At 37.8% G+C, this 144,179-nt stretch overlaps 1 protein-coding gene across 1 annotated transcript; it reads right to left on the reverse strand.

Moving 5' to 3' along the window:
• Positions 1-19,186: 19,186 nt before the first annotated feature.
• SCEL (sciellin) lies at positions 19,187-105,877 on the reverse strand. The gene is made up of 33 exons (XM_056109976.1): positions 105,835-105,877; positions 105,077-105,194; positions 101,952-102,011; positions 97,840-97,908; positions 91,936-92,004; positions 91,314-91,352; positions 90,008-90,088; positions 87,421-87,486; positions 75,437-75,517; positions 72,762-72,827; positions 71,872-71,931; positions 66,575-66,619; positions 63,477-63,536; positions 63,095-63,154; positions 62,381-62,440; positions 61,638-61,697; positions 60,944-61,003; positions 59,684-59,743; positions 55,711-55,770; positions 53,704-53,763; positions 52,816-52,875; positions 49,446-49,464; positions 48,009-48,061; positions 47,338-47,400; positions 40,571-40,630; positions 40,378-40,437; positions 40,191-40,241; positions 29,937-30,029; positions 28,387-28,458; positions 26,781-26,855; positions 22,744-22,852; positions 20,139-20,241; positions 19,187-19,288 (listed from the first exon to the last, which is right to left on the reverse strand). The coding sequence occupies exons 1-33, from the start codon at positions 105,875-105,877 to the stop codon at positions 19,272-19,274; spliced, it is 2,112 nt and encodes a 703-aa protein (XP_055965951.1). The 3' UTR covers positions 19,187-19,271.
• Between the last annotated feature and the right edge of the window lie 38,302 nt (positions 105,878-144,179).

The raw sequence follows: 144,179 nt of genomic DNA on the forward strand, positions 1-144,179 counted from the left end.
TTAGTTGGAGAAAGCAGCACAAAAAATAAAGTTCAAATACAAGCACATACTACAAGGCTTATTATGTGTGACGGATGTTATGTTGGATATACAAATCAACAGCAGAGGGACATGTGCCCAAGAAAGAACAATTAATTTTGCCTAAAATCTTGGGGTTGGCTTCTTATAGAAAACCAAGTTTTGCTTGGTTGACTTTATCAAGTTGTCAGACACTGGGACAAGTATTGTGACATTCATTTATCAGGTGGATAAAGTCAACTATAGAATCAAGATACAGGTCTCAGCTCTCATGTCTGGTCATTAGAGGTTTCTTTGTGCTCAGTTTGTATGCTTTGCTTTTTGGGCTCCTTGTTTGTTTTGTAATTTTGGGGTCACATCCAATGATGTTCAGGGGTTATTCCTGACTCTGCAGTCAGGGATCACTCCTGACAGTGCTCGGGGGATGATATGGGATACCAGTGACCAAACTGGGTCAGCCGCATGCAAGACAAATGCCCTACATGTTGCAGTATCACTCTAGCCCCATTTTTTGTTTTTATTTTTTTCTTTAATCACTCCCATGTCTGTCACACCTATTAGAATAAAGCGTTTTACTATTTGTCTTTTATAAGTTATCACCAATGTTTCTAAGTCCTTAATATAAATGAACTCATTTAATTATCAAACAAGTGTTAAAGGTAACTTCTATTATAATTCCTGTCTTATAAATGAGAAAACAAGCATGGAAAAGTCAAACACTCTGCCCAGAGTTAGTCAGCTACTAAGTGTCACAAATCTGGAATTTGAAGCTGGACAGTCTGACTTCAGAGGGACTCATCTTCAGGTGGCCAAAACAGGAAAGCTCCTAAATGTCAGCACTTCTTAGGCAACACAGAGCAGGACACCCTAATCTAGCATGTGGTGTAGCTACTGCAAAATCAATGACCAGGAATGCCTTGAACAAAGTCTGATTTACTAATGAGAAAATATTACTGGAAAAAAATGGAAACATTAAGCACAGATTAAAAAGCAGGTTTCCAAGATGAACAAAATTGCCAGTACTGGTACAACATTTTCTCACAGCACAATGGCTATTCATTCGATGCTTATTTCTTTCTGCACAGATGACAAAACAGCATGAACTATCTCTGCTTTGTTTTTCATTGCTAGCCATTTGGATTTTCAAATGTCAATACCACTCCAGAGAATACTCAAAATAAACCCTGTCACAGCTAATGTTGAACCCGAAACAAATGGTTCTTAGAGGTAATTTAAAATTCAAAAAAATTCTTTAAAGGAATTAATTCAAAATATGAAGTCAACCATGTAGTTTATATAGAACAAGCTTTTCTCTTCTTGAAAATAAGCATGCAAGATTACTTAAAGCTTAAAGAGTAGCATACTTAAAAGCATGTTTTGAGTTTTTTTCAAAGTTTGTCAACTTTATAAGGGGAAATGAATCCAGTATGACTTGAATTTTGCTGGCAAGAATGAGGTATTTATACTCCACACTGAGTGTCTACTGTGAGCTTTTGAATGTGTGCACATTTAGAACAATATATTTTATTTTCCTCAAAAGTTTCTCTAATCATAAAAGTCTGTATGGTGATTTACTTTAACTCAATATTTTGTCTTTGATAATTCCAGAATTTTGTAAAACTCCTGTGTGTAAATAAATAAATACATACATAGATAAATAAATAAATTGCAATCTCACTGGAATATTACAAGCCTGAGAAGGTGGAAATTCTACAGCACACATGAGTCATAGGTCCTCCTATGACAGTGGAAGTTATAGTTATACTTCTGCTGCCTGCCTTCCCATTGTTCATCGATTTGCTCGAGCGGGCCCAGTAACATCCCCATTGTGAGACTTCTTGTTACTGTGCTTGGCATATTGAACAATCTTGGTAGCTTGCCAGGCTCTCCAAGAGGGGTGGAGGAATTGAACCCGGCTCGGCCGGGCTGGCTGCGTGCAAGGCAAATGCCCTACCGCTGTGCTTCAAGGGACAAATTTAAAGGACATAATTTGCAGAATTTAAATGGTAGTGGAAAGCCACATAAAGAAAACAATGCAGCTTTCTTTGGGCAAATGATCACATTCTAGGAGGTAGGAGCGTTATGGGACACAGCTAAAGCCAAGTTAAGAGGTAAATTTATAGCTTTGCAAGCATTTCTCAGGAAGAAAGAAAGGGCCTACATAGATAACTTGAGGTCACAGCTCAAGATCTTAGAAAAGGCCAACAGAAGGAACCCAAACCCGGACAAAGGGAAGAAATAATAAAACTTAGAGGAGAAAATAACAACATGGAAACCCAAAAAAACAATCCAAAATGTCAATGAAACCAAGAGATGGTTCTTTGAGAAAATAAACAAGATTGATAAACCACTAGTAAGACTCCCAAAGAAAAAGAGAGAGAACCCATCAGAGATGAAAAAGGGGACATCACAACAGAAACCAGTGAAATTCAAAAGATCATCAGAGACTACTTTTAGAGTCTGTATGACATGAAACAAGAGAACCTAGAAGAAATGGATAAATTCCTGGATTCATACAATCTCCCAAGACTGAGCCAAGAAGACTTGGAATACCTGAATAGACCCATTCATATTAAGGGAATCGAAATTATAATCAAAAGTCTTCCAAAAAACAAAAGCCCAGGCCCATGTGGATTCACTAGTGAATTCTTCCAAACATTTAAAGAAGAGATGTTGCCAGTTCTCCTCAACCTTTTCGAGGAAATTGAAAAAATAGGAACTCTCCCAAATGGTTTCTATGAGGCACATATCTCCCTAATACCAAAAGCAAACAAAACAAAGACAACACTAACAGAAAACTACAGGCCAAGATCTTTGATGAACACAGATGCGAAGATTCTCAACAAAATATTGACAAATAGAATCCAGCAACTCATCAAAAAGATCATACACCACAACCAAGTGGGATTCATCCCAGGAATGCAAGGATGGTTTAACATTCAGAAATCAATCAACATAATCCATCATATCAACAAAAGTAAAGATAAAACCATATGATCATATCAATAGATGCAGAGAAAGCATTCAAAAAGATCCAACACCCTTTTATGATGAAAACTCTCACCAAAATGGGCTTAGAAGGAACTTTCCTCAAGATAGTCAAAGCCATCTACGACAAACCCATGACAAGCATTATCCTCAACAGGCAAAACTAAGGGCCTTCCCTCTAAGATCAGGGACAAGACAAGGATGCCTAGTCTCACCACTTTTGTTCAATATAGTACTGGAAGTACTTGCAATAGCAGTTAGGCAAGAAAAAGATATTAAGGGCATCCAGACAGGAAGGGAAGAAATAAAGCTCTCACTATTCACAGATGATATGATACTATATCTCAAGAATCCTAAAGCCTCTACCAAGAAACTCTTAGAAACAATATACTTGTATAGTAAAGTTGCAGGCTATAAAAACAACACCCAAAAATCCATGGCCTTCCTATACACAAATAATGAGACAGAGGAAAGAGACATGAAAAAAGCAATCCCATTCACAGTTGGGCCCCGGAAAATCAAGTACCTTAGAATCAGACAAACTAAGGAGGTAAAGGACTTCTACAAAGAAAACTACGAAACACTACTTCATGAAATAAAAGAGGACATGAGGAAATGGAAACATATCCCCTGCTCATGGATAGGAAGAATTAACATTGTCAAAATGGCAATATTTCCCCAAGGCACTATACAGATTCAATGCAATCCCTATAAGGATACCCATGAAATTCTTCAAAGAAATGGATGAAGCACTCCTAAAATTCATTTGGAACAACAAACGCTCACAAATAGCTAAGGCAATTATTGGGAAAAAGACGATGGGAGGCATCACCCTCCCCAATCTCAAACTCTACTACAAAGCGGTAACAATGAAAACAGTATGGTGCTGGAACAAAGGCAGAGCCGCAGACCAATGGAACAGGGTGGAATATCCCTACACACAATCCCAAATGTATGAACATCTAATCTTTGATAAGAAAGGAAGAAATGTGAAGTGGAGCAAGGAAAGCCTCTTCAACAAATGGTGCTGGCATAACTGGACAACCACATGCAAAAAAATGGGCTTAGACCTCAACTAAACACCACGCACAAAAATCAGATTCAGAAGGTAGAAGAGAGATTCAAGGTAGGCATTGCAAGTTTATCCAAAACTTCCTGTGGTGAGTGCCTAATCATGGTCCATGCATATGATAGTTTGGAAAAGAATAATAATTATGACTTAAAGAATGATATGTGTTAAGTTACATATCTCTAGTTTATTCACTTAGACAGTGATTACAATCATGTCAGAGGATTGTGTCACCATGATTACATGTATGATTTTTTTCCTTATCTGCAGAATTACTTTTGCTTGTTTATTTTCAGAAAAGAAGAGACATGTATTGATTACTAGTAAACAGTTTGTTGAAGATAAGTGTCCTCATCAAAATAGGATGCAAAAAGTTTGGAATGTATAGTCAACTTGGTAAGAGATGGTAGAGTTAGCTATTGAGGTCATTTTACAGTTTTAAAACTAACCTAAAGCATTTGTTTCTAGACTTAAGACTTAATTTGTTAGCATTTGTAATGCATTTTATTAATCAAGGAAAATCAGCATCTCATAGCTCACAGATGCTACTTCAAAAGTATAAAGAGATAAAACAATAAAAAATCAATATCATTAAAAAATAAACTTGTTAGGTCATTAGGTCAATCGAGTGCAAATGCAGCTCCAAAGAAAATCTAAAATAATTCAGGTTGTAAAAGAAAGAAATACACATAGAACAATTTTGGAGACTGCCTTTGGAAAAGATAAGGTGGTGGTTTTGTCCTATATCATTGTTAAATTCCATATCTGGACTGTAAGCAAGTTTAGACGAAGGGTACTCAGAAAACTGTCATCCTTTACTCACTCAATTACTCAGGCTAAAGAAGACCTGTCTCCTTGCTCCCACAGTTGCCAAGGAACCAACAGTAGGTCACCAACGGTATGCTAGCTCATAAAAAGGAACAAAAATTCCATCTACTCATACTTCATTGACCAAAGCAAATCATATGGCTACACACAACTTCAAGGTCAAAGGGTCTGCAAACACTATATGAATAGAAGAAGAAAATATTTAATTTACCCCATAGACCGCTAGAGTACACTTTGGTGTTGTATTTTCTTTGTTTTTGTTTCTTTGACTATTTGTTTTGCCACACCTGGCTATGCTCAAGGATAACTCCTGGCAGTACTCTGTTGGGGACCAGTATGTAATTCTGGGATCAAACCAATGTCAGCATGCAAGGCAAGCACTTTTCCCACTGTACTATGTCTCTGGCATTGAATGCTAATGTTTCTTGCACAAGACAAATATAAGACCCAGATTTATCTTAAATATTTTGGCTGCCCCCCCAACAAGAAATTGGAATCTCTTGCTTTTGTTGTTTGATTATAAACTTTGATATGCTTATATATATATAGACTTTTTAATAATGTTTTAGTATGGTACTGATTTGTAATTAAAAATAAAATTTGTGTTTGCTTCTTTATATCTTTGTCATCTTTCACTCTTGATTGCTAAATTATTGCATTATGCTCTCAGAATGATCACAGTCTTCCTAGTTCATTGGAATTTGATATTTCCTACACTGTCAATATATGGAGATGTTTGGTGTGTACTAGACGGAACGTATATATCCTCTTTGTTGTCAGACAGGATAACTCACAAACAAGGACTGACGCCACACCCAGTAGAAGTCTGAGTATACTTGTGAGCTCTGCATCTAGCCCAGATTCCATTTCCCCTCATCCTCCAGGGCACATACACAACACCATGTAATCAGCACAGCACAGCCCAGTGAGAAGAGAAGCCATTTTTGTCCCAAACTTCTCTAATACGGAAATGTAAAGGTAAATAACATAAAGCATATTCTTAGGAAAGAAGGGGCTTTTTTTTCACACTCGTTCAGGTAGTGGGACACGAGAGTGTGCGCCAATTCAGCAGTGTGCAGTGGGCAGCAGAAGCCTCTCTCTGGCTGAGCAGAGGCACTGCAGCCTCCTCATTTTTGCTTACATATGCTGGTCATCAACTTGGGAACACTGATAAAAATGAGGTAATGGCTGACCCAAAATCCCACTGTTAAATCTGAATTGTAATGCCTTTTGACATCTAGGTAAAAAGACACTTTTGAAATAAACATCTCAGAATCATACTTGTGATGTTTTCTCTGCCCACCCCCATCCCCACCCTTTCTTCTCTTTTTTCTTTCTTTTTTTTCTTTTTTTTTTTTTTTGGCAGTCAGGGGAAAAAGGAGAAGATGAGGGGGGTTTACATTTGGATTTGTTTTAAATTTTTAAAAGCTGTTCTTCTAAATTTACCATCTGTTACTTCAGTGCTTCAAAGTGGCTATGGTAACTGTTCAGGAATATCAGACAAAACTGTGGTAAAATTGGGCACAGCTTGACCCCTACCAAACCTTTCTCATGGAGGAAGAGTTACTCATTTTGAATATTACTACATTATAAGAGAACACTTCTCTGCAAATATGTTAGCTCTCTGGTTAATGTATTGTAGCAATAAGAATTAGTGGCAGACATCCTGTAAATCATTTGAGTTATAGGATGTTGATTCTGAGAAGAAAATTCCACCATTTTTCTCTGCTGGCCTTCCACAATAATATTCATTCAACATTTTCATATAGATTTCCTATTACTGCAAGTAAATCTGTTTAAGCTATGTCATTAATCTTTAAGAAAGAATCATCCACAATGTAAACATTCAGATTCCACCCCTCTCCTAAAACAATGTCTGAGTAATCGCTAAAAATATATTGTTGATAGTGATATTGACATGTTGTTTGGAAGATAAAATGTTTGCACTGTGGTATAAAACAAAAGAGTATTATGTTTATGTCATTGATAACAAAGAACTAGCATGGAAGAAGAGAGCTATCCTTTCTAGGTATCAACTTTAGGTTTATAACCTTTAATTGCTTTAAATGGAAATATCAGAGCAAATTCATTTATATGCTTCAGTAAAAATATGTTAATTTTAGAATTAAATACTAAAGTACTTTGCATACATTGAGCAACCCAAATAGTAAAATATTCTGCCTATATAAAGCAACTTAACAGCAACAAGTTATCCTAATGCTTGGATTTTAGTTCATTTTCCACAAATACAAACGTGTTCTTGAAAAATGTACTGCTTGAAGAGGTAAGAAATATACCAGTTGAACCTGAAAATACTTTAGCAAAGTCTAGTGGAATTGTGTCCAAAAATTACTCAAGTTCCAATTTGAATAACCCCAACTCTCCAACAGATTAATCAATAGGGACAATAAACGCCCTGGATTAAAACATATCAGGGGGCAGGAACAATAGTACAGCTGGTAGGGCATTTGCCTTGCATGCAGCTGACCAGGTTCAATACCTGGCATCCCATATGATCCCCCAAGAACTGCCAGAAGTGATTCCCGAGTGCAGAGCCAGGAGCAACCCCTGAGCATCACTGGGTGTGACCCCCAGAGCAAAAAATAAATAAATAAGACTTATCAGATATATCTTAGGTTTAAATCCCTAAATTCAAACAGTTAATTAAATATGTAATTTTTTTTGGAGAACACAAAGACCTTCAGTTATTTAACTACTATTTTAGAAAACTCATACATGGGGCTGGAGCAATAGCACAGCGGGTAGGGTGTTTGCCTTGCATGCGGCCGACCCGGGTTCAATTCCCAGCATCCCATATGATCCCCTGAGCACCGCCAGGGGTAATTCCTGAGTGCAGAGCCAGGAGTAATCCCTGTGCATTGCTGGGTTGACCCAAAAAGCAAAAATAAATAAATAAATAAATAACTCATACATGATAAAGCCCTTATTTTGTCCTTTCTGCACAATTTAGAATGATCAAACTGTTGGTGAGAGAAGGTATCTATGCTTTTATATGTGTGTTCTAATAGATAAAAGTGAAAGAATAGAATGAGATAATCATACCGAGCCACCCTTAGCGGGAGTAGCTAACACCACAAAAGGAAAGGCACTTTGGCCTTTAATGAAAGTACCCAATATCACTTATTAAGTAGGCCACATACACACAATGCCACTAAACTTAAATTTGGTCACATCTCAAGAAACAGAATTACAAGAGCCAAGAAACATGTTGAAAAAAATCCAAAATACAAACCATATAACAAGTTCCATGGGAACTCCATGGAACAAGCAATCCAATTTCGGATGTCTAAGTCCTTTGCCCTCCTTTTCCCTGTTTTCCACCTTCTTCTCTGACTCTTCTTCTCCCTCTCTATCTTTTCCTCTTACCCTTCTTTTTCTACAATAACAAAATTACAAGGACTAAAAGAGACATGAGCATATTGACTAAAAGCAGTGTACATAGTTTTGGGGGCTATAATTCAAATAAACTTTGAAAACGGTTATTGTATAATTTGGAAAACCTAAATGCATCCTGAATACTTGAGATTAAACAATTACAGCTGAATTACTTATAATGTCCAAGTTACAGAACAACCTAAGTGCCTATCTATAGATAAATAGGTAAAGAAGATATATTACAAATACATAGTCAGCTATAAAAAAGATGACATCTTTCCACTCATAATGACAAGAATGAAAACCTGAGCGGGGTTTTCTGAGTGAAACATCATATGTTGGGGTGGGGGATGCACCTGATGGTGCTAAGTGCTTATTTTTGGCTCTGTTTAGGGGTCACTCCTGCATCAAATCCAGGTCAACCATGTATAAACCAAGTGCTTTAACCACTATACTATCCCTTAGGCCTTAAAAATACGGATTTTAAGGGAATTTGTCTTAATATTTCTAAACCTTTTTCGTACTAGTAAAAAATATAATGATTGGGGTAAAATAATGGAGATGATGCTGAGTTATTAAAATATTATTTGATCTCAGGGTTGGTTTATTACTATTTTTTAATAATCTGTTAAATGAGAACCAAAAATGACTGGATTTCATTTAACTAGTGATACAGAATACACACACAGACAAACACACACACACGTACAAAGAATAAAAACCAAACCCCAAAACAGCTTTGAAAAAAATGTGTATATATATATATATATATATATATATATATATATATATATACAAGCTAGGGCTAAGCTTACTTTGAATGTGTGTGGCATAAATTGGGGAGAATCCTGGGGCAGGTAGGAGATGGAACCTGGGAACACTGGTGGCAGAACTGGTGATGGAACACTGTATGTCAAAAATCCAACTATGAATAATCGCAATTCATGGTGCTTTAATAAAATAAAATTGGAGAGAAATTGGTGAATAATCATAAAACCACAAGTTAAGTAGGCGTTAGCAGAGTGTTACTGTAATTCTCAAAGTTAATAAAATACTGGATTTTCTAAAGAAGAGAATGGCATGTGAGGTTTATTCTGTCAATCTGTTCTATTCTGAGATCATTTATAGAATATTGTATTCCTTTCAAACTGCAGACTGAGGGGACTAGAGAAATAACTTAATGAACTAAGTGCTGGCTTTGCATGTGGGATACCCAGGTTCAATCCCTGGCATCTGACACCTCCCTGAGCACTGCTGGGAGTCACCCCAAAGCACAAAGCCAGGAATCACCCTTGAGAACTGCCAGATTTGGAACTTCAAAAATGCTTTTAAAAGCCCATGCTTTGTGCAAAGGAATTCAGTATGCTGGGTTCCAACTCTAGCTTTGCCATTGGTAAACTGGCTCTATCCTGGAACTCTTCAGGGACTCTGCCTGTTCCAGGTTCTTACTCTCTTTATATGCAGATCTTGTACATTTAGAGCATCAGATCAGAATCATTCTCTTTTCTTTTTCATTTTTGGTCCACACTTAGTTTTACTTGCTCCAGTATTACTCCAGTCTCTGTGCTCAGGGATCACACCTGGTGGGGACTCAGGGGAACATAGGGATGCCGGGAGTCAATGGTTAGTTACGTGCAAGGCAAGCACTTTACCTACTGTACTGTTTCTCCAGTCATTGAGATGCCTCAGGGAATAAGTTTGTAGCTCATAGGGTTCTCTGTAAAGACTTACTATCTGCTCCCATAATCCATTCCTCCAAATTTCGTTAGCTAATAGAAACCTCAATGTGGTCGCAGATAACATGGCTGGGAACTATATTTCCATAATATCCCCCCCCCCCAACAGTTGTGATCAAGGGAAGGTGAGTGGCCAGTGGGATATGAGTGTCAGGAATGAAGAACTTCTTCATCACATTCTTCCTTTTGCTCACATTCTCCAGCAGGGCAGTTATGGGGTTGGCAAGCCATCTCTCATCATGGAGACTGGACCATGGCAGAACACCAACATGTTCTGGGCAATTTAATGAACAGACTCTTCCTCCATTTTGCTATGAGAAAGAGCATAAAAATCAATATTGTTAGAACTACCATATTTCAGAAGTCCTTTATAGCAACTTCTTAGTTTTGTCTAACTTATTGAAAAACTAGAAATGGGGTGCATCCAAATAAAAGCCTAAAACATAAGGTATTGGTTAACTGTTTGTATAATCAATCAAGAATAAGAAAACTAATGTTTCATATTGGAGACCTGACCATATTGTTTCACTACAGCAAAACACTTAGCAAAGTTCCATAGAACTCATAATTTAGGAGAAAAGATGGAGAAAAGCCTCATACTTTTACAACATTTAAATAGTTTAATCCTCTCTTTGTAGATTACTTATATTAGGGTTTCTTAAAATTTGCCCCTCACTACCCTTCCTATCTTTTGCCACACACAGGATTATCGATAAAAACACCTGAGATTCATTTCATGGTTGATTTTGAATTAATTTCTGGTTATTGCATATCAAGTAAACTTTCATCGTTGCCAAATTGTTAAAACTTTGACATTTAGTTGTGTGACCTGATATTAAGTAGCAAGATACAGCTTAATAAAATGAAACCATATCACTTCTGATTAAGAAAAATTAAGGTGGTAATTACCACCGTGAAAGCCAGTGTGGTGCCTATTTATGAAGCAGCAAACAATTCAACGAACTAAGACCTATACCACTTTTGATTAAGAAAACTGAAGACATTAACTGTCACACTGAATACCAGCTTAGTACCTGTTAATTACTCACAGAAACTTGAGTTGCCTGTGTTGCTACTCACCTTACCGGAATTGATCATGACAGATGCTAGCCCACATATTGTTTTCCTCCATATTTCTGTGTAAACTCTTTAATGTTTATAATCCTTCCAGTATTATTCAGATACGTCAGCCCAAAGTGCATGCATGGGCTGGGGGTCCTTCATCAGCTCAGTGAAGGCAGTGAAGGCCTGAATAGCTCATTTAGTTTTGGGGGGTCTCTCCCAGTAATTCTTGCCCAAATGAGCTAGTGGTTCAATGCGAGGGTAAGGATGTAGTACAGGTTGGGTTCTGAGATGTTGGAGATTGGCCAGGGGATGCCTGGTGGGTACCGTGTGGTACCAGGGTAAAACAGGTTCAACCACATGCAAGTCATACACCTTAACCCCTGTACTATCTCTCCAACCCCAGGAGAGCTTTGTTTAAAACATAATTTTCCATATCTTAATTGGTACTCTGCTGGAAATTTTATTTTGATTCTGAGGGGCCCCTCAACATATGGAGGCTTGTCAGGAACAATGAGCCTTTTCAAAGTGAATAAATTAGCTTCATTAACCTGGATGTTACTGAAGCTTTTCACGCCACATTTACAGATTTCGGATTCCTTCCTAAGCCACATCATGATGACCACCATCTTGGATCTATTTGGTGCTACTGTTTTTCAGTTGCTAAGGTTATTCTCACATGGAAAATTTACCAGAAGCAAATAGACTAGATGCCTTGTATGTTTTTGAGCACATGGTATTGCTGGTAGATAACAGATAAGGAAGGTTTTCCAAAGTCTATGATACTTGGGGATTCATTTCCCTCTTCACACTGAGGCAACCTTCTGGCCCCCAATCCATATTTCTAACAACCTCTCCAGCTGTCATCATTGTGGACTGTGGGTGATGGAGTTCCTGCTAGAGGCAGAAAAAGGTCAAAGCAAGGACCATAATGTAAGTGGAGACTTTTTTACAATTGCTGCCCAGAAAATGTTGAACTGTTGCAGACCAATAACTATTTAGTGGTCCACTCTCTCTTTTCCTGAATGAGAGTTTTCATTGTAATTACCCTTTAATTACTCCCCAATTGTTCATTGGATATCCTAAATGATAAATTACTCACATTCCCATTTATATGTTCCTGCACTGGATATTTTATCATGACCTGAAAGAAGGCACTGAGAATCAACCTGAATTCCTGGCTTTCAAGCTGAAGCAGTAATTTAATGGAACTTGGATTTTGTGTGTGGGAACGCCTCTGATGCACTTGGTACCCAAGAAAATAGCCATAGGAATACAATCTGTAATACATACTGACTTGTTCATATACATTTATGTCCTTGATGTCCTCTTTCCCGTCTTCCTTTACTCACAGAAACCTCTCAAAATTAATTGGAATCCAGGGATAGAAATTTAATTGAGCCTCCAGAACAACTATATCTAGTCAAGAGTCCCTAGTTACATCAACATGTGAATATAAATGTGTATAATGCTAGTTCTGCAACTTTTAAAAGATAATAGATCTCTTCCTCTTTTTCCTCTCATGCTGTCATGTAACATTTGGCTTTGACCCTGTAGTACAAGTTGCTCCTCTGAGGATCATGGCGCAACAAAATAGAAGGAACCAGTAGCTCAGGAGGCCCTTGAACCACAGCCACTCACCTATCTTAGACTACAGCCTAATTCAGGGTTGTTACCAGAGAGAGAAAGATTTCTTCTATATGTTTGTCATCCCTGCCTTTTGGAATTTTCTTGTTAAAGCAGCTTAGCTTGTACTCTAACACAATATGTCTCACTTGACTATGTTGTACTTTTTTTCCCCCACAGAGGCATATGGAAGCTTTATTCTTAGATTTTAAGAAGTGTCCATCCAAATTTCCTATAAAGGCAGACCCAGACAACAGTGAATGATGGCTCTGTTGTTACCACATCCCCTGACACTGGTTGCTTCTGGTCATTTTTGGTATGTGCCATTCTCACTGTGAGATGACATCTGCTTTGACAATATTTTATACCTGGCATTAGTGAGAGGGAGTAGGACCTTAATGCTCACTTCTCAACTCAATTTGTTAAAAAACTTTGTATTTTAGAGTAGCCTTACACTTACTCAAAAAAAAAGTAAAAATAGTGTTGAGTTCCATGTAGAGAGCATGGTTTCATCTGCTATGAATCCCGACATTAGAATGACACAGAGTCATAACTTACGAATCAATGATGAGACAAAGCCTAGAATGTGATCTCTCACTTCATTGATCACCAGGGTAGGTTTAGCTATCTGAATCTCGGTGCATCCATCCCCTCCCTCCCTCCATTCTGTTTCAGTCCCTCCTGAAGCTGAGTGCTGTGTGAAGAACACTTTTCCTAACACAGAAACCAACAGGCTCTCAAGTTTGTAGAACACAGAGAAGTTAAGCTTCCATGATCCCAGATACATCCAAAGGCTTGCTGCTTATAGCAGTATTCACATTCCCTTCTTAAAAAACAAAAACAACCAAAGAAACAGGAAATTAAAACAGGCTATATTATATCCAGGATTCTTTAACATTTACCTAAGGCCTTTTGTTGTTGTTGTTCCAGAATCTCCTCCAAGAACTATATTACATTTACCCATCACATCTCCTTAAGCTCCTCTGGATTGTGACAACTTCTCAAACTTACTTATTTTAAGACTCCTTTGAGGAATTGTCCACTCATTCACGAGAGGGCTCATCTTTTTCTACTGGTTCTGGGTTTGGGGGAAGAAAACTACAGAGGGATGCTTTATTCTGTCACTTCCTGTCAGTTTGTGGAAATAATTATTTATTGAAGGACACCTTGGTGCCTTCCAGTTCTTCATAATTATACATAAAAACTGCTGTAAGTATTCAGCTGTAGAGTTCTGTCTGAATACAGTCTTCAAATTAGTTGGTAAATACCCAGGAGCATAACTACTGAATGATATGGGATGACTATATTTAGCTTCTTAAGAAATTGCCAAACTGTCTTACAAAGTGACTGGACTATTTCATGTTACCATGAGCAATGAGGGTTCCTTTGCTTTGCATTCTTGACATCAAGTAATATTGGCAATATTTTTAGTTTTTAACCATTTCATACATACAAATTAGTATTATATTGCTTTTATTTCCCATTCCTCAATGATAAATCATATTGAGTATCTTTTATATGATTATTTGCAATATATTCCTTTGGTTAGATGTCATCGTGTCTTCTGCTCATTTTTCATATCATTTTATTGTTCAATTAGGTGTCAATATTTTCTTCCAGAGTACAAGCTTTTGATATTGTTACTGTTGTTACTGTGTTTGGGCTGGAGCGATTTTGATATTGTATTCATAATTTTTTGCCATATTCAGGTTATGTTGATTTTCCTCCTGCTTTCTCCTAGAAGTTTTACAGTTTTGCATTTTGTACTTAACTATGTGATCTGTCTTGAGTTTGTTATTTTGTGATATAAGATCTGTGGCTAGGTTTGGGGGTATTTTTACATGGCTATTTGTTTATTTCAGTATAATTTCTTTTTTTAAATGCTATTCCTTTTCCATCAAAATTTCTTCATGACTTTGTCAGAGATTAATTAATTAGTTTGCTTCAAAATAACATTAATATGTTCATGAAATCTATATTCAATAATATTTTAATCACACAAATTTAAAAGGTATAAATCTATTCTAATAATACTAAATTTTAAATGTCATTTAATTTAAATATTTAATTATATCATTCATTAGATATTATTTAATCTAATTATAAAATTTAAATTTAACTTAATTAAATAATCAAATAGATATTTAACATTAAATGTTAAAGCTCATTTAGTAATATATTTTCAATGAATTTATGAAAATACAATGATATATTTTACCTACTTTTTTCAGCCTCACTTCATGTTTAATAATTGGAGTCTCCCAGAAGTCTTTCTATTCCTGAATTATGCCAGAGTGACACTGGTCCTAAGTTCTAAACATTTTCCTATAGGAAACTTTCAGTCCAACTTGCCTTTATGAACTTGGAGAAGCTTTGAAGCTCATGATCTTTCCTTTTCTCTTGGGAAAGGACATAGAATTAACATATTTTGACTGATAAAGTTGCACTAAGATCTGAATGTTCCTTTTTTTATCAGATGTATTATTCATACTGCAACAAAGAAAGAGAACATATAATGTTTATAAAATGCCTGTGAAAAGTTTTTTTCTAGATTAGAAATTATGTTTCTTAACATTTTACTTAACTGTTTGATGAATGTTTTCTTTTGGGGCTGGAAATTGGGTCATGCCTAGCAGTACACAGGGCTTATTCCTGACTCTGGTGCTAGGGATCTGACCAGGGTTAGTAAAATGCAAGCAAACATCTTAACCCATGTACCTACCTGCCTTGTATATTTTCTTTGTCTGGTAGTTTGCTCAGTTGTTTAATGAATCTACTTGTTAAACAAAAAGGGCCTTCATTATTAGCGTCCCAAGTAAAGTGAGGAAATATACCTTACCCATAGTTTATACTCCAGATGAGGCTGATTAAAAATAGAGTAGGAAGAAAGAATAAATTCTGAAGTAAGGGGATTGTCTAAGCAGTTACCAGGGAGCCTAGGGCTCACTTCAGTTTCTCAGCCCAGCTGTACAGACCTGACAGTTCAGTGTTCAGAGACAGAGGTGATACTCAGGGCCATACCTGGCAGTACTAGGGACAACCGAGGCTATACTCAGCAGTGCTCAGGAGAACATGTGCTGCAGGGATCAAATTCAGTAGGTTATGCATGACAGATATGAGCTTCAATCTGTTGGACTAACTTCTTAGTCCAAGAATAGATTCTTGTATTAATGCAATGTTTGAACAGGCAGGTCATTAAATCAAGTAAAAATCTCACATTTTAAATAGTGATGAATGGACCCCTGATGAACATGACCTAACCATATTAACACAGGTATTTTGGGGTGCTTCTGAGAATTATTAATCTCTTGTGGAATAGGTGGAAGCCTAAAAATCATTTGCATTATACCAAAAATAACCAGTGCATTTAGCAGTGCCAAAAAAATCACTGAAAGTTTGCCTTGATATAAACACTAACTTGTGTGTGTAGAGCTCGGATTCAAGCTGAGTAGGAAACACCCATGATTCCCTATTGTAGCAAATAAGTGAGAGTGTAGGCCAACAGAGCTGACCCATGTCATCATTCATATTAATTATAGTTGTGTTTGCAAGCAAACAATTAGGGGTATATAGATTACTTCTTGAATCAATTTTTACTTCTTGGCCTTTTGGAAAGAAATAGTGCATTTTAACAGATCAATTTTCTGGGATTCTTATATTTCATTCATTTTGGTTCTTTTCAAAAGAATTTTGGAGCATTTTATTCCCTGTCAGAGACATTTCTTGATTAGTAAGAAAAAATTCTGTTTTTTTGAGATGTACGCAATTCATCCCAGGGAAACTATCAATCAGAACACAATTGGTTGCCTAAAAATAATATCTATTAATTATTTTAAGAATCTCTATTTCCTATGGAATGATAAACCCATACACAATGAAGAGGTCTTGATAAATCAGAAGCTCCTCCTTCTGCAGGTTGTATTTATTTCATCTTTAGAACAGATTTTGGTTAAATTTAATACATTATCAAAGGAGAATTAAAGATCAATAAAACAGCCAGATAAAATAAGAAATAAAATCTTTATAGGCTTTCAAATGAAGCATTTAAAAAGTAGACTACTATAAAATGATATTCAAATGATTTTTAATTATTACAAAGGCATTGAGTTGCTAATATGCTTGATATAAAAGGAAGGGATACTATTTCATCCATCATTTCTGCCATGAATTCCAATTCTAAGAAAAGTATTTCTTTTGATCCACTTTGATAGCATATAATAAAAGAACAATAAAACATATGGCTCAATTACCACTGCTTTGCATCAAGCATGAATTAATGAATATCAAATTATTATTAATTGTTTTTTCTGGCTTCCTCTCGGTAGGACGACTATCACACATTGGTGTGTTTTGATAAGCAGTTTGTGTTTAACACTTTGGAGGCCAGTCTCTATGAGGAACAGATGCTTAAAATCATTATGCAAAAGAATAACTCTAAGCTTATCAACATTTTGAATATGTAATTATCTTTTAATCTCCTTTGTTCTTGTCAACTTTTCACAACTGCCCTAATGTTGCCTATAATTCCTTCTCTCCTCACTGTTCCATATGCTTTCCTTCAAGAAGTAGAGGCTATATTAAGTACTCCAGACAACCAATTTCTCAATTTTAATAACAGTCGTTTCTCACATGGGAAAACGATCACATCTTCAACTCTTGAATATAAAAATCTCTTTCACAATGTATGTGTGACAGCAAAAATGATCCACAGAAGGAAGCAACTGACTTCACTGCTCAGGCAATAATTTTGACCCATCCAGGGTCACATCAGTGCTGGACATGCACGTGGATCAACACCCACCATCACTTGCAAGTTTGTTGGCCTGAAGGAGATTGATGAAATGTTGTAGTAGGAAAAGGCTGGATGATGATCTCAAATTCATAAATCCTGTTGATGTGTTCATTGCTGCTGTTGTTTCTGGCAAGCCCAAGTATGTTGACAGCATCTTTGTCCTCCTCCCAGCAGCTTTGCTATTGGTGATGTGGGACAAACAACTGCTGTGGTATCAGAGTGATGGGCAGAAAGGTGGCGACATGGCAAGGTTACCAAGTCTTCCCCAAAAGCTCAGAAAGCTAAATGCACATCTTCAGTTCCTATGAGCCCAGTTTTCATCAGTGATGGGGTGCGGGGGTGAGGAGCAGAGTGATCTCAGAACTATTTGTCTCAATCGGTCATTTTAAATTCAATAGTGAAAGTCCAGTTAAGGTCAACAGTGCATTGCAAGATCTTCTGAAGAGAGAGTATTTTTTTGACCTCGTGTGTGTGTGTGTATATGCGTGTGTGCACATTTGCGCGTGTCAATATGTGGCCGTTTTAAGTAATGTGACTTTAAAATCAGCATTTTTTAATGGAAATAACGACTATAAATCTTCACAGAATTTTGATACCCACTGATTCAAAGTTTAATGAGGAAAGAAAAGAAAATGAAAGACAAAAATAATAAAATAAAATAAAATCATAGCTTGAGCAGTTACGGACCAGCACGATAATAAAGGATGATAACTATAATTGACAGAAGTTCAGGTTAGTGAATGGTGTTTGAAAATACTTGACACAAAAATTTTGTATAACTCATAGTTCATTTTATTTTTTTATCAACTGTATGTAAATATAAAGTGCTATGTAATACGGATAAATGTAACATTCCCCAAAACATGTCCTTGTAGTTCATAACCATTATTTCTCAAAGATTATTTGTATACCCAGATTTTGAAATTCATGCAAAGAAAAGGTTAATTATAATAATAATCTATGAATATAATGAGTTTACCCATTACCCATAAATCCATGTTTTTCTGATTTTTTATAAATATGTAAAAATATGCCTGAAAAAAACTGAATGATCACACAAACACTAAATTGTTTAGATGTTATCTCAAGTCAATATGGTAACATATTCAGATGTTTCTAAGGAGAAAACAAAAACTTGCTTTAGAATCAGAGCATTTGGAGAGCAGAAAGGGACTTAGAAATCATTTTGTCCAATGTCCTTCATGTTACAGATAATGGGTCTGGAAAGTCTATGTAATTTTCTGAAGTTCATATACCTTTGAGTGTTAATAGGAATCTGCCAAACTTTATAATAAAATCTCAATTAACATTTCTTTTTCACAAAAATAAAATATATCTTGCACCCTGGATAGTTTGTCAGATGTTAATAGTGTATACAGATTCAAATTCTCAGGGTAAAAAAGGTGAGAAGATGAGAAACATCTATAATAATTACCCTAACTTACAGATTAAATTTGGAGTAGGAATGGCCTACTTAGAGTTGATAATCTCACTGCCATCAGAAAATACCAATCCTTTGACATTGGTAGCTAGAACTACTCATATTTTGATCCCAAATCTAGTTAAATACCAGATAGTTCCTTTTATGTGTGTGACCTTATTGAAGGTAAATATATTATTTGTTCAATGATAGAATTCTGAATTGCATGTGACTCAATCTTCAGTGTAACAATTTATCTAGATGATATAGTCTAAAACTGAAAAAATATTAGAATTTCTTAATAAGTATTTTCATCTTGATTTCAATGTGCCAGAATTACTGAATCCACTTTGCTGAAAAATTAAAGAAAATCACAGTTAGGTATAAAAATTCAGTACAAAAGGAAACGTATAACTAAAAGTTTAAATAGCAATCATTTATCAACCAGGTGCTGCTAGTAGATTAACATTCTACTTTATCCTTCTACTGTGTCATCACTAGGACTTTTGGTGATGCCATAAATAAGAATTTCAGGTGTTTGGGACACAATATTTATGAGACCATGTTTTGAAAACTTATATGTATGATATATAATGCAGTGGTTACAGAGTACCCAGTTAAGAAGTTAGACACAAAGACCAGAGTCTTTTGGTAACCAAATCTCTTAAGTCAAATCACAGGTTTTGAGAAGAATAAAAATTTTAGAGCTGCTACCATGCAAATATTGGATCGTCATAAAGTTACTAAATTAGAAAAGAAAACAGAATGAGAACTGGCTGGGAAATATCAGAAAATAGAAGGCAAAGTATGAATATAATTAAGTTTGTTCTTGTAATTGATTCTGAGCCTGATGGAACGTGGGTTTGAATATTTTTCAGCTCATTTTCCAAGCTAAATGTAGCATCCTTGTGCCTCATTAATAACACACATTTGTCATTAAGTTTCATATTTTGGATTCTTGTAAGAATTTCAAATGTTCCTATTTGATTTACACATCAACTAGACACCAGGACATTTGAACTTTACTTAGTGATACTGGCCAGTTCCCCTTAACATCTCAGTTATTTTATAAACTTTCTATGGTATTCATTATGTATATATTGTTAAAATATTTCTACTTCATTGAAGTCTTTTCTTTTAATAATATCAAATGATGATTCATTCACATTAGCTATATTTATCATTTTCATAAATAACACTCACCTATAACTTTAGAGTAGCAAGGCTCACAGTGTATTGTCTTCTTATAAATCCAAATACTGTCACCAGCTTGTAGATTCTCCAAAGGTTTTTTGCATATTTCACACTGAAGAGAAAAATATATAAAATTTACATTACATCTGAATTCTAGATTCTCTGAGTAAAAAGATAGAAAAGCCCTTTCAAGTCACTCAGACTCATCCTCCATAAGAGAATTCAGATGAAGCCGAGGAGAACCAAAGGAAAAGTAAGAGTGAACTTGTTATGGATTATAGATCACTGTGCTGAATTTTTCAAATAGTGTCACAGCATCTTTTTATTATTTCAGGTCATATATATACTATGGAAGTTTCTACCTGGCTGACAGCAGGGTAGCTATCAATTTTAAAAAATTTATTATGTCAAAGACACGACCAATATTTCTAACAAATACTCAAAGCATACTCATTATTTTCTTATTTTAGAGGAATTATGCTGTACAGGTATGTAACCTCACTGAGCAAAACAAACTTTTGACTTCACATGGACTTTAGGTGAAACTTTGTTTTGAGCTATTTCAGTTCCTGTGGCAGGATAGACCCGGCATCTGCTTCTTTGGAGTAAGTCCATTGCTGATTGACTGACTTTCAAGCATGAGGATGTCACAGATTGGCTAATTTTCTAGAGGCTAGTTCATTGGAATAAATTGTAATTAATCAATATAAGTAAAACAGTTTTGGTGCTTTCCTATTACCATCGCTATAATAAAATCCACCACTTTTTGGGAATTGGGGGCATTTTTATTCTCAGTACATAATATTTTATAAATAAATTAAAATGGGAATAAAAATTGAATGTACAACAAATGGCAGTTATGACTATTTAGTAAAATCAATAATTAGATGAATTTAATTGTTTTTAAAAGTTTTCTGCAAGATAATTTTCAATAAAGAGCTAAACATTAACTTTTGAGTAAATTTGAAAAGCTACAACAGGTCATTTGATCATAACTAGATAATTCTAAAATTTCCAGATTATACCTTATGTAAATTTATATATACAACCAAAAATGGATTTTTGGTTCAAAATGAGCATCATATTTCTTACAACCATATGTCAATGTCTGAAGTTATGTATGCATTGCAACTTCTTACCTGAAGAGAAAAGTTGTGTCAAACACAATGCTATCAGTAAAGAGAATCCATAGACTTAGGAAAATGGTTCTCAAACTACCACTTATTAATTCTATTTTAGGAATTAAAAAATACCAATGTCTACTACATGGAAAGTATCATGCTAAGCGAAATGAGTTAGAAAGAGAGGGATAGACATAGAAAGGTTGCATTCATCTGGGGAACATTAAAGTAACAAAACAGGAGACTAACACCCAAGAATAACCGAGATAAATACCATGAGGTTTACTCCATGGCTTGGAGGCCAGATTCACACTCTAGGGGTAAAGGCAGCCCAGATGTAGAAGGGAGCACCAAATGGGGGATATTGGAGGATCCCCCAGGATCCCCCAGCATGCTGAAAGTAGACTCTAGGCCGAACATGATTGCCACTCAATGACTCTTTTGCAGGCCACAGCACCCAAAAGGAGAGAGAGAACAAAAGGGAATGCCCTGCCACAGAGGCAGGGTGGGATGGGGGGGATGAGGGGGGTCGGAGGGATACTGGGATTAGTGGAGGTGGAGAATGGGCACTGGTGGAGGGATGGACACTCGATAGGAAACCCAAGCACAAAAATTTGTAAGTCTACAACTGTACCTCATGGTGTTTCACTAATTAAAAAAATACCAATATTAAGACTATTCTGTGAGATTCTTGGTTTCTTTGGCGCTTGTTCCAAGTGTTATATTTTTCTCTGAATTTCCCCTAGATGATTATTAAATACATCAATAATCATCTCAGTGGAGAACTATTGCTTTAGTAAACTATATCATTTTTTCAAAGGTTAAACAGTGAAGCCAAGCTAATTTAGGTCATATCCAAAGTCAGAGAGTCATAGTTAAAGACAGAGTTAGTGCGCAAATGCAGATGTTTAAATTCCCAATTCAGGGATCATCCAATTACACACACACAAAAAAAAAACTCTAGCAACGGTTATTGTCAGAAGAGAAATAGTTCATGAAAGCATAAACTGTAAAACATCATCCAGTGTAAACTTCATTATTAGTAAACTAAGCCACAATCAATTTTAGTGAATCATGCTTTCAAAGGCTGGGTTTAAGTTATTGTTGTAGCAATAGCATCACTCTAATTCCCTAACCTAATGAGCTACCAACTTTCTTCTCAACAGTTTTTCTCTTAGGATTTCATTTTAAGTGATGCATGATTTATTAAAACATTACAAAAACTGTTACAAAGAGAAAAAGTGCATATTTTTAACAGATTTAAATCTCTAGGGTCAGAGTTATAAATATGTCAGTAATCAACTCTAAGCCTAAAGCCAAGATAGTAATTTCAAACCTTGGAGGTTAAGTTTGTAGAACTCTAGAAATATTTAAGTAGTACATTACTAATGTGAATGATTCTGAAAACTTTAACTCAATTCCACATATCTAATTAAATAATCATTTTTGAGCCACTAATTATGCAATTTAATTTTAGCTAAATGCACTCTTACCTTGAAGCAAGTGGAATGGCAGCAAATTTGTAATTCATCTAAAATCATTTTTGTTTCTGTACCCAAGGGTTTTCGGCAGTAAGTGCACATATCTTTTTCAATGACAGATCTATAGAAAGGTAAGCAATTAAAAATAACTTTTCATCACGCATGAAAAGTGGCACAACTGATTCTTTCTAGTTACCTCAAAATGATAACAACTAACTTACATGATGGAAAGTCTCAAATTTACTAGCAATCAAAGGTATATCTGAGCAGGGCAAAGATGTTTATAGTTTTCCTAACGGAACTAGGTCATAAGTACCCTTTGAAGTTAGAATAATAATTTGAGTTGTTAATTTACATGTATTTTTTAAATTATGCAGTATAGTAAGACAAGTTTTTAACTCTCAAATCATTAAATAGGCAAGAAGTAGAAATTAAATCAAGAGTGTATTAGGAAATTCACAAATGATAAGTATGTAGTACCCTAGACTCTAGTTTAGAGACCAAAAGAGTTCCCTTGGTGTCACTGTAGGAACCAAAGTTCTATGCCACCTTTCATTACCAACTTTATATTGATGGGGTAAAATCAGTTTCATTATTAATTTTGGAAAAATAATATTCAATATAAATTAACTGTAGAGATGATCAGCAAAGTCCAAACTACAATGGGTCATATTTTAAGAAAAGTCAGTATGTATGTGATTATTACCTTTGTATCGTCTTAGAATTGTCTCAAATTTCTTTTACAGTTTATTGAGTCAGAGTCAGAAAAACAATGGAATAGTGAAAGCCAATACTTCTACAGGCTAATTTGCTTAATATATCAAGTGAATTTTCCCATGCAATTTACTGAGGTAATATTTTTATTTTTCCTAAGGTCTTTGAAAATTAAATATTATTGCCTTTATTGATAATTTATGGTGGAAAAAACTGATACAAGTTTGTCACTTGCTACTGTCATGCAGACATTGGGTGACAGAAGAAGGAGATGAAAGACGGTAGCATAGTTTTAAAGTCCTTGAGCTACCTGTCCTGCTTGTGTATGGAGTCTAGATGAAATAAACCAGTCATCCTGGGAGGCGTCATCCTACTGTGAAGACCAGAGATATAAGAGTAGAGGGTAAATGCAAGGGAGAATAAGGTGGGAGAGGAAAGAGAATAGAAAAGAGGGATTGGAGCAATAGTAAAGTGGGTCGGGTGTTTGCCTTACATGTGGCCGTCCCAAGTTCAATCCCCTGGCATCCCATATAGTCCCCCAAGCACTGCCAGAAATAATTCCTGAGTGCAAAGGCAGGACATAGCTGAACATAGCTGGGTGTGAGCCCTCTTAAAGAGAGAGAGAGAGAGAGAGAGAGAGAGAGAGAGAGAGAGAGAGAGAGAAAAGAGGAAACATGCCTGGTTGTACATTTAAAGTAATTCTACACTTTGACACCCTATGTATAAGAATATTTTCCTCTTTCAACTAACACTATAGCAGCTAAATATATAAAGAATATATAAAGTTTTATATATATATATATATATGCGGCTGGAGCAATAGCACAGCGGGTAGGGCGTTCGCCTTACAAGCGGCCAACATGGCCGACCCGAGTTCAATTCCTCCGCCCCTCTCGGAGAGCCCGGCAAGCTACCGAGAGTATCTCGCCTGCACGGCAGAGCCTGGCAAGCTCCCTGTGATGTATTTGATATGCCAGACACAGTAACAACAAAGTCTCCAATGGAGACGTTACTGGGCCCACTCGAGCAAATCGACGATCAACGGGAGGGCCTTTACTTTACTTTACTTACTTAAAGTTATATATTCCCTGAAAATATTTGCCTATGAATTATTCATATAAATGCATGTGCACTTACACACATATACCTGTATGTTCACATACAAAATTTTTCATACAAGTCTTTCAGTAGTAGAAAACAAACCATCTACCTTCCATTTCGAAGCACTGAGATATTATCTGGGGCCCAGCTAAGAATAGGAATCCTCCAATAAAAAGCTTACTTTCTTTTCCAGGAGCCAGGTGTTAGTTCAATGATCGCAGTATGTTATTAAATATGTGGGAACAATTAGAAGTGCATAAAGATGGGAGCAACCCACCAGAAAAAAAAGAAAAAAAAAGAAACTGGAGGTGAGCTTAATGAGTGAGGAGGAACATGATGGAGGAATTCAAAGCATAATGAATAGAAGGCGTCAAGGAGCTATTACAATGAGGGTATTTGGAATGACTTAACACCAGGCAGTAATCAACAGGAACAGGTTCTGAAGGAGCATAAAGAACATATAAGAAAATTCAGTCTTATCCTGTAAAGTGAGAAGTTATTTTCAATGTTTATTGACATTAGAGAAGAACAATGGCATAACTGGGGCTCTTTCAAGTTTTCTTGAACAGACACACAGTGTGCTAGTTTTGTGGAGGTTTGAGAGCTAGTACAGTGAGTGCAGGGTCAGGAGTAAACACTGAGCACTGAGCACTGGGTTTGGTCCCAAAACCAAGATAAATAAATAAAAATAAATAAACTTAAGCAATTTTAATAAAGCAGAACTCATTTTTTCTAGCAACTGGGAATATCTATGGCCACACATAAAATATGCATACATTTAAACTCCTCTAAACCAATGTTACCTCAATTAAAAAATAAGTTAAAAAATGACAGTGACATTGCTAATTTCATACAATATTCAATAGAAAATATAATTGGCTGATGTTAAAGACATTTCATTGACCAATTTAAGAACATTGGTCCTCTTCAGATCCTCGTAGGAAGAATATAGTTATTTTTTTCTGAACATTAATAATAAAAAAATGAGCCTGTGAAATCTCATAAGAATAAGTAAAGTTAATAAGTATAAGTCATGTTAATAAGTGATTTTATACTTATTAAATCATACTGACAGTCAAAGATCTTTCCAAAGCTTTATCTGTTTGGATGCTGTTAATGAGCAGTACATGTATTTGTAATGCTTATAAAGATAATTTCACTCCTAAAGAGGTGTGACTTAGAAACAAGATACTCAGCAGAGGAGTCATCATCTAAATTCCTGCATAGGAATTGGATCTCTCAGTACAGCTGGTAAGGATCTTTCCTTGCATGTTGCTGCCCAGGTTTGAAAACCAGTGTTACATAGAGTCTACTAAGCCAGACCACGAGAGCCAGGAGTAAGCCCTGAGCACTGCCTGGTGTGACCCCAACTCACAAAGCAAAACAAAAAATATCCTATACAAATAATAAAAATGAAATATGTAGTTGATGCTGAGTTCACAGAAGTTTCCATTAGCAAATGGATATAGGTTCATTTTCCCAGGAAACATTTGTTGAATACCTGCTAGGTGCCAAACAGTTAACATTTTATTCCTAACTGCATAAAAAAGAAGAAATGACTTTACTCTCATGTAATTATATTTCCAAACCCTGTTATAGAAAAATACCACCCATGGTCTATCAGATTTTTTTAAGCTTGTGTCCAGCAGTTGGGTTGAAATACTCATTATTTATTTTCATATGTTCCTTTGGAAATCTGCAGGTAACTCTACTAAGTGTCACTAAACATTAAATGGTAAGAGATGATCATCAACAGCCAGATCCTGGGGTCCATTTACCATCACTAAATTGGTTCTCATCATAAGTCCCCTTTTGGGAACCAAGAATGGGTCTAGAGTGGGTCATAGTAACAGAGACGCACAGCTGTTAGTAAAGTGAGCTGGCTTTAGAAAACTGCAATAAAGGACAGCTGGGGTCACAGTCTAGTGATGCAATAAAGTCCAGACTCTAATAATATGGTATTACCAGTTCTCCTGGGAGTCACCAAGAGCAGAGGGACTGGTTTGGGAAGCAGCTGTGTGGCAAGGAAAGATCTTTTAGAATAAAGTGCATCAAAATCGAAGAGCAGCAAGAGCCGGGAAGCCAAGACACAAATTCCTGGATGCAGAGGAGATCATATTTGGTTCATAACAACTCTCATCAGTAGTGTTATCTCTCTATAGTGGATAACACAAATATACTTCAGTCTGTGTGTGTCTAAGTGTTTTATGTACGAAAATAGGACACATACTCACCTATCTGAGGTTGAATAAACAGTTTGAATGTATTTTCCAGATAAATTTTCTTGATATCCAACCTTGGGTGATTTACTAGGAACAAACACATATGACATGTGACTAATTGGCTATTTCTTTGGTATTGATATTTCTATCTTTATGCAGGTGAGGAAACACATTTATGCAGACTTATTATTCTTTGTGGGCTGGAGTGATAGCACAGCAGTAGGGCGTTTGCCTTGCACGCAGCCAACATGGCCGACCCGAGTTCGATTCCTCCGCCCCTCTTGGAGAGCCCGGCAAGCTACCGAGAGGATCTCGCCCACACGGCAGAGCCTGGCAAGCTCCCCCTGACGTATTTGATATGCCAGACACAGTAACAACAAAGTCTCCAATGGAGACGTTACTGGGCCCGCTCGAGTAAATCGATGATCAACGGGAGGACCTTTACCTTTTTACCTTTTATTATTCTTTGTGATTTGAAAGCACCCCCTCATCTTTGAATCTAAAGAAGTACTAATGCACAAGTCACCTACGAGTTTACATAAATTGACATTTCTACTAAGGTAAATAGAGATGGTTCAAAGAGTATAAAAAAACAAGTGAGAGCAGGAAAAAGCTACTATATTTCATGAAATTTAGACTTGTATCTACTTTACTTATTTACTAAAAGAAAGTCCTCACTGCATAGATAAAGGAAACACAAAGCACATAGAGAAGCATATAATCAGAGAAATACAGATGTTTTAATTTTTAACTTGAAGACATTCAAAAACAGAATAGTTTATAACAAAAGCTTTTTTTAAAAAAAACACTTAAAAATTTCTCTATTCTTCCATTTCTGAGATTGCCCCAGCTTGTAAACATCACTCTTTCTTGGAGGCAAATGAAATCTGTATTTCACTAACCAGCTGGCTGCGCCTAATTGCTTCCCAAGTACTTCAGCTATCTCCGAGTGTATTAGGACTGGAAGCAATATGTTCCTATTATTTCATACAGTGAGTGGATAATATAGTCCTCACTTGGGGTATTTTAACAAACAATTGGTCTTCCTCCAAACTGCCTCTTTGCTGCCTGAAATAGAATCTACTTTGTGGAACACAGAATCTACAATGTTAATTAAGAGTTTTCATGTATTTAGGCATTACCCCTATTTTATTGACGAGGAAACTGAGACTGGAAGAGGTTACATATTGTTGACAAAGCCACAGGTCGGGCAAAGATTCAATATCAGCTCTAATGCTAGGAACTTTTTCTATACCATACTGCACTGTGAGAATACGATTGAGGACGAATGGCATTTATCGTAAAGGTGAAATTTGAGGTCACATTTTACAAGGTAAATTATGTGTGGACTTTGAGAAACTTTTCACAAAAAATTGTTTACTTCCTGACAAGTACTGAATTTTCTGTTATATTCATATATAATTTAGTTTAGTCAATAACTCTAAATTAATAACTATTTGATGTTGAAAACATTATATATCTATCTTTACCACAATATACTATAGTCTTCTATCTGAAAACAAAACAAGCATATTCTAGAATAATAGCAACACTTCTTAAACACAATTTAAAATTTAAAAAATAAATATCGACAATAATTGATATAAACACCCAGTACCTATTCTCCACATATGTCCTTGTATACACAATAGTGTCTTTTGCTCCTGCAGGCCTGGTTTCCTCATAAGAACTGCAAAACAAACCATTTTATTTTATTCTTCAAATTTTTCTTTTTTCTTTTTTCTTTTGCTTGGGGGGCAACCTGGCAGTGCACAAGGGCTACTCCAAGTTTGGTGCTGGGTCACTGCCCTGAGTGTTGTCTGGGGGACCATTAAGAGCCAGGTACTGAATCCAAGCTTCCCACATGTAAAGCAAGACTGTGTTTCAAGCTTATTTAGAAGGATAACCAGAATAACAAGGCTATTGTCCAATGTGATGTAAAAATAACACAGTCCTTCCAAACTACATATAACCTTTGAAATATGAATGTTAAAGTGGTATTAACCCATCTCTGCAAAATTTCTATATGTCTACCAATTTCTTCTTCCTTTTTAAAAAATTTATAAAAGAGTCATGATTTATAAAGTTACTGATAATTGCATTTTAGGCATCCAATAATCCAATAATAATCCTTTCACCAGTGTCAGCTTCCCTTCATCAGTGTTTCCAGATTCTCTCCCCAACCCAACCCCAAGTTCACCCCTGCTTGTCAACTTGACAGGCACAGTACAAAGTTTCAGTGGTTTCCATTTAGATCTCATGTTTTCAGTTCTGTTGAATCTGTGTTTTGGGTATATGACTATATCCCTCTCTCATATCACTGGTACAACTGAAGCCCTGAGGCCCATTAATCCATTACTTCTTATTCTCTTCTTCCCTCCTTGATTTCTTTCCTTCTCTGTCAGTCTCCTCTCTAAACACTGGGGTCAAGGATAATCTAAGCATCCCCCTCTTACTACAATACATTTCCTCATACAGTAGTCTATATTCCACAGATAATTTTTGTTTCGTTTTATGGCCACACCTAGTGGTTCTCAGACTTACTGCTAGCACTGTGCTCAGAGATCACTCCTGGAGACGCTCAGGGAACCATATGTGGTGCTGGGGATTGAATTGGGGTAGGCCACATGCAAGGCATCACTTTAACTTGTGCACTATCTCTCCAGCCCTCTAATGTTTATTTCCTTTCAGGATATTAGTTTGAAAGTCAGTCAGTCAAGAAATCTGCTGTAGAGCATGAAGATGATTTTGAATGTGTGTATCATGGTTATGGGCACGTTTCCTGATGCTCTATTCAAGAAACCTTATTTTCCCACATTCTTCAAATTAAAAGTGAGGCTTGGTTAACATATAGTTCCTGACTTAATGAAATCTTTAAATCTACTTACAGAATGTAAACAACTATATGGTGCTAATGCTTTAAAAAACTTGCAAACTTTGTGTGGAAAAACTAAATTTTACAATTTCCCCTCCAGATGGTACAACCTACCTCCATAGCCAAGTGTCTAACTTGACACTTTTGTGTAGGATTATTTATATACAGACACTGATAAAAATGAAGAACTACTATTGCAGTTAAAATGAAGTGACAGTCAGTATATAGAATGTATATATAAATTTTGAATGGGAGAATAGATCTGTAATTTGTTTCCAAATTGACCACAATACCTGCGATTCTTCCTGGCTTCATAAGAATTAACAGTAGTTCTTGTGGTCTGGTTGTTCAGAGCATCAGTGGATCTACTGGCATGGCCTTCTAGCCTAAGAAAGCAAACATAATACTTAGCACTTACATTAGAGTCTGTTAGGCTCTTTGCTTTATTAAAATTTTATTCAGGACAACATAATTGGAGAACTGATACATATAATCGATTTGGGGTTGTGGGAGTGGGAGGAGTCCTTGGGGTAGGGAGACAGGACACCCTGGTGATGAGTGTGGTGTTGGAATTATGTCCATGAGAAACCATTATTAATAGTACTGTAAGTCAAAAACTAGAATTAGAACAAAAAAATTATTCAGGGGCTGGAATGATAATACAATAGGTAGGGTACCTGCCTTGCATGCAGGCAACCCAGGTTCCATTCCTGGCACTCCATATGGTTCCCTGAGGACCGCCAAAAATGAGCACAGAGCCCAAACATCACCCGGTACTCAAAATCATAAGCACAGGAAGTCCTCCAAGACAAATAAATAAATAAAATTCTATTCAGTGATGCCCTCTATTACTGCTCTGGGCATAGTCCTGGAGGCCCCTGAGCATCACAGGTGCAGCTCCAGAGACCCAGTGCAGTACTGCTAGGGTGGACCAGGTCATCAATCCCTGACCCTGCAGGGTAGGAACAATGCCACCTCCTTTGGCCCTTATATCAAACCACTGTCCAGACTGACCAGGCTTCTCAGATAGGGACCCCAGGCTTCCTAAGGACCACATCGGAGAACCAAAACTAAAACTAAACCAAATAAAAATAAAATTCTGTTCCATGAAAACATCTGTGTACAATAACTCTATGTTTGCATGGTTTCTACATAGTCTACAGATACAATACACATGCTAATTTAGTTCCTCCAAAAATACTGTCTGACCCTTAAAACAATTGACTGACTAGTGTCACATTATCTAATACAAAAATAGAACATCTTTTTTATCAAGGGAAGGACATCTGAAATTGATTGTAGTAATATTTTTCACCCACAGGGTCTTTTAAAAAAGATTCTCATGGTCAATGTACCTGAAATTTTATCAATTTAATGAACATTGCTCGAGTGGACCCAGTAACGGGATAGCACAGTGGTAGGGCCTTTGCCTTGCACGTAGCCAACATGGCCGACCCGAGTTTGATTCCTCCACCCCTCTCGGAGAGCCTGGCAACCTACCGAGAGTATCTCACCCACACGACAAACCCTGGCAAGCTCCCCTTGTTATATTCGATATGCCAAACACAGTAACAATTATCACAATGGAGACGTTACTGGGCCCGCTTGAGCAAATCGATGAACAACCGGGGGACAGTGACAGTGACAGTAATGAAAATTATCCAGAGGTTGCTTACAGAATTTTTAATTTTATTCTTAATAGCAGAACTCTGAGTTAGAGTTTTGCTATAAAAAATGTCACTATTATTAACAAAGTGTAGGCATCTTTGCTTTTCCTATGAAACAAGAAAATTTAAAATATGAACAAGTAATGAAAACCCTCCTTGTTCCTTCATGTTAGTAAATCGAGATAAGGGAGAGATATCCAAACCATGAGGAGAGTTTATATCTTAATCAAGCCTGATCATTCTCAGATGGGTTGTTATTTCCTTTTCCAAATAGCTTTTGAAGAATTGAAAAAACTTACTGGCGTATAGAAAACAATCTATGGCAGATTTTCACAAACCATACCACTGAGTTAAAATGATATCAAGGAATGAGCAAATGGAGTTAATTATAAATTTTCTAATATTTTATCAAATCATTTACATTTGTCATTGTAAAAAAGTAAACTATATGTAGAAATATTTAAATCATGTTATATACAAGATATAATACAAAACCCAGCTTTAACTAATAGCTTCAAAGGACAAAGGCTGCCCTTTGTATTGTCCTAAACAATGTAAGATCAAGTAACAGTAGTTAGAAATATCTGTAGTAGGAAAGGAAAATAATTTGCAAGTAGTATTGTTGTATACTGAATTGTGTCCTTCACTATTCACATGTTGAAGTCCTAACTCCATGGAATTCAGACACATAGTTTATAAGTAGGTAATAAATATTAAATAAGGTAATAAGTAGTGACCACACTAATATATATATACAAATATATATACACACATATATATTGCTTTTTGGGTCACACCCAGTGATGCTCAGGTCTCTGCACTCAGGAATCACTCCTGGCAGTGCTCGGGGAACCATATGAGATGCTGGGAATTGAACCCAGGTTGGCCACATGCAAGGCAAACGCCCTACTTGTGCTATTGCTCCAGCCTACTATTTTTATAATTTGATGAAATTCTACTTTTTCATTATTTTCCCTCAAAACCCCTTTGCGCAGCCAAACACTGGAGCTTATAAATGTTGTGGGCAGTTCTTTAAATTACACGTACTTGTATTTTTTACCTTGATTACTTCCAAATAATATGGGATTAACTGTAATCCTAGAATGATTCCTAAAATTGTTACCGGTTTTCCAAGATAGTAGATCTTACTTAAAATTTAACCCCATCATTTATCAAGGGCTTGGTTGAGATCACACACACACACACACAGAGAGAGAGAGAGAGAGAGAGAGAGAGAGAGAGAGAGAGAGAGGAGGCAGAAGCTGTTGTGATAAGGAAAGAGAAAGAAATAACTTGGTAAGATGCAAGAACCTTTGTCCTGTTATTATTTTCCTGGGGGCCACACCTGGCAGTGCTGGGGTTCCACCTGCCTTAGTGTTTCAGGTCTTCCCCAGCACTGTTCAGGGGGACATGCCATGCTAGGCATGGGCCTCCTGCATATGCCACACACACGCTCCAACCTCTCGAGCTATCTCTCTGGGCCCTAGACGCAAGAGTATGCTATAAACATTATGAAGAAAAAAAGAGAGAAGCCTCTCAAGCCTTTCCCTGTTTTTCCACTCTCTTACATTACAGCGGGCTGGAGCGACAGCACCAGAGGTAGGGCGTTTGCCTTGCACGCGGCTGGCCTGGCAGAGTGAGGTTCAATTCCTCCGCCCCTCTCGGAGAGCCCGGCAAGCTACCGAGAGTATCTCGCCCACACCGCAAAGCCTGGCAAGCTACCCGGGACGTATTTGATATGCCAAACACAGTAACAACAAGTCTCAAAATGGAGATGTTACTGGGCCTGCTCGAGCAAATCGATGAACAATGGGAGGACAGTGTTCTAGACAATACATGTAGAAAGATAAACATAGGGAATTTCTGTTTTAAAATCCCTCCCACTCCAACATATAGGGGGAAGAATAGCAAAATATATGTAAAAACACATAATAGCTTCAACAATGCATTTCTTTATATTAGAAAAAATTATCAGAAAAGATAGTTGCATCTTAGATAAGGTAAGGTAAGGTAAAGGCCCTCCCGTTGATCGTCGATTTGCTCGAGCGGGCCCAGTAACGTCTCCATTGGAGACTTTGTTGTTACTGTGTCTGGCATATCGAATACTCTCGGTAGCTTGCCGGGCTCTCCGAGAGGGGCGGAGGAATCGAACTCGGGTCGGCCATGTTGGCCGCTTGTAAGGCGAACGCCCTACCGCTTAGATAAAAAATAGAAAATTCCTGTTTTACAGTACCCGCACACACCAGTCATCTGTTCTTGGGCTCTCAGATTTTTTCCAGATTCTAGCTATTGTAAACAGTGCTGCAATGAACAAACAAGTAGAGTTGTGACTTTGCTTATAATTTTTTGCCTCTCTGGGATATATTCCCAGGAATGGTACTGCTGGGTCAAAGGGAGCAAGAAATGTGAAGTGGAGCAAGGAAAGTCCCTTTAACAAATTGTGCTGGCAAAACTGGACAGCTACATGCAAAAAACGGGCTCAGATCTCTGCCTAACACCATGTACAAAAGTAAGATCAAAATGGATTAAAGACCTCAACATCAGACCGGAGTCCATAAGGTACATTGAAGACAAAGTCGGCAAAACCCTCCATGATATTGAAGCTAACGGTATCTTCAAAGATATCACCAAGCAAGTGAAAACAGAGATAGACAAATGGGACTATCTTAAACTAAGAAGCTTCTGCACCTCCAAAGAAACAGTGACAAAAATACAAAGACAGTCTACAGAATGGGAAAGGATATTCACCCAATACACATCCAACAAGGGGGTTGATATCAAGAATATGCAAAGTACTGGTTGAACTCAACAAGAAGAAAATATCCAACCCCATCAAAAAATGGGGCAACGAAATGAACAGAAACTTTCTCAAAGAAGAAATCCGAATGGCTAAATGGCACATGAGAAAATGCTCTACATCACTAATCATCAGGGAGATGCAGATCAAAACAACAATGAGATACCATTTCACACCACAGAGATTGGCCCACATCTTTCCTTAGTTTTGAATGTTGTATTCCTTAACCTCTCTCAAATTCCCAGCACCATTGCCATTACACCTCCAAATGCTTATGTTGGAATCCTGATTCTCTGGGTCAGAATGTGACTCTTATGAGACAGGGTGGGGTTGTTTGGGTTTTTTAGTATTGATAATCAAGTTCAAATGAGATCCTTAGGGTGGCCCCTAATCTGTATCCTTGTAAGAAGAGGACACTTGGATTCAGATAAACAAAGAGAAACAATGTAAAGACACAGGGTGATGGCTGTCTTCAACAAATCAAGAGGGGGGCCTACCACAGAGCCTTATCTCTTGTCTTTCAAATGGAACCAGCCCTACTGCCATATTCTTCTTGGACTTCTAGACCTCCAAACCCACAAGAAAATATATTCCTGTTTTAAGACATTTGTATCTTGTTACAGTGGTTCTTTCAACCACATCGATTTCAGCCCTTACTACTTAGTTTCTCAGTCTGTTGCTCACAGTCCATTTCCCTTGGCACATTCCAGAAACTGCTGTCATCTGTACATACTTCATCTTTGCCTCCTTGGCCACCTTTACAGATCACCCTGCAGGACATAATATTTGAGATCTTAGCTTGTCAGAGAGAGTAGAATTGGGTTTGCACCTGAGGAAGAAGACGAAAATCTTACAAATCCAACTCCAGGCAGATAAGCCCAAGCTGGAACCTATGCTTGCCTGCAAAGATGCACACTTCCCACATGCCATAATTACAAATCCCTGAATTGTGAATTCATATTATTATGGTTTTACAGCACTTTTCTTGATTTTATCAAACAGTGTCACATATCAAGTTTGACACTATAGAATATACAATTTTAATGTGAATAATCTACATGATTGTGTTGTGCTCAATATGCCAAGTACCAGTAACAATGATGGGTCCCATTCTCCTAACCCTGAAAGAGCATTGAAATGGCTCTTTTGAAATCTCAGGGCTAGGAAGAAGGAGACGTTACTGGTGCCTGCTTGAGGCAATCGATGAACAACAGGATGATCATGATTGTGATCGTGAACCTACATGAATTTTTCACACAAATAAAAATTACATATCACGAAAAGCACAGAATGTGTATTTGTTTCCTGATGGGCGGCATCAGAAAGACTTGAAGCTCCAATACAAGTTTAGATTCCTCAGAAAGCTTCCCAATTTGGAGATTTCAAAAATAAATTTTAATTCTTTAATTATGACCACAGCTATTACATTGTGTCTTGTCATGCTGTGAAAAGAAGACGAGGAACTGTGAGTCAAAGTGTGAAAAGCAGATTTTTATAGACGCCCAGTCAAATGTGAGAAGGTCAAGTAAAGGCTGCTGCCTTGGAAGGAAGGTTTTTATCATTTTGTATCTTTAGGAGTTCCAAGAAAAGTCACCAATTCTCAAGATACAGTGAAAAATTGTAGAAGAGATTTTAATTATTGCAACTAAAAGTGCTTCTAATGTAATTTTGCAATATTTGGAAAAATATTTTATCTATGTTATTACAATGTACTTTACTTTCCACTGCTCTTTTAAGTAGTACAACATGCCCTCTTACAGAGAATATTAAGGAAAAATAGGGATTCTGTAGATCAGGGTATTATAATGTCTCTCACAATTTTTTAGGATTAGTTATGCATGAGTGAAGTCATCTCTCACTCCAAACTGCTCTTCCTCTCTTATGAAGGTGTGGGAGGTATTTATTAAAAGCTACAAGATGTTTCTCTCTTGACAGCTACTTCAATTGCTTCTGTAGAGTATCTCACACTTTGCAAAATTAAGAACTTCAACACAAAAAAATTTTACTATGGTACTTTTATACAACAGTCAAGTCTTAGTCACTAAGCTTTAGTTGAGAAGAAATATCTATCTTTCTGTAAAGAGTGTGGAATATAGATAAATAAGCTATATAATTCCATAACTCTCATTGACATGTCAAATGGGGCCATACTTACATATTTTATAATTTGTTTCAGTGAGGGAGTCTTAAAGGATTTGTGTTAAATAAATTAACAGTCGTGGAGAGATTGAATAATTTACATAGTTTAAATATAAGATGTGGTCAAGAAATTCAGTATCTCTAATTCATCATCATTCACTTTGTCTCTGTCATAAGCAAAAAAATAATTGTTGGCTCAAGCAAGGAGTCATGTCAGACGCTACATATTCCTTTAGTGTGGTGGTGTACACGGAACTCAGAACTGGAAAGCAATAGTCTAAGTGAATGATCATAAGGTCTTAATTAATTTGAGATTAATCTTTAATTTATGGAGTACTTATAGAATTTAATATGTGCCAGATATTGTGCTATATACTATACATAAAAAAGTGAACAAGACAGAAATAATACTCCCTTTAGAAACCAGTCCTGGGGAGATGGCTTAGATGACTCACACATATGCTTTGTATGCAGCAACCCAGAATTCATCCCTAGCACCTCTTGGTCTCCCAGTAATTCTAGGAACGACTCTTGAGCCACCAATTTTGAAATATCCCTGAGCACCATCAGGCATGTCCCCTAAAGAAACTAAAATCAGAGACAGGTGATAAATAATAATTTGCTCTAAGAGACAAGTGCTCTGGGATGTGAAGGAGAGAGAACATCAACATCCAGAGAAGGATCTACTATAGCACAGTGTGTCATACTGACCTTCATAGAGACTAAGAGAAAATTAGAATGATACTGAAAGAATAAGAAGTTATGGGTGCAATTGCAATGGAGGAGGAGTAAGGAATATAGAGATAAAAGAGTATTTAGGTGGACTTTGGAGCATAATAATAGGAAGCCTATGGACGCCAGATCATAGATCACTTTGGAAACCACTTTAAGGACTATAGTTATTGTACAATGTCAATGGTAAGTCACTGAAGAATTTTATCAGAGGAATGACATGATCCTAGAAAGATAACTGCATTGTGGCAAATAGGAGGGCAAAGGTAAGAGTGGCAGCAGAGGGACCAGTTAGGAGATTGACCTTTATTCTTCTCTGTAGTAGTAGCAGGGCCTAAGGTACTAACATAAACAGAAGCATTCAGGTAACCTACCGAGATTAGATAATGAACCAGCAAAAAGTGTTGGGACTCCTGGCTCCCTATACCAACCTTCTGTTTTAAGCAGAAAGAAAAGAAATATGTAATAAGATGGGAAGAAAAAGGAACTCTTGCTAATACAAATACTGGAACGTCTGTGTCTTATAGGACAGTTTTTAAATGACTGGAAGGATAATATAAGAAATATTTCAGAATAACATTTTTTATTTCAAATGAATTATGCCTTGTCTAACTGTAGAGACACAGTGTCATCCTACTTTTCAATCTTCACTTGGGAGCAGCACTTTAGAGGCCATAGAAAAATGCAATCTCTCTTTAATGTTGTTTGTGCAAACATGAAATTCACTGCTGGAACTCCTGCAGTATCTCCCTGAATGGATGAAAATCCACATCGCCTTTGTTTGGGTTGTTGTGGCCCTAGAAGAATGCAACGCTTACATTCTGATCAGTGACTGAAGTTAATCCCACCCCTCACTGCGAATTAAATGTACAGCTGCCAGACATGTCAGCAAAGTCACACACACACAAAAAAAACCTCCTCTGCTTCACTGCTGTGACACTATTAAATAATCAACACTTCTGTCATGCTGAATTGGCTGTAAAAGTGCCTTATGGCTGTTATTCCTCCTGAGAGGCACGCAAAATCGCCCATTCAAACAAGCGGGCAGCAGAGATACTTTATAGATATAGGCAGCAGAACCAACTGCAGGAAGTCACTGTTTTGTCACGGGTACCAGTCTCTCCTATTTGTCTGTGTTGTAATGATGCTTGCATATCCTGTTTGATTTACAAATCCACAGTAACTACAAAAATCATAGGCATTGTTAGGTTATATTTGTGGACCAAGCTGCCATCTGAAAGAAATATGATGGCTAACATTTTTTTAATTTCCTTTTTTACTGTCATCCTATCTACATACTGGGAATGCTTTTATTTTATAGGGAGTTTATTAGGAGTTGATGGAAAAACAATAAAACTGGCCTTTCATATCTGTGGTCCACATGCACAGATGAGAAATATGGAGTATCATGGAGTTAGGCCTATGATGGCTGGGAGCACGTACAGACTGTGGCACCCGAAGGATCTGAATTTAGATCCAGAACGTGTTTTGGGGCTATTCCATATCTTTCTTGAATTATTTCTCTTCTCCACATTGGACATATGAATATATTTCTGATGGGACGGCTGTATGGACTAAATATGTAGAGAGCTGGTGAGATAGTACAGGAGTTAAGATACTTTGCTAACACATAGTAACACCAGTTACATCCCTGGCAATGCATATTATCCCCCAAGCACCACCAGCATTCCTGAGTTCCTACTGAGTGAGCCAAGAATAAGACCGAAATAAGGGTCACTACTGGATGTGACTCCAAAACCTAATATACTTAGACCTGTGTTTCTCAAATTCAGTGATACCAACCCCTTGGGGGTCACTGAACAATTTGAGAGGGTGAAAATGGCCTATGTGCAATTAAGGGGTCCCTTTTGGTTTTCTTTTTTTTTTAATCAAGGTACCGACAGTGATTTACAAAGTTATTCATAATCAAGTTTCAGGTATACAATTTCCCAGAACCAATCCCATCACCAGTATTAGGGACCACTCCTGGCTGGGATCACAGGCCATATGGATTTTCAGGGATTAAAACTGGGTCAGTTGCATGCAAGGCAAGTGCCCTAAGGGTTATACTATGTATCTGGCTCCCACTTTTTGTCTGTTTGCTTAAAGAGGATAGATTTCCATGGGGTTGCTGAGTGGGGTGTGTGTGTGTGTGTGTGTGTGTGTGTGTGTGTGTGTGTGTGTGTGTGTGTGTAAAGGAGGAAGCAGGTTAACTAAGTTTGGGAACCTCTGCATATATACTCAGTAAATGCTGCAAACTACATAGCAGCTGCTTTTTAGTACCCTTTGTACTTTCTCACTTGAGATACCCAATTCCCCTGTGAAAAAAGCCAGGAAACAGAAAGAGTAATGCTAAGTATTAAGGTAGTAGGTAGACAGGGAGATATAGGAGCTAAGTCAATCAGTGTATTACACAGTCCTTGTTCTATCACTTCAAGGCACTTTTCCATATGTAATTTGCTGTCTTCATCTCAATATTATCAGTATGATTCCCCACTATGTAGGTGTTGTGATAACATTTCAAATCAGTAGAACAATAGGGTCTTAAAATACAAACTCTGGAATATTATCTAGAGTCTTAAAGTGAATTGTAAGGGATTTGTAGAACTCAAAGTAGAAGTTGAAGGTTAAAATTTGCTTCAATATTTTGTGAATCCACATTATCTATGAATCATTTATTTGGGGGGGGGGCACATCTCCCTCTCCATAACACTGCAGTGATGCTCAGGAGTTGTGCCAGTGGTGTATTTGAACAATGTTCAAGACAGAACCCTCTTCTATCATGCAAAATATGCAGACTAGTCCTTTCAACTATATCCCTGTACCCACTTTTAAAAGTCTGAGTATCTGTTCTGCTGCTCTGTGAGCATCCATGTAAACCGTCAATTTGGTTCAACTTCTCTGACTGTTTTTTTCTTCTTATTTCATTTCACTTTACATTTCATTTCATTCTTTTTCCTATAGAAATCAACCACTCTTTGCTTTAATGCAATAAGGAAGTACAGACTGATTCCAAAGTGGTGCCATCGATTCTAGCAGAGTGTAACACACTTCCTTGATGACAGAAGACACATGGGTTATACATGTGTTCTCATTTAAACACTAAAGAAAAATAGAGGACATATTTTTCAAAAAAGAAGGAAGAGACAGGGTATGAATTCCTAATCTAAAAGCTTAAATACATGTGCAAATAGTCATGCAAAGTTTCTTACTGCTTAGAGTTCCTGAGTGCTGAACGGTTCACCTTAGCAAGATTATCTGGGCTGTTCAAAAGAGAAAACAGAAAAGTTCTATTAGCGATAGGTTTGTCTTTTGTGCTGGTCGATAGAGCCACATTATAAAGCCACTCCCTACCAGCAAGAAACAGTGGAAACTAAATGACTGAATTTATTTGATTACCTCTGATTGCTTTGGATGACTTCAGGATTCACCTTGATGAGGTTATTGAGATCCTGGTTTCTTTAAATAGAAAAAAAACAATAGGTTAATTTTAAAGTTTATTTGGTGAGATTATTAAGCTTATAAATTTGCTTGAAATAATAAAGTAAAAAATTTTTGTGACCAAAACACACAAATTAATGTAATCTAATACCTTAAGTTGTTGGTGAGAGTTTCAGGATTTACTTTGATGAGTTTATCAAGATCTTGATTTCTTTAAGTGGGAAAAAAAAGCAGCTTGTATTAGTGATAAGAAACGTTTAAGTTGATTGAAAATAGGAAGAGCTGATTAGGTATTTTAGGTAATTTAGTTTAGTATAAGAGGATTGATTAGATATAGAACGTTTTGGAAATAAGTTTTTAATAAATTCTTCGAGATAAATTATGATTATTCAGAAGAAAAATTACTCTGACAGTTTATTACCTGTGTCTCTTCAAAAGCATACTGGCTAATTGAGAATCTGAACTTTTTTGATCAGCAATGATCTCTAATTGCAAAAAATTATTCTTTAATTGCTTGACTATTGATTTATAATACTTGCTTCGAGGAGTACAGTTCCTGGAGAACAAAAGCTTTACCCTGGAATGTTTTTACACTATGAAGACAAAATTTGACTTTAATATACTTGTCAATTTTTTAAATCAAATGATCAAATTAGATATTATTTAAAATGGGGGGGATATTGGGGACATTGGTGGTGGAAAATGTGCACTGGTGGAGGGATGGATGTTCGTACATTGTATGACTGAAACTCAAACATGAAAGATTTGTAACTGTATTTCACAGTGATTCAATTAAAAATAGATACTATTTAAAAACAATGAGTTATAATACAGAGTGTATATTCATCATAAGTTGGTCAAGAAGGCTCCAGTAATCTATTAAAAATGTAACTTCTCTCTGCTATGATTTTTTTTTGCTTTTTTAGGTTACACCTGGTGATGCACAGGGGTTACACCTGGCTCATGCACTCAGGAATTCCTCCTGGCAGTGCTCGGGGAACCATATGGGATTCTGGGAATCAAACCCGGGTAGGACATGTGCAAGGCAAACGCTCTACCTGCTGTGCTATCGCTCCAGCCCCTGCTATGATTTTTCAAAATGGAATTAGGGTAGGGATATAGTAGAGGCAAGGCACTTTCCTTGCATGCAGCAACCCTAAATTCAGTCCCCCCCCCCCCCCGAGTACCACAGATGTGACTCCTGAGAACACAGTCAGGAGTAAGCTATGATCACAGCTGAAGGTGGTCCAAGTCCCTCCCACCACCATCACCACAAAATTGGAATTATACTCAATCATTCATGTTCAAATTAGTGAAATAATCTAAAAATATACTTCCTACTTGAAGTGCTAACAGTTTCTTAGTTACAGAGAAATGTTTCCAAATGATTTTCTTTCATTCTTGGTATCAGTGTTTTAAGGGTTATAAAGTAGTGGTCCTTTTACATTGAAAACAAGGTCAGAAAACCCTCCATGATATTGAGGCTAACGGTATCCTCAAAGATGACACTCCACTGACCAACCAAGTGGAAACAGATTAAAACAAATGGGACTATCTTAAATTAAGAAGCTTCTGCATCTCAAAAGATACAGTGACCAGAATACAAAGACAATCTACAGAATGGGAAAGGATATTTACCCAATATCCATCTCATAAGGGGTTGATATAAAGGATATACAAAGCACTGGTTGAACTCTACAAGAAGAAAACATCCAACCACATCAAAAAATGGGGTGATGAAATAAACAGAAACTTTTCCAAAGAAGAAAACTGAATGGCTAAAAGACACATTAGAAAATTCTCTACATCACTAATCATCAGGGAGATGAAGATTAAGAAAACAATGAGATATCATCTCATACCACAGAGACTGGCCCACATCCAAAAGAACAAAAGCAACCTGTGTTGGCATGGATGTGGAGAGAAAGGGACTCCCCTTCACTGCTGGTGGGAATACTGACTGGTTTAGCCCTTTTGGAAAACAGTATGGACGATTTTCAAAAAATTAGAAATTGAGCTCCCATTTGACCCAGCTATACCACTCCTGGGAATACATCCCAGAAAGGCAAAAAAGTACAGTCGAAATGACATTTGCACTTCTATGTTCATTGCTGCACTATTCACAATAGCCAAAATCCGGAAAAAAAACCCGAGTGCCCAAGAACAGATGACTGGTTAAAGAAACTTTGGTACATCTACACAATGGAGTACTATGCAGCTGTTAGAAAAGATGAAGTCATGAAATTTACATACAAGTGGTACTACATGGAAAGTATCATGCTAAATGAAATGAGTCATAAAGAGAGGGACAGATATAGAAAAATTGTATTCATCTGGAGAATATAAAGTAACAAAATAGGAGACTAACACCTGAGATATGTACCAGGAGGTTCACTCCATGGCTTGGAGGCCACCCGCACATGCTGGGGGAAAAGGCAGCTTAGATAGAGAAGGGAGCACCAAATAAAGGGTGTTGGGAGGATCCTCCCAGGATGAGAGATGCATGCTGAAAGTAGACTATAGACCTAACATGATTGCCACTCAATGCCTCTTTTGCAAACCACAGCAGCCAAAAGGAGAGAGAAAACAAAAGGGAATGCCCTGCCACAGGGGTGGGGTGGGATGGGGGGGATAGAGGGGGTGGGAAGGATACTGGAGCACTGGCGGCGGAGATTGGGTTTCTGGTGGAGGGATGGGTACTAAATCATTGTATAACTGAAACCCAAGCACAAAAATTGTAAGTCTACAATAGTACGTCATGGTGTTTCACTAATGAAAATAATAAAATAATAAATAAAAAATTACCTATAGGAGGAAAAAAGAAGAAAGCAGTGGTCCTATATGTTTCTCTAAACTGCTTCGCATTTATTTTGAGAAATATTAATCAGAAAGATCTGAGAAAAAGACATTCCTCTCCTCCATTCTACCCTCCAAATTTTTCCATAGAACATGCTTCCTATGGAAAGCTCAACCACTTAATTTGAGCCTTTCCATACTACTCTTACATACTCATGGTAGATAAAATTCCACTGAACGAAATTGCCAATAATATTTTAAATTATAGGTAATAAACTTGTGTCCTAAATACTGTTTAAGAAGTGATCAACATAGGAGAACTATCTAAAACATAATTTCTTTGTATACATTGATTATAACACTTGTTAAAAAGCTAAACTGGGGGTATGACTCACTGGTAAAGCACATGCCTTGTATGCATGAGCCCTGGGTTTAGGGACCAGAGAGATAGTACCGTGGGTAAGATATTTGTCTTGTACTTATCCAACCAGGGTTTGACCCCCTAGAACTGCTTATGGTCCTCTGAGCCCCAGCAGAAGTGATCCCTGAGCACAGAGCCAGGACTAAGCCTTGAGCACGATAGGTATGTCCCAAAAATCAAGAGACACAGACAGACAGAAATGTGACCCCCAACATGAACAAAAAATTTTAAAAGGATAAATGGGGTTTTCATGCTCCATAGCTCTAAAAAGTGGAACACGTATGATATGTGCTCGAGTTCCCCACGCTTCTTCCTCTGGAGTGCACAACTTCTAGAGCACTCTGGATGTCGCCTGATGGTTCCCAGCAAGACAGAACATCACCTCACTACCAGGCCCAGTGTTCCCCTGGGAAAGATGTCAAACTGCATTTGAAAACCAATAATCCTTAAAGTGATGTCACTTCCACCTCTTAAACAGATTATTTTATAAACAAACCTAACATAGGAGATATACTTTCAAAAGTGACAACATTTCAATGTATAAAATAACCTTTTATTTTATACATTTATTTTATACATTTATACTTTTAGTGTAACTGATATTCAGATACAAGTATGCTTGATAGTAAACTGCATAGAATATGTAAACACAGAGAACTTCTATTTTCACTATTCTGATGAGCATAGAAAATGTGACTCATCCAATAACCTAGAAAACTAATACCCAAGTTACTGTTTCACAAGCCCATTAAGAAACTCATTTTATATATAACAAGGCTAAGTGAAATCATCAGAAAGTTAAAGACAATTACCAGTTGATTTCACCCGTATGTAGAATATAAATTACCTAAGCAAATTATATAGCAAAAACACAATAAAAATAACCCTTAGACTCTGAAAAATAGGGTGGTTACAGAGGGAAAGGTAGAGAGAATAGAGGTCTTAGTTTGACAGTGTTATTGCATTAGAAATAAAATAAATTAAATAAAATGGGTATGTAGAGGGATATCCACATATATAGGAGTGGACTTTATGATCCTTAAATTATACATTATAAATCAATGCTAAATCGATTTTCAAAGATACATTTTACATCACAGTCTAATATTCTCAATTCAGACATGTAGATAGACACATGTGTTGTAAAATTGTATGTTTTCTGAAATAACTCCCTAACTACTTAAGAACTCTTATCTACGCTATTTACTATTTTTAATTTGGGATCATTCTGATGAACCAGTGACAATATCAATTATAAAAACTTTTAGTGGGTTATGACCCACAGTTTGAATATTAATTTAGGAAACATAAATGTATGTTATTTTCTACCACTATTCCTAAAAAGACATCACTGTATTTAATAAAATTAGAATCTCAGTAACAACTTTAAATTATCTTGATTGTTAGCACACAATTTATCTCAAAGAATTGAAAGCAACAAATATATAGACATTTTTCTGGGTCTCAAAATCCTGAGAAAAACAAAACCCATATCTAAACCATATATGTAATATTTTTTCCTAGTCAGGTTACTGCTTTCATTTATTTTACATTAATAATGTGAATGATACATTAGAATTTGACAGAGCCAAGTGGTGGTGGAGCAAACTAAGCAGAGCTCAGGACTACTCCTGAATCAGTCTCAGGGGTTGCCCCCAACAGTGCTCAGGAGTCTGGGGATTGAACCCAGAGCTCTCACATGCAAACCCGGCACTTAGCCCACTGAGTAACTTCTTCACTCCCCTACATTAGAATTTTTTTTTTTTGCTTTTTGTGTCACACCTGGCTATGCACAGGGGTTACTCCTGGCTCTGTACTCAGGAATCATCCCTGGCGGTACTCAGAGGACCATATGGGAGGATACTGCGAATCAAACCCGGGTTGGCCGCGTGCAAGGCAAACGACCTACCCGCTGTGCTATTGCTCCAGCCCCTACGTTAGAATTTTTGTTAACTCTTGTTACTTCTTAGTATTTAAAAAGCTATAAGACATTTTAACATCATTTGCACATTCATACTTTTGTCATTTACAAAGTAATCTTTCTAGTGAGCAGGTGAGATGAATGGAGGAAAATACCTCCTTCTATTTCCGTGGCAAGAGCAATGAAATACTTGCTTTAGGAGTGTCTTGAATTTCTGGAGAATTTGGTTATGATTCATTTTTTATGGCAAAAGTTGTTTCTGTGGTTTAAAGATCATTATTTGCACTGCTGGTTAGAAAAATTCTAATCAAAAGACTATGAGGAACCTCAGTATTCCTATCTGTAAAATGAGAAGATTGAATTGGATCATCTCTATGGCTTTCCCAAATCTGATACTGCCTGTTCCTAAGAAACACGACTACAAATTTATGCCTGTCACATCCATTAAATTAGCTATTCAGTATCTTTTTTTAAAATATGCAACTTGCTAAGAAGACATTCTATATTCAGGAAGCAGTACACAAGTACTCCAAAATGTAATATATTAAATTGACAACCTATTATTGTCTTGGGGTAACATCTCTGTGCTCTTGGTACATAATTTGCTTTAATCTATGATAATTGCCTGCTGTTAATAAGATTGAATATGTCTACTGAATTCTCTTTTTGGCATCCACGGCCTATAATTATACCTAATATGCAACTAATGATACCTAGTTGTAAGCTTCCAACACAGTAGGTGCTCAGTAATTATTCACTGCCAAATAGATCACAGAAATACTATTAGTTTTCCACTAGATTTCTTTGTGGCCCTGGCCAAATCATGTAACCTTTCTGAGTCAATAAGTTGACTGAAATGTTGGTTTTCAAAATTGTTCAAACTAACTGGGATATGAGCTGTATGAGATTCCTTTCATTTATAAAAGTTTGTGATTTCTATCCATAAAAGGAAATAATGAAACACTTTTTGATATATATCTTAAGTGTGTGTGTGTGTGTGTGTGTGTAAAATATTACAAGAATCTTCACATAAGCTGAGTAGGAGAGAGTTTATTCCAAGAATCAACTTTAGGTTCATAACATTTTTGGAAGAAACAAACCATCTAAGAAGAAATACATCTCATAAAATTACTACTAAAAACTCTTCTTAAAAAAGTACTAAATAGTATTTCTGATGAGTATAATGAATTGGTTAGATTTTTTCTAATTAACTATCATTAATGAATGTAATAAATCCCCAACAAATGGTATTATTAACATTAATACTGTAGCACTGTAGCACTGTCCTCCCTTTGTTCATCAATTTGCTTGAGGGGGTCCCAGTAACGTCTCCATTGTGAGACTTGTTATGTTTTTGGCATACTGAATATACCACAGGGAGCTTGCCAGGCTCTGCCGTGTGGGCAGGATACTCTTGGTAGCTTGCTGGGCTCCCAGATAGAGACAGAGGAATCAAACCTGGGTCGGCTGCGTGCAAGGCAAACATCCTACCCACTGTGCTATCGCTCCAGCCCACTGTGCTATCACTCCAGCCTGGATTAATACTATAAAGAAAATATATAAATGATTTATAGATGAGCTATGTTTCTATCCCGTTCCCTTCAATTGCTTAACTTGAAGTTGAAAGAAGTGAATTCATAACTATATGTTTTTTCAGCTTCGTCTCTTGTTACATAAAAAATTGTGACACAATTGACCCGCTGAATGTACAAGTCATTTATATCCAACTTATGCCTAAGATTGAGAAACAAAACAAAATAAATAAATAATATTCTCTTACCGAGTTGTGATTTTGACAGCTTTCGGGTTTACTTTAATTAGTTCATCAAGACTTTGTTCAGAGCTAAAACAACATAAAATATAAGATAAATTACACCTGAAATCAGGAAATTTTATGTCTGTAATTTTTTCCTTGTAATTCTTTTGGAAAATTGGGTATAGCTTGGAGTTTCTTTGATCCATTTTCTTAATTTATGTTTCATTGTGTATCTCATATTTTCTTATTTCTTAACTTCTTAGGAAGATAGCCATACATTTGATGTCAATATCATATAAGCTATTTTAATCAAGTCTAGGAATATTATATTTTTCTCAGGAGTCATTTAAAATTTCATCACTGAGTTTTCAAAGATAATAAAGTGACTGTTCTTTGGTTTATTAAGTTTTATAAACTTATAATCTTTAGAGGAAAATTCTAGTCACATCATTGTATCAAACTTCTCATGTTGAAATTATATAGAATTAGCTTCAATATTACAAATTTAAATAATATTATAGTAAAATTATAATGCACTTATAAAAGAATAATCTATATAATATTTTACATATAAATAAATGAATGTATTTTCATCTCAAAATATACCCTTCCAAAATGTTGTTACACAAATAATCCTATTTCTGGCGTAAGTTGGAGCGTTTATCATGAGTCTCTGATAATCTTAATAAACTCGCTTCTTATTTGCTGAGGGGACTACTTTGATGAGATTGTCCAGGCCTTGGTTCTCCTAAGGGTGATAATTTCCAATAGTTGGTAAAATCAACTAAAATTAAAATCACTTGTGCGCATTTTTCTTTTTTTTTTTCTTTTTGGGCCACACCCGAAGATGCTTATGGGCTACTCCTGGCTCTGCACTCAGGAATCACTCATGGTGGTGCTCAGGGGATTATATGAGGTGCTGGGAATGAAAACCATGTCAGCCACGTGCAAGGCAAGCTCCCTACCCTCTGTACTATTTCTCTGTCCCTGTCAGTTTTCAACCTTAATGCTTAATCAAATTATTCTTGCCAATTTAAACCTTAATCATCACTATAGAGAAATAATTCAGGGTTTGGAATATAAATCAGCAATGGAGCATTGCCACTATTCCTGACACCTCAAAAATTAGAAAAGTATCACTGTATCACTGTCATCCTATTGCTCATCAATTTGCTCAAGCAGGCACCAGTAACGTCTCCATTGTGAGAATTGTTATTACTGTTTTTGGCATATTGTATACGCCATGGGGAGCTTGTCAGTCTGTGCCAGGCAGGTGGGATACTCTCGGTAGCTTGCCAGACTCTCCGAGAGGGACAGAAGAATCGAACCCGGGTCAGCCGTGTGCAAGGCTACCCGCTGTGCTATCACTCTAACCCTTAAAAATAGTCACTGTCACTGTCACTGTCCTCCCATAGTTCATCGATTTGCTCGAGTGGGCCCAGTAATATCTCCATTGTGAGACTTGTTGTTACCGTGTTTGGCATATCTAATACGTCATGGGTAGCTTGGCAGGCTTTGCTGTGGGGGCGAAATACTCTCGGGGTAGCTTGCCGGGCTCTCTGAGAGGGGCAAAGGAATCGAACCCGGGTCGCCTGGGTTTGCCACATGCAAGGCAAATGCCGTACCCACTGTGCTATCGCTCCAGCCCTTAAAAATAGTGATCAACAAAAATCTCATCTGCCTGTCTTCTGAGTGATGAGAAAAGGTTTGAGTAAAGGATGAAAGCAAGTGGGTCTAAAGAGCTTAAGCCAAGGAGACAGGCCCTGGAACATGAAAAGTAAATTATTTATGATGTCTACTTTCTCTTTGCTTCCCCTTTCTCCTTAAAAATAAAAATATAAAACTTTATTTAAAAACAATTTAAAATATTTTTAAAATTATTCAGAAACGCAAATTTAGGAAATATATATAACATGGACATCTAACTCTGAAGTATTACTCAAATCACTTTAGAATCATTCTTTTTGCAGTGCTAAATCAGGACAAGTAAGGCTTCAGACGATATATATATATATTTTTTTTCTAAACACTCAACTAGTCAACTATAGCTCAGAGATCTTTTTTTTATCATCACAAAGAACCTCATATCAATCCTATTAACACCAAAGGCCTATACAATAAATTTAATATACCTTATTATTGGGCAATAAGCTATATATTTCAAAAAGAAAAAAATCCCAGATTCTTAGGTAAAGGCCCTCCCGTTGATCGTCGATTTGCTCGAGCGGGCCCAGTAACGTCTCCATTGGAGACTTTGTTGTTACTGTGTCTGGCATATCGAATACTCTCAGTAGCTTGCCAGGCTCTCCGAGGGGGCGGAGGAATCGAACTCGGGTCGGCCATGTTGGCCGCTTGTAAGGCGAACGCCCTACCCGCTGTGCTATCGCTCCAGCCCTTAGACCACTTATAATTAATCTTTATGATTAACCTGTAATCTTAACAAACATATGCCCTCATGTGCATTAGTATATTCTATCATGATTAACTATATGAAATTAAAATTTAGAGGATCACAATTGTTGAGTGTCAATAATTTGTAGGTTCAACCCAATGGATAATTGCTTTGATATTTTCTATAAATTAACCATTAATGCTGTGAAGACCAACAAAGGGGGGAAAAGCAAAAATAAAAAGTAATAGTCAAAAGGAAAAATAGAAAAAAGGAAATAAATGAAGGATAAGATTTCTTCAATGAAAACTTTCTCTTGACTGCTTCCCTCTGGGAAATTATTTTAGGGCAATATTTCATATGCTGGGGATTCCAGTTTGCTTAGAGAAAATCCCAAACCTGGAACTCAAATCCCATATTTGTAAGAGATCATTCCTGTCTTAAGAAATTCTCTCTTTGGGGGTATGGTGCCGCAGCAGGTCAATCTGTACCTGTGAGGCGAGTGCATCTGCAGCCTGATGGCACCTTCAGACTTCCAGATACCCGAAAATTGCTGCTGTGCCTTTGGCCAGACCCCAAAAACTTGGGGCAAGGTTTACCAAGAAAGTAAATGGCCAAAAGTTAGGTATGTGGGAAACACACCCACAAACCACCTCCGGCTCAGCTCTATAACTGGAGGCATGGCCTCTCTGGTTCCTGATTGAACTGCTTAATGGCCATGATCCCAGAGACTCAGAAACAAATCTTGAAACCCAGTGGTTTTTGGCAGAAATGCGTCCAGTCCCTGCAGAAGGTTATCGGCACTGGGAGAACCCAGGTGGGAATAGGTTTTGTGCCTTGGCCTGTTTCCCCTGGTGGTCCAGTGGCCGCAATCCTCCAGAGGCACTGGACAGTCAGGTTTGGGTCCGCAGTGATGAGACATTTTGGGCCAAACGAGATGGGGGTGTAGCCGGTCCTGTCCTCCCCACCCCAAGGAGACCCCAAGTCATCGCCCACTAATGGCTTCTTTGGCTCCTGATCAAGCTGCTTAACGGCCATAATCCAAGAGATTCAGAAACAAATCTCGAAACCCAGTGATTTTTGGCAGAAATGCGCCTGGACCCCACAGTAGGTTACTGTCGCTGGGCCACCCCAAGGGGGGAAGAGTATTGTCTCTCCGCCTGCTTCCCCCTAGCCAGCTTGGTGGCCACCATACGCCAGAGGCCACTGGACAGTCAGGTTTAGGCCCTCAGTGATGAGACGCACAGGGCCTTGTGGGATGGGGGGGAGCTGGTCCTTTTCCTCCTCGTCCCAACGAGGCCCCGAGTCGCTGCCCATGAACGGCCTTTCTGGCTCCTGATCAAGCTGCTTAACGGCCATGATCCCAAAAACGCAGGAGCAAATTTTGGAACCCAGCAGGTTTTGGCAGAAATCCCTTCAGATTTAAGTGTTAAAATTTTGGAATTTCAAAAGCGCACAGCCACTACTGCAGCCACACAACATCATATGTTATTCATAACCAGCAATAGAAAACAAATTGTCTACGGTTTTCTTTTCAGCAGATCTGAGTGTTGGGGTAAAATCTCAAATAATAATGGTGGGTCTGGTGTCAAAATATTGAATATAATCAAAGTAGAGAGAGAGTAATGTGGAAATCATCTGCCCCACAGGTAGGGGAGAGTGTGGGATGGGGGTATACTGGGGTTGTTGGGGGTGGATAATGGGCACTGGTGAAGGTATGGGTGTTTCATTGTATGACCGAGACTTAGACCCAAAAACTTTGTAACTGCTCTCACAGTGATTCAATAAATAAAATTATAAAAAATGAGAAGGAAAGGCACAGTCTCCTGCCCCCACACCTGGCTGTCCTCGCCGGGGCCCCTTGGAGGGGAGCGGGTTGAGTTTCCCTCCCCGCCCCGACCAGGGCTCTGGCAGCCGAAGACCTCCAGGACCAGCCACCACCATGCTGAGACCACTCTCCAGATGCATGAAGGTACCAGCAGAGGAACAAAGGCATGCAGGTCCTGGGGCTGAGATTTCCAAGCCTGCTCAGATCGGGGCTGAGCATCCTCCACCCAGATCCTCCACCTTCCAGTAGGCAGGGGTCACACCCACCAACTGGCCCCCTGGCGCTGTGTAATCCCATCAACGGCCAAGACTCAGAGACTATAAAACCCAGCTCCCGTAAGCGCGACATCTTATTATCTCATTCCTACTTTGAACAAACTGGCAGGCTACCGAATGTAACCTGCCCACACGTCAGAGTCTGGCAAACTCCCCGTGGCGTACCCAATATGCCAAACACCAGTAACAATGATGGGTCTCGTTCTCCTAACTCTGAAAGAGCCTTGAATATGGCACTATTTTAAAAATCCCAGGGCTAGGACGAAGGAGATATTACTGGGGCCTGCTTGAGGCAATCGACAAATGGTCGTGATTGTGAGAAGGAAAAGTAAGGTGGAGTTCATGCCCAATTCAGTCAGCTAATCAGTGGCTGAATAAATAGCAGTACTCACACATTAAAAAAAAAAGATAAAAAAATTCTCTCTTCACTAAAGTCCAGGACCCTTGGCAGGGACTTGAACATCAAGTTTCTTTTTTCTTTTTTTTTTTGCAAGTATTTGCATGTGAGTCTTTTTTTTTTTAATTGTTATTAGTGAAACACCATGAGGTACAGGTGTAGACTTACAAATTTTTGTGCTTGGGTTTCAGTTATACAATGATCAAGTACCCATCCCTCCACCAGTGCCCATTCTCCACCACCACTGATCCCAGCGTCCCTCCCACCCACCATCCCCCCATTCCACCCTGCCTCTGTGGCAGGGCATTCCCTTTTGTTTTCTCTCTCTCTTTCTCTCTCTCTCTCTCTCTCTCTCTCTCTCTCTCTCTCTCTCTCTCTCTTTCTCTCTTTCTGGGTGCTGTGGTTTGCAAAAGAGGCATTGAGTGGCAATTATTTTCAGACTATAGTCTACTTTCAGCATGCATCTCCCATCTTGGGAGGATCCTCCCAACACCCTTTATTTGGTGCTCCCTTCTCTATCTGAGCTGCCTTTTCCCCCAGCATGTGTGGCTGATGACATTTGCTAAGTTAAGTAGGAAGAAAAGAAGAGAGAGAACAATTCAATAAACCTTACCCTTGCTTAATTTTCTTCATTTCAGGAGTCACTTTGGTGAGACTGTCAAGATTTTGACCCCTTTACAATATGGAAGAAAGGATCAAATCAGTGATCAGTTTATCTCATGTGACTGCACCTATCAAACATTTGCATTATAAAAACGTTTTATTTGCTATAAATAAATATTGCCTGCTTGAGCTAATTGATGAACAATGAGAGGACAGTGCTACAGTGCTACAGACAAACATAATACATTTATTTTATTAAAAAGTATTTATTATAACATATCAACAACAAAGTCTCCAATGGAGACGTTACTGGGCCCGCTCGAGCAAATCAATGAACAACGGGAGGACAGTGACAGCGACAGTGACAGTGACATCCTTAGGAGTTATAGTTTCTGAGCATTGACACATACATAAGGTAAATAAGTATATATAACTAATTACAGATTCATAGAAATAATGGACAGTAATGGTTTCCAAAATTCATAATGTACTGTTCTAAATGATTTACATAATTTGCATGAATTAATCTTCAAATTAATCCTATGACAGAGGAAGTATTACCTGATTTCACAAGGCAAAAACTCAGAAACTGAGATATTCGTTTCTTGACATAAATAGCATTTGTAGGGCTGGAATTTAAAGCTCAATACCCTAACCCCTATCTTGTTGGGTTACTGAATAAATCAATGTTGGAAATCGCTAGGAGTACCTAGTCTGATTTCCTCATTTTGACAATGAGAAAATAGTTCAAACCAAGGAACCAATAGATAGCTTGTCTTGGAGGCTGGGTGATTTTTCTTGAATTATTTGAAATTTAGTGTTAGTCTGCGGAAATGATGGTTTAATAATTATGTTTTCAAACTTGGTTAGTACTAAACAAAAAAGTATTAAATCTTACCCTTGTACATTTTTATCTGTTCTTGGATTCACTTTGATGAGGTTATCACACTCCTTGGAACTTTATACAATAAAAGCAAAAACATGCTAAGTAATGATGAAATTAAATCAAGTCAATATTTTAATTTGAAGGATATATGTACTCAAGTTGCATTTTGCTAACTTTTTAAAAAAAATCAATACCAGAGTATGCCATTAATTTAAAAAGAAGAATTTTCTTTTTTAAGTGGAGATTCACACTGAGCAGTATCCCAGGGCTACCCCAGGTATGCTACTTTGGGGGTTGCTCCCAGGGGTACTGAGAGGATCATGCAGGGTTGATGATCAAATCTGGGGGTCTCATCTGCAAAGCATGTGTCAACTCTTTGAATTATCTCCCTAGTCATAAAAAAACAATTTTCCTATCATCTAAATCATTGATATATTGTCTCAGTCCCTTACTTGTTCTCAAAATAAGCCCATAAATTAGGGCAAGATTTAATTTTTAAAAATCAATGCAATAACTGAAAGGATTTGCCAGAAGTTCTTACCTGCTCTCTATTCTAGTGAATACTATTGCTATACATAGATTTTATATGTATTTTAATAATTTCCATGTTTTTACTTTTTTCTTCAAAAAGATTTAGAAGAATAACAATTTGCAAGAACTATTTTGAAGGACTTTCCTTCCCTCACCCCTGTAGTTATTTTCTATGATGATGTCACTTCATCATGAGATACAATTGAAGAGGCTTTTTTTTGTTTTTTGTTTTTTGGTTTAGGGGAGTCACACCCAGAAGTGCCCAGGACCAATTTTTGGCTTGATGCTCAGGGGTCACTGTTAGTGGTTCTGAGTGTACAATTTTGTGTTGGGAATCCATCCCCTACTTCATGAATGCAAGGCATGTACTCCAGCCCTTTGAGTTATCTCCCCAGTCAATAGAAACTAATCTTAGTGCCATGCAGATGTGGTCAAAAACAGTTGACATTCACTGTTGACAAACTGGTGTGCAGTTTGTAACCACTGTGCAAACTTTACACACATTTGGTTAGCAATAGATGTCGATGAGTGATTTTCAACAGACACACATAATTGTCTTAGACTATAGTAAGGTAGTTGAACATAAAACCCATCATGATTTTCTTACTAACCTTTGCATTTTGTTATCTATTAAAAATGTAGCACAAAATAGCCACATTGAGAATCATAATAACACAAAACAGAATGCAAAGAATGACATGGGAGGCAAAGAAGACAAGCAGAGCATGAAAAAGGAGGAGGAGGAGGAGGAGGAGGAGGAGGAGGAGGAGGAGGAGGAGGAGGAAGAGGAGGAGGAGAAGGAGGAGGAAGAGGAGGAGGAGAAGGAGAAGAAGGAGAAGAAGAGCATAAAGAAGCAAAGAAGACAAGCAGAGCATAAAGAAGACAAGCAGAGTATAAGGTTAAGGTGTTTGCCTTGCATGCTTCTGATCTTAGTTTAATCCTCAGCACCAGTTCTGATCCCCTACCACTGCTAAGGCTGATCCCTAAGCACAAGCCAGGATTACGCCCCGAGCACCGCTGGATGTGAACAAATGAAAAAGGAGGAAAGAAAGAAATTTCTAGAAAAACTCAACAGTATAAAAGAATGTGAAACCTGTTCTTGATAGATCACATGAGAGGACTTCTTTTCTCTTTCTTTCTTTCTTTCTTCTTTCTTTTTTTGTTGAGGGTGGGAGATGAGGGAGTATGAACCAGATATTTGCATTGAAGGAGAATTGTTTTATTTTAAAAACAAATTAAAAAGATATATTTTATGTCTATTACTTCACTTGACTCTTAGAACAATCAAGCAACAAATAGACTGAAAATATGGTTCTGATTTTATAGTCAAAGAAATCTCGGTTAAGGGTGTTTAAGAGATTTACTGAAAGACATCAAGCTGGGAAGTAATAGTTTGGACTTTCAGTTTTCAATTCAAATGTTTTACTACTGAGTGTCATAAATTGGTGTAGATAAAAAAAGGAAGATAGATCAAGACATAATCCTTACCGTGGGCTACTTCTCTTTTCTTCAAGGGTCACTTTGATGAGATTATCAAGGCTTTGGCCCCTTTAATACATAGAAGAAATAATAAGGTTAATAACAAGCAGATAAGTGGATAAAACTGTCAATTAAAACTCAAAAACTGTATAAATACCCACTGAGATGGCTGAAAAAGAGTTTAAATTGTTAAAACCAACTTTACAGGAGTATATAAAGATTTATACATCTTAAAAACAGGGAGATAATTCTTTAATCTTGGAACCATGAAGCCTAGATAATACTACACACTGTCTTTATTTTGATCCATTTACTGCAATGATCTTAGCCTCTGATAGTACACTAAACATTTTGTAAAAGTCAATAATATAGTGCTCATGGAACAATCCAGAAGGCACATCCTCTTCATATCAACCTCCAACAGGCTACGGAATTTTAAATCAGTTTTGCAGAATTTGTATTTTGTAAATTAACACTTGTTAGCAGATTTTCTTTTCATTATACTGGACTGAAATGAAGATAGCAATTTGTTAAATTCCATGATTCTATAGCCTGGTATCTGCTTTTAGTATTTATAGTGGTGTATCAAAATTGTGAAATTTAGTTGTGTGGGCAACAACTACATTTTAATCTACTTTAGGGATATAAAAACCTATAGTAGTCTGAAAGAGGGACCACATTTACTGTATTATGAAATTCCACAGTCACTGAAGACATGCTAGTATTTATTGTCACTAGTATATCCTGCTTCAGATTCTACTGGAATTTATTTTTTCATAAGTATTTACATTTACATACATGCAGCCCCACCCAGAATTCCTATGATCTTCAGAGGAAACTAGGGGTAAAGAAATTCCACTGAAAAGTACTTTTACACTGCTTATCCATGCTCTAAAACTGTATCACCAAGTTTCTACAGAACATCAAATATACAGGTAGTTAGAACAAACAGATGCTGATGCAAATTTTCACTTGATCCAGATGTCTGAGAATGTTTATATCCAGGCTAAAGGCAGCAATAAAACTCTGTACCTTTTTACAGCGAATAATGTAACAAAGTAACAAATCATGTGACATTTGAATGCTAGTAACCTGAAAAAAAATTTTAGGTACCTGTTTCTGTATTTGCAGACTGAAAAAAATCCCAATTCCCATTGTTACTTCTGATTTGCATATTTGGAATGGTAGTGAAATTGACTCTGATCATTTTATCAGAAACTTGTGATTTATTGGCCAAAATTTAACTCAGTCACTAAGTGTTTACAATACTTTGGTTATATTGTCAAGAAGCTGATTTCCTTAAGTATCAGTTTTAGTTTATGTATTAGTTTATCAAAATTCATAAAGTGTACAAAGAAGAGTGTGTTAATTAATGTAAGGTGTACAATGATATTTGAGATATAAATTTGTAAAGCCTTGCCTCATAGTATATTTTCAGTATTCTGGATTTATTTCCAAGTGGCAATAATTAGGGAAAACCTCTGTGGACCTCAAGTGCTAAGATGACAGTGAATACTGAAGAGAGAGGCTTACCCTTCATGAAGCTTCCATTCTGATTTGAGGAAAGGCAGAATCAAACACATAAATAAATATAAGTTCAGAGAAAAATATATGTTATGAAGAAAAATTTTCATGGTTATGGTACTTGTGGCTGGTAACTTTATTATATTTGGTGATCAAATTTCACTGATTTTTGAAGGTGAAAATATGGGGGAAGAGAACCTCAAATTAGGAAAAGCACAAGTAGAAGTCGGCCGCGCGACATCTTATCAGGACATCTTTTATGACATCTTATTATCTTGTTCCTACTTTGGACAAACTTGCAGGCTATCAAATGTAGCCTGCCCACAGGGCAGAGTCTGGCAAACTCCCCGTGGCATACCAAATATGCCAAATACCAGTAAAAATGATGGGTCTCATTCTCCTAAAGAGCCTTGAATATAATCTCAGGGTTAGGATGAAAGAGACGTTACTGGGGCCTGCTCGAGGCAATCGACGAAAAACAGGATGATGAAATGAAATGAAATGAAATGAAGTCTGAAGGCATAAATGAATCTGGATCGGGGAGAAATGATGTATGTGGCCGAACTTTATTGAAAAAGTGCAAGGCAATTGATAGGTATAATCTTATTATGTGTAAATTGTAAAATTATTGAAAGTTTTCATTATGGGATGGAACATAATCTAATTTTACTTTTAAAAGATTTATAGAACTTAGATATGTGGAATAAATATGTGGAAATAATGACAAATAGTATCCCTAAAAGTTTTCAGGAGGTGTGCATATACATGGGACATACATGCAAACTACACATATACCCACACACAAACATTAATGTGTACATGTACTAATACATAAAAAAATAGGCACACTCTTATACACAAACATATCTGCACATATATGGAGCCTCACTCATACATTTTCATAGACAGGTGCATAACCAAATGCACTTACATACATAGGCACAAACATTGCACTCTTACACATACAGATATAATACACAAGAATCACAAAAAATGTTGTATGTATGTAAAAACATGTGCACAAGTATCTTCCCATATTCACATTCACATGATAAAAACAGACGATGATTTGAAGTACTCTAATAAAAATTGGAAAGGATTATACAGATTGGTTCTTTTGGAGAGGCAACATAAGTTAAACAATATCAAAATCATCAAGTTAAAAAAACATAATTCATCTGATTCTCTGTCATTACTAATGATGATTTTTAACTATCATATGTCAGAAAAGATAAAGGCATGATCCTTCGGTAGATAAGAACATTGAACCAGCAGATGGCTAGCCAGTAATAGAGTCAGAATTTGAGCTTTTAAGCTCCCTCTTCGCATCCGCTAAGGTTACCTTGCTGAATGACCCAGGGAGCCAAGGAAATTAGTGCTTTTGTCTCAATCTTAGGTCCACTGGTCACAGTGTCCCTCATATGCTGTGCTGTGGTGCTGAGGACAGACCTGACATACACAGCACATTTCAACTCCTGAGCTCACACTCTGCTGTGCTGATTAGGCCTGCAGACATCAGTGACACATTTTAGAGTCAACTAATAATATCATGAACTGAATTAACGAAGTGGAAAGGAGTTCAAAGGAAACCACATGGAATTATTTGGTATACTGTTTTCAGTAACACGCTAACCAGTTAAGCTTCAAATCTATTTCATCTGCTTTTCAAAAATAAAAGGAAAGAGAACATAAGCTCTCCAGATTTACTTGAAAATTCAAGGATAGGACAACTCTTTTATGAAGTACACTTTGCTGAGCTCTTCATTTAATACACACCACATGTGCTAAACACAGTTGCATTATACAAGTACACAAAATTCACTCATACACTACATCTCCACATGCATGCACTTATATTCTTCTCACACATAGACACACACACTACTGATACATATACACATGAACTAACACATCTATCTTGTGTCAACTTGATTTGGGTCACAGGGTGCCCAGAGAGTTGGTCAAACCTTATGATGAGTGTTTCTGAGATGATGCTTTTAGGTGGAATCACTATTTGCATTAGCAGACTAAGTAAAGCTGATAGGTGTCTCTAACATGGGTGGGCCCATCCAATCAGCTAAAGGCTCAAATTGAACAAAACAGCTGTATCTAAGAGGAACTTTTATCTGATAGACATAAGATATCAGTTTTCTACTTCAGACTGAAATTTAATCCATATACACATATAAACATATGAAAAAATAAATCATATATCTCAGTAGATAATTCTCATTTAATTTCTCAAAATCTACCTTGTAGCAAACTTTACCCCAAAAGATAATGCAAGAGATAGCAACTGTGCATCATTTGTAGCATTGCTTACTATGGTGTGTACTTGCTATGGGGAAAAGAGGTCTCAGTTTTGGTTTGAATTTTAATTTACTTATTTGCATACGAACACGAAGAATTCCAATGTATTCATAAAGGTCAAATTAAAAAAAATATTTCAGTGTCTTACCTCTTGATATTTTTATTTGTTTCAGGATTTTCTTTAATATGTCCACTGAGGTCTTGTTTTCTTTGAATAAAGAAATGAGCTTTAATAAACATCATTAAAATAGGACTATTCCAGTAAACATAATTAGAAAAAATTAGCAAAAAATATATAATTTCTATACCAATGAAATTTTAAAGCTCTAACTATAAATGAAAGTTTTCTTATACCTTGATCTGAAGACCATTAAGTTTCTTTATTTGTTAACAAAAAACATGGGATTTATTTTGTTTTATTCTCAAATTGGATAAGTATACATGAAATCAGCTTTGCTCTTGGACCTTGTTGACCTACTCCAAATTGTAGCACTGATGTATTCTAAATTAATGTTCTATACTGGATCCAGACATAATGTAAAATTCTAATCAACAAATAAGATATGCTTGTCCATTCTTCTGTTTTAAAACAATGACAAAAGTTAACAATAAAAGTAATAATTTAACAATATTATTAAAAAACAAGTATTTGAATAGCGGTGCCTTCATATAAACTCAATTATTGCCACATTCCATGCTTTTAAAAATATAATTAGACCAAGGTGAGTAATAAAGACAAATTTCCTTACATGGTAAGACAATTGACTCATTTTTTTTTCAGGAGAGAGACACATACTTCCCCAGTAAGGTGCATTGAGTAATACCAAATTCCACAATCAGAAACAAAAAGTGGCAGGAGAGGGGAAAAAATTGGCAGGAGAGGATGGCAAAAGTATCTTGATTCAGTATTACTGCCATGTCAACATAATCTCAAATTGGAAAAACAATAGTGTAAAGTTTTTCGCTGCTAGGGTCTATTCCTGACAAGCCACCTCCATGGGCTGTCTTCTGAGACCACTTGTTCTTTGAGAAGTTGATTTATAGGAGTTTTAACCAAGTCTCTCTTGGCTATGTATTGTCATTTAGAGATTCACTTCAAAAATGTCAAGAGTGTGCTTTCTTTAGACACAAATTCAATTCCATAACTCATTCCTAACAATAACTTAAAATTCCAAATAAGGGAGAAAAGCAAATAACATTGAAAGAATTCTTGAAAGATTTTACACACTATTAGAAACTAGATCCACCATTACTATCTATTTTCATGATAATAAAATATGGTTATGAAGTTAAACATAGCAAAATATTTTATTATATTGCAATACAATTATTTTAGCTTATGGCCACTAATAAAATACTAATTATTTTATCTTATAAGAATCAGGTTTAAGGACATTCAAAGTCTTACCCAGTGGCACTTTGATGTTCTTTGGTATTCACTTTGATAACATTGTCAAGGTATTCACCTCTTTTAGAAAAAAGCTTAGATCAGTGTTGGAGTATTTTCATAGTTCATTCTCTCATCATATATATATATGTGTGTGTGAGTGACATACATACACATAAGTATACTCATTCTGTACTATATTTTTACTATAAAAATTTCCTACCAAGATAATCAAAGTTAATCTCTAAAAATTTATCAGGCTCTGTCCACATATAAATTTAGAGATAATATAAATCTAATACTGTAGATTTTCAAGGTGAAGACCAAGGCAATAGAAATTAGTCTGTCACTGTCCTGCCATTGTTCATCGATTTTCTCGAGCAGGCCCAGTAACGTCTTCATCGTGAGACTTTGTTGTTACTGTGTTTGGCCTATCGAATATGTCACGGGTAGCTTGCCAGGCTTTGCCATGCGGGAGATATTCTCGGTAGTTTGCCGGGCTCTGTGAGAGGGGCGGAGGAATCGAACTCAGGTAGACCTTGTTGGCTGCGTGCAAGGCAAATGCCCTACCTGCTGTGCTATCGCTCCAGCCCAGGAATTAGACATATAAGAGAAAAGACAAAGTCAAAGATGTGATCCCTGAAATCACTGAAAAGATTACACATGATTCTGGGAAGTAATAACCAAGATTCAGAAATACCAAAATAATACTCACCCTCTTCTAGCATTGTCTGCACTAGTGTTCACTTTGGTAACTGGTTCTAGATCTTGATTTCTTGGGAGGAAATACATCAAAATCTTATGTCAATTTTTTTCTGGAATCTTTATAAACAGGAAATCTTAACTTTTCCTGTGAAACTCTTGTAACCATCTACAGACAATTCAAGGTTTTCCTGTTCCATCTGTTCTCCATTTGAAAATATTCACCTGTAATAATACTTGCTTTTTTACATTAAATAGAGTAACATGTTATTTATGCATTCAATACTTGTAGAATTGTTATAGACAACTTTCACTATATGGGTTTTGCTAAATATTCTATATCAGAGAAGGCTGAAGATTCAGCCGTCCAGATTGACTTAGAAAACTAAAATACATTTTGGCACATAGATTGGACAGAAAAATGTCTTTTAAAGATAACCAATACAGGGACTTGAGAGGCTGTACAGTGGATAAAGTGCTTGTATTGCAATCAACTGACCTGGGTTCAATCACCAGCACTATATATGGCCTCCTCTGAATCCCTCCAGGAGTAATCCCTGAACACAGATCCAGGAATGATCCCTGAGCATGAAGTCCTGAGCACAGCCAGATGTGAGCTAACTACCTCACTCCCCCCCAAAAATGATAAGACAATAAAAATAATAATCATCTTATAAGGCAAAATTTAATAACAAATCAAATGCAATGCAAATAGCTAAACTGGAGAAAAGAAGTACTTATCTCATAGATTCTTACCCTTTATTATTCTTGACCGTTCTGGGATTTTCTTTCATGAAAGTGCTGAGGGTTTGGTTTCTTTCAATATGAAAGACAATATCAATGATATAAGTGAATTTTCTAGTATGTCAGTCTAGAATTAGAAATTAGCTTCTTAAATGCTCTGAATTCAGTACTGCTTATACATCAACCATTTTTATAATATGAAATAAATAAATAAAAGTATTTATATTAACTTTATGAAATTTACAAATATATCTTAACTATACTTACAAAATTCCTCAGCTAAGATTCCAACCAGAGTGCCTTAGCACATTATTAAGTAGACAATGGTGAAAGTTTAGTCTCCTGGCACCAAATGTGTTAGAGTTAACAGATTCATTTTTTAAGTCAGACTATAGTCCACTACTTTAACAGTAGTAATTTCTAATTAGCAACCTAATGTTTTCATTTTTATGCATGAAAGAAAGTTTGGCGATCATCCAAGTCACAGCTTTATTCTGCGATGAGGAAATCAAGGTCTCTAGCATTTTAGGGTCACCAAATATGTGCTGGTGGCCCTGTCAACACAAAATTATAGTGTGGTATGCTATGTCCTAACCCTGTTCTACCAGCCTGCCTGACCCTGAATTCTGAGTGGAAGGTTTCTTCCAAGAAATGACTTAGACTCATTGTATATAGCAGTTTAGCAGGTAATCAAAGAATCCTGTGAGAGTCCTACTCAAAGGTTACCCTTTGCCATCTTTGTCCTTCTGGGCATTCAGAAAGATGAGACTTTCAAGACTTTTGGCTCTGTAAAACACAAAGACATTCACATAAAATAAATCAAATAAAGTTCTATGGTATCTTGCATGCTGAAATAAAATTGTATGGTGTCTTGAAAGGTCAGATATAATAAACATTAATGAATTGCTCATTTACTTATAATGAATGGAAGAGCAGAAACCCTTCTGAGTAGTTATGTCTGAACTAAATACACAATACTGAAAGAGCTACCTCATCTGTTAGTATATTTTTATGCCAAAGGATATAACTTCATACTAGTTAGTGTCTAAAAGAATAAAACAAGTCTTAGAAGAGATCATATTTTCTGGTTATAGGCAGTTGCACTTACCTTTTCTCTGTTTGTTCTGTCGTTGGACTTGTTCTGAAGAGACCATCAAGACCCTGATTTCTTTAAACATATAAAATAAAAACCTTATGAGTAATAGTAACAGACACTACCACTAGCAAAACACAAACTAACGTGCATTTAAGAGAGGAGGGGGCAGTAGACAGTATGGCAGTTGAAGCACATTGCTAGGTGCCACGTGGGTGTGACCAGGGTGACCTTGTGGCCACTGGCACCACAAGGTCCTAGCAGCAGCCATCCACCAACACCTTAATTTATGGGGAGTTGACCCCAGGCCTCCTGTGCATCACTTGGGAGTATCCAACCCCTCCCCACCAACCATGCAAGAACACATGAAATAGCAGTTGATGAAGTATTTTTTTTTCTTTTCGGCTCACAACTGACGATGCACAGGGTCTACTCCTGGCTCTGTACTCAGGAATTACTCCTGGCAGTGCTCAAGGGACCATTTGGGATGCTGGGAATCAAACCCGGTTTGACCATGTGCAAGGCAAATGCCCTACCTGCTGTGCTATCACTCCAGCTCCAAGAATTTTATTCATGTGGGGGCTGGATATTATAGCACAGACTGTAGGCACTTGCCTTGCATGTGGCCAACCCAGTTCAATCCCTGGCACCCCATATGGTTCCCCAAGCACCATCAGGAGTAATTCCTGAGTGAAAAGCCAGGAGTGACCCCTGAGCATTGTCAGGTGTGCCCTCACCCAAGGAAATAAAACAAACAAACAAAAGAATTTGAGCCATAATTCTTAAAATTGCTTTATTCCAAATAGGTAAATGTTCACAAACCTAAAAGTTAAATTTCAGTAAAATTTACTCTACTATAAATTTAAAAGTTGTTAAGAGAGCAGATCTCAAGAGTTTGCATAATACACACACACACACACTCACATAGTGAATAAGTATGGTGATTGGTGCTAACTGCACTTATCGTGGGAAACATGTCGTGACATAAACACATGCTGAATCACTACACTATACAACTGAGATTTATATGTTATATATTGATTAACCTCAGTAAAAATAAATACATAGACGTGGATCTTAAATATACAATAGAAGTGGACCTTAAAAATATAAACTCAGAATCCATAAATTGCAATAGGTACCCAAATGTACTGTTTGGATTCATGGAGGGTGTTTGTTTATAATGCAAATCAATGTTTACAAAAATATCATGAATACAGAAATCTGAATTTTTAGTATCTCCTGGAAATGGCCTGTAATTCTGGGCTCAAAATTGATTTCAGAAACATCTGGTCATTTTGCCAGGGCATAAACCCTATGCTTTATACAGTCACTCCTGCATTCACCCCTGCCTGCTGAGCCTCCCTCCCTCCCTTCCCTCCTCCCTCCCTCCCTCCCTTCCCTCCTCCCTCCCTCCCTCCTTCCCTCCCTCCCTTCTTTCCTTCCTTCTTTCCTTCCTTCCTTCCTTCCTTCCTTCCTTCCTTCCTTCCTTCCTTCCTTCCTTCCTTCCTTCCTTCCTTCCTTCCATTTTGGGGCCACACCTGGCAATGCTCAGGGCATACTCCTGGCTCTCCACTCAGGGATCAGTTCTGGCAATGCTCAGGGGACCATATGGGATTCCGAGTATCAAATCCAGATAGGCCACAGGCAAGGCAAGCAAGCATGTTACCCATTGTACTATCTATTAATTCTGTGGTTTTTGGTTTAATATCTCTTATCTTTATAATGAGAAAACAGAAAAGCACAAATTTTAAGTGAGTTGCTGACAGTCAGCCATATGTGTCATTGCTGTCAGAATGACAATAAAAACACACCTTTTGATCTTCAGTTCAATTAACTCATCTAATTTTTGCTTCACTTCTATTCCTCTTTGGCACCTGCTTGCCTAGCAGGTTACTATGCAAAGCAACAGAAAGCTTGCTAAAATGTCATATATTTTAACACAAATATTAATCACAATAATTTTAAATTATGCATTATAATTAAGAGAAAGCACTGTAGCACTGTCCTCCCGTTGTTCATCGATTTGCTCGAACGAGCACCAGTAACATCTCCATTGTGAGACTTGTGACTGTTTTTGGCATATTGAATATGCCACGGGGAGCTTGCCAGATTCTGCCGTGTGGCCGGGATACTCTCGGTAGCTTGCCAGGCTTTCCGAGAGGAGCGGAGGAACCGAACCCAGGTCCATCGCATGCAATGCAAATGCCCTACCTGCTGTGCTATCGCTCCAGCCCATTAAAAGCAAGAAAAACTATTAACTAATAAAGTAATTTGTACAAGTAAAGTTAGTAATATTTGGTGGCCAAATCCATTCTGTATTGACACTATTTCACCAGATTTTCAGGAAGAGCAATGTGATTATATAATCAAATACAATATAAATTGTATAATCAAATATTTATACAAATACAAATATATTGTATTATACAAATATAAATTATACAAATTCACTTTAATATTAGCATCTTCATATTTTTAACAACCATTCATAGTAATGATGGGATAATGATAATTTTTCTAAACTTTCATTAAAAGATGTGTGGGATATCTTTTACTATTCCAGTACATGGGTCATCATACTCAAAGTTGAAGAAAACCCATGTGAATTCACAATATGCAATTTAATAAAAAGCAAAGGGGCTGGAGTGATCATATCATGGGCAGGGCACTGCCATTCATGCATCTGACCCAGGTTTGATGTACAGCACCACATATGATCACTCTCATTGAAAGTGGTCCCTGAACTCGGAGCCAGAAATAAGCCCTGAGCACAGGTGGGTATAGCCCCCCCAAAAAACAAATATGGTAATAATACGGTCCTCCCGTTGTTAATCAATTTGCTTGAGCGGGTCCAGTAACATCTCCATCGTGAGACTTGTTGTTACGTGTTTGACATATTGAATACATCATGGGTAGCTTGCCAGGCTTTGCCATGCGGGCAAGATACTCTTGGTAGCTTGCCAGGTTCTCCGAGAGGGGTGCAGGAGTCGAACTCGGGTCGGCCATGTTGGCTGCGTGCAAGGCAAACACCCTACCCACTGTGCTATCACTCCAGCCCAAACAAAACAAAAGAAAACAAAAATCTTTAAATAGACATTTAACAATCTTACCTGGTCAAACTTTTGTTCATCTTGATAAGATTATCTAATTCTTCACTTTTGGAAGAAAAAAAAATCTTATATCAGTACAAATTGTGTCTACAGTCAAAGGACAGATCTTAAAACAATTATTTCCAAGTTCTCTGAAATATAATACAATCTACCTATGTCATCTACACCTTAAAAATTCTGTTTGCAATAGCATGCTATTCTTTTGTGTAGATATACCACAGTTCTTTATCCACTCATCTGTCACTAGTAACCCAAATTGGTTCCAGATCTTAGCTATTTAAAAAGCTCTAAAATGGATCAAGGTATGCATATATCTTGTGCTTGATAGTTTTTGTTTTGTTCTCTTTTGCTATTTTGGGGGTTGGGGACACAACCACTGGTGCTCAGGCTTACTCTTGGAATTAAGCACAGGAATCACTCCTGGTGGTGCTTGGGGGACATATGTGAGGGATGGAATTGGAGACAGCTGTGTGCCAGGCAAGTGCTTTAACCCCTGTACCATCCCTCTGGCTATGCATGTCTTTTTTTTTATATTAGTATGCTTGTTTACTTTGCATAGATATCTAGATGTAAAATTGACAGAATAAATGGTATTTTAATATTTTAAGAACTCTCCATAGTGAGAAAAATAAGTGAAAAAGATAAAGACAAGTGCTGAATGTTCTCATTCAAATGTAGGATACAGAGAAACAAATCAAGGGAACAGATAAAGTCACATAAAAACAAGCCCTTGGAACTGCGGTTACTGGCAGAGGAAGAAGCAGAGTCATTGGATGGGGGAGGGCGTCCAGTGGACTGTGATTGAGAGACATTGGCAATTTAGTGGTGGGTGTAGATGTTCCTGTTTGCTCTTCGTAGCAAAAAGTGAAAGAAAATTCAACTTTTATGTCTACTTCCTTTGCACCCCCTTCCCCTGACTTCCTCATCAGTTTTTCAGTTCATAAGCCATGATTTTCCCTTCTTCCTACTCTAGAATCATATGCTTCTCACACTTTCTTTCTGTTCTTCTTAAATCATCTTTTTAATTTGTTTTTATTTTTTGGGCCACACCTAATGATGCCCATGGCTCACTGATGGCTCTGCACCCAGAAAACATTCCTGACAGTTCTTGGGGAACCCGATGGCTTGCCAGGGGTCCAACCAGGTTGGCTGAATGCAAGGCAAACACCCTACCCATTGTACTACTGTTTCTGCCCCTTAAATCATCTTTAATGTTGATTAATGATTGTGAGGGCCAGAAATTTAGTAGATATACAGTCATGTTCCCAATTCAGGGATACCTGGACTTGAATTCGAGATTCACCACCATTAGCTTGAGATTCAGAATGAGTCATACAACCTCTCATTGCCTCACTTTCCAGGCCCCAACTTTCTCTTTGTACTAACTGTGTCCACCTTGGAAAAGAATAAGCTAATGAAATGCAAAGTACCTGGTCTGATGCCTGAAAAGTTCTAAGCTTTCACTTAATTTTGAGCATATAATATACAGTTTCTAGAAAACACCATTTTTTCCAGGTAATAAATGTTGTAATATTTGTTTCTTAAACTGCATTTAGAGATAGCAAGACTGTGGCTCAGTCTTAGAGAGGCAGACTCATTGGCTCAATGAGGAGTTATGAAGATGCCCGGCACAACCTCTCCCCAGAATAACTGCGGGGAGAGAGCTCTTCAAAACCCTAAAAGCATGCTAGATTAATATTCAACATAATGATGACGTCTTTCAAGCAATATTACACAGTCAGTGGCAAAATTGAAAGCTGAGAATAAATACACAATATCAAAGCTATTAACCCTGAAAGAAATTAACGGTCTGTCTTTGTGTAGGACAAATACTATCCAGTCTCCTGATACAATGCACCATTGTTGTTTCAGGCTTGAAATTCTACCTTCCAACTCTACCTTTCAATCTGTCCATGTCTCCAGAGGCAAAAAGCAAACCTAAGAATCCTGTAAATTTTAGTCCTGACCTTTCTCACTGGTTGGTGTGAGTCACAATAACAAGATAACCAGGATTTGGGGTTGCTTCTGTTATCACAAGAAAATTAGCATAAATCATGAGAAGATACTCTGTTGTAAATTACATAAAATGGAGACTGTACTCTGAATAAAGAAGTTGAGCTTTTAAAATGACCTTAAACTGATAAAAGCTTTGGATATTAAGTTTCACCATAGCATTTGAAATAAATTAAATGTTTCTAATCAGATAGGAGTAAACATCTATTTCCCAAAGGAGTGTTACAAAGAACAGCTTGGATAAATAATCTATTTCTAGTCCCTATGGATGGCTTTCTGCCATAGTGCTGGACTATATCAATACAACAGACATTTCCCCTGGGGCCTGTCAGAGCAACTATTTCTCCCTGTGAAGAATGCATCTGTGTGTGGTTAGGTAGAAGGAACAGGAAAATTAAATAACCACAGCTCTCAATGCATTTGTTTGATTGAGCCAAACCATAATTTCCCTGCAGTATTGCACTCCTAGCTCTCCTTCAAACACCTCAATCACCCACCAAATAACCTGTCCACTCCCTATTAAAAGTGAAGTGTTAATCTCAAACCAAAATAAAAATCAAAGATCTAGACACTTAGATGAAAGAAAGTTGAAATAAAGCTTTCAGGACAGTTTCTACAGGCCTTGTCTGAAGCCAACGTTCCTATTTATTTATAAATTTGCATAGAAGAGTTTAGCATTGTTTATTTCTTCCATTCAATACTTTTGGTGTGACTACAATCCCTAATGACCTAATTCCATCCCTTTTTAGTAATGCTAAATTTTTAAAGCAAGAATATTCTTAATAAGATGCCATTCAACTACAAATCATGTAGGTCTACAAGTCTTCTCATTGACTGTCATTATTTTCCATAAAAATTTATTATTTGAACATCTCCTATGCACTAAGTGCCATGTCAGGCTCAGTACTTAATAAGAAAAATGAATTTTTTAGGAAATATTAAAGTGTTATAAGAAATAAGATATGAAACAACATTAAATAAGATTAGTTATTATGAAACATGAAAATAGGAATTTTGATAGTTTAATGAGGCAGAGGTTATCTCTCACTAGGCCAGTCAGAAATCAAATGGAGAAGATGATGTTTGATCTGGATCTTGAAAAATGAGTAGGGCTTGAGGGGATTGTCAAGGCCTCAAGACTGGAAAAGACTGCAGAATGGCATACAAAGGCATGTAGAATTAAAGTTGTTTAACTTGGTTTTGAATGTAGAGTAAACATAAAGATGAAATTAGAAATAACTTGAAACATATTTGAAGCCAAAATAGAGTAGCAATGGCCTTGCATAATGTTTTATATATAATTAATTGGCTTTGAAGAGTCAGTGGAATGATTGCTTCAACATAATTTTGGAAAGAAGATTCAGGTTGCAGGCTAGAGAGAGAGCACAGTAGTGTGCTTGTCTGCTATGCAGCTAGTCTGGGTTCAGCCCCCAGAACCACATATGGTTTCACCAGCCCCACCAGATGTTAACTCTTAGCAAAGAGCCAGGAGTAAGCCCTGAGCACCCCTGGGTGTGGGTCAAAGGAAAAAAAAAGAAAATTCGGGCTGCTATGGTGGGTGGTAATGGCCTAGGGAAAAGAAATATGGAAGGTTATAATACATAAATCTGGATAATCTATGTATAAGGGACGGGTATGTATACATTTCAACTGGATAAACATATATACACATATAAGTGTATGCATACATATATACATACATTTAATTTATACATGTCTGATACTGCACAGAGGAAAAGGATGCACTAAGAAGAATCCCAGAAAGGAGAGCTGGCCATAATGAAAGGAGGAAGGGCAAGAATTGGCATATTTGAGAGGGATGTTAACTGTGGCTGGGACTTTCTAGATGGGTGGTGAAGAAATTGACAGGTAGAAATCCAGGCCAGCAGCAAACAAAAAACTAAAAACTTGCAATGAGGTGAAATCATGGCCAGCAGGGAGTCATGGGAATAAGTACAATCACCAGAAGAGGATATGGAGGAATCAGGTAAAGGTAAAGGTAAAGGCCCTCCCGTTGATCGTCGATTTGCTCGAGCGGGCCCAGTAACGTCTCCAATGGAGACTTTGTTGTTACTGTGTCTGGCATATCGAATACTCTCGGTAGCTTGCCGGGCTCTCCGAGAGGGGCGGAGGAATCGAACTCGGGTCGGCCATGTTGGCCGCTTGTAAGGCGAACGCCCTACCCGCTGTGCTATCAGAGTACCTAGGAATCAGTTCCACACTTGTCAAGAGACACTGCTTCTGAAGGACTATCCACATTGTTTTCCAGAAAAGCTGGACTAGTGGGCATTCCCACCAACAGTGAAGGGGTGTCCGTTTTCCCCCATATCCACATGAGCTTCCATATGACCCCGCAATACCACTTCTCGGAATATATCCCGAGGATGTAAAAAAGCACAGTAGAAATGACGTCTGTACCTATATGTTCATTGCAGCACTCTTTTCAATAGCCAAAATCAGGAAACAACCCAAGTGCCCTAGAACAGATGTCTGGTTAAAGAAACTTGGTACATCTATACAATGGAATACTATGCAGCTGTTAGGAGAGATGAGTCATGAACTTTGCTTATAAATGGATAGACATGGACAGTATCATGCTAAGTGAAATGAGTCAGAAATAGAGGGACAGACATAGAAGGACTTGACTCATTTGTGGAGTATAAAACAATATAACATGAGGCTGACATCTAAGGATAGTAGATACATGGGACACGAAGATTGCTCCATACCTGGAAGCCTGCCTTATGAGAAAAGGGGAGAAGGCAGCTGGAATAGAGAAGGGATCACTAAGAAAATGATGGCTTGAGGAACCGGTCAGGATGGGAGGTGTGTGCTGAAAATAGATAAAGACCCAAACATGATAACCTCTCAGTGCCTGAATTGCAAACCATAATGCCCAAAAATAGAGAGAGAGTATGGGGAGTATTTTCTGCTATGGAGGCAGGGAGAGGGTGGGAAAGGGGGGGTATACCTGGGATATTGGTGGTGGGAAATGTGCACTGGTGGGGGGATGGGTGTTTGATCATTGTGTGATTTGATTGTAACCCAAACATGAAAGCTTGTAACCATCTCACGGTGATTCAATAAAATTTAAAGAGAGCAAGAGAGAGAGAGGGACAGAGAGAGAGAGAGAGAGAGAGAGAGAGAGAGAGAGAGAGAGAGTTTTTCCTACTTTTCAGTGAATACTGGAATTCTGTTCATATCTGGAACTTTTAAAGGACTCTGGTTAGGCACTTTTGAAACACAAAAAGAAAAGACTAAATTCAACGGCTCAGACATCTCACCCCTTGTCAGTTTTCTTCAGCGAAGTGGCCACTTTGACAATGTTCTCAAGATCCTGGCTCCTTCAAAAAGGGCAAAAACACACATCAGAGACAGTGGACTCATTTTGTGATCATTTGTTTTTTTCACTTTTTCAGTAAAATTAATTTAACTGAATAACAAAACATTCTTATCACAACCATTTTGTGCTGCACATGCATGTGCACATGCACACACACATACACACACACACACACACACACACACACACACACACTCACTTATGCACTCCATCGTTTCATGTGGGTATTGGCCCTGCCATCTAGTGCTCATTGAAATAACTACAGTTTCTCCAAAAGACTTGTATTGGCAGCTCCCAAGTAAAATAATATATTTTATATTATGTTTTCTGTGTTGTGCATGATACTTAAATATACGTCTATCTGTGTTAAAGATTAGTCATTTTAAAATATGCACATACATGCACAAGCATCTATGCACATGTACATACTGTATTTAAAAAACAAAAGTACAGCAACTTGTAAAGCAAAAGAATAAATCAAGATTGTCATGGGGAAATGCTACCCCAAAACTACAGTATAATTTGTGAAACTTTTCTGCAGGTGGAGGTGGGTGGAACCTTGTACAACCAAGTCTGACAAAACTGTTTGCAGAACAAGTATTTCCCTGTCTTATGGGGATTGATCTTATTCTATTATTTATGTTCACACAATTTTGATTGTTTTCGTTATATAAAGCTTAGGAACAAAAAAAATTCTGTAGGTGCATATAAACTATTACTGACATAGAAGTTAGCCATAAAATGAATTATATTATCAATTTTTAAATTTCTATGTGTTCTAATAACATTTCTAATTTCTACCATTTCATAGATACAGATATGTCATCATACCTTATATTTCTTTCAGTGTCTCTGTTAGTTTCTGTATATACACCTGGTTTGGGTGGACATATCTTCCTATATTTTAAAAGTTAAAGATAATATATGTTACATAAGAAAACACTTTCTGTTAAATTTAAATTCGAAAGAAAATACACATATTTAAAGAGATCAAAGTGTTTTGAGTGCATAATGCTACTACATTGCACTGCACTGTTCTCCCGTTGCTCACTGATTTGCTCGAGTGGACCCAGTAATGTCTCCATTGTGAGACTTCTTGTTACTGTGTTTGGCATATTGAATACGTCATGGTGGCTTGCCAGGCTTTGCCATGCGGGCAAGATACTCTCCGTAGTTTGTTGGGCTCTCCGAGAGGGGCGGAGGAACTGAACCCGGGTGGGCCACGTGCAAGGCAAACGCTCTACCTGCTGTGCTATCGCTCCAGCCCACATAATGCTACTAGAAAGAAAAAAAATTCATTCACTTTTGGTTGGTTTGAACTAATCATATTCTATTTTAAATTCTAGAATCTAGGGGGTTGGAGTGATAGTACAGTAGGTAGGGGGTTTTCTTTGCATAAAACCTATCCAGGTTTGATCCGCAACATCCCATATAGTCCCCTGAGCTTTCCCAGGAGTGATTCCTGAGCTCAGAGCCAGGAGAAAGCCCTGAGCATCATCAGATGTGTCCCCAAAACAATAAAATAAAATATCAAGAATGTTGTTTGTTATTAGTTATTAAATAGTTTTTTAAGCTTATCCCATTATAAACAATGCAGAAAATATCTGATCAGGTATGACGGAAAACACTTTTATAACTGCAGTTATACCACCTTTCTGAGAATGACCACATTAAATTAACTTGATAAGATTTTTAATGTTAGGAGGTTGTCAAAATTTATAGTGCAAGGCTTTGCATTACTCATTTGCTAAGTATCTGACTGACCTATTTATACATTCTTGCTTGCTCTCAGGAAACTATATTCAACTAGTTTTGTACCCCTGGGGACATGTATTAATCACATAAGAAACACTTCCTTTTCATATTCTTTCACTAAAATCATCTTTCTGTGATTAAAGCAATCAAGACTTAAAAGATGCCAGCTGTCCTAATTTAATTTTTAATATCATTAGTGGAAGAAAGAAATTAAGTAGTAAAAATGAATTAGACTAATTTCATGGAATTTTGTTTCTTTTAATCCACACAAGCTCACTGCTCTAGACATCTGATTTTAGATAAAAATTTAGGTGATACTAAATCCAATTAAAGTTAGCCCTTCTTTAAAAAAACTGTTCAAATTTAGATTATTTTTTCAGTATAATAAGTGTAAAAGGAAAAGCAACACAAGCTAAAAACCTTGAGAAGTTATTTTTAAAGTATAATTATAATCTTTACATAAACATAGAATTATAAACCTGGTTGAGTCGATTGTTTTTATTAATTCAACAAAATGTTCTCTTGATTTGTTGAAATTTTGTTTAACCTTCTCAGCCATAAGGACATAATTTCAAAAGTCCTGTGAAGTTTTGCTGCATAGGAACTGAGACCTTGTTTTTTTCAACTCGGTAGAAGGTAGAGCCCTTAAATGCTACAGGATTCTCTTTCTCCTCATTAGCGCTCTCTTGCTAGCTCCAGATTTCTCTTACGCTATGCCAAAAATATCACCAGCGCACACACACACAACCCCCCCACCCCGCCAAAAAAAACCAAACCCACAAAGAAATCAAAGGCTGACCATCTAAAGACTCAATGATGTAATCTACACTCAGATTTTTTTTTCTTGTGGAACACACCCAGCCCTGCTCAGAGCTACTCTTGGCTCTGTGCTCAAGGATCACTCTTGGAGATGGTCAACCACTTGAGGTTCTTGGGTTTGAACCTGGGTCAGCCATGTACATAGTAAGTGTCCTGTCTGCTGTACTATCTTTCCAGCCCCCGAAATGCCATTTAAAAATTTTCATAATGATAATGGAAATGTGCAATTTAAGACTTGAAAATGATGACTTTAGATTAATAAAGTTTAACAAAGAATGCATATGAATATTTTCATATCTCTGAATTTGTTTCTCATATTTATTAAAGAGTGATGGAGATTCAATACAAAAAAATGTAAGTTTGTCCTTTTTGCTTTATTCAGAGACAAGTTAATTAGAAAAGTGTCCAAACTTTATGCTATTTTTGAAATAAATTATAAATTTCTTAGCTAAAACAAGGCTAAAAAATAGCCTGTATATATTTCTGACAAAAGTAGGGAATGGAGCAGTAACACAAATTTCAAGAATATCTTTCATCTGAAAAATGTGGCCACTAAAGGGAGATCTGAGTTTTCTATATATGTAATATATATTAAATGAGTATATAAATTTATTTTTATATTGGAGACAGTTTCCTACTATATGATCTTAAAATTTTTTAATTAAAAGAAAACTGAGCATAAAATACTTCTTGGATGTAAATATTATTTGGATTCTATCTTGAAGGTCTATTTACACAAAGTAGTTATTGGTCATAAATATTCAAAGGCAAGCCTTAGGTTGCTTTTGTGTTGGCAAATTAGAAAAACTTTACACAGATTTCTGTATTGAACGTGCATACACAATATACCCATGATTTGTACAAAACACATTATGCTTTTTATATCTCTTGAGCTTCACTTTGACAAGAAATCCTGAAATTTCAGGTCTTACCTATTATCCCTTCTCAGCATGTGAGGAGATGAAATAGGAGAACTAGGCTTTGGAGGTATTGGAGGATGAACAGTTGGTTCCCTTTAAAACAGAAAATAGCAGTTCACTTCACCATGGAAACATGGTAAAATTTAGCATCTATTAACCAAATGCATTTATTGCCTATTTGAAAATAGCTCAGGCATCTTACAACCTCCTCTCATGAGTGCGAAAAGGTCAGAATCTATGGAGCTCCAAACTTTTCAAAAACAGTGGTTGAAATTACAGGTATTCAAAGAGTTCATTGAACAAGGTTTTGGAAGCACTGTTCTATTTAACTATAGTTAAAATAGATTAAGTTCTATAGGGTTTCACATTTTGCTAGAACATTTAGCTCAAGTATATTCTAGTAGCTCTGATTTAAAAAAGCACAACTCTCAATAATCCAGATGCAAAACTTGCTTTACAGGTGACAGTAGCCTAGTTTATAAAGGGACTTGAAAAACTGCATATGCTGTTCTAAGTCTGAGCAGGAGAGAGGATGCTAAAGCCTTGTCAGGGGAAACTACACCTCAAAAGCAGATTTGGTCCCTCTCACTCGAGCCTGAAAAATGGCTGAAGACAGTAAATATACACTGATTCTAAATATGCTTTCTTAGTCTTACATGCTCATGCCATAATATGGCAGGAAAGGGGATATCTAAGAGTTAAAAGTTTGATACTGTTTTGTTTTTTAACATCCTGAGGTAGTTTTATATGCACCAGGCACTCTGAAAAGTGTACAATTTTCCCATTCTCAAATGGTTGTCAATATAGAAACACATTTATGACTGAGGGGGAAGAGCTATGAAGAAAAATTAAAGCACAATTGACTCTAGAGAGCACAAAGCTACCAATAGATCAAGTAAAAACAAGCACCAGATATGTGGAAAGTTTTTTTGAATGTACTGATCTTTGGTAAGCCTTTTGGCGGAGCAATGTTGAAGAAAAGATGATGGCAGTGAAAAATAGGAAAATGCAAAGTCAGGATGTAGATGTGAACATTCCCTTTGAGCCATTTTGCAGTCAACAAAGAGAAATGGGTATCCTGATGAAGATCAGTAGACATTTTCTCTTGCCATATTCAGCTGCAACAAGGACAGAATAAACAAGAGTCCTAGATTCAGCTAAATTCATTCAGTGAGTGTAAGAGAATGATGGCTATGGAAGGAGGGGGGGACACAAAGGAGTCATTACAATGAGGGATCATGACACCCACGATAGACTTTGAAATACACAGGAACACAAGAGATGAGGGGTAAAAATCTGTGGGGAAAAGTGGGAGCATCAATTGATTTGTGGGTTTGAGGAGGAGGAGGAATTTCAGGAACCTGAGGCTGAAGGGAATAAGTAGAACAAACGAAAAACAGAAGGTACGAAATGCAAAGAAGGATAATAAAAATGGAACCTTACAATTTGATCCAAGAAAAGGTATAGTGTAAGACATTACTTATGCCAGAATTACACCTAGGAAAAGCTAAATTTCTTTCAGGCTAGAATGACCAGGATAAGTATTGGCTGGGTGTGTGTAGGAGGCATCTGAGCAACCAGCATAAAGACAGTTTGGGGAGCAAGCAACCAGGTGTGCACGAGGAAGGAGGTAAAAGACCCAAAGAGTAAATGTGCTGCTGTGAAGGACAAGAGAAACAGAGGTGCAGATTTATTGCAAAGGGCCCTGCATCATTGCCACCCCTGCTGGGCTGGAGTCAGGAAATGCCACCCTGACTCCAATTCACCTCAAAAGAGCTTTTATTTGCATCTCTACCACGACAGCCACAGATGACAGAACACAAGCCCAAGGGGGGAATGAGAGAAGTCATTCATAAGGTGCCAGAAGCTCCACGGCATGCCAAGAAAGGGGATTAAAATGCAAGAGTGGGGTAGGAAGCTTCAGTCCTAAAATATTTTGAAGAGAAGAAAACAATGTGTCAGGATACTACTTTGAGATGCTATATTTAAGCTAACCCACCCAGGCTCTCCCCTCTGTCCTTGTCTTGATCTCACAACACCTTTCACAATTTCTGCCATGGCATTATAACCACTATGTTATAATTATAGGGAGTAACTTTTAGGAATTAAAAAGTTGATTTCATGAGAATCACATGAAAACTGGCACAGAGTAGCCCAAAGGCCAGAGCTAATAAACATAACTGAAACACTTTTGTATTTCTTCATTTTCTCATGCTACTGCAAAGATCACTTCTTTTTATTCTGACATATTAGGATAGCTGGGCTCTGAGATTCTGTACAAGACTGAGTTTGTGAAGAAAACATTTTTCTTTTCTGCCACACAAATCCAGGTAGAAACAAGAGCAATTAACTCCATTTTTAAGTTGTGAGTTACATTTTTCAGGTTCTGTTTGTTTATTTTACTTTTATCATAAACAAAGTTTTTATTTAAATAATGGCAAAGAACCTACAACTTATGTACTTTGAGGGTCAGTAGTATGTTAATATTGTCATACATTTAGCCTGTGAAGTGTGCATCACTGTTAATACTTTTCACTGAGTTCCCCAAATGGTAAATAATTTGCTTTGAGTCACATCAATAAGTGGCTTGGCCAGGCTTTCACTCTGATCATTCTGATGTCAAACCCATTCTTTTATTTTTCTACCTGTCTCAAAATCACACCATTTCAAACGAACTCTACAACAGGTATTTCCAATGAAACATTAGTAACAGTGGGTGTTGCTCCATTATTTCCTCGTCCAAAAAAGGGGTCATTAGATCAACAAGCACTTCTTCCACACAATGGCCCTAATTATACTGTTCTTGGACATGACAACCAACAGCACAACCCATTTTTAAATCTGTGATAAATTGAACGTCATTAAATTTAAAAAATTTTGCTTTGTAAAATACATTAACAGGGTGAAATCCAACTCACACACTGGGTAAATGATATTTGTAAATCACATGCCTTACTTAAAGAACATAAACAGAATGTGCTTTTATTTTTTTAATTACTCCATTGCACTGTAGCACTGTCCTCCCGTTGTTCATCAATTTGCTTGAGTGGGCACCAGTAACATCTCCATTGTGAGACTTGTTACTGTTTTTGGCATATGGAACACGCCACAGGGAGCTTGCCAGGCTCTGCCGTGTGGGTGGGATACTCTTGGTAGTTGACAGTGCTTTGAATTAATATTTTAAAAAATATTTAGTCATGGAGGGGAGCTCCCATGCAGTGCTCACAGGGACTGTGGGTCACTCTTGGTGATAGTAAGCAAGCTGGCTGGATAGTTTAATGCTAAGGTCTGAATACATGCTGCTGTGTGGGCCTTGTGGTGCAGGTGACCTCGCCACATCTGGAACTGATGAGGACCTCCAGTCTATACCAGGAGTGCTAATAGGTTCATGTGATGCTTGAGCTGGAATTCAGGTTCCAGCACATGAAAAGCATGTGATCCTAAGTTTGGAGCTATCTCCCTGACCTCTGAACATACTTTTAAAAGATTTCAAAATATGTAAGTAAACAAGAAACCAACCGAAAAAGGCAACTAATTTAAAGTTATTCCACCAGAGAAGAGATATATATCACTAAAAAGCATTTGAAAACTGTGCAGTATCATCAGTCAATGGGGAACTATAAATTACAATCACAATGAGATTTACTACAGACTAGGAGAATAGCTAAAATCATATTTTAAACTGACAATCCTAAATTGTGCCAAAGAAGTGAAGCAACTCAAACTCTCATATACTGTCAGTGTGAATGTAAACACTGGCAGCTTCTTACAAAGTTAAATATATACTTAACATACAAACTAGCGCTCCTATTTGTATGCAAAAATTAAAAAAATAAACATATATGTCCACATAGACATATATGTTTAAAAATTATATGAATAATTTTTAAAAATTTAGAAACAACACAAATGTCTTCTGGCTAGGGGTATAAATATAATGTATACCTTCAGCAAGTGGAATACGACTTAGCAATGGAAAAGAAAAACCATGGATACATGCCAACCACATCAGTTATCACATGCATATGTTTAGTGAAAGAAGCCAAGTTGAGAAATGTTATAGATAGTGTAGGGTTCCACTTCCATGGCAATCTGCCTATGTTTGAAAGGAAAACGTGAAGAGCTAACAAAGAAATATCTCAGTCCACTCCACAAGCCTGAGGTTTTATACCCCAATACCTGCAACTACCCACCCTCCCAGGCTCAGAAAAGCTCTGTCCTCATGCCACAGCATGCTCCTGATACCCACACTGAACCTCATCCAGGACTCCCTGCTCCAAAGCCATATCCTCTGCACAAATTACAAATCACCCTTCTCCCAGAGTCCACCAATTCTGTCCTTTCTAGCAAAACAGAAGCCTGATTTACACAATCCACGCTACGATTTTAATTACAAGGGCCTATAATCTGTCAGACTCTACTACTTTAAATACGGTAAGACATCTATTTATGTTTAATTTAATTGGGGGTGGGAGAGGGGGAAGAGGGGGCCACACCTGGCTCTATTTGGATCTTACTCCTGACTCTGTGCTCAGAGGCCCTTCTAGTGCTGATCAAGGAACCGTTATATGGTACCAGGATTAAACCTGAGTCTGTTTAAAACAAAGGTCTTAAATCCTGCATCATCTCTAGGGTAATCTTATTGTGTTGCTGTTTTGTTTTTGTTCTACTATCCTCAAAGGTTACTTCTGGCTCTGTGCTCAGGGATTACTACCGATGGTGCTCACAAAAACATATGTGGTGCTGGGGATCCAACCGGTCAGCTGCATGCAAGGCAAGAATCTGAACCCCTCTATTATCTATAGTCCTTAGGAAAATATTTATAATCTCCAGCTGATAAACCTTCAGATAGTAAAATAATTTTAAAAAGCAAAATAAATTAAAAAAAAAAAACTAAACTGTTTGCTTTGTTTTATTTATTTATATCTTAAGAGGAGTCACATTAAGCATTTCCAGAAGCTAGGGTAACTCCCAGAGGGAGAAGCTCCATGGGGCAGTCATGTGGGCCTGGGCACCAACCTCAGGGCTGAGACAACCGAGCTCTGAGAAAGAAACATGGATGTGGGAGAGAAGCAGGGATGCTTTTATTTATTGTTTGAACATGAGTTCCTTTGAACTATTATTGTTAGGATGCCAGGGACTGCCTCTATAACCTCACAGGGCTGAGAAAATAGCAACTCTGCTCAGATTAAAACCTTCATCTCGAGGGGCTGGAGCAATAGCACAGTGGGTACGGCGTTTGCCTTGCACGTGGTCAACCCGGGTTCAATTCCCAGCTTCCTATATGGTCCCCTGAGCACTGCCAGGGGTAATTCCTAATTGAAGAGCCAGGAGTTATCCCTGTGCATCGCCAGGTGTGACCCCCCCCCCAAAAAAAAAAACAAAAATCTTCACTTGAAATTCTGAATTGATCTTCTCTTTGCTCTACTTGAATGACACCTTCACAAACTAATAAACCTCAGCAGGTTCTGTCACTGTCACTGTCCTCCCACTGTTCATCGATTTCTCGAGCGGGCCCAGTAACGTCTCCATTGTGAGACTTGTTGTTACTGTGTTTGGCATGTCTAAGACACTCAGCAGGATAATATTTTAATTATTTGGAATGTTCATAATGAGTATCCTGAACATTCAGAGATGATTCTATAACTACTGTCCTTTGACATCTTATTGAGAGTATTTCACACAGATTCTATTAATAGAAAACGATGCTTAAAGAAAATGAAATCCATTTAAAAAAATCTAGCTTGGCAGAAAAACTGCAGAGAATTTGGTACCAATAGAGTTTAAAATGTTGCTGCATAATTAGAAAGGTTACATTTTACCATTTATAGTTACAGACAGAAAAAAATAACTGTAGTGCAAGGTTGCCATGGCAACTCTTCTGAACCAGAGTTTTCTTTTTTCCCCTTCTTTCAATTCTGCCAATCAGCAAACTGAAAGTAAAAACCTCTGAAGGAGAACAGTTGAAAAACACAGGTGGGCAATTATGAAAGTACCTAGCCAGCATTTAACTACATGACTGTTTTCTTCACTGTGTTTTTACGATTTCGGTTACTATTAGTATTTTCTTCTCTATGTTTGTGAATGATTATGCACACAAAAACATTCAAACATTGTGTGTGTGTGTGTGTGTGTGTGTGTGTGTGTGTGTGCGTGCATACATGCACGTGCATGCGGAGGAGCTGATGACTTCACTGCTGACCCAGAATCATTCTTAATTGGTAGCATCAGAGTGAGGTATTTTGTCTGCTCAGCAATTACTTTTGGAAAGGCTATGTAGGCATAGGGACTGATGTGCCAAGAAGAATTTATCACCAATATCAAAAGTAATCTGTGGAAAAAGCAGTTTCTGTGAACAAAAGGAGGCGGCGTCAACCAGAAACAGAGAAGGGATACATCAACTCTTTCATCAACTTGGGTTGTACGGAAAGAGGGGGAGGCCAGAAAAGTATATTTGTAAGATTTGGCTGTGAATCTTTGCTTTTGTTTTTGTTTATCTTTTGGGGCCACATCTGGTGATACTCAGGGACTATTCCTGACTCTGTGCTCAGGAATTACTCCTGGCATTGCTCAGGGAACTATATGGGATGCCAGCAATCAAACCCAGGTCAGTGATCAAACCCAGGTTGGCCACGTGCAAGACAACCACTGTACTACCATTCTGGCCCCATTGACTGAATTTTTAGGAGACTTTTTGGTTTGGTTCAGTTTGGGTTTTGGTTTTGGGACCGCACTCAGCAATGCTCAGGGCTTACTCCTGGCTCCATGCTCTGGGATTACACCTGTCAGGGGACCAACCATGTGAGGTGCAGGGGATTGAACCCAAGTTTGCACATGCAAGGCAAGTACACACTGGACTATTTCACCAGCCATAGGAGGCTATTTTTCAAGATGAAAGAGATTAAAACATGGAAAGAGGACTAGAGAAGCAGGGGTTTAATCAAAGAGAAAAACCAATGTAGTGAAAAACAGTAAAAGATAAAACTTTGACTTAGTTCTCCTCCTCTTCTTCTTCTTCTTCTTCTTCTTCTTCTTCTTCTTCTTCTTCTTCTTCTTCTTCTTCTTCTTCTTCTTCATCTTCCTCCTCCTCCTTCTTCTTCATCTTTTTTCCTTCTTCTTCCTCTTCCTCTTCTTCTTCTTCTTCCTCTTTCTCTTCCTCCTCCTCCTCCTCCTCTTCTTCTTCTTCCTCCTCCTCCTCCTCCTCCTCTTCCTCCTCCTCCTTCTTCTTCTTCATAGGGTCTACACCCAATGATGTTAGAGTCTCTGCATTACTCAACCCTGATAATTAGTCCTGTGCTGTAGGACAGCAGGGATATAGCCAGAGGGGCTGGGATTTGAACTCAAGGCCTCAAATGTACAATGAATTCCACCACTTGGATCAGACCCCTAATCTGACTTCATTTAGTTTTTATTAAACTGAAAAGAAATGATAAATTCTGATGGCTTTATTTCATAAGATTTCAGAGGAAATGATCTTAGAGACTTAAATCATTCAAAATAATATACTGGTTGCTTGCCTTCTCGGAGAAGAAAGAGGGGATGACAGGGCGCTTGTGACAGAAAGAAGACAGTTTAAAATCCTGTTGTGATTTTAGAAATTCCATAGGAAAATAAATTATTTTGTGAAAAATGAAATGGAGAGGTTGGAATGATCAGCCTGTGCTCTGCTTCAAAAGGCCAAGCACATGCTTTACATGCTGGAGCTCCAAGGTCTGTCTCCAGCACCACCTGGTCTCTGAACAACCCTGAGAACTTCCCCAAAGCACAGTGCTGGGAGTAACCTACAAGCATTCTTTGGAGTGGCTAACATACAAAAGGAAATGTCATATGACCTATAAATACCACTCCAAGGCATTTACCTGAAAGACCAGAAAACACGGATTCTCTAGGGCATTGGCATCCCCCAAGAGCAACCTTATGGAGTGCCCTGCCACAGAGGCAGGTTGGGATGGGGGGGATGGGTGGTGGGAGAGATACTGGGATCCGTGGTGGTGGGAAATGGGCACTGGTGGAGGGATGGGTATTTGATCATTTTATAATTGAAACCCAAGCACAAAAATTTGTAAGTCTACAACTGTACCTCATGGTGTTTCACTAATAAAAATTAAAAAAAAAAAAAGAGCAGCCTTATTTCCTGTAGTCCAAACATGGTATCAAACAGATGGTCACTGAAACTACTGAAGCTGCTCTACCTACCATTACAAAGATAACATTGTGTTTGGGGAATAAATGAATGGAACTTGAAATGATTTTGTTAAGTGCAAGAAGTCAGGAAGTGAAAGACTTCTGTTTGTTTTAGTTCTGCTTATTTGTTTTTGTTTGTTTTGGGCCCACACACACAGTGGTGCTCTAGAAGCCACATGTTCCAAGAACCTAAGAAACCCACAAGCAAAGCATGTGCACATGTTCAGCTCCACTGAGTTATCTTATCTGGTCCCACGGAAGAGAAATTAGTTAATTTAACTCCAATGTGGAATATGAATAAAGCAAATGAATTTACAAAATGCAACACAAACTAGACTAGGTGAAAACTGGTTACCAAAGGGAAAGCAGATAAAGGTTAGAGCAAAGGGCAAAAGTTTCTTTTGATCATAAGATGGAACAATGGTCAAGTTTTTATACTCACATGGAAGTATAAAGGTACCTCAGAAATTCTACAGCATGGTTGACCAGTGATTTTTTAAAAATTTTACTAAAGCATCATGACTTACAAAGTTATTCATAGTTGGGTTTTGGATATCCTATATATAAATGGAACTGGAAAATATGTTAAATGAATTAAGCAATACTACTTTTAAAGTTTCATTCAAACTCAAACACTATGTTTTGCTCTCATTAAGTATTGTCTAGGTCTCTAAGTAAAAAAAGACTAAGAGGTTTTCAAAAATATCTAACTTGAGACTTTAAAGTTGTTTCTAGGTGTCAACCCTTTAATTGCAAGACTAATGCATTTCAAAATAAAATGGTATGTTTTAGAAATGAATTTTTCTCTTTAATTATAAAGCACAGTTATTTTAGATAATTATACTAATTATATATAATGACATTATGTAAAGAAGTAGAGATAGATTTAAACAGAATGATATAGTCATAGGTATTGATAGATATAGAAGTATACAGGTTTGATATCATGGGTTCTTTTGTTGATAAGAAAGTTTGAGGCCCTTTGGTATGCAGCTTCCATTGTGCCTGCAATGTATTTTAATTCAAATACTACTATTCAGTCTAAACGCAACTAAATTAAATTTCTTCCATACATTTGTTCAAGAAAGGAACAAATAAGAGATGGGGACGTTCTTGATGTCAAAATCTACAGAGAAATCATGTGGCTGTGGGTAGTGCTGGAGACAGGGTCAAGGGAAAAAAATACATTTTTGTGCAAATCCGGTGTCTGGAGGCTTTATCAACATGTTGCACAGACAGATATGTGGGAGGAAATAGAATCTCTGGGATAGGTACAGTGACCAAAAAAAAAAAAAAAGAAGAAGAAGATTCATATCTTGAGCAGGAGAATGGGTGAGGGTGGAAATTTTTTTATAAGGTTAGGAGAAGAGAGAAAACTGACACAAAAAGAGTGTATAAGTGAAGGCTGATGGGAGAGAGAGGTTAGCATTGAGCAGTTAACTAGAGTTAAAAACCACAATTCCCCATTTTGTCCAGTTTTGACCTATTTTCAATTTTTAAGGATCTTCTGGGGACAAAGATTTCTTTTTGATGCCTTTGCTTTCTTTCATCGCTTAATAATTGCTTCTATTTTTCAGCTTTTACTAAAAAGGCTATTTCTCAGCCTGGGAATGCATTGGCACTGAAGGTGAGAAACAGAAGAAATACTTTGAGCTCTTGCGAAGAAGAGCACTTTATAAATCAAAGGCATTGCTATATTGTTATTCTCCTTCTCCTGAAAAGTTGGCAGGACATTAGCTCTGATCCTCAAGAAGAATTCTTATATTTTAGCGATTATATTAATAATCTGTGACTCTAACAAAAGGAGTGCATGTCTAAATTGATCAACCTAGTTCAATAAATTCTCTTTTCCTTAGTTCTAGCACTATGGATATGCGCCAGGAATCAGAAATAGGAGCAGTGTATCTCATTCTATTTTCCAAGTGAATCCCATCCAACAATGCATAAATTGTAAGGGCTTGTTGCCAAACACTGTCAATTCTGTGCAGAGATCCACAAGCTCAATAAATTGAAAGCATGAAATGTGAACTCATGAATAATCCTTCCGTATTTTACACTTCCATAACCAGTCACTTATAATGACACTTTATATTCATATTTCGACAATGGATAAAGAAAAAAACAAAAGTTTATTCTGAAAATAACAAATGATCCTATATACCAAGTACTGTTCATCAAGACATAGTAGAACAGATCTTACAATGCTTGGGGACAATAAATAACAAAACTCCTACTTATTATCCCCCTACCCGTAGATTACTCTATGAAAGATGAAGAGTTTAAATTAGAAATATAAACCACATATGACTCTTCGTATGGTTGGAAGAAGGCTGAAAGAGAAAACATTTTAACATGTGGGCTAAATGTCAAGATGTCAAAATCATCTTTACAAAATGGGAATAATTCCAAGTTGTGATAATTTGACCTATTTAATAATTACATATGTTGTAAGTAATGTACTAAATGTATATGTCGATATAGATGCAATAGGGATTTAGAAAAAGCAATTGGATTCTTTGTCTCTATCAGCTAAAATTTATTTACATTTTTATAGAGCCAACCTTTTAGAATATCAGACAATTACCTCCACATGATTTCATCACTTGCAAAAAAAAGAGACAGACACTAAAGTCTACACAGCAGATGACAACTTTAGGAAATGAAACAATTCACTATTAAGCAAGCACACCATTTAATAATGCTCTCCTTTCTGATTGCTGAATTGGGAGAACAGGTTCCATTAAAACATGGAAATACTTACTGGGGATATTCTAAGAGTTAGTGACATGAAAACCATTTTGCTGAGCCTAAAGCAAAAGCAAACCAGATTCACACTATTCTTCAGATATTAGAGATAACACAGACTATAGGATTCTTTGAAGGCTAGCATGCATTATCTGTGTTTCAGTTACTGATTTATCACAAGTCCTGAGAACAATATCTAGCATACAGTAATCTCCTACTAAATATTTGTTAAATTAAATAGTTAGAATTCTTAAATATGGAAATTGTAGCACATTTCTTCCCTGTGTTCTATAATTTTAGTGACTGTTATCATTCTCAAGAAGAAAAAATAAAAGTACAAAACATCCACCTACTAAAGTTTGCAAGGATTTTCTACCATACATTTGCCAATCTGGACATCTGGGTCTATCTCATCCTGGAAGAAACTGTGAACCAGGAACCCACATTGGAGCCCACCCTGGTGTGTCTCATAATCCAGAGTACCTCAGATTGAGGTCTTATTTGGAAATAGTCACTGCATATGTAATTTGTTGGGATAAGATCAAATCAGATTAGCTGGGGGTACCTTATCCAATGTGACCTAAATCCTAAGGAGGAAATCTGCACACAGATAAGCATCCAGGGAAAATGCTATGTGAGGAAGGGAAAAATTTAGGATGATGCTCATCTCATATAAACTAGGGAACGCCTAGGAAGAACCAGAAGCTATGGCAAAGCCTGAAACAGATCTCACAGCCCTCAGACGGAACTAATGTTGCTGACATCTTGATCTTGCACTTCTAGTTTCTGGAACTGTGAGATAATAAATTTCTGTCGCTCAATCTGTCATGTTTTGTGGCTCCTCTTTGCCAATGAATACAACTACCTACTGACTCCTCACAAAGGATCTGATTTCCTCCCAGAGACACGAGCATGGCAACGACCTCACTCCCACTGAGCACCGTCTGTTTGAGTTCACAAAAGTGCCTCCAATTTATTTTAAAGTTTCTACAATTATAGGTTGTCAATATCTGACACATTCTTCCATTATATTATGTAGCAATTACACCTGACACCAATTCCCTTACCTTCTGCTTGTTCCTGGGCTTGGGGCAGCATTGTAACCAGGAGGTGGTGGCGGAAACCAGGACTGTCTGTTAAGAAATGACTTTAGTTATAAATGTGGCACTTTAAAGGCTTGACTCCAACCATATATTTGCCAAATAAAACTGAAAATAATTTGATGGCTAAGAATGCAATGACTTCTTTACATAACTTCAAAAATAAAATGCAGGGGTCTGGAGCAATAGCACCACAGGTAGGACTTTTGCCTGGCCAACCTGGATTTGATTCCCAGCATCCCATATGGTCCTTCAAGTACCACCAGAAGTAATTCCAGAGTGTATGAGCCAGGAGTATACTACCCTATGCATCGCTGGGTGTGACCCAAAAAGCAAAATAATAACAATAAACAAATAAATAAAAATGCGAATCATTTAATACATGCAATAGAAAGTATCTATCCTGCATTTCAGGCTATTTCATTTCCCCAGGTAAACGCGCATAGTCCATTTCCTGTGATACTAAATAATGTGAATTTTAATTTTTGTTATTTATCTCAAATTTTATTTTATGAGAGCACCATGATTTATAAATTTATTCATAGTTGGGTTTTTGACAGACAATGTTTCATCCCCATTCCTGACACCAGTTTTATCTTCCCTCCACCAGTGTTCCCAGGTTCCCTCTCTTACCCCCACCCTTGCCCCAGCCTGCCCTCTCCACTGACACCATTATAAGTTTGTCTATTAAATTTGGATCTCAGGATTTCAGCGTTATTGACTCTGTGGTTTAGACATTTGGCTATAACATTCCTTAACACCACCAATGTACCTTGATCCTTGTCCCCTTGGCTTCCTATCTGTCCCTTCTTCATCTACCTTCACTCATTGTCCTTCCTCCTCTTCCCTATGCTTTGAGGGTGATCTAGAAATCCCCTCCTTAAACCACTGTATTTTCTCATAATAACGTAAATTTAAAAAATAATTTGGAGTAAATCTCACAAAATCTGGAAAACAATATAATTTGTTAAATTTAGAGAGTAGGTTCATGAGATGTTACCACCATATTGCTTTCTCATCTTTTTCTGCAAGCCTGAAATAGTTTATAATGAAGAAACAGTCTTACATTTTACTCAAAACATGGACTAAGAACTATGTGACAGAAAAGTCTGACAAGAATATGGAAAGCATTAATGATTACCACAGCATTTCTAATCTCACCTGCATGTGCATATTGTAGATAAATACAAATAAAAAGAAATACTTCTTTACATTACTGGGGCATAATTTTAATCAACAAAATAACTAAATTCTCTGTCAAAAAGTCTAAGATAGGAACCTACTATGAAGTTTCTCAAAACAGATTGACAAAACCTAGGGAAGGAAAGACTGAGATAAGGAGAGTAAAAGAATTAGCCTTAATTTCCTAAAGCAGGCTTTTCTTCTGAGATACCATGGGGCTGAACTAAGATAAATAGGATATAAATTAAAGCAGATTATAACACACTGTAAGTAGTAGATGCTGTAAGTGGTAGATGAGAGCTCATCCTGTGTGCATTGTATACGTGATTCTTAGTGCTAGTTTCAATGGTCTTGAATGATGCTTAACCTGTAAGAGGGAAGAATGAACAAAATCCTAGACTTCCCCAATTTAGGAGTCTCTCTCTAACAGATAAAGGATTAAGGTAGGATGGGATACAAAATTTGGGACCAAAGAAACATGATCACATTTTCTTAAATGCAACCACAATTCCAACAGTAGGAGAAAAAGAATCTGCCATTTCTCTCCCGGAGGGTAATGGCAGTACCATGCAGTTAATTGTTACAGCCATAGACCTTGAGTACCTACCTGTCCTAGATAAGATCCTAGACTGGTAAAGAAATAAAAAAAAATTAAGAAGCACTAAGCTTCATAAATGCCTTTCTTCAGTTACATCCTGATTCCCTAAATTTTTTTCAGCATGCAATAATTGCTTCTGCCATCACATTCTACCTCATGAAGAATTTTCTGCCTCCAGGTCTAGCTCCTCGCCCATGCCTACTAGATAAATAGAACTTAGATTCACACAGACAATGACTGAAATCTCCATATGGGTGCCTTGCTATTTGGAAGGAGAGTTAGATCAACCTACAGAATAGAGGAGGTGGCCAGAACGCAGGCTAGCTCAGGAACACTGCAACTGGTGGCCACACTGCAGACTTTCTTTCAGTGCAACACATTTCATGCAGTAAGACTCAACTCAACGGTGCGACTAAAAGTAGCTCACCTCTATTACCAGAGCTCTGTCATTGAAAACATTACCTAGATGAGTATTTCCCAAAGGGGAGAGATATATCTGTGGTGAGATGGGATACTGCTGAAATGATATATGGGGCAGCAGAAGACTTTAGTGCAATTTGAAGATGCAATTTCTTACTCATCTAAAGAAGGTCGATTTCTGGGGAGATATTACATAATTTTTTTCCTGGAAAGGCTGAATAAATCTGGAACCTCTGAGTAAAAATCATAGATTTGGAAAGGAAACTGTGGAGAGAAGGACATGTAAAGTTTGACGATATCTGACTCTAGTAGGTGCTAGATCCCTAAGAGACAAATCCAATGAGTCCCTCCTACCTCTTTTTCTTTACAGGAGTTGTTGTAGAGGTAGAAGCTGGGATTGTGGTGGTGACTTCACTGAATGAAACTCCAGGTTGCCTGTGTAATCACAACAATAACAATATCGCATTACTGGGTGTTTTTCAATCTGTCCCAACTTCGAAATGTCTTATGATTGACTCATCTTCCTACCAGTTCTCTATTCAATACAAAATGTTTCATTTGAAGAAAATAGGATGTTCTTCCTTAGTTTCCCATTTTATAAAAATGAAACCAGGCTTGCATCTAAATAGCTAAAACAAAAGTATTTTTCTTCATTTAAAATTTTTTATTTCCCTCTTTCTTTTTGTCTGCTATTGCTGTTGCACTAACTGGCAGCATGATGGGGGGAGCGGGGTTGTGGGGGTGGGGTGGGAGATGGTGTTGTGTGAGGCCTGGGGGGGCTGGGGGGTGGAGTTCAGGTGTGGGTGGGAGTGGTGAGTTGTTACACTTGCACACTGCAGTTGTGGTGCTCACACACACACTTGGTTACAGTGTAACTATATTCCTGGAACATAAACTGAAACTATTAAAGAAAATAAAAAAGTGTCTGTGAAATCCAAATCAATCAATAATTAAATCTGACATTTTATGAGCTGATATAGATAATATCTATACATAGTGGACAACAGAATTATGTGGCCATTTTTGTGCATTAAAATATTAGCTTAGGGAGACATTACAAAAATCATACCACTTTAAAGTTCTATTTAGCATTTATCAATATACACAAACCTTCAAAAAATTTAAAACGACCCAAGCCAATTTCAAATACTGAGAGATGCAGTCAATGTAAAAATTAATTTGTAAGTGCAAAGATAAAAATTAAATTTTCAAAAGTCAACCTTGTTTATGACATTCCAGGAAAATATATTTTGTTTAAACAGGTTGTTAGCAAATCCATGATTTTAACATTCATTTTAGTTGTAATGTGCTAGGTGTTTTGAGAGGCAAGTGAGATATAGGACAGAGGAGTCAGCTGCTACAGGAATAAGGACAAATAAAATAAGCTTTTTGGGGGGAAAATTAAATAATCTTGATTTTTTAAAAAAATGGAATGATTTAAACTTCAATGCTTGGTTATAGCAGATGTTGGCAAACATTTTCTGTTGAAATCTGATATTAAACATTAAGAATTTTGCAACTCGCATCAATATTTCTACCACTTGGTTAAACTGATAGTTGGTACTACCATGAAGCAGTATAACGAATCCCCGACATTCTTGAAAAATAGCAAAGAAATTCCCTTTATCCTAAGTGTATCTTCAGTTAGAAAAATACATACGTTTTTGTTGTTTCTGGTGATCTAAATGTAGACAAGCTTCTGTTAAAAGAAAAAAAAATCAAAAGTCTGAGCAGCAAGAAAAATTAACACTTATTTCTATTTGCAATTGCTTTATGAATTTAGAGCTATATTAATAGAAGTTAGATATTATTTAAAAGAATGAAAATGAGAGTAGAAATACTTATATAAATATAATAGTGTTTTCATAATCTTGTTTTACTCCTGTAGTAAATTCCAAAAGACTATCCATCAGAAATTTCAGAATCACTTAAACCCAATGTTTCAAATTGTCAGGTTCTGTAATTTTTGTTTGCAATAAGAATGCAAAATTTGTATGTATTTCACAATCTTGCCACCAAGATAACTTAAACAGAAACAAAGGTGGTGATAATGATGGTCAGGAAGCAATGAATTTTTTTATTTTTAATTCAGGCAACAAGATTTTATTATTTTCTGTCCTTGAAACTGAATTGAAATTTTTACCCCATAATTTTTCAGTTAATCAAAAATAGAGGAAAAGAATTCAAGGAAATATATCAAGTGGGACTGATTATAAGTAAATAAGTAATGATTAGAAGAATACCATACTTAAGCCTTTCCAAAAGTTAGTAGATATTGGTACCTATTAGTTAGTCGGTTATCCAAGGTATTGGCCTTATATGTTTTAACAGCATCATTTCTGTCTGAGATCCTTTATAAAGAAATAAGACAAAAGTTTGGATGAACAGTGAGATTATTAAACTCCATTTGGTCCTCTTTCATTACAGAATAAATTTAAAATGTAACTTTTGTCTAGAAAAGAGTACTGTTACAAGTATCACATTTTAGGAATTTTTATAATTTAAAAAACTTATAATAAATATATTTATGAGGATACTTTGATATAGTTCAAAATTTTTATTTTGATCTTTTGTTTCCTTATAAATATGCTCCATTGATAATTAATTGTCATATAACATATTAGTTTCAGTAGTACAACATGATTATCTGTGGACTTTGCAAAATGATCACAATAAATTTATTTAACATCAGGCTTTTTAACAATTTTATGCCTTTTTATTAGTGTTGATAACTCATTGAGCACTTAACAGATACATTATTTTCTATTTTTACAGTTTAATAATATATACCTAGCCAATGGTGCTATGTCCTGAATCAGTAAAAGGCATCAACTGAAAACTAAGTCATTTTAATGTTTTATGGCATAAACAATGCTGTTTATAAGATTAATTTCATTTCCCTCAGAGCACCTAGAAGATCACACTTCTCCATTTTCATTGCAGTTGAATGGGGACCATGTGACTGAGATTTTAGGTAATGCCATTTGTCATTTGTCTTGTGAGTTCCTCCATACCCTTTCCTCCCCTTCCATTATGGACCATGGGTTGAAGATCACATGAAACATGAAGCACTGAAACATGAGAAAATAATTCAGGTCCCTGAATCACTTCATGGAGGGGAACATCAGAGTTTCATTGGGACAAACAGCAATCTTCTATTTGTGCTAAACCATGGAGATTTGGGATGAGAACAGAAACATGTTAAGTAAGACAATTCTTGACTCTGACAAGTTATTTTACTTTTGGCTAATACATTTATTTTAGCAAGGTTTATTGGCTACAGAGGTTTTAGTCCTCCTCATCTCACGTCTCCTTGAGAAGAGTAGATCTGGAAAAGTATGCTGGTCTAGCCTTGGATCTGGAAACATAAACGGGAAATTCTGTAGTCTCCTTGCTAATTGCCACAGCAGTAGGAAATAGTTCATCTCCACAGTCTTTACAGTGGGGTCCAATGCCATACATCAATCAGTACTATAATTTGGCCCAACACTTCTATGTTATATCAAAATGCCTTCCTCTTTGTTTTTTATGCAGAAAGTAGTTAATTTTATCTGCCTTTAAAAATATTCCTAAAGTTGGGGGTGTGGTGCCGCCAGCAGGTCAATCTGTACCCATGAGACAAGTGCATCAGCAGCCTGATGATGACTTCAGACTTTCAGATACCCCAAAATTGCTGCTGTGCCTTTGGCCAGACCCCAAAAACTTGGGGCAAAGTTTACCAAGAAAGTAAACGGCCAAAAGTTATGTGGGAGACACTCCCACAAACCACCTCTGGCTCAGCTATATAACTGGAGGCATGGACTCTCTGGTTCCTGATTGAACTGCTTAACGGCCATGACCCAGAGACTCAGTAATAAATCTCGAAACCCAACAGCTTTTGGCAGAAATGTGTCTGGTCCCTGAAGTAGGCTACCAGTGTTGGACCACCCCAGGTGGAAATAGGCTTCTTGCCTTGGCTGTTCCTCCTGGTGGCCTGGTGGCCGTCATCCTCCAGAGGCCACTGGACAGTCAGGTTTGGGCCCACAGTGACGAGACACATGGGGCCTCACGGGATGGGGGTGAAGCCGGCCCTTTCCTCCCCACCCTAACGAGACCACAAGTCGCTACCCATGAACGGCCTCTCTGTCTCCTGATCAAGCTACTTAATAGCCACGATCCCAAAGACTCAGGAACAAATCTCGAAACCCAATGGCTTTTGGCAGAAATGCGTCCAGTCCCTGCACTAGGTTACAGGTGCTGGGCTACCCCAGGTGGGAATAGGTTTTGTGCCTTGGCCTTTTCCTCCTGGTGGCCCAGTGGCTGCCATCCTCCAGAGACCAGTCACGTTTAGGCTCTCAGTGACGAGACACATGGGGCCTCATGGGATGGTGGTGGAGCCAGCCTTGTCCTCCCCATCCCAACGAGACTCCGAATCACTGCCCAAAAACAGCCTCTCTGGCTCCTCATCAAGCTGCTTAATGGCCATGGTCCCAGAGTCTCAGAAATAAATCTTAAAACCCAGCGGTTTTTGGCAGAAATGCGTCCGGACCCCTCAGTAGGTTACTGTTGTCAGGCCACCCCGGGGGGGAAAGGGTGCTGTCCTTCCACCTGCTCCCCCTTGGCGGCTTGGCTGCTGCCATCCGCTAGAGGCCATTGGACAGTCAGGTTTGGGCCCGCAGTGATGAGACACGCAGGGCCTCATGGTATAGGGGTGGAGCAGGCCCTTTCCTCCCCACTCCAACAAGACCGGAGTTGCCGCCCACAAATGGCCTCTCTGGCTCCTGATCAAGCTGCTTAATGGCCATGATCCCAGAGACTCAGGAACAAATCCCAAAATCCAGCAGGTTTTGGCAAGAAAGCCCTCCAGATTTAATTGTTGAAATTTCAGAATTTCAAAATTGCACGGCCACTACTGCAGCCACGTGACATCATATTTTATTCATAACAAGCAATAGAAAACAAATTGTCTACTGTTGCTTTTTGGGCAGATCTGAGTGTTGGGGTAAAATCCCAAATAATAATGGTGGGTCTGGTGTCGAAATGTTGAATGTAATCAAAGTATAGAGAGAGTAATTTGAAAATCATCTGCCCCATAGGTAGAGGGAGGGTGTGGGTTGGGGGTATACTGGGGATTTTGGTGGTGGATAATGGGCACTGGTGAAGGTACGGGTGTTTCATTGTGTGACTGAGACTTAGACCCGAAAGCTTTGTAACTGCTCTCACGGTGATTCAATAAATAAAATTATAAAAAACGGGGGGAAAAAAGTAAGGTGGAGTTCATGCACAATTCAATCAGCCTAATCAGTGGCTGAATAAATAGCAGTACTCCTACGTTAAAAAAAATATTCCTAAAGTTGGGGCCAGAGTGATAGCACAGCGGGTAGGGCATTTGCCTTGCACGTGGACGACTGGGTTGGATCCCCGGCATCTCATTTGATCCACTAAGCACTGCCAGGAGTGATTACTGAGTGCAAATCCAGGAATAACCCCTGAGCATCACGGGGTGTGACCCAACAAGCAAAAAAAAAATTCCTAAAGTAACATTAAATGATAACATAAATTTATAAGCATGAACATATATGCTTATATAAAGTGATATTATGTGTATATCATTAATAATCAAGTATATACTGCATCTAAGCTTATCATTAAAGGTCCAATTCTATCCTTCCTACAACTGTCCCCTTTTCCCTCACCTCCTAACTCTTCCATGCCACTGGGGGGGTTCAGCCTATGAAAAGTTAATGAAGAAATGTTACTACTCAAATAGAAATAACCATTCCTTATTCCTTAGGGAGATGAACTTGCATTTCTCCTGTAAATTTAGCTTCTTCCAACTTGCAATAGAAAATTGGGTGTTTTAACAGAAGTCAATGTTGGAGACAGGAAATAATCAAAGTAACTAGGAGCATGATCAAAAGAACTAAAAGGATATTACATACTTCCAAAATGGTACACTAGAGGTCTCCCTAAGCTAGGTTTACCAAGCCAGTTGTTTAAAAAAAAAAAAGTCTTTGAGATTTGAGCTATTATCTCCATAATTCATGCACTATTATTTACTTGTTTTTTAGGAAGCCTCACACTTTTATCTAAAAATATACATCCTTAAGAGGGATTATTAGAACCAAATTTAGTACTTTTATTGTATTTCTTCCAAATAAATCTACTGTTAAAAAAGTACATGCACATACCAGATGTTATTATCAGCTTCCTCTTAAATTTTTTCCACATCTGGCATTTGGACCTGCCTTACAAAAGTCTGTTTCTTAATCACTGGAATCACTTTCTTGAATGATCTTTTTTGCTCACTTCCGCACATCTAATTCCATACTTAGAGAAATGTAGCTTATTGTAAAGAGGCAGGACTGCATGAAGCATGAGCTGACCAGGGTACTCTCACAAACATACCACCAAACGCCATCACTACCTAGTGTGTTAAATGAAGAGTTTGGGCTGGACTGATGGGTCTGAATTTTGTCTGTACCACTTTATAAGCTTTAAATAGGCCAGTGATACAGCACATGTCTTGCATGTGTGAGGCCCTCAGTTCAATACCCAGCACCAGAGAAAATAAATAACATTTATAAGTTTTACATAATGTATGAGTTCACCTCAGGGGAACTAAATTATAATCTGAGGTGTGAAGGAAGGTGGAGCAAGGCATCAGTGAAGTTTAAAAGTTCTCTCACTCTCTGATTCTAATTTACACTCAAGGCAGATATGACATTGCTATGCCTGTGAGGTTGCTCTAATCCATTATCAGGGTTTCCGGGCTTCATCTTGACAGGCCTTACATAAGCGTTCAGATATTCAATCTATAAAAGTTTAGTTTCCTAGGCCTCTTGCCATTCTTTGAAGTTTAGAGATTTCACTGGAAAATTTATTTCTAGAAATTAGGTTTTCTTCTGCAGTTGATGGCACACTTAGGTCAGTCTACAAAGCCAGGATAAATGGACAGGGGCACTTTGGATCCTCACTTCACACAGAGCCATGTAGATGGCACCTTATACATATTCTCTTATATTTCTCGTTTTTGTCAATACTTATAATTACAAGAGGGGGACAGTTCCTGAGAGAAACCAGTGCTATTTTTTCCTTCAATACAGATTGACTGTAAACCTATGAATAATGCAGACAGATAGACTGATATCCTATTAATTTGTGATGGCACAGTATGAATGTGTGGAATTCAATACATGCATCATATGTTTCAATCTATCTGTTTAAAACTGGGCCAGTGATTTTGCTTTAATACCCATACATATTTTGTTACAGAGAGCGAACTCAACTATTAATGGTCAGATATCTATTGTGTCCAGGTAAAATATGGATGTTAACTTCGCTCAATAAAAATGTTTACCTTCTCACATAAAATGAAAATGTGATTTGTGTTGTTTTCACTTCAACTTAAAGAGGTATTTCTCAGTTTTCCTACAGTGAGGAAACCTTTACTTCTGTGCAAGGGAGAATTAACAGGCACAACATAATAGGCTATTTTATAAACTCTATGGTGACTCCAGAGCCCAAAGAATAGTTTCACTTTTTATAGTAAAGAGCTACTGTCTTTATGGTAGAGCAGTCGAAAACCACTGCATTATTCAAAGTTGTAGTCCTTTCATAAAGCAGTTTTGCCGACACTGCACAGTTTTGTAGACACTGCTCTTTCTCCTACATCAGAATGGAAAGAGCAAAAGTCAAAACAAGGACTCGCTAGTCACAAAAATAACTATGTTCTGCATTTGGGGGATGGGGGTGGCATTTGGGCTACACAAAGCAGTGCTAGGGGCCTATTCCTAGTTCTCTGTTCGGGAGTAAGCCCTGTGTTACTTGGGAGGCATATATGATACTAGGGATCAAACCAGGGTTGGCTGCATGCAAGCCAAGTGCCTTACTCCCAAATTATCCATTGTCTGCCTCGCAATTTCTTCATCTTAAATTGAGCAGTTTCCATACAGTGCTAACCCTATCTAAAACTAATTCTTTCAGAGTTTTTCATATCAATATACCAGGATTTTAGGGAAATAGTTTAACCAAAGTTTTGTGAGCTTTGTCAGAGAGAGTTTACTCCTTGTAGCCCGTCTGTCCCTGGGGATTAAAAGAAAATGATTCAAAGGTATATTTTATGTGTTTAAGTATCTCATGCTTTATAAGAAGTAGAAATTAATATATGTTATTCATTCTGATTACATGATTCAAAAGGACCATACCTATCCAAAGTGTCATCCGATCTGTAACGACTAATTGTGGCTTTTGGTTCCTCTCCATCATTTTTTTTCCTATAGCATAAAAAAATACAGAAAGGTTAAATAAATTACAGAAATATTTAGAAAACCTATAATACACTTGGCAAGTGCTTTTCCTTCTTTGTTTGTAAATGTTACAAACAAAAGGTAGACTTGGAAAATTCAAAACTTCCAAGGTCATGACTTAGAAAAATTCATTCTAGAAAACCCAATTATCCATGTAAATAAATAAAATATTTTCTGACATCAATTATTTTCAACTACACTGTGACATATTGAAACAGGAGCTATAAATATGTGAAATACAACCCTCGAAGAACCCTCCAGAGAACTCATAGTTAATATGCAATTTTGTCCATGTTGCTGTATTTTGCATAGTAAAAACTCAATCACTCATAATCAGAAATGGGATATTTGTGAAGTTTTTAGCAGTACACAAACCAACTCAACAGGTTGAATACAAATCGCTTTCTTTGAAGCTCAGCACTGTGGACGAAGATAATTTTCTGATTGAAGAAAGGATGGGAGAGAACAAAAGCTGATAGAGGGAAACAGAAAATGCTGAAAAAAATACAAAGAAGAAAGTGGGAGAACAAAGAAGGGATAGATGTGGGAAGAGAAGGACTGAGATTACGCAGTAGGGAGATAGAGGCAAAGAATTGAGAAGAGAGATAACTGTATCACTGTCATCCCATTGTTCCTCGATCTACTTGAGCAGGCGCCAATAATGTCTCTATTCTTTCTAGCCCTGAGAGTTTAGCAGCATCTCCTTACTCATCTTTCACAATGATTGGAGGCTATTTTAGTTACTGGTTTATAGTTACTGGTTTTGGCATATCAAATATGCCACGGGGAGCTTGCAAGGCCCTGCCTGTGCTGGCAGAATACTCTCAGTAGCTTGCTGGGCTCTTTATTTTTTTTTTCTTTATGATTTGTTGCCTACTATCTGAACTCCATCAAACATGATGTGGCAATTATGGAAAATGGGTAGGAAGTGTCTTATGATGTGTTCCGGAAAGCAGTTTGGAGAGTGGTGAAGGTTGGGTAGTGAAGGTTGGCTGCCAGGGCTGGGTCCCTTGGGGCGGGGAGGACTCTCGCCCAACTCTCTCTGGGACACCCCGAGTGAAAACAGCCTGGCACAGAGTCCGGTGGCATGGTTATGGGGGCCTCCTTTTATACTCCCATCTGGGAGGGGTAGCTGTGAGTTCTGGAGGGTGGTTGATAAGAAGATTATCTGTTGTGGCAGGGTGTGGCTTATGGGTGTGATCCCTGGGTCCCCGGAGAAAGGGGGAAGCAGGCAGAGGATCTCTGCTCCTGGGTCTCCTTGAGTCCAGAAGAGAGATAAGCAGAAAAAAAATGAAAGGGAAGAAATCAAGAAAATAATGGAAGAGTTCTGAGGAGGCCCAATATTAACAAATCATGGTCATCAAGCAGAGGATATAATGTGACAGGGTTAATTAATGAGGTAGAAAACCTGCAATGCTTTATATAATCTGAGTTATAGGGAAATAAAGCTCTTTAGGGAATCATAATATAATGGTCTGAATTTTAAAACAACATATGAATTTGACAGACCATTTTTTATCAGTAAAAAATAAACCAGCATGCATAAGATTTAAATTTTAACTAGATGGTGTTTTTTTTTTAATTAATTACTTGACGACAAAAAACTACTCTGCTCATGATGCAGGAAATCAAGAGTGTATTAACCATGGATGCTTCTCACAGCACTCAACAATACATACAAAAGTAGAAAGTGACCAGTGCAGTCAAAGAGATTACGGTGAAGAATAGGGAAATTCTAAATTTTACAGGTGTCAGAATAAAAGAAGGCTTTGTGGAGGGAGAAGTTTGAGCTGGATCTTAGGGAACAAACAGTGAACGTTTTTTATAGATAGAAGGAGTACGGACAAGCTAAGGCAAGAAAAAGGTAAAGGAAAACATTCCCCGAGCTTTGAAAGAAACAGTGAAATCATAAGGTTCCCGATCCTATAGGATTGTGAATGCGAATAAGCACTGTGAGTCACCTAACCCCTGCCACAAAATAGTTTCTTCCCAGAAATCATTGTTTTACAGCTTTCCTGAATTCACTGGTTTTATTCTTCTGAGTAATAATGGCAATACATAATTGTGTTCATTTATTTTCAGCCTCTCCCACCTCTAATTTCCTCCAGGAAGCAGGTTCTCTGGAGGCAGGGATGGGGTTTTGTTTCCAGTTCTTAGGCCAGTGTGTGGTTCACAGTAAGCATCTCCTCAGGTACTATTTGTGCTAGCAGCATTATGTACCACGTTTAAGTGAGCCACCAGAGAAGATGCACATTTAATTTCAGTCTCTGCTCACAGAAAACTCATTGCACACACTATTACCATTGTTGAAAGCACTTCTTTCCCTGCCTGTTCCCACCTGAAAACCTTTCGCGTTCCTCCTTCTAGCAGCACCAGCACCACAAAACACCAGGTTCTAGGTGAGACTTCTAAGTGATTCAGGCAGCTTTGGTGTTTTCGTTCTCTCTATTCCTAGAGAATTCTCACCCCACTCTGTTGTAGCACTTTCCATGGCAAATTTCATCATATTTATTGATGGATCCATCTTTTTCCATGAATGAGAGAGCTCCTTAAGGTCAAGGGTGGTGTTTTATACCCCTCTGTATTCTCAACACCTTGCTCAATGTCAGCACATAGCAGAGACTTAAAAGTGATGGTGAAGGGGCACAAAAGTGGGGAAAAGCCCTGGAAAGGGCAGAAAAGAGCCAAGTGGACATCCATTTGAGCAAGCACAAATAATCCACACTACCTCTTCAGGATGATATATTCTGAGATACTAGTTACAAGTGTCTTGGGACAAGTGTCTTCTTGGGCTTACTAGTTTGTGTTACCAAAGCTAAAAATTCAATGTGATGATTAAACCAATGCACTGTCTTATAGGAAATGTCTATGAAACAAACTTAGTTCAAAATGTAAAATAGACATTAAAGACATTAAACTCCTTTTATTCTAAAACACATTCAGAATGTGAATCTTAGTATTCCCTTTTACTCTTCAAACCAAGTATATCTGTTTTTTAATAATTCCAGAAAAAGCCATTAAAACAAAGAGATTGATTTCTATTGGTGGCTAGAGCATCCCTATGATTGGAGAGATGAGCAAGTTGAGGAAAGGTTGTAATCGTCAAAATCATGAAAGCCAATGAGTCTGCTAAATTACAAAATAAACAGCTAATTGAATGAGTTAAAATTGAAACCCAGAAAACTAATGAGAGACCGTGGCAGACAGGGCTTTAAGACACTTAGAACAGGTTATATAGGAGTTAGCAAAATGAAATCCAAAGCTGAAAGTCTTTAAAATAAACATGATCAAGGTGTTGGTTTAACTTTTTTAAAAGTATGCATCATGAAAGAAAATTGCACTCCTTTATTAAGTACCTCTGGGTGACAGATATAGGCAAATGGGCCAGATAAAACATGTCTGATACATAATTAACTTCTTCTGATGGGTGTGGTTGTTTGTATGTGTGTGAGTATGAATCTGTTCCAATAATAATATTATCTATTTATTTGATCATCCAGATTATTTACATCAGTGTGATTACTAGTCTTGTCTGCATTTTCCTACTAATTTGCTTTTGTGTATTTATTACTGAATATCCTTTATAATTTAATGTTCTTCCATATGCATACCTAGGAGTTTCTAAAAAGAAATATTTTTTATGCCCCATAAAGCATGTGACTTCCGGAGTTGTTTCTGTATTCTAGGGTACTTTTTTCTAAGGTTCAGAGATAACTTATCTATGTCTCTATGGCTGCCCATCTCTTTTCATTCAGAAGAACTACCATACCTCTTGGTGGGATTGTTACTCTACACCTCCGAGCTATAGTTCTGAAAGCATGCAGTTGGATAACCACAAAATTTGCCTTATGGAAACCCCTGATGCTATCACAGATTCTTCTTCATGTGCCTGGAACATCAGGGAAGGCCTGAGGCTAGCCACAGATATTTAGCCTGTCTTCAACAAGCCTTCTCTCAAAACTACTGTCTTTGTGTTTCTGCTAATGATGTAACTTGTCTGAAACACCCACCTGTCCAAGGCATCATGGGAATTATGTCGGCTGAGCACCACCCTACCATAATTTTCATCTCTGTGAAGAAAAAACAATAGCAAGTCACATACAAAGGTACCACAGAATTTGGTAAGCTTTGAACAAGGGAGACGGGGAATGTTTAGCTTTTAGCAAGATAAATTCATTTTACTTCAAGCATTTATAAAACTCAAGTAGGTATTTATTTTAATCTGTTACCAATTTAAAGAGCGTGGTGAAAAGAAATAAACTTATCCTTAAAATGAGTATTAGTCTGATTTATCCCATAAGATTTGCAAGTGATTAAACAATGGAATCACAAGTATTTCCATGTTTCTTGTTTCACCTTCATCAGGATATAGAAAAAACTGTTATCTATTTCTTATACATTAGAAGAATCCTTTTCTGCAGGAAGTCAGATGTTTTCTACATAAAAAAAGAATTGTTTCAGTCTGAAGAAGCCCAATATGTCTGAACATTCTGATTTCATAGACATGATACATTTCCTTTAAAAAATAGAAAAATTAATATTTGTGGTTAAGGAGGTTGATAATTCACCATCAATTTAACCCATTTAAGCATATGAGTTACATCTGTTTGTCCTTAAAATCATTCTATGTATTAAGCAAAAAGATATTCCAACATCCAATTCAGAGATGAGTAAATTAATCAGGGATTCTGTGACTTTCATAAAGCTAAAAAAGAAATAGAGTATACAGATTCTTTTATTCCAAATATTTACTCTTTTGGCCAAAGAGATAATACAGTGGGCAGAATTTTTGCCTTGTATGTTGCCAACTTGGGGTTCGATTTCCGGCACCCCATATGGTCCTCCAGAGCACCACCAGGAATGACCCCTGAGTGTAGAACAAGAGTAACCCCTGAGCATTACCAAGTGTGGTCTGAAAACATAACAAAATAAAAACCAAAACAAAAAAGCAAATATTTATTTTTTCCAACTGGTCAACCTTGCAATAAACCTTATTATATAAAATCCCCCAAGCTATCTCTTCCTTACTTTGTACTGCAGACCTGAATGTACAAGCAATTTTAAGGAAGTGTCAAAACTTGTAAGGAGCCTTTGGCTTTTAGCCAAGGCAGAGAGTGAGCACCTAAATCTTTTTCATGTCAATTCCACCAAACTTGTAATACCACATTTCTCTTGGTTCTGCTCCACTAACATTACTCAACACTCTGGAAGCATTTATAATAATATTATAAGAGAACTATAACGAAGAGTGAAACAAACAATTACAGCAAAAATACACCCTCAAAGATCCCAAGGGAATGTTTTAATCTCTTTGACATCTCTTTCCTAAATTTGACAGCAGGCACATTCTTACCCAAAAAGGAATCATGACACAATATCCCAAAACCGAGCCAGTGGGATTTGGAAAATTATCCCCACCAATTTCTACTTTATTCAGCAGCTGACATGCTGTACAAGCTGGCTTTCCTGGTTCTTTTAAAGTAGGCATATTTGTCATCAAATCATCACCCCTACCAACAGTAACCTGTCTTAGGCATCTCTATCATTACCTACTTGTGCAAACATTTGCAACCTAAATTTCTAACCTATACTTGACAACATGCTACCAATATAGAAAATAAGAGTGCTCTATTAGGCTCTAACAGAAGCAGTAAGCAATGCTTCATGAAGGGAACTGATTGACGGAATGTAACCCCAAAAGTTAGTGGAAGTCCCCAAATATCCATATTGTCCCTTAGACTATGCAAATTTAACATGCAAATTGTAGACTTAAGCAAGCTGTTCAAATAAGCATAAACAGATTGTTTTGTCAGGAGTTTAGAGTAGGTATCTAATAATACAGGATTTAGCAACTTCGGACTACTGAGATGTTGAGTTTGATCATTTTTTGTTGTGAAGTATTCTGTGCATTGTAAAACATTTAGCAGTATACCTAGCCATAAACCACTTTATGGCAGGATTATTCCCAGGTTTTGACAACTAGACAAGTTTCCAACTTTGCCTGGAAAATTGCTATTGATTGAGAACCACTGTTTTCTTGTAAAGACTAATGAACAGGTCTGGTTAAAATCTCTATTCCACGATTGAACATGTGTATCATTGGGTATTTACTTAACTTCTCTGAGTCTGAGAATTCTCTTTTGTGACAAGATTACAGTACACCTATTATGTGTGATATTTGTGGGATATAGTGACACTTCATCTGTATAGAGGTTTTATATTTATTAAATACCTAGTGTATCTAGCCTGATTCAAGAGGCAATACATGCATACATACATTTTAATATATACGTAATGTATATATGTGTGTTGGACTGGAAAAATGTATTTTATGTTGTTTTCTTGAGGAGAATTGTACACCTGGAGGTGTTCAGGGATTATTCTTGGCTCTGTATTCAGGGATCTCTCTTGATACTGCTTGGAGTACCATACATTGGGCCAAGCATCAAATTGGGCTCAGCAAGCATCTTACCTCCTGAACGATTCCTCTGGCCCCAACAAATGTATTTTATAAATATGTTAATAATATGGTTATGTGCTCGTGGTCACAGTTCACAGTTGCCAGATCTTTAAACATAAAGCTAGAAAAAGTCATGGTGAAAGAAGAGAAAACTATCTTAACAGTTTTTTATTACATCACTTATAACACCCTTCCAATACTTCAAGGACTATGGCTGGCTTAAATTAAAATGAGCTAAACATCCATTTCACTTGTGCATAGGAAGCTTTAGATTATTATTAAATTAGTAAATTTGGTGTTATATTATCATATCTATATCTCAACTGACATGGTCAACATGCATCAGGCACCTCCCTATTGTGGGCTAAATAATTCCTGTTTTGAAATTGAAAAGTCATTTTGCTTTGAATTTCTCAAGTATACACAAATGTCTCTTCTAGTTAGAACTATGAATCCATGCTTTTTCTCACTACGACTAAGTGATGCTGCTAAAAAGTGTGCATTTCAAATAAAATGTGTGCATAACAAATGTGTGCTTATTAAATCTTACCAAAAGTTAAGGCATGCCACGAAATATTTTCAGAACAGTGTGTTACATTTTCAGAGAGATATTAGCTTCCCGGAGAGTAACTCACTCAACTCATCCACCCACTCAACTTCTTTCTACCACCTTACCTTTCTTCTTCAGGATGCTTCTTTATCCAGCTGTTGTCCTGTAAGAAAGCCCTTCTTTTGCTCAAATCATGAAAGCCCTGTCGCCTTGTTGTGGTCCCCTGAATGGCACTCTTCATTTCTATCAACAGAAAAGCGAAAATTTGAGAGATATGATTGCATGGAGTCAGTCAAGTGTGGGTTTGGTAACCAGGAAATCTTGAGAGACACGTTTGATTGGCCAGCATCAGTTTTCTAGGCTGGCAAGTTAGTACTGTTTCAAAGGAGGATATGCTGGCAAGAAAGAACAAATCCCACACCCCATCATCAAAGATAACATATAAAACTTCTCAGATGCCAACTGAAACTCCCAGAGCAGTGCATGAGGCCCTGTCTGGCAGCAAAGACCTGGGTTAAACCAAGTCAGGGTTTAGTGGGCCAGCTATTTTACTGGAAGTGTAAAACTGTTTTTAGACTACCTAGCAGATAGTAGTAAATTCTGATTATTTCAAATGCAAATAAATGATTTCATCTCACAAGATCCACAGTCATAAGAGTTCAAAGATAAAAACAGAAATTTTAACAGACTGGAAACAAATCTCAGTTTCAATCATGTGAGTAAAAGCTATATACCACTTACATTTTTCTTAAGCCTAACTTTAACCATGGTAATTAGATAGTTGCATCTAAGCACTCAGTACCTATATAAAGGAAGTAAGATCGACAAATTGTTTTCCTCAGATTTTTAAGTTTTATGAGTAAGGCAAACACCACTTCATTACCGTTTCCTGTAGTAGGTGGCTTTCTCGTGGTAAAATTGGGCATGCTATCTCCCAGCAAGGATCTAGTAATGGGAAAAACACAATAATGATGCTAAGATTCTGTAAATGACTTTTATTATTAGCAAGATACATTTTTAATTCTTTGACAAAGTGACATGATCTAGCAGAACAACTACATAACATAAAGTACCACTGAGAACCTGAGAATTTCTTGCTGCAGTGCATTTATTTTACAGGTATACACCCAGAGCGTTCCGACCCCAATGTTACATAGCAAGCAATTAGCAGACCCAGGGCATCAATTAATTCACTTTAATCATTAAGTACATACAGAGCACATATATTATTTCCGGCACTGAGCAAGGAGCTAGAGATAAAAAGATGGGGAAGGCAAGCATATGGTTAGGTGACAAGGAAGACAGACTCAGAGATCTTTGTTCACCTTTGTGCAGAATGCCCTGAGGAAGACTCCTCAATTTTTTCTCTGGGGAAGCCAAAATTACCATAGGCCACTAGTGTATAATTAGAAGGGAGGCAGTCAAAGGAACAAAAATGGCAAGTTTGAGAGAATATTGGTGATTGGTTTCTTAGCTAAGAGCAGTCTCTACAGTTATATTATTTAGGGGTTAAGGTAAGCCTTAAATCCCAGTTTGCCTGAAACCAATTAGGCTCATAGGACTGCTCAGAACCTTGTGAGTTCTAAGCACTTTTGATTCCATAAGCCTCTTCTTACACAAACACACACACACAGAAGGAGAGAGAGAGGGAGAGAGAGAGAGAGAGAGAGAGAGAGAGAGAGAGAGAGAGAGAGAATGACATTTTATGATAGTATAAAGATGAGAATAATCGTCTCTCCATTATTTATAATTGTGTATTTGCCATATTTTATTTATCTTTATATCTCTATAAATAGTAAATAGCCTGATAAATAGTAAGTACTTGATAACTGAGCTGACATTTGTTTGGTTTTGTGTATCCTCACTTCCCTAATCCAGATTGTGCATGTGACTCTTTTGTCTCTCTAATCAAATTCCAGGTTTAGGTGAGAGCTAATTTCCAATAAACATTCTATATGTTCTATCTTAGGTTCAATAATGGATGCAATGATATAGATCTGAGGTGTCTACCCCCTAAAATAAAATACATCAACATTATACTTCGGTGTATATTTTATTTATCTAAAAATCATAGAGGATATATATATATATATATATATATATATATATATATATATCCTTCTTGGAGAGACCATCAAGCTACTGAGAGTATCCTGCCCACAGGGCATAGGCTTAAAAGCTCCCTGTGGCATATTTGATATGCCAAAAACAGTAACAATGACAGGTCTCATTCCCCTGGCCCTGAAAGAGCCTCCAATTGTTGGAAAGAAAAGTAAGGAGAGGCTGCTAAAATCTCAGGGGTGGGATGAATGGAGATATTACTCAGCTCAACCAAATCGATGACAGTGATATAGTGATTTTTTTATTACAAGAAATTAAGTTAGAACATTTATGGGTACCTACCTCAAGATATCCTGGGCCCTGAAGACTAACTTTTCTGCATAAAGAGCAAATCAGTCTTGGATTTCTATGAAAGTTAGACTTTTGGTTAAATTTTGTTCTACTTTATTTTTGAGAGATAGGGAAACACCTAGTAGTGTTCAGGGATTATTCCAAACTTGATGCTCAGGGGTCATTCTTGAAGATGTTTGGGGGCGCCTGGGATCAAACCGAGACTTCTGACATGCAAAGCATGTGTTCCAGCTTATTGAGGAGATGATCTCTCAAACTCCTCTTTTGTTTGGGGGGAATATTTTAATGGGGATAAGATTCCCATATAGTTTTCAGGAGGCCTGAGGCCACATAGGTAATGCTGAGGGGCACAATGTGGTGGCAAGGTCAAACCAGGCTCTATCACATGCCTTAAACTTCATGCTATCTCTCTCTCTGGCTCCCCTCTTTGGTTTTAAAACCAGAAGAATCTTGGGAAAATTTCTAAGGTGGGTCACCAGGGGTGAGCCACATTGATGAATCATAAGGGATGAGTTATATTACTTTTTACATCCAACCAGTGAATATAGGAGCATTAGTTCTCAATATTGGGAGCTAAGTTCAGGTTTATCATATCTGTAACTGCAACACTTGAATTTCTGATAAAAAAGGGAAAAACAAATAACATAACAAATAACAAATCTAACAATAGGACTGAAATCTACTTCACAAGGCTATTGTGATGAGTAAATGAACAAAAATCACTCTGTTAAGCTACAAATGTCATTTGAACTAAAGCAGTATTGGTGGATGGCTGTTTAGAACTAGAGGGATAGCTGTCTAACTAGAGGGTTCTAAACGTTCCCATCTCCCACACTCTGATGCAAAAATACCTCTCAATAATTGTAATAGGTCTGAGTGTGATAAAGATACATTTACTCGGATTGAGGCATGCTTTCCCTGGAGTCAGCTTTTCATTTCAGTACTCCAGACCAGGTCTCCTTCACTAGGCTGGTCTATGGCACTACCGATTCCCTGAGGAGGTACACTAGTGGGATTTCATTGTCACACACTTAGATAACACAACTATATAAACACAAAAACATACACCCACCCACACACACACACATCACAACTAGAACCAGTAGGGAGAGACAGACATCTTGGGTAAAAAGATTAGTCACAAGATAGAGTCAACTCAGCAAGTGATTTCAGTCCACCAGGAGATCAGTATAAACTAGACCAGTAGGAAACATCTTTTCTCAGCTCTCCCCCAGCCTACCTCACATTTCTATCTGGCTCCCCCTTCTTCCTTCTACTGAGATCAGACCCTCACTAAGTCACAAGCCCTCAAGTTCCTCTCCAGTACTGCTTCAGCACAACCCAACCTAAGACTAATGATCAGTCCCATCCTTCCTGACATTCTACCCCCGGACCAGGGGCTGTTGTTTCCACAAATCGACAAGAGTCTAAAGGTTTACGGGAAGATAAAAAGATCTATATTGGGGACCAGAGCATTAGTACAGCATGCAGAGAGCTTTTGCTTTGCATGTGACCAACCCAGGTTTGATCCTTGATATTCCATATGGTCCTCTAAGCACCATCAGGGGTGACCCCTGAGTGCAGAGTCAGGTAATCCCTGAGCATTTCTGGGTGTTCCTTCCTCCCTTCCCCAAATAATATCTATATTGAAATAATGTGATTTACTGACTGTGTTTTAGTTCAGCTCCCTCATGTAAATGAGGTAAAATAGGACTGCTCTGATGATCAAATAAAGTGACACATATAGAGTCCAATTATTGCCCAATATACAATATGTGCTCAATAATTCTTAACTTTAAAGCAAAGAGCAAAGAGAAGGGTGTGGTTGGGCGAGGAGAGGAAGTTGAACAGTTTTAAATGATGGCCTCAGGGAAGCCATGGCTGCTTGTTTTGGAAGATTGCTAAAACTCTGGTAGAAAGGGGTGGTAAAGAGCATCTTGAGGAAAATTTTAATTTGATTTGTTTTTCATTTTTTTGGAGGGATGCTCTCCAACCCAGAGCTTGGAGGGTCCCTCTTGGCAATGTTTCTCTTAGCTGTGCAGGCCTGATGGTTTAGTGCATGCAGAACAATGCCACGTTGCTCAGGTTGAAGACAGTGTCTCAGGGCATACAAGGCTTCAAGCCAACCCTCCAAGCCATCTCCTCAGCCCCTACATGTTCATTTTGTCTGAGTTTGGCCCTGGTTCTCTGATTTTTGCCTAACTTAATTCCTATTTCTAAATGGACTCTCATAAATTTGTTTCCTCTAATTTGGATAAGATCTGAGGCGTTTACAATGATTGATCAGGGAGTCTATAATGGTAAAAATACGGAATGCTATTTGGTGAAGTCACAAAGATTACAAACTATCACAAGACAAGGTGATATAACATGAAGAACTTTTACACTCATAATCTCATTGACGGCAAAGCCTGGCAAGCTACCCGTGAGGTATTCAATATGCCAAACATAGTAACAAGTCTCAAAAATGGAGACGTTACTGGGCCCGCTCGAGCAAACTGATGAACAATGGGAGGACTCTCATTGACTGCATGTGTCCTGCAATAAAAACCTAAATCTGGTACTCTTTCAGTGTTTGTTCAGAGCAAATTAGTATTCCTCCTTATCCAAATTCATTTAACAGAATTCAAACCCCCAGCACCTCAGAATGTGATTGTTTTTAGAGATAGGACCTTTAAAAAGGTGACTAAAATTTTGCTTGTTAGGGTGAATCCAAACTGATTAGTGACCTTATAAAAGGAGGAAATTTGGACACATAAGGGGAAAGGGGTATGAGGCCATGTGAGCACTCAAAGAGAAGGTGACCAACTATAAACCTAGTAAAAAGGTTATAGGGAAACTAAAGTTTAGACTTCTACTCTGTAACTGTCACTGTCACTGTCCTCCCGTTGTTCATCGATTTTCTCGAGCGGGCCCAGTAATGTCTCCATTGTGAGAAAACAAATTTCTGCAATGAGCCAGTGAATCACCAAACCTCTTGGTCAAAGATGGCAGTCGACCAATCTACATGGTATTTTGTTATGGTGGCCCTAACAGAATATTTATTTTAAAAAAGTCATTTAAGGGCTACAGAGATAGTATAGTGGGAACCCAGTTCATCCCCTAGTATCTCATCCCAAGTCCATTAAGAGTTATCCCTGAGCACAGAGCCCTGAAAATGGCCAGGTATGGCCCCAAAAACCAAAGGAATGGCTGTCGTTCTAATATAGTTGTCACTCAGAGAACTTTGGGGCATGCTGTCTTTAATTGTCCTACTGTGCTGCACAGGAAAATTGCTAGTCACATCAGTATCCTTCTGTTGAGCATTTGCATTCAATGGTGTGCCTCATGGGCATGATCTTTCATTTCTATGCAGATTCAGTAGTGAGGTAGCTACTTCTACTTCCATCTCCAAGCTGAGAAAACTGAGGTGCAGGGAAAGTATAAGACATATGAGTGATAAGAGATGGAATCTGACTTTGAAATCAAATGCAGATCTTTCCTCAGCAACCAACATTATTGATCATCATGAGGCATTACACAACTTCTAGGTCCCTGGCTTAAGAGTGAGAGAGGATGGAGAGCCACCTGACACAGACAGCTTACTCTCTGGAAGTACCATGAGATATGTACCCAGTGGCTGGCATGGGGAACCAACGGCACTTGTCAGCAGACAACCCACATTGTGCAATCATCTCTGATATTTCCTTGGTTACAAACATATTCCACCAAAAAGTTGTACATGGAAGGTTATAGCAGCATTTTTTTAAAGTAACCAAAAGGTAGACTGAACTCAAATGTCCATTAACAAATGAATGGATACCTAACATGCTGATATTGTTCATCAATAGAAAGTAATAGAATATGGATACATATTACAACACAGATGAAGCCTGAAACATGCTAAATAATAGAAGCCTGATATGAAAGACAGTAGGTAGGGCCAAACAGTACAGCAGGTAAGGCCGACCTGAATTTAATTCAATTCTTAACACTACCTATGGCCCCCTGAGCACCACCAGGAGTGATACCTGAGAGAAAAGCCAGCAGTAAGTCCTGAGTGCATCCAGGTGTGCCCCCACCAGCAAATAAATAAGTCACTGTCACTGGCACTGTCCTCCCATTGTTCATCGATTTGCTCAAGCGGGAACCAGTAACATCTCTGTTGTGAGACTTGTTGTTACTGTTTTTGGCATATTGAATATGTCACAGGTAGCTTGCCAGTCTTTGCCGTGCAGGCTGAATACTCTTGGTAGCTTGTGGGGCTCTCTGAGAGGGGCAGAGGAATCAAACCCAGGTCAGCTGCGTACGAGGCAAACGCCCTACCTGCTATGCTATTACTCCAGCCCCAAATAAATAAATCACTGTCACTGTCACTGACCTCACATTGTTCATAGATTTGTTCGAGCGGGCCCAGTAACGTCTCCATTGTGTCGTTACTGTGTTTGGCATATCGCAAACGTCATGGGTAGCTTGCCAGGTTTTGCGATGTGGGTAAGATACTCTCGGTACCGTGTTGAGCTCTTTGAGAGGGACAGAGGAATCAAATCTGGGTCAGCTGAGTTAGCTGCAAGCAAGGTGAATACCCTACCCACTATGCTATCACTCCGGCCCCAAATAAATAAATAAGTTAAATAAAAGACAATGTGTATGTGGGTCTACGTGCACTCTGATTTTTTTCACATATTTTTCTTGGTATTCTATCCATGTTCATCTTCAGTTCTATAGACTAATTTTGTGGCAATTTATAGTTTCTCTCTTTTGGTTTCCGTAGCAATGATTTAAGTAATAAAGTTCCCACTTTATAGGATGGAAACAGAGACTCAGCTGGAAAACTTAATGAGTGACAAAACTGGGAATCAACCTGAGGTTTCCTAGCTTGAGGCAACTCCATTTTTTTTATGTCTGATTGTTTGTCAGCACTTCCTTCCTACAGGGTTAACTAGAGAAGCAGATATCACCTCTTTGCCTTATACATAGCATTGGTTCTGATGAGATCCAACATTGATATTTTCATGTCTTTGGTATTCCCTAGAAGGACAGTTAAATGGAACCACATAAGATTGGACGTCCAAATAAGCTCCTGGCCCTTACCACTTCAAGCTTTAGATTATCTAAAAAATGACTTCACCATATATTATGATATACTTTGTAGTAATAGTGTCCAATGAACTTACATTGTCTGGACACCCCAGTTCTATTTTGTCAATTCTTCTATGATATTTCTTGAAAAGAACTGACCTTTGCATTTCATGCTTCCCCTTTTCGAAACTAAGCTGCCATGCAGCAGTTAGGAGTACCCAATCTGGGACTGTGAACAAATCACAGGACTAAAATCTGTAAGAATGAAAGCTAATGGCGAGCCAGAAGTTAGAAGGAGCTGGTGGGTTCCTTGATGACAACAGATTTGTTTCCAGTCCCATACTGACACACACTAAATAAGTAAAAGAAAACAATTCATTTATTGTTTTCTATTTATTCTATTGTTGGGTGATAGTAGTTTAATTGGCATGGGGACTGAAAATCATGATATGTGAGAAAATTTAGTTTTTCTCATCAAATCGATAATTTATCAAAGTATTAATGGCACTTGCTCAATAATCTGAGACTGACAAGTTCTAGTCTTTGGACTATTTATCTTCTCTTTTAGGCTTCATCTATATCTTATATACAATCTCCCTCAGTCCTACTTTGTTCATTTTTGCTCCATTGACCATATCACTCTAATCATCTCTCTATATCATCCCATTTGGTTATCCCAGTAATTCCTATAAGTGCTAATATAAAAATGCAAAGGTGCTAAAATGCTTACATACAAAATAATAAAATTTGAATTAAAAAAACCCTAGGATGTAAACATCTACCACATCATCTCCTACTTGCCCAAAATTTTTATTGCAATGGAATCTGTGCATGTTCAGGTTACAAAGCCATATTTTTTATAAGTATGTGGGTAGCTAACTAGCTATGTAGAGATTGTATAGTTATTAAAATAGATCCACAACATATGTTTCTGTGACTAAAGCTCTTGTTCAAAATATATTTTTGTAGAGCCAATTAGAAATTGAAAACCTTGTATATTGTTAGTGTCAAAAAACATATGCAACAGAAATCTTGTTTTACCTTTATCTACTGAGGTTACACTGAGTTTCAAATCTCCTTGACACCTAAATAATGACACCTCAGTAGCCTCAACTCAGCACACTGGATTATTTGTTCTGATTTTCAGTTTTATTCCAATTATGTTTTTAACTTTTGTGAAGAGATGAATCTTATTTTGGGTCCTCAAAGAGCTGTTACCAGAACATATGCCTAACAATGGCAACATCAGTATTTAAATATGAAATTTTCTGAGAAAAGATGTGTGAATCCTGTCTGTCTCTATTATTTTGGAAACTACAAAAGCTATTTCACTTAAAACTTTAACTGTGCAAGTTGAAAACTCTGATGTGAAATCATTACATCAAAATCCATAAGGATAGAAATAAATGTTTTCAACTGTGGCCCAGTTTTCATTTCTTATGGCCAAATACCAGAAAGAGCTAGCTTTCACCCACTGAGCATAGACTGTACCTAAAGACTTCTATCTTACATGCTATATACAAAGTCACTTTCTTAAGTTCTAAGTCACAAAATCAATCTTTTGGGTTATTTTTGGCTGGAGTGATAGCACAGCGGTAGGGCATTTGCCTTGCACGCAGCCAACATGGCCGACCCGAGTTCGATTCCTCTGCCCCTCTCGGAGAGCCCGGCAAGCTACCGAGAGTATCTCACCCGCACGGCAGAGCCTGGCAAGCTCCCCGTGACGTATTCGATATGCCAGACACAGTAACAACAAAGTCTCCAATGGAGACGTTACTGGGCCCGCTCGAGCATTTTTGGATGCATTTGAAACTATCAAATGTCCACTATCGTTTAAGTTTGTTTCATTTCAGTTTCTGTTTTTCATTTTGGTTTTGTTTGCTTTTCACTTGAAACGACACCTGACTGCTCTCAGGTCTTACTCCTTGCTCTGTGCTCAGAGATCACACCTGGTGGTGCTCACGGGACCATATGTAGTTCTGGGAATCAAATCCTGTTTGACTGTATGCAACTTCTTTTCATCTCCCTTTGGGCTTTCTAAAATTCCTTCAGTATTTTCTATTTTTGAGAACAGCACCTTACTGAGAATAGTTAAGTGCATCAAGAGATTCACTGATCTCCTAGCCCAAGCCCAGCCCCAGCTCCTCCTGAACCTATTTCAAGAATTTCTTGAGTCACCTCCTAAATCAAAATTATGATCTTCATCTTTTGGGATTTCTAGAAAAGAACACATGATGATGATGATGATGTTTATGGGGGACAAAGCCTGTTGTGCTTAGGGGTCTGTGCTCAGAAATCATTCGTATCACTGTTTGGTGTACCATATGCACACCTCGTTTCTGATGCCCCATTCACTCTCAACGGAACGACCATCTCTGAACACAACAGCTATGTGTGCCTAGGTCGAGAAGTCAACATGACAAATGACCTGGCACCTGAGTTGCGCAGGAGGAAGAGAGCGGCTTGGAACGCCTTCAAGAGCATCGAAGAAATAGCTAAGAGGATGAAGAACCTCAGGCTCCAGGCACATCTATTCCGACCTCCATCGTTGATCAAGAATCAGGGACGCTGTCTCTCGTTTGCCAAGGTGTCAAAAATCAGATGGGCTGGTCACGTAATGAGATTTAAAGACAACCGCTGGACTAGAGCTGTTACCGACTGGATTCCAAGGGATGTCAAAAGGCCGTGTGGCCGCCCACCTACCAGATGGTCAGACTTCTTCATCAAGATCATGAACGATCGGTTTGAGGCTCTTCATGTTCCTAGAGCGAACAGACGCAATTGGGCTACACTAGCACGCGACAGGGACAAATGGAGACTTTACTGGCGCCCGGTCGAGCAGGAAGTCAAGTGATCAAGTGATCAAGTGATGCACACCAAGGCAGGTACCTTGCTTGCTGTACTACCTCTTGGGTCTCAATAATTTTTTTTAAAAAATTCACTTTTTCATTACCACCTAAAGAAAAAATATAGAAAGGGAAGGAGGGTGGGATGGAAGGAGGGGGAGAGAGAGAGAGAGAGAGAGAGAGAGAGAGAGAGAGAGAGGAGGCAACTGAATGGGGAGCTGGAGACATTGGTGGTAAGAAAAGTACACTGGTAAAGGGACAGGTGATGGAACATTTTATGTGTGTATCTCATGGTGATTCAATTTAAAAAACTAAATTAATTTTTAAAAATAGAGGAGTGTGTGTAAGAGAATGAGCGAGAATGAGAGAATGAGAAAACTGATTCAATTCTGTCTGCTGATATTTGGGATCATATGATTCAGCTACACTAAGCTTCGATTCTGTACATATTATCTCATCTGAGACTCATTTGAAGGTTTACACTATTATAATACTCATTCTACACCTAAGGGAAGTTTTATGTCAAGTGATTTGTATGAACTTAGTCATTTTGCAGAAAGGTAGGAAATGTGGGTAGTGAAGAAAACAATTTTCCTTCTGAAAAGGGACTTGATATGAGTGGTTTGCCCTCTCTATAAAGGGCACAACTGATATTCCAAACAAAATCAGTTTGTCCCAGAAGTCCAGGAAACAGAAAGAGATGAACAGGAAGTGTTCCTTGGCAGTGGACTATCAAGCAAGTGGGATTTTTGGAGGAGACTATCTTTAATCCTTTTATTCAAGTTGCAAAAGATCAGCAGAGTGATAACGGAATATTTTAAATCGCCCAATAAATGTATTAAGTTTCTAATATGCTTATGTTAATTGGCATCATTTTGGGAAATACAGAATATTAAAAACCACCTCAGGAATATTTCTATAGTGATGAAAAATATAAACAAGCTAAAGTAAAAGAAAGAAAGAAACACAACAAAAATGTCAAGGAAATGTCATTTGTATGCACCCTGTGAATGATGTGTACACTTTTGTGAATAAAAATCTTAAGAGTCTAATTATAATAAAAGTGTTAAGAGATCAATACTAGTGCCAACCACATTAAGACATGTTTCCCAGAAACCACAAATGACAAAGGAAAAAAACCCAAGGAAAAGAAAAGGAACAAAAGCGATTAAAATATTTTTCACACAAGAATAAGAGCCCCATAATTACAAACCAATAAACAGAAGCATTTTACCTTCTGGAAGATAAAACACAACAAACCATCAGAAAGCTAATTATCACCCAAAGAGCATGAAATATTGTGCAAGGAGAAAACAAACAGGCAATCACAAAGTATAAGTGTTAACAAGTCCTTTTAAATTAATGGACTGTGTTTATCCTGAATATGGAGTTTAGAAAGAAATATAATAATTACTAGGCTAAAGAGTCATTTAGCCTGCTATATGGGTTAGAAATGGGCTATTTTTATCAAACATAAAATTTTCTTAATGTTGGATCTTGTTTTTACTATGTGACCTTCATTTACCCTTGTTTTCACCACCTATCTTTTCTGCAATTTAGAAACACCAAATATGAAAAAGACTTATTTCTGGGACAATTACTATTTCATTTAACAAAGGACATTGATCTAATATTATTGCAAAATATTATGCAATAAAATTTTCTATCACCTGAGTACCTATCACCTATCACAGGATATTCCCAGTACTGATTAAAACTATTATTTGGAGGGGGAGTCACATCTGGCAATGAACAAGGGTTACTCCTGGCTCTGTACTCAGGAATTACTCCTGGCGGTACTCAGGAGACAATATGGGATGCTGGGAATCGAACCTGGGTCAGCCTCATGCAAGCCAAATGTCCTACCCGCTGTGCTATTGCTCCAGCCCCTGATTAAAACTATTTCATCTATGAGTAAAAACCCAAATTTTACCACACTCTAAAGACCCAAAATCTTGCTAGCTATCTTCAATACCTTATTTTATTTTATATTCATTATACTTCTGTCATGTGGGCGAGATACTCTCAGTAGCTTGCCACGCTCTCCACGGCAAAGCCTGGCAAGCTATCCGTGACATATTCAATATGCCAAACACGGTAGCAAGAAGTCTCAAAATGGAGATGTTACTGGGCCAGCTCAAGCAAATCGATAAACAATGGGAGGGCAGTGTTTATACTTCTGTCATATGTTCTATATCTTTATTTTGTGAAATGTAAATCTTTCTCATTATACTAATAAAGGCTCATTACAGAAAATACACACGGGGCTGGGACAATAGTACAGGCATTAAAGTGATTGTGTTCCATGTGGCCAAGCATGGTTTGAATCCAGGCATCGTATGGTCCCTGGAGTTGAGCCAGCTGTGGCCCCAGTCTTCTCTCTACTCCTCCCCCACACTAGGGAATATAGCTCCAGTGATCACAAATGCTAGACATGTGAACTATAAGTTGAGCTAACTCCGAGGTCATAAGGAACTTCAGGTTTATGTAATTGAATATTCTTCTCCACCCCCCAAATTTACTCAGTATAAAATTTGAAGATCTGAATCAAGATCATCTTCTTCATGGTTGTATTCTCAAACCTACTGCAGGATCTAGTATATAATTCCTTCTAGAGAAATACTTGTTGAAAAAATAAAATTAATTATTGATACACATATCCTTTATGTGTGTGTGGGGGGGGGAGGCCTTGACCAGCTGTTCACAGGGCTCACTTCTGTCTCTATGCTCATAGATAATTTTTAATGGTATTCAAGGACCATATGTGGTGGTGGTGATTGTACCGCAGTACTCTGCATACAAGGCTAACACCTAAACCTGTATACTATATCACTAGTCCCCAATATTTATACACATGTTAATTTAAAAAAACATTTTCATTGCATGTAGAAACTCTAATCCATAAGGGTTTACTTTGGTATGGTGGGGTGAGCTCTTTCCCATTGATACATATTTCTGCTTTTGTCATATTAAACTTTTACATAGTCTAGGGAGGCAAATGGAAATGGACTGAAGTGGACATTGGTAAGGGAACTGATGTGGAAACATTGTATACCTGTAATTTCATGGTAACTAAGTGAAAAAAATTCTTACACAGTCTATAATGTACTTCAAGGCTTTCTGTTTTATCTCCAGAATGTATCTGTGTTTATATTCCTGCTACAAAAAGCTACTATTTTAATTATTCTCTTTTAAAATATACTTTAACATATATAGTGAAAGCATTCCTCATTAATTTCCCTTTTAGAAGTTCCATAAGCTAGTCTCGTTCATTTCTTTCAGATATTTAAATTTCTTTTTAGCTTTTAAAATAAAACCTCAACAAAACCATTTCTGGAATTGCATGAACCCCATATAAATTTGGGAAGAGCTGATATCCATGATAAAACCTTAAAGCAGTATATAAAAAAGCTCTTTTTCAAGGAATTTTTTATGTCTTAAAGCAAACTTTTGTAATTCTCTTTATTGAGGCTCATGTTTTCCTTGTGGATTTTTTTTCTGACATTTGATTATGTGCTATTGTGAAAGAAGTGATTATCTGCACACATATACACATATATAAAAGGATATGTATATCAAGTGATGTGCACATCTGTGGAACATATATATATATATATGTTATTCAGCAATGATGCTAATATTTCTTTCTTCTGGTACTGTAAGATCAGAATGTACATATTCGTAAACAATCAATGTCAGATTGGGCTCATGATTAAATCCAAGGATATCTGGGTTTTAGCTTCCTGAATGTTTTCCTATATGAGTTCCTTTCAAACATCTACCAAATGACAAATACTGGGAAGGAGTGGGGAAACAGCAGGATTGTAGGTGAGTTGATTTTGAAAAAACTAAGAGTCAGCATGAAGATGGATCATGCTTATCCTATAGTTTCTGTACATTTTCTGGAATTCTGACAGTCTCTTAGGATTTGTGCATCTGTGCATACACATCTGAAAAAGCACTTCTAGGGCCAAAGGAATAGAATACTTGCCTGGTATGCAACCAACTATGGTTTCACCCCTAGCACTGATATGGTCCCCTGGCAACCACAAGTAGTGATCCCTGAGCACAGAGCCAGGAGTCAGTTTTCAGCACAGCAGGGGGTCCCATATCCCTTCTCCCTCCAACAAAGCAAAAAAAATCACGATAGCTCACTGCTATCCTCCAGAAACTTCCATATATATAGAAATTAGTCACATTTTAGACCAGTGCAACTTAGGCCTAGAAACACAGAATGAGTTGTTTCTTCACTTAGAAATCTTAAGCATTCAATTTAATAGTTATTAAAGACTATATAAATTTTCATGACTGGAAGTAAGTCAGTTATCATTTAATGGATAGCTATAAAATACACTCTTCCAATTAATAAACACAATAAAGGAATGACTCATTCTTAAAAAGTTTAACAACCAACATAAAGTAGAAAGTTAATATTCTTTCATTTCCTAAGTATCCATTTGAAGAAGGGCCTTTTCTAAAATCTAAAATAAAATGGAATTTTACAAAGAAAAACTGTAGTACTATAGCACTCTCCTCCTGTTATTTATCGATTTGCTTGAGTGGGCACCAGTAATGTCTCCATTGTGAGACTTGTTGTTACTATTCTTGGCATATCGAATAGGTCGGGGGTAGCTTGCCAGGCTTTGCCGTGCAGGTGGGATACTCTTGGTAGCTTTCCAGGCTCTCCTAGAGGGATGGAGGAATCAAACCCAGGTAGTCCATGTGCAAGGCAACTGCCCTACCCACTGTGCTATTGCTCCAGCCCACAAAGAAAAACTATAAGTACAAATACAACTGATAAAGACCTTTGGCTAAAAAGCAACTGCAAAAAAGTGAATTGTTGTTAATATGAAAAAATGTCACTTCAAAGTTCACAGCAAGAGAAAAGAGACCAAGGTCAGCTGAGAAGCTGTGTGGGACCAATGAAGGTTTCCATTGGATTGTTCACCAACGATTTTATCACTTCCCTCTTAAATGCTTCAAGTTTATGTCTGAATCACATAGGATACTATCAGTTAAATCTTATTTGCTTAAATTGACTGCTTAGCAAATTATATACAGTTCATTCTACAGTATGAATTCTGTCACTCAAAATATATCCTCTTTGTTTTGTTTACAAAGTCTCCAGGAAAACGAAGCTCTCAGGTATTTCAATAAAAATACTAGTGGCTGGCCAGAAGATAGCTCATCCGTTGGGCTGAGAGCAAAAGAGACCCAATTTCATCTCTAGTGCCACAAGATTTCTGACACAATTAGGAACAATCCCTGAGCTGGGAATAATACCCGAGTACCAAAGGATGTGGCCCAGGAAAAAAATTCCAGTGGTTATAAGAGTATAAGAGATAGCCAAATAAATAGTAGCTGGGGTAAGGGGTGCCATGACCTACACATTCTCACATTATCTTCTTATATAAGCCTGAGATGCCTTCAAAGATTAAGACCCCAGGAATATGACAAGTAATATGACCGACACCCCAGTCTACAAATTAAAAATTGTATCCCATAATTGGATGAAATAAAAGTGACAAAAAGATAGTGGTCGATGGATTATGGCACACTGGTGGTGTTAGAGGTACATAACTTGGTATACCAAAAGCAGTTAAAAATGGATAAAATTTAGAAATTTAATTTCATATGTAATAGTCATACTATAATACTGTTACAACATTTTCAAGTACTATTCTGGGCAAGAAGAGTCTTTATAATTTGGGATCCTTTTAAAAAGTTAAGGGGAAGCTGCTTTATTGTTAATATTATCTTAGGTGAAAGAAATTTTTAGAATCACTGAGAAAACTCATTAAGACAAAAGTCACTCTTTATGGATCTGTTAATATTATCCTGGTGAGAGAGTTAAAATTTATATGTTTTGGTATCCTCATCATTTGGAAAATTCATGAATTAGACTGGATGAATCAAATTTTCAACTGAAAATTTATGTCAGTTGGATCTAAATTTTATATGAAGCTAATATTTTCATTAAATTATGACCTATTTTATATGCATTCTCTATCTTGCCTGACATTTTGAATTAATCAAATGTATTACTGCAATTTCTATTGATGTATCTCAGTTTTCTCAAGTATAAAGAATTTCTCAAATACTTTATATACTGGCACACAGCAAATATCATGTGTATTTGATAGAAAGACTATGTCAGCATTATAAACTCTGAAAGCTAAGGCCAATTTCAAATTTGATGACAATTTACAAAAAGTAAAACTGCTTCACAAATGTTAATGTTAACTATTAATTTTATGATCTCTATAAATATTTAGAAGTCAAATTATTTACTTGGTTTTAGACAAGATGCTGAGAGAAGTAATTTAATTTCAACTTCCAAAATCTTTCAAAAATATCTTTGGAGGGGCTGGAGGGATAGCACAATGGGTAGGGCGTTGCCTTGCATGTGGCTGACCCCAGGTTTGATCCCCAGCATCCCATATGGTGTCTGAGCACAGAGCCAGGAGGAGGTACCATGTACAGCCAGGTATGGCCCCCCCCACAAAAACAAAGATCTTTGAAAATTGAGCTCTCTATTCTTAGTTGACACAAAGGAATTGAAAACACTAGTATTTAAGCAGAGCTGGGCGTGCTATGGAAGAGAACTTTCAGTTGCTAACTATGAATGGTTGGACAATTCTGTAACATTAGTAGCAACAGTGGGCAAAAATACAAGTCAGAGAAGTCAACTTAGCTATTAATTACAAAGAAAAGTCTGGGTAAAATCACTTTTGTGTATTTATCAAAGAGCTCCCAAAACTAGTCTTTCAGGACCAGAATATGAATAGAGATTGAAAAATGACCCCATACTTTAATCAATTCTTAGGTAAGAGATCAAGATATAACATAGAGAAGTTGGCCAAATACATACAAATTCCTGTGGAAAGCCCTACTTGACCCCCATCCTGTCTTATTCCTTGTTACATTCATGTCTGAAACGTGACTTTCTTGTTTGAATAAGAGAGGAGAGAAAGGATATGTGTTTGGAATTTCACTGACTCTCTCTCTCACAGCTCAGTAACTTGAAATATTTCTAGCAATCAAGATTGTGACTTATTTATGATGTATAAGACAACACAGTTCACTATTTCACTGAAAGTATCTGTAGTATGTAACATGTAATATGTAACAGAGAGGGTTATTTAAAAAATGTTTTTATAGTCATGTAAGAAAATAGACCAGTATGTGCTGGTCCTAAGACTTAGAGAATTTGTTATCCTTTGTGATAGGATTCACCAGCTGACAGCTCTCAGACAGAAACTCAGATACTCGTTTCTGTGGTGTTGTAAATGTGTAAAATTGTCCCACAGTGAAAGCAATGCAATGTAAAGTCACAAGTAACAGCAGAGCAGTCAAAAAGCAGACAAGTCCCTTGGAAGTTTAACTGGAAAAGAAGACAAAGTTAATGCAGGTCAATTATCACTTAATTATTTACAAAGAAGACAGGGAAAGTCATGCAAGTTAAACAGATGTACTTAAGTTTGTGAATAGCAATCCACTTACCTCTCTTGAGCACAAAACTAGGACTTTTTGCCTAAACAGTCTATTGTGATTTCCCAGATGGATCCCGCAGAAACTAAGGTTTACCTGGAGCTGGCCGAGTGGAGTTTCCACCCCTACCTGACTGTGCTAATGAACAGTTCAGAGGTTTCTTCCTCAGTGGCTGAGTCACCCTGGGAGGAGGTGGGTGGTGTGAAAGAGGGTGTCACCTTGTATAAATACCAATTCAATTAAAGCAGGCTCACTCATGGACCTACTGTCTTTGTTAGTTGATTCTTCCTATAATTTACAGCTTTGTTATGCCAAAAAAAATGTACTCCTGTTATCACCCCTTTAATTGATATCAACAACAACACACACAACTGATAAGGTGGCATAGCACCTAACCTAATTTGGGAAGTCTTAAAAGGAAAGAGAAAGAGAGAGAGAGAGAGAGAGAGAGAGAGAGAGAGAGAGAGAGAGAGAGAGAGAGAAAACTCTCATGGTGAAAGGAATTTCTGTCTGCCCATAATACTTGGAAGGCTTGTAGGAACCAAAATTCTGTAGAAGAGAAATTCCGTTCTTCAGAATGTGGAGATCAGAAAATATGGAAGAGGGACTGGAGAGAGAATATAGTGGGTAGGGTATTTGTCTTATATACAGCTGATAAGTGTTCTATTCCGAGCATCTCATTTGGTTCCCCAGAGCACCACTAGGAGTAGTTTCTGAGTGCAAAGCTAGGAATAACCCCTAAGCATTACTGGGTGTACCCCCTCAAAACACAAAACAAAAAAAACAAACCAAACTAAAAGAAAACAAACAAAAACCCCAAGAAAATATGAAAAAAATGGTTATTCATGGAATAATTTATAAAAGTATCAAAAGAAAAACTACATTCTGAAATGTAAGAATTTGAATCCTTATATTATTTCCTTGTATATAAAAAATGTGAAAAGAGGGGCCAGAGAGATTGTATAGCATATAAAGGACTTGTCTTGCACACAGCCAAGTCAGGTTCAATTCCCAGCACCTAACAGGATTTCCCCAGCCTCACCAGGAGTGATCCCTGTGCAGAGTCAGGAGTATGCCCTGAGCACCATGGGGTGTGGCCCGAAAAGCAAAAATAAACAAACAACATGAAAAGAATGGCTGAAACTTCTTTCATATCTGAGGGAGGAGAGCTGTAGATGCCAGTGTCAACACCTAATTTCTGGTGAGAGGAAAGAACTCAAAATAGCTATGCTAAATAGATTGCCTTATGATAAGTTCGGAACTGTACTTTCTATCGTGACCTCAGATGCATTAAAGAAGTTCAGCAAACTTGGAACAATGCTGAGAGAAGCCGGGCCATCCAAATCTCCCGGGTCGTATATATTCATGTGTCGCACCAACAATTCACCAAACACTCCCAGTTTCAAGATGACTACTGAAAAGTACAACAGTCCAGCAGACAGTCCTGGTGGAAGAAACTTGTAAGATGTTGAAATCTTTAGATAAGAAGACATAGGATTGCAGTACAGAGATTGTGAGCTGGGACATCATTCCTGATTATGCCTCAATCTTAATCCAGGAATCTGTAAATCTAAAGTAGAAACTGTTCTCTTAATGTAAATATGTATGTTATATATTTTATAGATATGTATATATACATACATGTCTGTTCAGCCCCTTTATGGAATTTTCATATGCAAAATATTTCAGAAATATTTTAAGTTTGGGCAGTGAATTTATAAATTTGGATTGGATTGAAGTTGGATGTGACTACTAGAGATGAAAAGTTGTAAAAACAAAAATGAGATGACTCAATTCAAAATTAAATTAGATGTCCTATTCAACATCATAAAGAAGTTCTATTCAGCAAAATCAATCATAAGTTACCGACAGCTTCATTCATCATTAATTTAGTCAAATCACTTGTAATCACTTGTCATCCCATTGTTCATTTATTTGCTCCAGCGGGCACCAGTAATGTCTCTATTCGTCCCTGTCACGTGCTAGTGTAGCCCAATGGTATCTGCTTGCTCCAGGAACACGAAGAGCATCAAGCTGTTTGTTCAGGGTCTTAACAAAGAAGTCTGACCATCTCATTGGTAGGGGATCAGGAGTAGAATCCAGTCAGTAATGGCTCTAGTCCAGCGGTCGTCTCCAAATAGCATTATGTGTTTGGCCCATCTGATTTTCGACACCTTGGCAAATGAGGCAGCATCCCTGATCTTCGATTGTCGACAGAGGTCCTGATGGTGCAAGCGCAGAAGATCAAGTATGACATCACTGGTCTGAGACGAGAAGGTATAGATCACATCATGTCACTTTTGACACTGGAGAAGAACTGTTCCTTGGAACATGTGACAACAGAGGCGTTGGTGATGTCAGCGTCCTCGTCAACACGAACTTGGCCATGAGCATTGATTCATTCATATGTCTAACCAGTAATTTAGTCAAATAGAGGAATTAAATAACTTAAGAGTAGGTACCAGAATGAAAAGAGGTTAAGGCACTTGGCTTACATGTGTGATGACTTCAGATAGATCTCCAGGAACACATAAGGTCCCTATGGAATAGCATGGATCCAAAAATATCCCCTAAACTCTGCCATATGTGGCCCCCAAACAGAAAAAGACAAAAAAAAGACAACTTTAGAGTCAACATGTTGGAACTAGTGGGCACATGTATTATAGAATATCTAAATATACCCTTTGCCCTTCATAAAACATAGAACCATACAAAATAAGTTTTAACATGCAATAAAGTAAAATATACCACTTACCATTTTTGAGCTTCCAATTTTTTTTTTTGCTTTTTGGGTCACACCCGGCAATGCACAGGGGTTACTCCTGGCTCTGCACTCAGGAATTACTCCTGGCGGTGCTCAGGGGACCATATGGGATGCTGGGAATCAAACCCGGGTCAGCTGCATGCAAGGCAAATGCCCTACCCGCTGTGCTATTGCTCCAGCCCCAAAGCTTCCAATTTTTTATGCGCTGAATTGAAGCCTTCTTTAATTTTACATACAAAGGGCACATAACACTAATCCACACCAGTGTCTCTTCATTCAGAACCAACATTTTTATTCAAAACCAATTCTAAACAATTGTAAAGAATTCAAAATTCCTCATTGCTTAAGAGATATTCAGCAAATAGCATTCAGAAATTAGTAATCTCAGCGTGAACAATAGAATAGAAGGAAGAAGCTGACCTTACATGTGATCCACATGGGCTCAACCCCCAGACCCCTATCTTGTACTCTGAGTCCCAGCAACAGTTATCCCTGAGAGCATAGTTGAGTGTACTCACTGTACAGCAGAGTTGAAAGTACTACTAGGCGTGGTCCCAAAGCCAAAACAAAACAAAAATCAAAATTTAATAATCTCAAAGTTAAAAGATGTCAGATCAAGAATGCACCTGGGTGTAGGAGGTGGCCAAATAGACTTGGCCTTGGTTTCACTCATGCCTTGAACTAGGAAGTCTTGAGCTTCTTTAGAATAACTTGACTTTACCACACCTATACACTTCACAGTCATGCTTAAGATCTCTTTATAGTACCACTTGTATGTAAATTTCATGACTTCATCTTTTGTAACCGCTACATAGTACTCCATTGTGTAAATGTACCAAAGTTTCTTTAACCAGTCATCTGTTCTCGGACACTCAGGTTTTTTCCAGATTCTGGCTATTGTAAAGAGTGCTGCAATGAACAAACAAGTGCAGATGTCATGGAAAGTATCATGTTAAGCGAAATGAGTCAGAAAGAGAGGGATAGACATAGAAAGATTGCATTCATCTGGGGAACATAAAGTAACAAAATAGGAGACTAACACCCAAGAATGGCCGAGATTAGTTCCAGGAATTTTGCTCCATGGCTTGTCACACATGCTAGGGGAAAAGGCGGCTCAGATAGAGAAGGGAGCACCAAATAAAGGGTGTTGGGAGGATCTTCCCAGGATGGGAGAAGCATGCTGAAAGTAGACTACAGACCAAACATGATTGCCACTCAATGCCTCTTTTGCAAACCTCATCACGCAAAAGGAGAGAGAGAACAGAGGGGAATGCCCTGCCACAGAGGTAGGGTGGGATAGGGGGGATGGGGGACGGGAGGGATACTGGGATCAGTGATGGTGGGAAATGGGCACTGGTGGAGGGATGGGTATTTGATCATTGTATAACTGAAACCCAAGCACAAAATTTATAAGTCTACAATTGTACCTCATGGTGTCTCACTAATAAAAATTTTTTAAAAAAGTAAAAAAACAAAACAAAACAAGATCTTTTTATAGCATAAAGTTCCTAGGTGAGGGTGACAAATGCTTGCCATTGATTTACTATTGCCAGTTGTTTGGTACTGTCTGGCTGAGGTTTGTAAGACCACTTCAGATTTACACTGGAGAGTGCCATGGTTAATCAGCAATGTCTGTCTCAAGTCTTTGAAACATTTTTGCTGACCCTTTATTCTAAAAGAAGAGTTGAATTATTTTGTTTTAGTACAAAAGGATGAAAATAGCAAATATTTATATGACTATTTCATGTTTTGGGCATTGCTCTAAGAACTTTTCATATATTAATTTAACCATTGTTATTAAATGGTTGTTACCTCCTTCATCAAGTGTGAATGTTTGTGTTACCACTCAAATTCATATGAGAAATCCAAACCTTCCAAGGATGATAAAGTCATAGGAGATGACGGCCTTTGTGAAGTGCTAATTTCATGTGTGGGTGGACTGCATCCCCTCATAAATAAAATGTGGGTCCTTGTAAGAAATGCAATCCCCTTGGGGTCCGGAGCAATAGCACAGAGGGTAGGGCGTTTCCCTTGCATGCGGCTGACTCAGGTTCAATCCACAGCATCCCATATGGTCCCCCAAGTACTGCCAGGAGTAATTCCTGAGTGCAAAGCCAGGAGTAACCCCTGAGCATTGCTGGATGAGACCCAAAAAAGAAAAAAAATACATAAAATAAACTGGCTTCTTTAAAGAAAAATAAATGCACCCCCAATCATTTCCCACTGCTTCTGCCATCAGGGGATTCAGAGAGTAGATGCCAGCATTTGATCTCAAACTCTAGTCTTTAAAAGGATGAGAATCAAATCTCTGTTATTCACAAGTTCTCAGTCCATGGATTTTATTATATCAGCCCAAACAAAGACATCTCCTCAACATAGAGAGATTCCAAAACTAATGCTGAAAATGGAAACAAACAAACACCAAACAAACAAAAAACCCCAAAATGGACAGATCTATGCTACAGATTCATTTCTTAACCCTTTGCAGGAGACTGATGAAAGCAATCTCTTTTACACTGGGACAGGTTTTGTTTTGTTTTTTCAACCAAGACTCAAAAGTGAGCTCTCTGGATGACATCAATGGGTTTCAAATCTGTCTATGAGATTTTCTGACTCTTGGCAAAAGTTCCAAACAAAGAAAATAGCAGAGATTAGTATGGTTGATGAAGATTATAATGATGAAGATAAAAATAAACATGACAATAACAGCAATAATTTAAATACCTGCAAACCACTAAGTGATTTACACATATTATTTCATTTGATCCTTATAAAAAGCCTTATATTATAGAAACAGTGGTTATATCTATGATAGATCTGAGGAAACATGTCTAAGATTACACAGCTAGGATTTAGACAGGTACAGAATTCCAAAGTTTGGGTCAGAGTGGTAGCTCAGTGCTAGAGTGCTTGCCAGGTATGTGGAAGGTCCTGGGTTTGAACAAAAATTTAACCAGTAGTCTGGCTGACTAAAGAGCCCAAATTCTTGGGCATAAGACATTCTAAAATGCCAGCAAGGACCATGTGCATTTGAACCAAGAGAAAGGTTGAACTACAGGTGAGCCCCAATCAATAGGTGACAGATAAGTACCAAGTGGTACAATATGTCTATGCATTGTATCCCTCATAGTATAAGAAGTAATATACCAAAGTCCACAATTCAGGCTAATCTCGATGTCAGACCAGACAGTGGCCTGGAATCACTTTAAAATTTAGGGTCTTTCAGATATTCTACTTCTTACTATTTATTCCCAAAATATAAAAACACTAATCAAGAGAGGTATAAGCACACCTTTGTTCATAGAAGCACTTAGTATACTAGCCAGGATACAAAAGCATCCCAAATACCCAACAGCAAATGAATGGATAAAGAAGTTGTGGCACACAGTGGAATACTATGCAGCCACAAGGAAAAAACTGAAATCATGCAGTTCACTGTAAGTTGCATGGAACTGGAGGGTGAATAAAAACTGCTGAGTAAAATACACTAGAGGAAGGACAAGCACTGGGTGGTCCTACTCATCTGTGATGTATAAGGGAGACAAAGCAAGGGTGTAGACCATATTAATTGAGAACAAATCCCGGGACCTGGAATATAAAACTGAGAGCATCAGATAAGGGTGGAGTAAGTGGCCTGGAGGTAGCACAGGGGCATGGTTAAAGGATGGTGGATATGTTGGTGGTGGTGACATAACTTTGTACGTCAATACCATGTGTGTCAACACTACTGTAAAGACATATAAAGTTATTATAACATTTTTTCCTTTTTTTATTGAATCACCATGAGATATACAGTTACAATGCTGTTCATGATTGGGTTTCAGTCATACACTGTTCCAACCAGTATACACTTCCTACCACCAATGTCCTCAGTTTCCCTCCACCCTGCCCTTCTGCCACCTGTCTTTGTGGCAGGCAGTTCTCTCTATCTATTATCTATCTATCTATCTATCTATCTATCTTCCTTCCTTCCTTCCTTCCTTCCTTCCTTCCTTCCTTCCTTCCTTCCTTCCTTTCTTCCTTCCTTCCTTTCTTTCTTTCTTTCTTTCTTTCGTTCTCTCTCTTTGTGCATTATGGTTTTGCAATATAGATATGGACAGGTTATCATGTTTGTTCCTTTACTTACTTTCAGCATGAAGTTCTTATCTAGAGCAATCATTTCTAACTATCTTTGTCAGAGTCATCCCTTCTCTAACCCAAATGCCTGCTTCCCCAGAACGTAAGGCAATTTTTAGACACTAAAAGTTTTAAGCGAGGGTTGTTTTTTTAATGATAGTGTAAATCTAGCTCAATTTTCTAGTTTTTCTTCTTTTACTTGTAAATAGACTTTTCAGAGCAGGGTTTAAGTCATGAAAAAATGTAGAAGAAGGAATAAAGATTTGTTCTATATCTCTCTACCCCAAATATGCAAAATCAGCCCATTATCCACACCCCGCACCAGAATGGTATGTTTCTTATAATCAACAAAACTATACTGACATATTTTCAGAAAAATCAATAATTTACATTAGGATATCACTCATGGTGCTATATATCTAATAGAGTTTAACAAATTATAATAACATGTATCTGCCATTATTGCATCATAAAGAACAGTTACATTGCTGGAAAAAAATCCCCCTTTCTCTGCCTATTTATTCTCCTCTTTTCTAAGTCCTGAGAGTCACTGACCTTTTTACTGTAACCATAGTTTTGATTTTCAAAATATCATATAGTGGAATCATGGCAGTCTTTTCAGAATGATTTCTTTCACTTGGTAATAAACGTTTATGATTCCTTTATGACTTGTAAGCTCATTTCACTTTAGCACTGAGTAATATTCAAAGGTCAGGTATTATGAAAACATTCATCAATAGTGAACTGATGAAATCAATTATGGAATATATAAATGGAGAGACTTTAGCAGTTAAGAATAATACAATGTGAAAATTTCTTCAGAATTTATTATTAAAAGGGCAAAAGCAAGTATAACCTAAGAACAATGCAATATGCAATCACCTGTATAAAAATAAAATAGACATCAGATCTTGCATTTGCTTAGTCTCTGGAAAGATCCAGGAGAAACTGACATCTTAATTTTGTTTGTTTCTGTTTTACTGAGAACAAAGTTAGAAAGCAGAGACTTTTAGAACTGTATTCCTTAATTTCTGAAAATGTAAATATATGGCTGTTGCAAAATACTGTACAAAAAATGGCATTAATTGGTTATAGCAAGTTTATTACTACTTGCTTAAACTTGGGGAAATATGTATCTCATTGAAGTATGAGTTTTTTTAAATGTGGTACATCAATTTACTCTAGTGAATATTTCCATATGATTTCTAAACATCTGCTAGTAAACACTAATGCATAACATGGCACACAAAGGTTTGGCATTTGGATGATAATATTTGTAAGATAAATCTTTTAGAGATATAATAGCAGTATCCAAAGATGTACACATTTTCATTTTTTCATTACCCAATTTCCTTCTATATTTATTTTACTGATTTATCAGTCTTATATTCACTTATGTTTTCCTCATGCACTTATTCATTTAACAAATATTGGTATATATTTGTGCCTAGTACTTAGTATTTAATTCCAAAGGACAGAAAAATTAATGAGATCCAGTGCTTACTCTCCAGCAATTCCAAACATTTTGAGGAGACAGACATTGAAGACAGGCATTATATAGCTGTAACAAAACAATTTTCAAAGCCAGTTGTCACATCATGGAGGTAATGATATTGACACTAATTTTTGACATTTTGGAGGATGATGATTAGCTGGTTGAGAGGAAAGAGAACCACTATTCACTCTGCTATGCTGGGACTTCTTCCTAACGCTTTCCAGAATTCTGCATAGGAATGCAGTGAGGGTTTGGCAAAACAAGGCATGGCTGGCCCAGTTAAAGAGAGAAGCAGAAGCAAAGTTTACACTGGGCAAGCAGAGCTTGCAACAGAACCCAAATTGAGAAACACTCCTTGAAAGTTCTATTGCTTTCATCCTTGTGCCTGCACTCACCTAAGCCAGCAATTCTGTAGCCCAGCAATTCCAGTCCCTCAGGGTGTTATGTGTCCACATTTTCCTAACTTCAAGGTCTCTTCTAAGCAAATATGAGCTGCACTGCAAATGTCAGGCAATCCTACTGGCCTAAAGTTGAAATAAACAATTCCTTAGGGATTAAAACGAATGCTTGCTTTTTTCTTCAATGGAAAAACTTAAAATGACAAATCATTTTTTTTCATTTTAAAATCTTACTTTTGAACTTAAAATTTTATTTCACAATCTCCATTATGTTTTATTTTTCCATAATTTAGATTCTATTTTAGATTCTATACAGCATCTCCAGTGGCAAATATTTTAAATAATTGTTTTAATTTATCATCAGTTTACAATAGTATAGAATTTTAGGGCTATACCTTAACATGCCTACATATTCTAGGAATCCCAGTACCCACCACCAAAGTGCTGGTGCTATCCCACCATCAAAAATACCCTAAACCATATCCTTTCCCCAAAATACTATCCTTTTGGACACCACCATAGTTTTTATTTAGCAAAGGAGGTAGTTTTGTTGCTTTTTGGTTTGCTTTAGTTATTCATATTTCACATTTAAGTAAAACCAGAAGGTAATTGTCTTTCATTTCCTTTCTTTTTTTCACTTAGCATAATCACCTCAAGTTCCATTCATATTTTCCCCAAATCCACTGCCAAATATTTTACAGTATTACATCACAAGTATCTTGAGGTCAGAAACTAGGCCTACATACTTTTCTTTATTCTAAACACATACACAGTTCTTGACTCATAGTAGCATTTAGTAACTGATGACTGAGTGAGGAATAATGATTAAAAATAATAAGCATATGCATCTATAGGTACTGACCATTTATTTGCCAAAACTGTACAAAATATGTTTATAAATCTAACTTGCTTTCTAGTTATTTTTATTTTTTTATTTGCTTTTTGGGTTACACCTGGCGATGCTTAGGGGTTACTCCTGGCTCTGCACTCAGGAATCACTCCTGGTGGTGCTTGGGGAACTATAGGTGATGCCGGGAATCGAACCTGAGTAGGCTGCGTGCAAGGCAAACGCCCTACCCTCTGACTATCACCCCAGCCCCTGCTTTCTAGTTATTTTTAAAAAATGCTATATGAATTGCAGACTATAATAGTCTGAACTAAAGACAACAACAACACAGCCTTCAAATCTAACCTATAGCACTTACTGCTATGTTAAGACAGAAAAGTTATCTGGATCTCTTAGAGTTTGCCCGAATTATAATTGTGGTGGCTGAACTTATTTTCTAAGACTGAAATTTCCTTTGCCACTCTCTCCACACTTATATCCAATTAATAAATCAATGACTTGTCACTGTCAATTAGTTATAGCTCCGACATCAGCCTAAAGTTTCCTTCCACTTGACTCTACTCATGCTTTGGCTTGAACAGTCATCCTCTTGAGAGAATACTACAGACTTTCTTCAACTTAGCATAGGGTTATGTCTAATTAAACCCATGGGAAGTCGAAAAGATCCCCAGCTGAAAATGAACCGAATATAACTAACCAATTGTAATGTGTAGGTTAAATGTGTTCATTCCTTGAATAACCTACAATTGGCAAAATCACCTAACAGTAAGCCTATTTTTAAAGTAGTGTTGAGGATATCGTGCAATTTGTTGAATTTTGAAAGTTAAACACATAATAGTTACTGACCCTCAGAACCATGTGGCTGACTTGAGCTGCTGCTGGTCCACAACAGAATATCTCATGGCACTGAAAAAGACAGAAATTCAAAATTCAAAGCATGGTTCCAATTAAATGCATATAGCCTTCCACGCTATTGTAAAGGTAATAAAACTTAAGGTCAAATTATTACAATTCAGGGGCTATCATCTTCAGTCACCTGCTAACCGGCTACACCACTGCTCAAATCTGTCCTCCACTGAATCTGGCTGTTTTACATGTAAAAGTCAAAAGATTAACTTTGGAAACCTCAGTTAAAGAGAATACATTTATAGTGCCAATGAAATAGGGAAGACCCATAGTACTTTAAAATGATAATACTGAGATATGTACAGTTTATTGCAAGAAAAAGATGCAATGTAAAGAGAAGCATCATGATCAGAAAACAGTCATTTGCAATTTCTAGCTCCTTTGCTCTGGAAGGGTCTTTGCCAAACATACTTTCTAAGATCAAAAACCACTGACTTGTGAATGAAAGAATCAAAGGAAATTTCTGCTGGGAATTTTTATATTCCACTGGTAATAGATACATTCCTGCTATATGACTTCTGGCCTTTGATGCTCCCACCAGATACATATTCACAATCTCCAAACCATCTTGAAACTCTTTGGAAACTCAGAATTTCTCAAGGAACAAATCCTTACAATACAGGTGGTTTAGTCTAAAGTTTCAGGTGGCTTTAAGGAAGAAAGGGGACAGTGCCTAGAGTCTCTCCTAAAAGTTCAATAACACTTCGTGCTGGTTACTTTGCAAAAGCAATACTGGCTGTCTCGACCAACTCTGGGCTCCCAATAGTGACTCTGAGCCTCCCTACAATCACTTATTTCCCTCAGGTTGTCTTCCTGACTTTATATATATATATATATATTATAAATTTGTCATAGTTTTTGGATGCTTCAGTTGAAGTCTCTTGAGTGAGATCTACTTGAGTTGTCAATCGCCATCTTTACTGGGTTTCATGAACCTTGTGGAGAGTCATCTCCTTACACCAGGTCATCTCCTGGGTCATGTGAAAGAGCAGCACTTTGTGGTTCATAGCACAGTTCCCATAAACTTTGCTTACAATATAGGTAGAGCATGAATCAAATTATAGTGTTCTTTCCAGTAAAGTCACATCACACTTTATATTTGCTAACAGATGCAATTCTTGCCTTCCAGGCACAGTAGACAAGCATGCACTCCAAGTGGCCCTCCCACCAGTCTCAGATGGCACCATGACCCTTTAGATAGAGATTCGGAGCAGACAGCAGCAGGGCAAAGGAGAGGGTCCAGCAGTAGGAGACCAAGGTCTGGGCTCTGCCAGTCCTCCTAGTAGCCTCTATCTGTGGGCCATGGCCTGTTCTCTCCCCATCATCATGGGTCTGTGGAACTGTGGGAAGCCACATAGGCACTCCCCAAAGAGCCTCAAGGAGGTGGGCTCTGGGCTTAAGCAGCCTTTGAGTGGTGATGTAGCTCCACTTTGCTTCTTTCCCCCTCTTTCCCTGTCTGTACTCCCCCCAGAGTATCCAGTCCCGAGCCTGATCTGGCATTCCCGAAGCTCAAGTCCACCTCTTCTGGACTCTAAAAGAGAATATCACTGAAGCATTGAGGTACTGACTCTCCACTCCAGCAGGTTATGGTGGAAGTTTTTCAGGTTGCCTAAGAGGTGATGGACCTCAGACTGGGGGGGAGACGGGTAGGGCTGAGTACCCCTATGGGTGCTGAGGGAAGGCTCCTGAGCCCCTGTTTCTCTTGCCTTGTGCCAGTCTTTCTCTGCTTCCCTCAGTGTTTCCTTATCTATTTCTGTCAAGTTTTCTTTCTTTCTTGAAATCTGTGTGCTCTCTCCTGTTTTCACAATTCACAATTCACTCAATTCACAATTGCACTCATTTCTTATTGCAGTTCTAACAAATTGCCACAAATTCCATGACTTAAAGTCATGTAGTTTGTACTTGATAGCTCTGGAGATTATACTTTTAGTTTCACTGGAATAAAAGTGAATATGGGGCAGTTGATTCCCTTTGGAGATGAAGGCTGGAGAAGCTCTATGAGCCTTTTCAGACTCTAGAAGCCACTTGGATCCCTTGGTTCAAGATTTCCTCCTTGCATCAGCTCAACTTCCTGCTCTGTCATTACATGACCTACTTCTGACACCATCCTTCTGTCTTCCTCTCCGAAGGACACTTGTGATTATGTTGGGCCCACCCATATAATCCAGGATAATCTCCCCCTCTGAAGATCCTTAATTTAGTCATGTTTCAAAGTCCCTTTTGTCAAAATGGCAATATAGCCACAGGTGCTGGGGACAAAGGCATGGGTATCTTTGGAGGACCATTATTCAATCTAATACAATCAGCATATTTTTTTAGAATTCCTCAATGTTCTCTATAATTTTTTCTACTTTTCCATTAAAAAATACTAAGCATTTCATTAACTAAGTTCAAAAGGCACACACTTATTCAACATAATCATAAATCACTGTCACTGTCACTGTCCTCCCGTTTTTCATCAATTTGCTCCAGCTGGCCCAGTAACATTGTGAGACTTGTTACTGTGTTTGGCATATCGAATATGTCACAGGTAGCTTGCCACGCTTTGCCATGTGGGCAAGATACTCTCGGTAGCTTGCCTGGCTCTCTGAGAGGGGCGGAGGAATCAAATCTGGTTGGCCATTTTGTCTGCGTGGAAGGCAAATGCCCCATCTGCTGTGCTACCAGCCGACCCGGGTTTGATTCCTCCGCCCTTCTCAGAGAGCCCAGCAAGTTAAAAAGAATATCTCGCCCACATGGCAAAGCCTGGCAAGCTCCCTGTGACATATTCGATATGCCAAACACAGTAACAACAAGTCTCACAATGGTCACAATGGTGACATTATTGGGCCCGCTCGAGCAAATCGATGCACAACGAGAGGACAGTGACAGTGACAATCATAAATAAAAATAAAATTTATACTGTAATAAATAGATGGCATCAAGGGGCTGGAAATATAGTTCGAGGTTAAGGTGTAAGCCTTGCATACAACAGACCCTGATTCAATACCCTGTTCACTAGGTGCAACTCTGGATCCTCTTGAGCTCTGCAACGTGACCCAGATAATCCACAGCACTACATCTACTACTACTAGTCCCTTAGCACTAAACTGCTGGCCAAATTGGCTGAGAATTGCCAATTGGAACCCCCAGGACTCCTGAGCACATATTGGGAAGTCCCTCTCTCCACCCCAAATTATATGTCATCATTAGGATCCCATCTAAAGTTTTATATTTAAGAGCTTCAAAATTAGCCCAGCAGTAGAGTACTCCCTTTGTATGTGTGAGGTCCTGGGCTCAATGCCCAGTGCTGCAGGACAGAGAGATAGTAAATGGAATTCAGGCCGTTGCTTTGCGTGCAGCCAACTCTTTTCATCCTCGGCACCACATATGATCTTCTAAGTGCAAAACCAGAAGAAACCCCAAACAACAGCACTGAGTGTGGTCTACTCACCCACCTCCAAATAGTAAACAATCATCAGCAAGCAGTGCAAAAATATAATAAAAATGATAAAATTTTATATTTAAATATAGTAATCAAGTTCTAGAAACAAATGAAATTATATAGTCATGCTACAAATTTCATATATAAGTACAATAAATTAACTTAATAGACATGCTTTTAAATGATCACTATTTAAGTATTGGTTGTAATGATGATGTGAAAATGGCTTCCAACTGAATCTTAGGGAAATATATCTAAATTGTATGTGTCACACTGCATGCAAACAATTACATACCTATATATATGTTCATATTCATTTTTACACATAAATATCACTTGCTCTTGAGCTCATTGATTTGCTCGAGCGGGCACCAGTAACATCTCCATTTGTCCCTGTTGCGTGCTAGTGTAGCCAAGTGGCATCTGCTCATTCTAGGAACACGGACAGCCTCCAACCAATCGTTCAGGGTCCTCACAAAGAAGTCTGACCATCTCATAGGTGGGCGGCCATGCGATCTTTTGACGTCCCATGGAATCCAGTCGGTAACAGCTCTAATTCAGCTGATAATTGATCTCATTACGTGTCCAGCCCATCTGATTTTCGACGCCTTGGCAAACGAGACAGCATCCCTGATTCTTGATCATCAATGGAGGTTCGAACTCCGGATTCATTCTCTCATTTGAGTGAAGCGGGTTACTACAAGCATAGCTCTTTCGATTTCTCTTTGGGAGACCTGAATAGCGTTCTCATCCTGTTTTTGTAGGGCCGAAGTCTCTGATGCGTATGTTAATGCAGGAAGGACAGTGGAATCAAAGAGATGTGCCTGGAGCCGGAGGTTCTTCATTCTCTTAGCTATTTCTTCAATACTCTTGAAGTTGTTCCAAGCGCTCTCTTCCTCCTGCACAACTCAGGTGCCAGGGCATTCTTCATGTTGCATTCGGATATGTTCATTCCACTGAGAGCGAATGGAATATCAGGAACGAAACTGTTTCTCATAAACATTGTCTTCATGAGATTCAGCTGTAGTCCGACCTTTTCACACTCACGGTCAAAGTTGGCCAGCATTTGTGCTGCTTGGCTAATGTTTGGTGTTATTAGAATGATGTCATCAGCAAAGCGGAGGTGGTATAGTTGCCAACCATCTATCTTCACTCCATTCCTTCTCATTCTAGTCGTCCCATGACATTCTGGAAGGTGGCACTGAAGAGTTTCGGTGAAATGTATTGCCATCAATGATCACTTCCCTGTAGAATGATGAGATCCTGGTAGTGAATCCGTAATAGAGCTCACGAAGGATCCTGATGTATTGAGTTTGTATGCCCTGATTGGCTAGGGCTTCAATGACCGCTTCTGTCTCAACAGAATCAAAGGCCTTCTTTAAATCAATGAACGTTAAGCAGAGCGGCATCTTGAACTCCCGAGAAACCTCAATGAGCTTGGTTATCTTGTGGATATGGTCGATTGTGCTGAATCCATTGCAGAACCCAGCTTGCCCACATGGTTGTCCTTCATCTAGTGTTCTGCCAATCCTATTCAGGATGACTAGAGTGAACAGCTTGTAGATGACAGACAATAGGCAGATGGGCGATAGTTGCCAATGTCGTGAATGTCTCCCTTCTTGTACAGTAGTACAGTCCTGCTGGTTTTCCATTGGGATGGAAACTTGCATTCATACAGGTAGCGTGTGAAGAGCAGAGCCAGTGTATTGATGAGTACCGATGGAAGATTCTTCAAGTGTTCAGGTCTGACCTTGTCTGGGCCTGGTGCTGTTTGCATTTTTACCGATGAAATGGTATGTCAGATTTCAGTAGGGAAAATGTTGGGAATGACATAATCTTTATCCTGCGGAATTTGGTATGTGGGCAGGTGGACATGGCTATCAAAGAGATCCGAGTAGAAGTCATGGATAATATTCTCCATTGCCCTTCTGTAAGATGTGATAGATTCATCAGGACATTGGAGGGCAGTCATCTTGGTCTTGTAGTTGGTCAAGGGCAGGCGGGTGTTGCAAATACTTTTCATGGCTTCTGCCACATCTGCCAGCACTGCTGCTCTTCGTTCTTCAAGTTCTTCCTTTATCGCTTCTCTGCACTGTTTTGCGAGCTTGGACATTTGCTTGCGGTTTCCTGAGGCTTGCATCAGGCCATGTTGGCGAATAAGCTCAAGATTTTTCAAAGACAGGTGTCTTTTTGTGGCTATCTCTCTCTTGGCATTCTTCGCACAATCATGGAGGTGCTGAACCAGTCAACTGTATTCCTCGTCAATGTTGTCAATGACGGCATCTTCCCATGTTGCCGCAATAGTGCCAAAGAGCTCCCAGTTGGTGGATGTTCTTGGAGTTCTCTTCTTAAACTTTGCAGCCCTTTCTCCCCACTCCGTGAGTTAGAATTTTGCACGAAGGACATGGTGGTCCATTTGGAATTTTGGGACAACAGCAAAGTCAGTCAGGCAAAAACATCTATTGAATATGATGTGGTCTATTTCACTGTGGAACTGTCCACCGGGAAACTCAGAAGTCCAACGTTTAGATTCAGCCTTCTGGAACTGTGAGTTACCATGGATGGTCTCAGTCGACATGATGAACTCAGACAGTCTCTCACCCTGTTCATTCCATTCTAGGCCATGGATCCCGATGTGGAGTTCTTTGGCTGATCTTCTCAGTCCTATCTTGGCATTAAAATCACAGACAATGATCTTGTAGAAGGTGTGGTCTTCTTTATAGAACTTCTCTAGCTCCATGTAGAAGTTCTCAATTTCTCCTTCATCATAATTGGATGTTGGTGCATAGACAACGAAGATAGAAACTGCCGGCAGTGAGCCACATCTATTCAAGTGTAATCGTCCAATTCGGGTTGTTAGGCATTCAAATGAATCAATGCTTATGGCCAAGTTCGTGTTGACAAATACATCACATATAAATATGATGTATCTAATACACAAGTAATACATATTACACTTAATACATATTGCACTTATAAATCTACACACTATCTCTACCTAAATTTATCTTCCCTCTCAGAAATAAGCATCTTGAAGGTAAGAGCTAAAGTTAATCTATGTTTGAATTCTTATTGTCTACCTTGAGCCTGATATAGTGTGCCTTCAGTTATTATTTCTTAATTTATCATAATTTCAAAACCATTCCCATGTTTTTGAACATCGAGGAAAAAAGATAACTACATCTTGCCTGACAACAAATGTCATGACCAGATCTTGTCTGTCTCCAGTACTTCCTTCTCAGCATCTTCCTTTTCAGTTTCCTCTATATATTATTACATTTTTTCAAGAATATACCTTTTATATATTATCTTCCAAGGGGTTAGGGGAAATGAATGTGGCTCAAATAGCCTCCTTTCTTGTTCTTATATTTGTTACCATTTTCCTTTAAGTCATCGTTTCTGATTGACAGATTCCCTCAAACAACCTCGATTTCCCAAATATATACTTTTTTCTCTCCCCAGACACAACATCTGAAAAGTCTGCACTCACTATTCACTTTCCCTGCATACTATTTCATTTCTTCCATCTATGTCTTCCCCCTTTCACATTACTCTTCCAGTTATATTTTCTTTATTTAATTTACTTTGTGCAAACAAAGAATACGTCCTCCAGAAGAGAGTACAGAATACTAAAGAAAAAAAGTATAATTTTGAAATATTGTTGTAAACGAATGGATTATCATTTGCTGGAATAAAATTTTGTGATGATCTTAATGATATCTCTAGAAAGTGATCTTTAAATATTTTGGAATTGCTATGTTTTATTATTGCCTTTGGCTTTATAATTCTCTCTGCCACCAGTACATTCCTTTTCTAACCAAATAATCTACACAAAAAGCTATTAAAATTTTAAAATATTTGCCTTAGTTGGTGTATATATATTTATATATGAGAAAGATGCCTTGAGTTCATTGAGAATGCAATAAAACAATTAGCTTTGTTATTTTATGCAACTCATGTTCTTTAAAACTTCTGATTTAAAATTTTATTGCTATTTTCAATTTTCTCCATGTACAGTAAGTTTTTTCAAGAATTTATCTTCCATATCGTCTGTGAAAGTGAATCTTTTTAAAAAGTTTTATTTACTCTTAGTTGAGTTTGGAGGTCACACCCAGCAGCACTCAGGAGCTACTGTTGGTTCTATGCTTAGGAATCATTCCTGGTGCTATTTAGAGTACTATATGTGATTCTGGGATCAAAATAGGGTCTGCCATGTGCATGGCACCTTAACCCCTATTCTGTATCTTTGGACCTAAAACAAGTTCCTTTGAGCAGTTCTTCTACTAAAGACTAATAAATAAAACGGGGGGAAAGTGTTAAAATTTTATACTAACAAAAGAGTTGCACTAATCAAGACAATTAAAAAATAATCTAAGGACAATTAAATTTACTTTTATACAGAAAAGACACCTTATAACCTACAATTATAATGTCATTGTTTAATATGTGACGTTTATAAAATATTAACAATAAAAATGTTGGGTAACTGTCATATTTTATTGACTGCTTTATTGACTGCTTATTCCCAAACAGAAAATTTCCCCCCCAAAACAATCAGTTCTTACTACTGATTGTTACTACAGTAATACATTTTATTTGAAAAATTTTATATTTTTTATGACTCTCCTGGGCTCTGAGTACAGATAGAGTGTCAATATGAAAGCATCAAAAAGAATATAAAACATGTGATAGTCTTCATTATAGTGGATACAGTCCAGAATAGTCCATCCTTCTTGTTTTTTTTCTCTAGCCAGTGAATGTGTGTGTGTCCAGGTGCATGGAGGCTATAGCAGTGGTGTTCAGGGGAAATTCCTGGCTCTGTGCTCAGGAGTGACCCCTGGCAGTGCTCAGGGCTGGGTATCATATGTGCCACTAGGGGTTTGAACCACTGTCACAGCCTAACTCCACATGCAAGGCAAGTGCCTTCCCTCCAACCTCTCCAATCCCTAATCTTTTTTGTAAGTAGGCTATATTGCAAATATTTTATGTTTTATGAGTCATTCCCCTCCACCACAATAAAAAAGCAACTGCAACTTACAGTTTAATGTAGCCAGAGACAATAATGAGAAAGAATTAACATGAGGAGAATATTCTGCAGCAACTTTCACTGACAATTCTGGGCGACACACTGATCTTTGCAAACCAAACTGATTGGAGGCAAAAGACAGGGGAGGGGAACTCTCAGTGAGAAAATTATAAGTAAAATTAGTAAAAACTTCACTTTCCAATGAGCCAAGGAGCTAATATAGAAGGTAGGGTGCTCTCCAAGCATACATATGACTTAGATTTAATTACTGGCATTGCATAGGAGCCCTGCCAGCAATGATCCCTGAATACAGAGCCAGGGTAAGTCCTGAGCACCACTAGGTGTGGCACCCAAATCATCATAATAATAACAGAATAATACAAAGCTTATTTCTAGGGGGAAAATATCCAACACTGAAATTCTGGATGGTCAAGTGATTGTGTCACTTGACCAAAGGAAGATCCAGTAAATCCCTTCTATGGAAGTGAGACCAGAACTCAAAATTATGGAACATTTCTTGACTACCTGCCTCCTGCAATGCTCTTACACCATAATCTGATTTCAACCTGACAATTTTCTCTTATCACCTTTATTTTACAGATGAAGAAATAGAGTTTAAGCAACATGTCTAGGGTTTCACAGCAGACAAGTGGAACAGGGACGAGCCAAGGCTACTAACCCTGTGCTAATTCTGCTGTGACAGTTCAGTGGGCCCTCCTTGCCACTGTTCACTGCACGTGATTCCATGATCCTCTTGGAAAGTAACCTTTTCATTTCAGTCCTATAATTCCTGTGATGGGAAGCCACAATACATCCAGCCTTTGCACCTCACTCTAGCTCTCTTAGTTAGGATTTCTCCAAGTCCCAGGCACTCGCATAACCTGACTTGTCTATCCTGTCTAACAATAATTCTGCAACAAAGAAACGGGGAGTGGATCTTGACTTTACACACCCATGGCCAACCTCATGTAGAAAGAAAAATGTGTTTGATCTTTGCTTGCTCAACACCAACTCAAGAAGACCCACATAAGGAAAGTTAATTTACTTCATTCCTCCTCCTCCTCTTTTAGATGCCTGAAACAGCACTGAGGTTCATTCCAGTATCAACAGCCATGGGAGTCCAGGGAAAGTTCCCAGAAGCACTGGACAGGAAGTTTCCTTTGATTTCACAGTTAAAATGTGTTGTGTGTGTGTGTTTAAAAAAATCAGTTACTGATACTAACTGATCATTTTGCAATATATACAAATATCAAATCGTCAGCAGTTGTGCACTTGAAACTACTGTGTGACTTATCAGCTAAATCTAAAAAAAATAAAAATAAAAAGAGGAGGAGAGCAGAGGAGGGAAAGGAAGGAGGTGGGAGGAAAGGAGGGGAGGGGGATGGAAGGGAGAAGAGGGGAGGGGAAGAGCAGAAAAGAAAGCAGGAAGGCAAGAAGGAAGGGAAAAGGAAAAGTACTTCTGACTTACTGGCATCCCTAACACTGTACTACATTAACATTCTTCTACTCCACCCATTTAATTTTTTCTATAAGCCTAGTTGAACAAATAGATATTGAAGTGATCTAGCATAAGCCCTCAAAATAAATGCCATGCTCAATTCCCATGTCCAAAATGCCTGACAGGCTGACACTGTCCCATACAAGTGAGACCATAGCATTGGCAGCTGTGCTGTCCCTACAACATAATCAACTGTGCCAGGAACTCCCAATTATGTCAGTGGAACCCATGGGTGGTTTATGTGAGGCAGTGAGGAGAGAGATGATTATTTTCTCCCAACACAACTCTGCTTCCTGGGACCCAGGGTTACTGAGTTCTTGTCTCATCTCACAGAAAAGAATTTCATTACTAGATGAGCAGTGAAGTAGAACAGATTTTATTTGGACATTTTTGAAGAGGAGGAGGGAGAGAAAGTGGAAGATAGTGGAGATTAATGCGCTCAAGAGAGAGTGCGGGCTTCCCCCAAGAAAAAGCCCCTAGACACACTCCAGTATTAGATATAGAAGCATGAAAGTCCACATCTCAAGAGAAAAGATGCGTGCACACCACATGTGCTCAGCTACTTGGGCACATGCCGCATATGGGCTTGGCAGCCTATGTGCATCCTTCCTTTGTTCAAGGTGACTTTTATAGGGTTTTTCCAACCTGCCCCCTTCTACCTAGGTCTGTTTCTAGGGAGGTTGCCATGGGGGTAGGGTCAGGAGGGGTGTTGGTCTTCTTTGAAATTCCTTTCCTGGCTTTTTGTTTCTGCTGGAGTTTCTGTTGGAGGATGGGTTCAGTCTTCTCTGGTCTGTTGTTGGTGCCAGGTGAGGGTCTTATCATACCTTAGTTCCTGTTTTTTGCAAGGTTGACTTTTGCAACTTCAGGGCTATTAGTTCCCAGGAAATTTACTACCATTGCCTTGGAGGGGGACTTTCCTTTCTGCTTGCCTGCCTACATCAAGT

The sequence above is a fragment of the Sorex fumeus genome, unplaced genomic scaffold (assembly GCF_029834395.1).
Source record: "Sorex fumeus unplaced genomic scaffold, SorFum_2.1 ptg000008l, whole genome shotgun sequence".
Classification (NCBI taxonomy): Eukaryota; Metazoa; Chordata; class Mammalia; order Eulipotyphla; family Soricidae; genus Sorex; species Sorex fumeus.

Excerpts from the sequence above, each read along its gene's own strand:
- SCEL (XM_056109976.1), bottom strand. The coding sequence starts at position 105,877 with ATGCCCAATTTTACCACGAGAAAGCCACCTACTACAGGAAACG. Across the intron at positions 75,518-87,420 it reads AGCCCAGGAACAAGCAGAAG|GGAACCAACTGTTCATCCTC; the intron begins GTAAGGGAATTG and ends TCTGTTTTAAAG. Across the intron at positions 61,004-61,637 it reads GCAGACAATGCTAGAAGAGG|AGGTGAATACCTTGACAATG; the intron begins GTGAGTATTATT and ends TTTTTCTAAAAG.